General features: G+C 38.4%; 1 protein-coding gene and 2 pseudogenes across 2 annotated transcripts; 1 reads left to right on the top strand and 2 right to left on the bottom strand.

Annotated features, from left to right (window-relative positions):
* Positions 1-24,812: 24,812 nt before the first annotated feature.
* Positions 24,813-117,248, bottom strand: LOC102916305 (vomeronasal type-2 receptor 116-like). The gene is made up of 9 exons (XM_076560379.1): positions 117,166-117,248; positions 109,408-109,531; positions 83,844-83,939; positions 83,220-83,398; positions 67,632-67,923; positions 65,546-66,358; positions 63,134-63,361; positions 53,909-54,032; positions 24,813-25,720 (listed from the first exon to the last, which is right to left on the bottom strand). The coding sequence occupies exons 3-9, from the start codon at positions 83,886-83,888 to the stop codon at positions 24,813-24,815; spliced, it is 2,589 nt and encodes an 862-aa protein (XP_076416494.1). The 5' UTR covers positions 83,889-83,939; positions 109,408-109,531; positions 117,166-117,248.
* LOC143270611 (mitogen-activated protein kinase 6 pseudogene) lies at positions 38,578-42,113 on the top strand (annotated as a pseudogene).
* Positions 99,875-138,081, bottom strand: LOC143270531 (vomeronasal type-2 receptor 116-like; annotated as a pseudogene). The gene is made up of 6 exons (XR_013047724.1): positions 137,856-138,081; positions 121,880-122,168; positions 119,798-120,607; positions 117,166-117,393; positions 109,408-109,531; positions 99,875-100,923 (listed from the first exon to the last, which is right to left on the bottom strand). The product of XR_013047724.1 is annotated as a vomeronasal type-2 receptor 116-like (transcript).
* Positions 138,082-144,179: the final 6,098 nt, after the last annotated feature.

Below are 144,179 nucleotides of genomic sequence, written 5' to 3'. Positions count from 1 at the left end.
TTTATGGTTCTGTGTAGGCTTAGGAAACATTTATTACACTAGGCTTTGGAGACACAGAGGTAACTAGGGTGAGTAGCATGGGAAGGAGATGGTGGGGGTGGGCTGTCTGCATGTGTTGGGAAAGTTCTAGTTAAATGGGTGAAAGATCACATCTGAGGTAATAGGAGGCAAAAAGGCAGAACACAAAGAGAAAGGTATTTATGACTCTGCATGCTGCTACTCAGTGTAGAACAACAGATCAGCTCTTCCCCACTGCATGACAGACACATAGCTGTCCCAGATTTCCACTTAGCAAGGTGAATTGATTGACCTGGGCTTGCTCTGCAGTGATGTATGTCTACATAGAGGATACAGGTCTAAAAGCATTTGTAACAAATACACCTAAATGTACAAACCGTTACAAGGTATTCTGCATCTGAGCTGGTTTATGTAAGAGATCCATGCCCAAAGGGTGGTCCAAAAGTAAAATTCTTCTTTGAGTTTATTGTCTTCTTTAATTATGTTAGATACATATTGTCTTAGTTAGGCTTTCTATTGCTGTGAAGGGACACAATGACCACAGCAACAATTATAAAACGAAACATTGAATCAGGTGGCTTACTGTATCTGAGGTTTAGTCCATTATGATCATGGCAGGGCATGGAGGCATGCAGGCAGACATGGTGCTGGAGAAGGAGCTCCACCTTGATCCCACAGGCAACAAAAAGTGCTCTGAGACACTAGGCATGGCATGAGCATAAGAAATCTCAACAACCCCCTCCCCCACAGTGACATACATCCTCCAAGGCCACACTCTCTCCAACAAAGCCACACATCCGAATAGTGCCACTTCCTGTGAGCTTATGGGAGCTTCTTATATTCAAATTAACAAACCTGCAAGATATCCTTAGAAGGCATAATGAAACAGTATTTTGGTGGTGCTAATAGAAGATGTGTTGTAGAGGAGAGCACTTTTTTTTTAAATGGAGAATGTTATCATTTGGTTCTACCAATCTTTTGGTTCAACCTATCTTAGGTTCCTTGATAGAGACTCCAGAGCAAAACAGAAATTAACAAAGGAAAAGCATGAACACTCACCTAGTACAAACTTTCACAGCGCAACTCTTTCTAAGGATCAAGCACCCCCAACAAATGCTTAGACCTGAGATTTTTTTTAAAGATTATGTTCATTCAGAATTAATTGTCATTATATAGACTATAGTTTTCTTAAGAAGTAATGCTCAAATGTGCATATTTTCATGTAATACTAAGTGAATATGCTAATTTACAATTAAAAGTCAGGTATTTTAAATGTACATTAATAGCAAAATTTTGGACTTCACTTAATCAGTATCAAATTATTTAACCATAAAATCATATAGTATTGATGCCCAGCCACTGAGTGAGCAAGGGAGATGGAAGAAGGTGAACGCAGCATCATCAGCTGCCATTCATCCCCACCTCACTCTCATATTCTGGGGAATATCTAACCATGAATCCTGGACCCCTGTGTACCCAACCAGGCACCAGGCTCATTTAGAGAGGTCCCTCTTAGACCCAACTTAATGAGCTTCCAGCTATCAGGAGGAAAGATGGAAAGAGGTAACTCTCACTCAAACTGATGATGTGTATGAGGGTATAAGAGCAGCTGTTACTCCCTATATGCCTGCATGTCTTAGATAAAGGGCACATTGCCTGGTGTATGCGAGCCCTAGCCAGCCTTCCAAGCATGAAATCCAAGAACAAAGTCAAGGACATGAACGTCTCACTAGTGCCTAAAGTCTCAATAGAATGAGCAAGCAAACAGGAGTAGTCTATTCCCAAGAGTCCCCATGCCTTCACCAAAGGGTAGTCACCACAAGCTTCACAGACTCCTGCCAAAAACTGTCCCAAGTGACATCCAGCAGCCCCAGAACACTCCTTATTTTAGAAGTGGGGTAACATCCCAGGTCCAAGTCAGAGTGACCCATGGAGCCCATGGAGATGGTAAAAGGTCATCAGTCCTGCTGTGGGGATGATATCAAGAGAAATTACTGACACTGCATGTAGCAAGAGACCAGGACAAGTATACCCAAGAAACAAGTATTCCAAACACTCATCTGGTCTCAAATCAGGCTTCCCTCCCCAAATTGTACAATGTATACGGACAGAAGAGCACATGGCCCCAGAACTGATGGGCCCTTACTCTAGATTTTATTATGGTCCTGATCCTTAGTGTGGGCTACAGCCTTCATGTCCACCAGAATTCCTTCCTTACCACAGAATGATGCCTTTATGTATCCCACATATTTCCCAAAACCCCTACCCTTCACACCTTGGGCGTCTTCCCTGATATTCACCTCCTGGTGAGTCCAGTCATTTCAACCATGTGGCATGGCATTGAGCCCTGGGCATGCACCATGGCTCAGGGCCAGCACTGGGCCTTTTAGAGCATGAGTAGACCTGAGACTTTACTCCTGAGTTGATGGAAAGTGGAATGTTATAAAACGTGTGTCACAATTAAAGCAATAGGAGTCAAGCAGATGAATGGCAAATAGTGAGGGCTTTTGGATCACATCCTCTCTGTGTGCCTTCATCAGTTTTCATTATGAGGCTGCACCTTTCCTCCATGGAGGGACATGTGGTGCTTCTGACTGCTTCAGGAAATTGTCAGGAAGTCCTTCCTAGGTTTCATGAGTGGTTTCAGGGGGAATATCTGAGTCCTTCCTCACATTCATTCATCCACTCAAATAACTTCCCATGTCAAGCCCCATGTTTTGAGATGGCATATTCTGAGTGCCATCAAGTATGAAATAAAGCCAAAGGTCTGGGTATAATTAATGACTGTGTTCATATCATGTTCTGTGCATGTCATTTTGCATCAACTTTTCAGTAATTCTTGTTTAAAAAGTATTTAGTGATTGAAATATATAAGGTAATTCATCTAACTGGAATGTTTTTCACTAAGTCTTTGAGACTTTGGTATTCTAAAATACGCAGTAACCATGAAGGATATTTAACTTATGAAGTGCCTTGGAAATTTTGACCCTTGTAAGAATGTTGCATTTGGTTAAGTATGTGGTGATTGCTGTAACTGGTTAAATGCTAAAACCTGAACTGTCCACAGGGGCCTGCAAAGCACTCCTGATGACCAATAGCCTTTAGACCTGAGAAGTGTACTAGAAACACAGGACAGACTCACAAAGGCACAATGCCAAGAAGAACATGCCATTTCATTGACTCATTCTGGAACCTTCCTTGGTGCTTTTCATATTCACTGGTGGTTTCCAGTGAACTCATTTACCTCTACATCCTCCTTTCCCCTGTTCCTCCCATTATCTCCATCCTCCCATCTCCCACTGGATTTATAGTTCCTGCAGTTCTTCTAAAAGACAGTCAGAAAGCAGTTTGGAGGTGATGAAGGAATCAACGAAAAGGAACGGCTGAGATCTATGTGCCAGTCTGTCCTGTTGACAGAGGCACCCCTTTTTGATTCTGTGGAACCCTGGTCCTGAAGGAACCATGAGGGATGTAGACAGTCATTGGGTGGATGCTACATGTGACTCTCAGGGATGTTCAACAACAGTGCAGGGGCAGCAGTGAGGTGAAGGATGGGGAAGATGGCAGCTGAGACCCTAACATGGAGGATGGATACTGGAACCTGTAGCGCTAACATATCATCACACAGGACACAGATTTCCAGCCTGGACCCTTCCAGTTGCACTACACCACACCAAGACTCTAATTCAAGCACACCATTTCACTTCTCCAAATAAAACCAGAAAGAATAAGGAAAGTACCTCTCTTAGTGACTTCAACAGACAGGACTTACTCAGCACTGAGGAGGACGGGACTCCACTGACCAATAGTGCTGCATCTTTCTCCTGCTGCACCCCAGATCTGTAGGAGAGAATAGGATGTTATTTCTAAGACAGCATCCTACTTGTGTGCCTTGACACATGCTAGGAACCATCAGAGCAGTCCCTCTCCCCTTATTGCTGGCTATTCCTAGCTCCCTCCCACTCTGCACTTCAGGGGAGGTTTCTTCCTGCTCTAGACTGTCCATGACCCCTGTAACAGGGAAACACACACATCTCTTTCATGTTACTTTGTTGACAGGAAGTTCCTCAGTACAGACTCTAGTCCTTATTCTATACCAACTCTCATGTCCCCTATTCTGTCTCAAAATTGTTCTCCAATTAGTCCCATTTATCTCCTTCACCCACCTCCATTCTCCAGAGGACTTACACAGGTCTTGCTGTTCTTTCCAAAAGGGAGTCATAGAGTAAGTTGGAGGGTTAATTGACCAAGATGATGAGCAGCCGTGATTGGTATGAAGTCCTTCCTGGTGGTAGAGGCTGCTGTTTTCCATGCAGTGTGAGTGGTCCTACAAGCACAACCAAAGCTGGGAATGTAGAGGGTCATGGAGTCCATGTGCCTTATGACCCCCCAATTGTCCCACAATAGTTCTGAAGCTGGATTAAGCTGAAAGAGATGCAAAGTGGCAGCTCAGACCCAATAGCTGGAGGATGAATGCAGGCAGGAGCCTGTTGCTCTGGGTTGGAGGGAGCTGGCACTCTGGAGATGAGTTCTGGCTCACTTCTGTGGCAGTCACTCCTCACCCTGTCTGGAATTCTATTGGGCCATTTCAATTTCCACACTTCAAAGCAGAAAGAAACATGAAAGCACCTCTCTTAGTGACTTTGGCAGATAAAAGTTCTGTGCCATATTTCTCTTCCTGATTCCTCCATTCTGAACCTTTAACCCCTTTAGACAAACTCTCCTCATTCCTTCCCACCCTGTGGTCCCCATGCTAGGCTATCTGCTTTTGCCTCAACCTTCCAGGACTTTTTATGAACAGGAAGCTGCGAATTTGTCATCTAATGTACTACATATCAAATTCTGTGCCCTCTGAGTGGGTACAACTTTTCATTTAAAAAGGATATTGAAATAGCATATTGAAAAGACAATGTAGGAGTTCGTCTGTGTGGCCCAACCTACTGCTCTCCATGTAGGTCTCCCCTGTTCTCTCTTCCTTGAAGGCCCTGATGCATGGGTTCAGGGCTCACCTTGGGGTGGGCAGGCAGCAGCAGCAGCAGCAGCAGCAGCAGCAGCAGCAGCAGCAGCACAGTGCTCTCAGTGCATGGGAAATTTGCTTCCTCACCAGTTTCCAGACCCTGAATTGCCTGTATCCAGATGTTGCGGGTGCCACCTGGGGCTGGTCACTGGGAATGTCTGGCTCCTGGGATGAATCTTCTTCAGAGAAGTCCAGGTTTAGACATTCTGTGAGTGTTACATCCAAGACTGATTCAGGAGAGGAGAGATTGCCAGACAGGTGGTCAACAGAATTCCTGTTGACTGCACTGTCCTCTGTAGCAGTGTTGATGACATCAGCCATAAGAGCTTCTCTTTCTGGGACTGTGTTGTCTGAACAGGGCATCTCCTCCAGGAAGTTGGATCTGTGGTGCATGGGAGGTTTGAGCTGGAACAGGGACAGAAATCCCTGGGAAATTTAGCCTGCCTTGAAGACTGTCAAAGGAAATTTCTCCACTAGGTTGACACATACCAACACCACGTCTCTCATTTGAAATGGAATGCCAGTTTTTCAGAAACAGAGCTCTTTGCCCAGATGCCTTATCCTCTGTGGGTCCTCCAATCTGATATCACCTGGTTTCCATGTGGGAAGTATGGACTGTTTTCATCCTTTCTCCATGTTGCCTTTCTGGCTTCCTCTTGATATGTGTCCTGACGCCCCCTTTGTTACCCTGAACCTTTATACTCATCTTGTACCATGTAAATACTGTCTAAATTTCCATCCACACCAAGACTTCTCAGCTTTTTTATTTTTATTTTTATTTTTTAAGAATATAAATGTGAGTCCAACCCATTGCCTTTAGGCTGCTGAGTTCCAATTATTTTTTTTTTTTACATTTTGATATCACACACAATGAAGTATTTAATTTTCAATCAAACAGGTATTATATTCCAAGAGAAAAGATGTGTTTTGGGGTGGGCAGGAAGGTGCAGGAGATCTGGGAGGAGTGGGGGAAGGAAAAACCTGATAACAATATAGTGTATAAAAAATCTATTTTCAATAAAAAACAAAATTAAAAAACTAAATCAATGATATCTTGGTAGTTTTGGGGCTCATAATATTCTGTTTTTGCAAAATTTAGCTTGTACATCATTTGCTTTCTAATGATTTCCAAGAGAAACATGTTTTCTCTTGCCCTCTCATTAAAAACACACAGACATGTAGAATAAATAAGTCAATAAAAATAACCCAGAATAGGAAACAAACAAATAGAAAAAGTCATCAATCTCCACTGAGTTCATTTTGTGTTGCCGTCTAATGCCGCGCATAGGGCCTGCCCTTCAGTGTCCTTTGTGTATCCTGTGCGACCTCATGGGAGAAACAAATTTTTCCTTTCATTTCCTAAGCAGGTTTAAGTTTCTGCAGTGATTAACTGAATATTTTGGTTTCCAATGATATATTTTTAAAATCTTTTTATCTTTCCTTTTCATTTATGGAAAAATATCTTTTTTTTTCTTACATGATATATCCTAATTACAGTTTCCCTACTCTGTTCTTCTCCATGTTCCTCCCCATCACTTTTCCTGCTCAGATATAACTCCATTCTATTTCTCACTAGAAAACAATCAAGCTTCTAAGGAATATTTATAAAATATAATATAATATAGCAGTATATAAAAGAAAAAGTAGCACATCAGAATAGTAGAAAACTACCACACAAGAGGAAAATTGACCAAGAGAGCACACAAAAAACAGATATAGACACAGATACTCACTTGTTCACACTCTTAGGAATCTCATAAAACCACTAAATGAGAAGCCATAATACATACTCAAAGTACATAATAAAATACAAAAGAGAAAAAATGAGAGACAGGCCCGGCGGCAACAGGCAGAGGTAGGTAGGCCTGGAGCGGCAGCCGGCAGAGACATACAGGCCCGGCGGTGGCAGTGACAGAGACATACAGGCCCTGCAGTGGCCCCCAGAGGTAAACAGGCATGGCAGTGGTTACAATCAGAGGCAGGTAGGCCTGCGACAGCCGGCAGAGACATACAGGCCCAGTAGCGGACCACAGAGACAGACAGGCCCTGCAGTGGTCGGCATAGACATAAAGGCCTGGTGGCAGCCTGCAGAGACAGACAAGCCCAGCAGCAGCACGCAGAGGTAGACAGGCCTGGCAGAGGTAGGCAGGCCCGGTGTGGAGACAGACAGGCCCAGCAGGTGGCAGCCGAAACACAGTCGCAATAAAGACCAGAAACAGAGCTATTACCCGCGGAAGAGCTAGTGAAAACAAGCCCTTAATCAAGAACTTGGAACAGGGACACCTCTAACCCCAACACCAGGGGAAGAAGCTATCTCAGTGGGACGGAACCAGAACGAATATATAATATATATATATTATATAAAAAGACACAGGCTAACAGAATGGACAAGAAAACAGGACCCATCCATCTGCTGCATACAGGAAACACACCTTAACTTCAAAGACAGACACTACCTCCGAGTAAAGGGCTAGGAAAAGGATTTCCAAGCAAATGGACCTAAGAAATAAGCGGTGTAGTTTTCCTATTATCTAATAAAATAGACCAAACTAAAATCAATCAAAAGAGATTAGGATGGACATTACATATTTATCACAGGAAAAATCCACCAAGATTGATTCTAAATATTTATGCTCCAAATACAAAAGCACCCACATTCATAAAAGAAACACTACTAAAGTTTAAAATACACATCAAACCCCACACATTAGTAGTGGGAGATTTTAACACAGCACTCTCACCAAAAGACAGATCTACCAGACTGAAACTTAACAAAAAAATAAAAGATCTAACAGATGTTATGACTCAAATGGACTTAATAGATATCTACAGAACATTCTATCCTAACACAAAAGAATATACCTTCTTCTCAGCACCCCATGGAACCTTCTCAAAAAATGACCACATGCTTGGCCACAAAACAAATCTCAACAGATACAAAAAAAAATTGGAATAACCTCCTGTATCTTATCAGACCACCATGCCTTAAAGCTAGACCTCAACAACAACAAAAATTATAGAAAACCCACAAACTCATGGAAACTGAATAATGCCCACCTGAAACATCAATGGGTCAAGGAAGAAATAAAGAAAGAAATTAAAGAGTTCCTAGAATTCAATGAAAATGAAAGTACAACATACCCAAACTTATGGGACACTATGAAAGCAGTGCTAAGAGGAAAATTTATAGCTCTAAATGCACACATAAAGAAGATGGAGCAATCTCATACCAATGAATTAACAGCACAACTGAAAGCTCTAGAACAAAAAGAAACAAACTCACCCAGGAAAAATAGAAGCCAGGAAATAATCAAATTGAGGGCTGAAATCAACGAAATAGAAAATAAGAGAACAATACAAAAAAATCAATGAAACAAAGAGTTAGTTCTTTGAAAAAAATCAACAGGATAGACAAACCCCTAGCCAAATTAACCAAAAGGCAAAGAGAGAACACCCAAATTAACAAAATCAGAAATGAAAATAGAGACATAACAACAGACAACAAGGAAATCCAGAGAATCATCAGATCATACTTCAAAAACCTGTACTCCACAAAAATGGAAAACCAGGAAGAAATGGATAATTTTCTGGATAAATACCACATACCAAAATTAAATCAAGACCAGATAAACCATTTAAATAGACCAATAACCCCTAAAGAAATAGAAACAGTCATCAAAATTCTGCCAACCAAAAAAAGCCCAGATGGTTTCAGTGAAGAATTCTACCAGACTTTCAAAGAACTAATACCAATATTCTTCAAAGTGTTCCACACAATAGAAACAGAAGGAACACTACCAAACTCTTTCTATGAGGCTATAATTACCCTGATACCCAAACCACACAAAGATGCAACAAAGAAAGAGAACTACAGACCAATCTCCCTCATGAACAGTGATGCAAAAATACTCAACAAAATATTGACAAACCGAATCCAAGAATACATCAAAACAATTATCCATCACGACCAAGTAGGATTCATCCCAGGGATTCAAGGATGGTTCAACATACGAAAATCAGTCAATGTAATACACCATATAAACAAACTGAAAGAAAAAAACCACATGATCATCTCCTTAGATGCTGAAAAAGCCTTTGACAAAACCCAACACCCCTTCATGATAAAGGTCTTAGAAAGATCAGGAATACAAGGAACATTTCTAAACATAATAAAAGCAATTTATAGCAAGCCAACAGCAAACATCAAATTAAATGGAGAGAAACTCAAAGTGATACCACTAAATTCAGGAACAAGACAAGGCTGTCCACTCTCCCGATATTTATTCAATATAGTACTAGAAGTTCTAGCTAGAGCAATAAGACAACAAAAGGAGATCAAAGGGATACAAATTGGCAAGGAAGAAGTCAAACTTTCACTATTTGCTGATGATATGATGGTATACGTAAGTGACCCCAAAAACTCTACCAGGGAACTCCTACAGCTGATTCACTCCTTCAGTAAAGTGGCAGGATACAAGATCAACTCAAAAAAATCAGTAGCCCTCCCATACACAAATGATAAAAGGGCTGAGAAAGAAGTCAGAGAAACATCACCCTTTACAATAGCCACAAATAATATAAAATACTTTGGGATAATACTAACTAAACAAGTGAAGGACCTTTTTGATAAGAACTTTAAATCTCTAAAGAAAGAAATTGAAGAAGATATCAGAAAATGGAAGGATCTCCCATGCTCATGGATAGGTAGGATTAACATAGTAAAAATGGCAATCTTACCAAAAGCAATCTACAGATTCAATGCAATCCCCATCAAAATCCCAACAAACAAAATCCCAACACAATTCTTCACAGACTTGGAAAGAAAAATACTCAACTTCATATGGAAAAACAAAAGACCCAAGATAGCTAAAAGAATCCTATACGATAAAGCAACTTTTGGAGGCATCACCATACCTGACCTCAAACTCTACTATAGAGCTATAGTAACAAAAACAGCTTGGTACTGGTATAAAAACCAACATACCGACCAATGGAATCAAATTGAAGACCCTGGCATTAATCCATGCACATATGAACACCTGGTCTTTGACAAAGGAGCCAAAACTATACAATGGAAAAGAGAAAGTATCTTCAACAAATGGTGCTGGCATAACTGGATGTCAATATGTAAAAGATTACAAATAGATCCATATCTGTCATCATGCACAAAACTCAATTCCAAGTGGATCAAAGACTTGAACATGAATACAGATACACTAAACTTAATAGAAAAGAAAATAGGAAGCACTCTTGAACGTAATGGCACTGGAGACCATTTCCTAAATAAAACACCAACAGCACAGACCCTGAGCACAACAATTAATAAATGGGACCTCTTGAAATTGAGAAGCTTTTGCAGAGCAAAAGACACAGTCAATAAGACAAAAACACAGCCAACAGAATGGGAAAAGATCTTCACCAACCCCACATCTGACAGAGGATTGATCTCCACAGTATATAAAGAACTCAAGAAACTAGACATCAAAATACCTAACAGTCCAATTAAAAAATGGGCTAAAGAGCTAAACAGAGAATTCACAAAACAAGAATCACAAATGGCTGAAAGACATTTAAAGAAATGCTCAACATCCTTAATCATCAGAGAAATGCAAATCAAAATGACTCCGAGATACCACCTTACACCTGTCAGAATGGCTATGATCAAAAACACTAATGACAGTCAATGTTGGAGAGGATTCAGAGCAAAGGGAACACTCCTCCACTGTTGGTGGGAATGTAAGCTTGTACAACCACTGTGGAAATCAGTATGTTGGTTTCTCAGAAAATTAGGAATTGAACTAACTCAAGACCCAGCCATCCCACTCTTGGGCATATACCCAAGGAATGCTGATTCATACGATAAAGATACATGCTCAGCTATGTTCATAGCAGCACTATTTGTAATAGCCAGAACCTGGAAACAACCTAGATGCCCGTCAATGGAAGAATGGATGAAAAAAATGTGGTACATATACACAATGGAGTACTACTCAGCAGAGAAAAACAATGAAAGCATGAAATTTGCAGGCAAATGGATGGAACTAGAAAAAATCATCCTGAGTGAGGTAACCCAAATCCAGAAAGACAGTCATGGTATGTACTCACTCATAAGTGGATTCTAGATATAAAATAAAGAACAATCAGACCACAACCCATAGAACTATGGAGGCTATATATATATAGTATGGAGGTCCCTAGGACATTTGTGGCTTATAATAAATTTCGATTTTACTCAATTACTGAAAAAAAATAGCCAAACAAATGGAAACACATGAACTATGAACCAAAGGCTGAGGGGCCCCCAGCTGGATCAGGCCCTCTGAATAGGTGAGATAGTTGATTGGCTTGATCTGTTTGGAAGGCATCTATGCAGTGCAACCGAGTCCTGTGCTCATTGTATGAGTTGGCTGATTGAAACCTGGGGCTTATGCAGGGACACTTGGCTCAGTCTGGGAGGAGGGGGCTGGACTTGCCTGGACTGAGTCTACCAGGTTGATCTCAGTCCTCGGGGGAGGCTTTTCCCTGGAGGAGGTGGGAATGAGTGGGTGGACTGCGGGAAAGGGGATGGAGTTGGAAGGGGGAAAACAGGGGAACCCGTGGCTGATATGTAGAACTGAATGGTATTGTAAAATAAAATAAAAGGAAAAAAAAGAAAAAAATGAAAAGCCTGACAGGACATTATGACACAAGGATGTTCCAAAGACACAATTGAGTTTCTTTTCTGTTGGCAATCTAGTGTTATTTTTGTATCCTATACTTAGAAGGAGCTTTTGTTCCCTTAGTGAGACTCTCTTGGAGAAAATTAGACTTTCATTTGCAATTGCTTAGCAATTGGAAACAGCTACTGGGTTAGGAATGGAGGAATGTGAACATATCCACTTTCACCCCATCTGGTACAAACCAGTGCAGGCCCTGTGCATGTTGCCACAGTCTCTGTGAGATCAATTGTGTACCTATCTTGTTGATGTAGAGGGCCTTGTTCTTCTAGTGTCCTCTAGTCCTTCTCCCTCCAACACTCTTTCTGCCTCATCAACCACAGTGATCCCTACATCCTGAGGGGAGGGGTTAGAGGAAGACATAACATTCAGGGCTGAGAGTTCCAAGGTCTATCATTCTCAGCATAATGTCCAACTGTGGGTCTCTGTATTTTCTCTCATCTGCCACAAGAGGAAGCTTCTCTGACAGTGGTTGAGGAAGGCACTGATCTATTCTAGAATGTTATTAGGAGTCATCTTATTGCTATGGCCTTTTAGTAGAACAGTGGCATTTGGTTTTACCCTCTGACCTTGTTCCATTTACCTACAGGTATTTGACACACACACAAAAGTGTCAGGTATGTTTTCCATAGAGTGGACCTAAAGTCAAATCAGATGTTGACTGGTTACTCCCTCAAAATCTATGCCACAGTTGCACTAGTTGCACAGTTGCAGGCAAGACACCTGTGTGTGTAAATGTGTGTTTGTGTGTGTGTGCCTACCTTTACATGTGTTCTACACACTTTACCTAGTTTTGTTATTGTTTGTTTTATTTTGTTCTGGTTGGGTGTTTTTCCTGTTTGTTTCCTAAAGAGAGAGAAAAAGAGGTCATGAAGTTGGTTGGATGGCTTTAAGAAGGATCTGGGAGGGGATGAGTGGGGACAAACCATGATAACAACATACTGTATGAGAAAACATATTTATAAAAGTCACCCTGATGAACCCATTCATAAAGACAGACTCTGGCTTGTTTTCAGTTTACCTGTAGTGATTGTCATAAGGTATTCTCTACCTTATTCTCGAATGTTTATAGCTTGTGAACTACAAAAACTAATTACAGACAAACGACAAGATACAAGGCACACAACACATAATGTCTTACATATTTATGTAAATGTACACTACACCAGAAATAAGAAGAGTCAGAAATGTTGTTCCCAAAGAATTACATATCTCTTAAGCGATATTGATAAAATATGGAGAAATGAGTACTCATAAATATGCAGGAGTTACACAATAAAGAATATAGAGTAATTTATCAAAATTGAAAAATTGTGAATGAGTGAGTAGAAAAGCCATTTTGATATCTATAGTCAAAGATAGACATGAGCACAGATTCTACAGAACTGGTTAGAGCAGGACATTTCACAATCTTTACAGATTTAACAGAAGCTTCATGTAATCGGATAAATATCTTATTAACTGACATCTGACTTTGGGTTATAATTAAGAAATGAATTGGTCTATTCTATTCTAGTATGCAGCTAATTATGCAGTTTTTTAGCAGAGCAATTCCTTCATGTCAAAATCATATTCATTTTGAAAAATATGCCTTCCTGCATAGCAAAAGCATACATGAAATGTAAGCACAATGAATCCAGGAAACATATCAATGGCATCAAAAACACATGGATATATATGAAAACATTTGGTGCTATAAAGGCAAAATTATTCAGTGTGGAAGAAGTGAAGATTACATACACATCCCATTAATATTCTCTTTAATATTAATTGAGAAAGACATTAATTTTATGAAAATAGGCTTTCTAATTTGAGAAATATGTAAAAAATAGAAGATGAGAGAATAAAGATCAATTTCATCAATAAACAAAAACAATAAATATAAAATCTCAAACTGTTATACGATCTCTGACAATTGGGTTTTTGCTAAACAGGCTTGAAGACTTCTATGTAATTAAGAAAAACATGGAGTAATCTGTAAGACTGACCTTTCTTCTAGAAGGTGCTTTGTTCCTGACATGAGGAAGCACAGTCCTATGTGGTCTGAACAAAATAATATAGCACTTGGCGAGAAAAATGCAACTTAGGAGGCCTGCACTGGAAGCCAAGATGGAAAAGACTTCCATGGCCACCATGACCTTCCCCTTTTTGCTGTGGTAGACAGGGAGGAAGGTGACCCACACAATGAAGAACACCAACATGCTGAAAGTCATGAACTTGGCTTCATTGAATGTGTCAGGCAGGTTCCTGGACAGGTAAGCCATAGTATAGCTCCCAAGTGCCATGGAGCATAGGTAAGCCAGGACAGAATGGAAGTCAGTAGTGGAGCCCTTGTTGCATATAATAATTATGTGGCCATGTTCAGAGCAAGCATCTGAATCAATAAAGGGAGGAGAGGTACTCAGCCAAATGCCACAGAGCACAAGCTGTATAAGGGTGCAGACAGGAATGATGAAGTTAGGAGCTCTTGATTTCATTATCCACCTTATCAGTCACCCCGGAACAGTTATCTTGAAAGCCAGAACCACAGTAATAGTTTTAGCCAAGACTGTGGAGAGAGCCACCATGAACAGAACTACAAATCTACAAATGTGCTCTGCTGCAGGATACAGGTGGCTGTGTTAGGACGGCCAATGAAGAGCAATGGACAGAGAAAACAGAAGGTCAGAGTGATGATCAGGATGTAAGTGAGAACCTGATTGTTGGCCTTGACAATGGGAGTGGGGTGGTACTTCACAAAGACACCAGAACGCCTCCTGTTAGTGCAGAGAAGCCCAGGGCCAAGTAGGTGAGTGCCTTTCCCAAAGGGTCTTCACGTTACTGCTTTCTGTTTTTTATTTATTTTGGTTTTTCGAGACAGGGTTTCTCTGTGTAGCTTTGTGCCTTTCCTGGAACTCGCTTTGGAGACCAGGCTGGCCTCGAACTCACAGAGATCCGCCTGCCTCTGCCTCCCGAGTGCTGGTATTAAAGGCATGCGCCACCACCGCCTGGCACGTTACTGCTTTCTGGAGGCAGTGCTTCTGCTCTGTGTTTGCATAATGACTTTCTGGACACCTCACACAATGATCCATATCTACTAGGAAAAAAGTTGTTGTGGGTCTCTGCTCAGGTTCTCCTTTTACTTCAAGCCATTTCTCTGCACCAGCTCTGTGGCATTTGCCCACATTTCCTTCGACTTTTCAGACTCAAGTAAATCATTGCTCAATAGTGAAAATTCCCAAACGCTCTCAATTAACCATTCCAGATTGGTATTGCCCATCTACTTTGTTGGAATAAAGTGAACAATCTATCCTTTTCATTGTTATACTTTAATATTTTTTCATTTAAGTGATAATCTGTATTTACTTATATTGACAAAAATTATTGAAATAAATTACACAAACCTAACATGATCATAGAATTTCCTCCTTCTGAATTACCTTGTCTGACTTTTTCATGTGAGTTCAGTATAAGGAGTACATGCTTTGAATTTCTTTCTTGTAATGTCATTCTCAGTCATCAGGAACAATTCTACCTATTTCCATAGGATTTATTGAATTCTCCCATGTGTTCATTCTCTGACTATACTTGTGAGAATGAGAATTATTAGATTCTTGAAAGTTGGGAAAAACTCCCTTTGTGAAACTGTTTAGTCATTTCTGGGGAGAAAAGATCTACTTAATAGAAAGATATAAAACTCTTGCTTTAGTCTTAGTTGGTCATGGAATAATTTTGTAGTACCTGTCCACTTATAATTTGTGACTGTCATCATGAATTCAAAAGATATAACTATCAATATATTTATTTATTACTTATTTTCATTCTTTAAAAATATCCGGTATTTTTGCAAAGCAGACTTTTCAATTTGCTTTTTCTGAAAAATCTTATTAAGGTCTATTGAATTCATTATTTTACTAGTGCCTATTATATCATTTCCTCCATTATCAGCATTTTATTTGTTATTTCTTTGAGATGTTCCTAACTGCTAATCTCTACAGAGGCACTCCATCTCTATAACCCATGTGTTTACTTCTTTTTGTTTCTCACAGAGCATGAATGCTTCATATGCACAACACTGTATCTTCATTGGTAAAAGCACAGGGTATACAAGAAATGACAAATATTTAAACATTTTTTTAAAAGATAGATACACCTCTTCCATAGGATTGGAAGTATAGGATTCACTGTTTTGAAATATTTAGCATTTATGTTTTAGCTTCTTTGAAACTAAAAATATTCTTTTTGTTGTTCTTGTTTATTTTAAAGGTTTATCTATTTATTTAAAATTGTTTTCATTTTAAATACTGCCTACTTTTCCCCCTCCCTCCCCTTCTCCCATTTCCCCCCACCTCTCCCCATCCCACTCCCATCCACTACTCATAGTGGGTAATTCCTCACTTGGATATTCAACACAGGCTGTCTGACCAAGTTGGGGCAGGCTCAAGTCCCTGCCCACTGCTTCAAGGCTGAGTAATGCATGGCACCATAGTGAACTGGCTTTTAAAAAAGTCAGTTCTTGCACTCAGGATGAGTCCTGGTCCCATTGCCAGGAAACTCACAAACACATCAAGTTGCACAACTGTCATCCTCATTCAGAGGGCCTAGTGAGGTCCCATAAAGGCTCCCCAGCTGCCAATCCAGAGTCTATGGACTCCCACTAGCTTGGATCCACTGTCTCTGTAGTTTTTCCCATCATGATCTTGATTCTCCTTGCTCCTATAATTCCTGCTCCCTCTCATCAACTGAACTCCAGGAGCTTGGCAAAGTGCTTGGCTGTGGGTCTCTGTATCAGCCTCCATCTGGCACTAACCCCATAATGGCTCACTCTGTCAAGATATCTCTTTTATTACTCTCCCTGACTTTCCCTCCCCAAAGTTGGCCATCTTGAACCCTCATGTTCCTTCTCCCCCATCTCCCCTGCTCTACACCCACTTCCTAGTTTACCCAAGCGATCTTAACCCTTCCCCCTTACTGGGGTGATCTATGTGTGTTCCTTTTAGGGTCCTCCTCTTTACCAGGCTTTTCTGCATCCGTGGATTATAGCCTGTTTATCCTTTTCTTTGCCTCTAATATTCACTTATGAGTGAATACATACCATGTTTGTCTCTCTGGGTCTGAGTCACCTGACTCAAGATCATTTTTTCTAGTTCCATCATTTGCCTACAAATTTCATGATGGCATTTGTTTGGTTTTGTTTTACCACTGCATAATACTCCAGTGTATAAATGTACCACATTTTCTTTATCCATTCTTCACTTGAGGGGCATCAAAGTTATTTCCAGGTTCTGGCTATTATGAATAGTGCTGCTACAAACATAGTTGAGCAAATGTCCTTGTGGTGTGGCTGAGCATCTTTTGAGTATATGTCCAAGAGAGCTATTGCTTGATCTTGAGGAGGTGGATTCCCAGTTTTTTGAAATAACGCCATACTCATTTCCAAAGTGACTATACAGTAGTGTACTCCCATCAGCAGTAGAGGAGTGTTCCCATTGCTGCACATCCTCTCCAGCATAAGCTGTCATCAGTGTTTTTTATCTTAGCCATTCTGACAGGCATGAGATGATATCTCAGAGTATTTTGATTTGCATTTCCCTGATGGCTAAGGATGCTGAACATTTTCTTGAATAACTTTTGGCCATTTGAGATTCTTCTGTTAAGAATTCTCTGATTAAATCTTTACCCCATTTTAATTGGATTATTTGGTATTTTGATATATAGTTTCTTGAGTTCTTTATATATTTTGGAGATCAGCCTTCTGTCAGATGTGGGGTTGCTAAAAATCTTTTCCCTTTCTGTAAGCTGTTATTTTGTCTTATTTACTGTGTCCTTTATCTTACAAAACCTTCTCAGTTTCAGGAGATCCCACTTATTAATTATTGCTCTCAGTGTCTATGCTATGGGTGTTATATTTAGGAAGTGGTCTCCTGTGCCAATGTGTTCAAGACTACTTCCTACTTTCTCTTCTATCAGGTTCAGTGTAGCTGAATTTATGTTGAAGTCTTTGACCCATTTGGACTTGAGTTTCATGCATGGCGATAGCTATGGATATATTTGAATTCCTCTACACATGTTGACGTCTAGTTATGCCAGTGCCATTTGGTAAAGATGCTTTATTTTTTCCATTGCACAGTTTTGGCTTCTTTGTCAAAAATCAGGTGTTCATAATTGTGTGGATTAATGTCAGGATCTTCAATTTGATTCCATTGGTCCACATGTCCATTTTTATGCCAATACCAAGCTGTTTTTATAACTATAGCTCTACAGTAGAGCTTGAAGTCAGGGATTGTGATGTCTCCAGAAGTTCCTTTATTGTACAGTATTGTTTTGGCTATCCTAGGTTTTTTTGTTTTTCCATATGAAGTTGAGTATTGTTCTTTCAAGGTCTGTGAATGATTGCTTTGGGATTTTGATGGGGATTGCACTGCAATTGTAGATTGCTTTTCATAAGATTGCCATTTTTACTATGTTGATCTTACCTATTCAAGAGCATAGGAGATCTTTCTATTTTCTGACATCTTCTTCAATTTCTTTCTTCAAAGACTTAAAGTTCTTGTCATACAGGTCTTTCACTTGTTTGGTTAAAGTTACCCCAAGATATTTTATGTTATTTGTGGCTATTGTAAAGGGTGATGTTTCTCTAATTTCCTTCTCGGCCTATTTATTATTTATATATATGAGGGTACTGATTTTTTTGAGTTAATCTAGTATCCTGCCACATTACTGAAGATGTTTATCAGATGTAGGAGCTCCCTGGAAGAGTTTTTGAGGTCACTTATGTATACTCTCATATCATCTGCAAATAGCAAAATTTTGACTTCTTCCTTTCCAATTTGTAGCCCCTTTATCTCTTTCTGTGGTGGTATTGCTATAGTTAGAACTTTAAGTACTATTTTGAATAGATATAGAGTGAACAGCCTTGTCTTGTTCCTGATTTTAGTGAAATTGCTTTGAGTTTATGTCCATTTAGTTTGATGTTGGCTTGCTGTATGTTGTTTTTATTATGTTTAGGCATGTTCCTTTTATATCTGATCTCTCCAAGACTTTTATCATGAAGAATGGTTGGATTTTCTTAAGGCTTTTGTAGCATCTAATGAGATCATGTGTTTTTTTTCTTTCAGTTTGTTTATATGGTAGATTACATTGACAGATTTTTGTATGTTGAACTGTCTCTGTATCTCTGGGATAAAGCCTATTTGATCATGGTGGATAAGGGTTTTGTTTTTTGTTTTTTGGTTTTTTTTTGGTGTATTCTTGGATTCAGTTTGCCAGTATTTTGTTGAGTATTTTTTACATGAATGTTCATGAGAGAGATTGGACTGTAATTCCCTTTCCTCATTGCATCTTTGTGTGGTTTGGGTATCAGGGTAACTGTAATCTCATAAAGAGTTTAACAATGTTCCTTCTGTTTCTGTTGTTCAGAACAATTTCAGGAGTATTCATATTAGCTCTTCTTTGAAATTCTGGTAGAACTCTGTACTGAAACCTTCTGGCTCTGGGCTTTGTTTGGTTGGGTGTAGCTGAAGTTTTCTTTTATCCGGGCCTGACGGCATTGGGACAAATCTCTCCCACTAGCATTCCCCAAATAAACACACAGAGGCTTATATTAATTAAACTGCTCAGCCATTAGCTCAGGCAAACTATTGACTAGCTTTTACATTTAAAATAACCAGTAATTCTTATTTATGTTTAGCCACATGGCTTGGTACTTTTTCCCAGTTCTGTCTTCACATCTTGATTCCTCTGTCTGGCTAGTGACTCCTGACTCAGCCTTTCTGTTCCCTGAATTCTCCTCTCTGCTTATCCCGCCTATACTATACTTCCTGCCTGGCTACTGGCCAATCAGTGTTTTATCAACCAAATCAGAGCAACACATTTACAGCATACAGAAAGACATCTCCAGCAGTTGGGAGACTTTTAATATGCTGTGGGCCTCAGGAATATGAAGCAGGGACTCAGCTGTCTATAGCAAAAGCTAATACCTGGAAGAAGCAGGGCTCTTCCAGTGGAAAAAGCCAAGACTCCAGGAGTCTTGGTAATATTAGCCTATATATATATAGGCTAAGAGAGAAAGAGAGAGAGAGAGAGAGAGAGAGAGAGAGAGAGAGAGAGAGAGAGAGAGAGCCAGTTCTTGCAATGATATTCTTCTGCACTATGTTTTCCCAATGATTGCTTTCCTAAGAACTTCTAAACAGTGTGAATTGATCATTCCTTGGCATATACAACTAAGGTATTTGGATACAGTCAGGCAGGCAAGGCTTCTTGCTTCCATGCTTTCTGCTTATTCTTTATAGCATTAAAATTCAGATGTTTGCATTCTGCAATTATTTCCTTTATCAAGCACATATATCCAGGGTCATCTCTGGACAAAAGAATCCAAGGACAGGTGGCAGACAGAATAAGCTCTCCACACATACCAGGTAAATATCCATATGGAGACACCACCTAGGCCAGGCAGATGTTAGAACATAGATTTGCTTCTTGTGCAAACTAAGCTCAGACCCCCTTTCTCTCACAGCCCAAGTGGCCCCCTCAAACAACTTACTTAGAACAAAGGGGCTTTTACATACCAGGTTCATCAAGCTATGAGGCATATTTCCTAGCTCTGAGCAGACTTACCCCACCTGACCAGAAAGCAGGAGGGCCAGAGTATTGCTGATGGTAGGTGTATGGATGGGTTGCAGGGAGTGGAGAGGAAGGAACAAGGATGAAGAGAGGAATGAGGAGAATGGAATAGAAAGAACTATGAGAGGACAGGAGGAGAAGGGACAGAGAGGAGCTAAGGATGAGAACAGAATTGAAGCTGTGTAGATAGAATTTTGTCTCAGAAGAATAAAGTGAATGAACCTAACAGTTTCATGGAAGTAGTTTCATTTGATATCCTTGAGATTGGTAACCCCTGCCCGCATAGCGTCTTCCTCAGGACTCTGGAAGAAATCTCAGGGCAGGCACTTGAGGGGAATATGATATTAACAACTGCTTCTATTTACTTAGGAGTTAGAGGTATTTAAATTGTTTATCTGGTGTTGATTTAATTTCGGTATGTGGTACCTATCCAGAACTGTCCATTTTTTTAATTTCCCAATTTTATGGAATACAGGTTTTTGAAGTATGACTTGATGATTATCTGGATTTCCTCATTGTCTGTTGTTATGTCTTCCTTTTCATTTCTGATTTTATTAATTTGTATTCTCTCTCTCTCTCTCTCTCTCTCTCTCTCTCTCTCTCTCTCTCTCTCTGCCTTTTGATTAATTTGGATAAGGGTTTATCTATCTTGTTGATTTTTTTCAAAGAACCAACTCTTTGTTTTATTTATTATTTGTATTTTTCTCTTTGTTTCTATTTCATTGATTTTAGCCCTCAATTTGATTATTTCCTAGTATCTATGCCTTCGGGGTGAGTTTTGCTGCTTTTTGTTTTAGAGCTTTCAGGTGAGCTGTTAAGTCATGAGTGTTAGATTTCTCCATCTTCTTTATGTGGGCATTTAGTGCTATGAATTTTCCTCTTAGCCCTGCTTTCATAGTGTTCCATAAGTTTGGGTATGAAGTACTTTCATTTTCATTGAATTCCAGGAAATCTTAATTTCTTTCTTTATTTCTTCCTTGACTCATTGGTGATTCATTTGGGCACTGTCCAGTTTCCATGAGGCGTTCTGTAAATTTTGTTGTTGTTGAAATCAAACTTTAAGCCATGGTGGTCCAAAAGGATACAGGAGGCTATTTCAATTTTTTTTTTATCCATTGAGATTTGCTTTGTAATCGAGCATGTGGTCAATTTTAGAGAAGGTTCCATGGGGTGCTGAAAAGAAGGCATATTCTTTTGTGTTTCAGTGAAATGTTCTGTATATATCTATTAAGTCCATTTGAGCCATAACTTCTGTTAGGTCCCTTATTTCTCTGTTAAGTTTCAATCTGGCAGATTCACCCAGTGGTAAATTGGGGTGTTGAAATCTCCCACTATTAATGTGTAGGGCTTGATGTGCGATTTAAACATTAGTAATTTTTCTTTTACACATGTGGGTACTCTTACATTTGGGGCATAAATGTTCAGAATTAAGACTTTATCTTGGTGGATTTTCCCTGTGATAAGTATATAATGTCCTTTCTGATCTCTTTCAATTGATTTTAGTTTGATATCTATTTTATTAAATATTAAGATAGCTACACCAGCTTGCTTCTTAAGTCCATTTGATTGGAAAGCCTTTCCCAGTCTTTTACTCTGAGGTATTGTCTGTCTTTAAAGTTGAGATATGTTTCTTGTATGCAACAGAAAGATTGATCCTGTTTTTGTATCCATTTTGTCAGCCTATGTCTTTTTATAGGTGAATTGAGACCATTGATATTAATTAATATTAATAACTGTGATTGTTAATTCCTGTTATTTTTGTTGGTAATTGTTGTGTGTTTCTCTTCTTTGGTGATTGTTGGTGTGGAATTATCTATTGCCTGTATTTTCATGGTTGTATCTAACTTCTTTAGTTTGGATTTTTCATTCTAGTGCTTTCTGTAGGGCTGGATATGTGGATAGGTATTGTTTAAATCTGTTTTATCATGGAATATTTTGTTTGCTCCATTTATAGTGATTGAGAGTTTTGCTGGATATAATAGTTTGGGTTGGCATCCATGGTCTATTATTTTCTGCATTAGTTCTGTCTAGGAACTTCTGGCTTTCAGAGTCTCTATTGAGAAGTCAGGGGTTATTCTTATGGGTCTGCCTTTATATGTTATTTGGCCTTTTTCCATTGCAGCTCTTAATATTATATCTTTATTCTATATGTTTAGTGGTTTGATTATTATGTTGCAAAGGGTCTTTTTTTTATTTTACAACACCATTCAGTTCCACATAATAGCCACAGATTCCCCTGTTCTCCCCCTCTCACTCCCCTCCCCCTCAGCCCAGCCCATTCCCCATTCCCACCTCCTCCAGATCAAGGTCTCCCCCGAGGACTGGGATCGACCTGATAGACTCAGTCCAGGCAGGTCCAGTCCCCCCCTCCCAGACCGAGCCAAGCGTCCCTGCATAAGTCCCCGGATTCAAACAGCCAACTCATGCAACAAGCCCAGGACCCGGCACCACTGCACAGCTGCCTCCCAAACAGATCAAGCCAAATGACTGTCTCACCCATTCAGAGGGCCTGATCCAGTTGGGGGCCCCTCAGCCTTTGGTTCATAGTTTGTGTGCTTCCATCCATTTGGTTATTTGTCCCTGTGCTTTATCCAACCTTGGCTTCAACAATTGAGAATACCAAATCAAATTCACAGAAAATATATTCAACAAAATTATAGAAGAAAACTTTCCCAACTTAAAGAAGGAAATGCCTATGAAGATACAAGAAGCTAATAGAACACCAAACAGACTAGACTCCCCAAAATTTCCCCTCAACACATAATAATTAATCAACTAAATGTACAGAATAAAGAAAGAATATTAAGAGCAGCCAAGGAAAAAGGCCAAGTGACCTATAAAGGTAAACCCATCAGGATAACACCCGATTTCTCAATGGAGACTTTGAAAGCCAGAAGGACCTGGACAGATGTAATGCAGACACTAAGAGACCATGGATGTCATCCCCGACTAATATACCCAGCAAAACTTTCAATCATCATAGATGGAAGGAACAAGACATTCGAAGGGTCTTTTTTTTTTTGATCCAGTCTATTTGGTGCTCTATTAGCTTCTTGTACCTTCATAGGCATTTCCTTCTTTAAGTTGGGAAAGTTTTCTTCTATGACATTGTTGAATATATTTTCTATGCCTTTCAGTTGGTATTCTTTTCTTTATTCTATCCCTATTATTCTTAGGTCTGGACTTTTCATGGTGTCCAAGATTTCCTGGATGTTTTATGTTATGACTTTTTTTTAAATTTAGTGTTTTTTTTTGACTGATGAATCTGTTTCCTCTATTGTATCTTCAATGCCAGAGATTCTCTCTTCCATCTCTTGCATCTGTTAGTTATACTTGCATCTGTAGTTCCTGTTTGTTTTCTCAGATATTCCATTTCCAGCCTTCCATCAGTTTGTGTCTTCTTTATTGCCTCTAGTTCAGTTTTCAAATCTTGGACTTTTTCATTCACCCATTTAATTGCTTTTTCTTGGCTTTCTTTAAGGGATTTACTGATTTCTTTCAATTATTTGTCTTTCCTTTGAGTTATTTAAGGGAAGTTTTCATTTCTTCTTTAAAGGCTTCTATTATCTTCTTCATGTCATTTTTAAGGTCTATTTCTTCTGCTTCTTCTGCTTGGGGATGTTCAGATCTTACTGATGTAGCACCACTAGGTTCTGATGGTGACATATTAGTCTGTATGTTGTTGACTGTATTTTTGTAGTGGTGTCTACCCATCCCTTCCTCCATTCCATGCAAGTGCTGTCTGGTTTTGAGGGAGACACTTTGGTTTGATTGATACTTTTGGTCTAATGGGAGCTCTTGGTCTAATCCAGGCTCTTGGTTGAATCTGTGCTGATGGATTTTGTGTCTCAAGGAGCAGAACTTTGTCCAATGGGCACCAGTGGGCTCTGCCTCAGGGAGCAGCTATTCCCAATGGGTGCAGAGTGGGACCTGTTTTCGGTTCCCAGTTGGTACAGGGTGGGCTTATGTCCTGGTTTTCACTGGTGTCACAGGGGGATGTTTTCTTGGGAAGGAGGTGGGGGAAGGGGCAGCTGGCTAGTCCCTGGGGATCCAATGACTTGGAGGAGAGGCACAGGGTGTTCCCCCCAGGGCCTAGGATCTAGGGACCTGGTCTGCTCAGTCCAGAGATGTGGCCTTACATGTTCCCAATTGGTTCAAGGTGGACTTGTGGCTCTGGTTTTCACTGGTGTTGCAGGGGGCTGTTCTCTTGTCTGTAATTGAATTTTGCATATGTCTATTGCCCATAAATTTATAAATAACAAGAATAGCTAAATAAAGTGAATTTTCAGCAGTTGCTTCTATTTGGAAATACATTGTATTTGAGACACAGTGAGGGGCTCTTCGAATTTGTTTAAATATATATTTCAGAAAATCTTACTGAAAAGTTAAGTAAGTTCAATTTTTACTATATTAAACTATAGGATGTTATGAAAAAGACTCAATTTATTAACCAATCAATTTTATCTAGATTGTATTTTGTTCTTCAAATATTTCAAAGAGTTTTCATCAGGTTTAACAAGAATAATGTAGCACTTTGGGAAAAAGATGCATCCTAGCAGCCCTGCACTAGAAGTCAAGATGGAGAAGACCTCCACAGCCACCATGGCCTTGTCCTTGGTGCTGTGGTAGACAGGGAGGAAGGTGACCCAGACACTGCAGAACACCAACATGCTGAATGTCAGGAACTTGGCTTCATTGAATGTGTCAGGCAGGTTCCTGGCCAGGAAAGCCAGAGTGAAACTCCCTAGGGCCAAGATCCCCAAGTATCCCAGCACACAGTAGAAAGCAGTAAGTGAGCCCTTGTTGCACAAAATGATGATGTGACTCTGTTCAGAGTGTGCATCTGCCTCAATATAGGGAGGCGAGGTTCCCAGCCAGACTCCAAGAAGAATAAGCTGGATCAGGACACAGATGGGGATGACAGAGTTATGGATGCCTGAGACAAGCAGCCTTCTCATTGTTCTTCCTGGCTTCAGGGCTCTAAAGGCCAGAATTACAGTTATAGTTTTGGCCAAAACAGTGGACAGAGCCAGAGTGAACACAAGTGAAAATGCAATTTGCTGCAATATGCAGGAGGCTGTGCTTGGGTGGCCAATGAAGAGAAAGGAACATAGAAAACAGAGGAGGAGGGAGATGAGCAGGATGAAGCTGAGCGTCCGGTTATTGGCCTTAACAATGGGTGAGTCTTGGTGTTTGAGAAAGATCCCCAAAACTACAGCTGTGCTGATCGAGAAGCACAGAGCTGTGCAGGCCAAAGCCTTGCCCAAAGAATCCTCAAAGGACAGGAATGTCACTGACTTCAGAAAGCATTTGTTTCTCTCAGGGTTTGGATACTCTTGAAGTGGGCAAGGGATACACTCCTGCTGATCTATGGGAGGAAATGAATCAACATTTAAGCTTCTATAATTATTTACATTTTGTACTTCAGCCATGAAGAGCACTGAGGTTTTGTGTATCCTTGTTCATTCTGCCTTATTATCATGTCATGAAGGACACTAACACTTTAGACATCCCCTTCCTAATGTCTGCCATGAATACCTCATGGTACACCATGTGCTGACAAGTTTATTCTTGTTTTTCTAGGGCAATGAAAATAAAAGTGTAATTTACATGTTCAACTGAAGTAAAACTGTCAAGTAATCCTTTAAAGAATTCTAAACTTAAGTCACACCAGCTTGATCAGTCTTCAGCTGCTCATGTGTGTAGTCAGAGAGATTTTTGTGACCCCACCTGCTGGCAGTAGGGACAAATCTCTCTCAATCACATCCCTCAAGTAAACACACAGAGGCTTATATTAATTATAACTAAATGGCCATTAACTCAGGCCTACCACTGACTATCTCTTACACTTAAACTCAGCCCATTTTTGTTAATCAATATGTTGCCATGTGTTCTGTGGCTTCACATGTGTGCTGTTACATGCTGCTCTCTGGACTGCGGGCTGGCCTCTGCTGACTTAGCCTTCCTCTTCCCAGAATTCTTCTTGTCAGTTTATCCTGCCTATACATCCTGCCTGGCTACTGGCCAATCAGAATTTTATTTATCAACCAATCAGAGCAACACATTCACTGCATACAGAAAGAGATTCCCCATCACAGATGCATGCCAAACCAGTCAGAAGAACAGTGATCCCCTGCTACACCAAAGGCCAAGCTAACAGCCAGAAGGACAACTTCCAACTTGAACAGGGATTCCCAACTAGACTAGAAAACTAAAGAGGAAACAGAAACCAAGAACGAAAACACCCAACCAATGAAGAGTAACTCAGAATTCAGGGAGTAGAACTAATCATTCCAAACCCAGATGCATAAATGCCAGTTTAAAAATACAATAAACAACAGCTAGAGCAATATGACCCCACAAGAGCCCATCCATCCTTTGACATCAAGACCTTAGTATTTCAACATTGCCTAAGCAAAAGAAAATGACCTTGAAACAACTTTATTGAATATGATAGAATTCCTTAAGGAGAAATGAAATACTCCTTTAAATAAATTGATGCAAAGATAATCAAAGAATAAGATGAAATGAACAAATCTCTTAAATAATATGTCAGGATAGCCAAGAATAGTGCAAGCAGGTAGCAAAAAGTATTTATGGTATGAAAATTGAAATAGAAGCAATAACAAAAATACAAACTGATGGATTTCAAGAAAAGGACAATCTGGGTGAGCAAACATGAACTACAAATACAAGCAGCACCAACATAATAAAAGAGATGCACGGTGTTGAATGCAATAGAAGTAGTTTCATTGGGCAAATAAAATAGTCAATCTAAAAACCTCTTAACACAAAACATCAAGGAAATCTGGGACACCATGAAATGACCAAATTTAGCAATAACCATAAAAGAAAAAGGAGAAGAATCTCAGCATAAAAACCTAGAAAATACATTTAACAAAATCATTGATGAAATTTTCCATTACTTAAAGAATGACATGCGTATAAAATAACAAGAAGCTTACCAAAACAACAACAACAAATAGAGTAGATCAGAAAAGAAAGTCCCCATGTCACATAATACTCAAAACACTAAATGTACAGAACAAAGAAAGACTACTAAAAGCACAAGGGAAAAATGCTAAGTAAAATATAAAGGCTAGCCTATAACAATCACACACGACTTCTCAACAGAGATTCCAAACCACAGACTTTAAAAGACAACAGATGACAGCCCAGTCTAATACACCCAGTGAAACTTTCAATCACCATAGATAGAAAAAACAAAAGTCAAATTTAAACAATACCTACCCACAAATCCAGTCTTATAGAAGGTACTGAATGGAAAACTCTAACCCAAGTTAAATAACACCCACACATACACTAGCAATAGATAATCTTTCATCAACAAAATCAAAAGAAGGAAAACACACACACACACACACACACACACACACACACACACACACACACACACACACGCACACACACACTACTATCACCAGCACCAAAAACATAATAACAACAATTACAACCACTGGCCATTAATATCTCTCAACATCAAGGGACTACATTCCCCCAATAAAAACACACGGACTGTGTTTTGTATCCATCCACCAGAATGGATACAAAATAGGATTCATACTTATGTTGTATACAAGAAACATACCTCAACATTAAAGGTAGATAGTACCTCAGAGTGAATGATTTATTACAGATTTTCCAATCAAATGGACCTAAGAAGCAAGCTGATGTACCTCTCTTAATATGTAACAGCATAGGCTCAAACCAAAGTTAATCAAAAGAGATGAAGAAGGAAGTTCATAATTGGAAAAATCCACCAGGATGACATGTCGATTTTGAATATCTATGCCTCAAATGCACATTTGTGGCATTTGTGAAAGACGCATTTCTAAAGCGTACATCACACATCGAGCCCCACACGTTAATAGTGGGAAACTTCAACACCACACTCTTGCCATTGGACAGGCCATCCGGATAGAAACTAAACAAAGAAATAATGGAATTAACAAACATTATGACTCAAATGGACCTATCAGGTATCTAAAAACATTTCACCCAAGCACAAAAGAATATGTCTTCTTCTCAGCACCTCTTAGAACCTTCTCCAAAATTGACCATATACTTGGTCATAAAGCAAATCTCTGTAGCTATAAAAATATTGAAATAACTCTCTGTATCCTATCAGACCACCATGGGTTATATGAGATAAAGCCTACAGACTTAAGAAAACTCAACAATTCTCTAAAGAATGACCACTGGGTCAAGGAAGAAATAAAGAAAGAAATGAAAGCCTTCCTAGAATTCAATGAAAATGAACACACAACATAGGCAAACTGATGGTACACAAGGAAAGCAGGGCTAAGAGAAAAATTCATAGCACCAAGTGCCTTTATAAAGAAATTAGAGAATTTTCATACCAGAAACTTAACAACACACTTGAACGCTGTAGAACAAAGAGAAGAAGGCCTACCCAAGAGGAGTAGGTGGCAAGAAATAATAAAAGTGAATGCTGAAGTCAATAAATAGAAACAAAGAGAATACAGAGAAATCAATGAAACAAAGAGTTAGTTCTTTGAGAAAATCAGCATTATAGTCAAACCCTTGTTAAAACTAACTAAAAAGCAATGAGAAAATATTGAAATTTACAAAATCAGAAACCCAAAGCAGTACATAACAGACACTGAGGAAATCCAAAGAATCATTAGGTCATAAATCAGTACTTCACAAATCAGTACTCCACTAATTTGGAAAATCTATAGGAAATGGATAGTTTTCTAGATAGGTACCACATACCAAATTTATATCAAAACAGATAAGGCATATAAAAATGCCTATAACTCCCAGGGAAATAGAAATCATCATTAAAAGTATCCCAACAAACAAAAGCCCAGGGGCAGACAGTTTTAGTGCCAAATTGTATCAGACCTTCAAGAAGAGCTTATACCAATACTCCTCAAATTATTCCACAAAATAGAAACAGAAGGGACATTGTCAAATCATTTGATGAGGGCACAGTCACCCTGATACCTGCAACACACCAAGACTCAAAAAGAAAGAGTTTTACAGACCAACTTCTCTCTTTAACTTTGATGCAAAAATACCCAATAAATTACTTGCAAACCAAATCCAAGAACGTATCACAAAGATCATCCATCAGGATCAAGTAGGCTTCTTCTCAGAGATGCAGGGCTGATTCAACATAGAAAAATCTGTCAATTCATCCACCACATAAACAAACTGAAAAAAAAAACACATGGTCATCTGAATAGATGCTGAAAAAGCCTTTCACAAAATCCAACACCACTTTCTGATAAAAAAGTATATATGAGATCAGGAATACAAGGGACACACCTAAAGATAATCAAGGCAGCCAACATCAAATTAAACTGAAATTCAAAAGATTCCACAAAAATCAGGGACAAGACAAGGTTGTCCACTCTCCCCATATTTACTCAACATAGTACTTGAAGTTCTAGCTAGAGCACTAAGACAACTAAAGGAGACCAAGAGGACACAAATTGGAAAAGAAGAAGTGAAGCTTTCACTATTTGCCGATGATATGATAGTATACATAAGCGACCCCCCCAAAAAAAAAATTCTACCATGGAACTCCTACACCTGATAAACACATTCAGCAGAGTGGCTGGATTCAAAATTAACTAAAAAACTGGTACCCCTTCTTCATACAAAATGATATAGGGGTTGAGGAAGAAATAAAGGAAACAATCCCCTTTACCATAGTGTGATGATAATCGAGTAATCTCTGAGAGTGTAAGCCAGTCAAATTAAATGTTTCTAATTATTAAACTTGGTTTGGTCAAAGTGTCTCTTCATAGTAATTGAAACTCTAAATAAGACACCACAAATTTTATATTCCCTCCCTCTTTCTCTTATTTCCTCCCTCTGTCTTTAGGACAGAAAATGTCCTAAAGACACACACACACACACACACACACACACACACACACACACACACACACTCCATAAAAGCAGAAATGAAATTAAGAAAAGAAAAAAAGGAAAAATTTCCACTAAAGCAAAATGAGAAGAAAAAAAGTGTACAAAAATACAATTGAGTTCATTTTTTTATTGGCTTTCTAATGATTTGCATGGGGATGCCCTCAAATGTGGTTAATACATCCAATAGGACCCCTTTGGGGGAAATTGATTTTATTCTTTAACAACTGAATTATATCCCAATGTCTAAATGTACCAAATGTGCATTATCTATTATTCATTGCTTGATATTTAAGCTCTTTCCAGGCTCTGACTATTCAAAGTAGAGCAGCAATGAACATGGTTGAGCATTTGTCTCTGTAGTAGGGTGCAGGTCCTTTTGATAGAACCAAAGTGTGGTTTATCTGGATTTAGAGGTAGAATTATTCCCTGCTTCCTGAGGAACCGGCACTGTTTTCATAGGGTCTGTACAAGTCTGCACAACCACCAGCGATGGATAAGTAAATGTCCTCCCTTCCTCAGACCTTTGCCAGGGAATACTGTCATTTGTTTCATTGACTTTGCAATCCTGTAGTTTTGATTCATATTTCCTAGTGACTAAAGATGTTGAACATTTATTAGTGTTTCCCAGCCAATTCAGTTTTTATCGTTTGAGAAAACTCTGCTTCCTTCTGTACCCCATTTTAACTGTCTTGTATTTTGATGTTCAGTTCTCTTTTGAGTTCTTTACACATTTTATATATTAGCCATCTCTCAGAAATATAATTGGTAGAAATATTTTCCAACTTAGTAGAATGTAACTTTGCTGAAGTTCTGGTGTCCTTGTTATACAAAACCACTTCAGCACCATGAGATCCTATATATTAATTGATGTTCTTAGTGATTGTGCTACTGATATTCTCTCCAGAAGGACATTCCTGTGAAAATTGGTTTAAGGACACTCCCCACTTTCTCCTCTATGAGGTTCGATGTATCTGGCCTTATGTTGAAGTTATTGATCCATCTGTAGTTTTGTTTGTGCAGAATAATTAGTATTTGTCTATTTGCATTCTTTTACATGCAGTCATCCAGTTAGATGAGCCTCATTTGTTGAAGATGCTATCTTTTTTTCAGTGTGTATTTTTGGATTCTTCTTAAAATATCAGGTGTCCACATGTGTGTGGATTTATGTCTGGGTCTTCAGTTCAATTCCCTTGGCCTATGTGTTTGCTTTTATGCCAATAACATCCTGTTTTTATTACTATAACTCTATAGTAAAACTTAGAACTGGGATAATAATACCTCCAGCACATATTAATTATTCATGAATGTTTCAGCAACATCCAAATTCTTCATCCAAACTCTGCATCCAGCTGGATGTACCCCCACACTTCAGGACCCACATGCTGTACAAAAGCCCAGGCCATTCTTTGTATTTTATTTCATTACATATAAGCCATTTTCAACCTCTAGACATAACAAGCTTATATATAATCTCTTTTGCCACAATTTGCATTGTGTATATGAATATTAAGAGTAATAAAGCATCCACATGCCCAAATATTATCAAAAATACCAATATTGTCACAGATACAGACAGTATATTCTCTCCAAATATACCAGTCTGGTAGAAATGTTTGCCAATGAGTATTACCTAATGAAATTCAGGACACGGACTATAAAAGAACATTCCTTATATTCATAGAGTAATTTAAGCAGTTGAAAGAAGATACAAACAGTTTAATAAAACTAAAGAGAAATAACTCAAGGAGAATCAATGCCATAATGATGCCTGAGAAAACACAAACATAAACCTGAAGTAAATGAAGTCAATGCAAGACTTGTACATGGAATTCAGAAAGAAATAGAAAGCATGATGAAGACTCAAGCTGAAATGAGGACAGGACTGAAAAAACACATAGGCCAGCCAGAAACTCCAGGACAGCCTTCCATGTCAGAGGAAACAAGCAGAAAGAAAAAGTTAGGATCCAAGATAGAATAGAGGATAAAAAATAATCAAGAAATATGAAAAATTGAAACAGGAAAGGAAGTGTGGGATGCTTTGAGAAAAATGAATCTTTACATTATTGGCATAGATGATGGAGAAGAATTCCAGGTCAATGACATAGACCAGTTTTTCAATAAGGTCAGTTTCATAGAAGAAGAGTTACTGAAACCATGGAAAGATATATCCAAATATATAGAGGAAGCACAGAGTACACCAATAGACAAGACCAGAAAAGAAAATCCCTACAGTATATTATTACTAAAAAACTAGCAAAGAAAAATATTTTAGAATAAATTTTAATTATCACTTAAAAAACATAATAAGAAGGTATGCTGAAAGCTGCAAGAGGAAAACAAAAGACAAGGCAAATATAAATGAAAATCCAAGAGAATAGAAGCTGATTACTAAATGGAATCCATGAGAGCCAGAAAAGCATAGAGCAAAGCATGTCAAGTCCTGAAAGACTATATTGGCCAGCCTAGAGAAATGTACCCAGCAAAAATAACTGCCAAACTGAAGGAAAAATACAAACTTTTCAAGATATAAACGGCCTACAACATCATATCCACCAAACCAGAACTAAGGAAAAATACACGAAGTTATATTTTAGACTGAAGAGAGCAATGAATACAGCAGAGATGGTGGAAAGAAATAAGAAGACATAATTATTACAACATGAAACACCACTGCGACCACAGAAAACAACAAATTTCAACAGCAGAGTGACCACAAGTAACATAAGTTTCTACAATATCTTAAATATCAATGGCCTCAATTCTTCATTTAAAAATGTGGAGTAGCTGAATGGATCATAAAACAAAGTCTATTTGCCTCTTCTCTTCAAGAAACATATTTTGATTTTAAAGATAAATACCACCTTAAAATAAAACGACAGAGAAAACACTCCAGTTACATACATTCAGGAAGCAAGCATGCATGCGACCTTGACATCCAGCAAAGTAGATTTTAATTTAAAATTAATTAGAAAAAGTAAAACAGGAAACTACATTCTAATCAAGGGAACAGCAATCAAAAAAGACATTACAACTCTACACGTGTACGCATCCCATTTGGGGGCAGCTAATTTTATAAAAATTGTACTGCTGTGTTTAGTGACACAGTAACAACAATCTACTAATAGAGTGTGAATTCAAAAGCCCAATTTCTCCAACAAACAGGGCGTCTGGGAAAAATAAAGAGAAATATATCACAATTAAGTCACATCTAAAAATCTCCTAGACTCAACTGATATCTACATAGTATCCCCCACAAACTGCAAAGAAAATTTATTTTACTCTTTAACACATGGGAGCGCTTCAAAAATAGACCAAATCATGGAACACAAAACAGGTATTTACAAATTAAAAAAGATTGAAATACCTGTCCTATCTTATCCCAATACAACAAAACTTAAGCTTGACAGCAAATATATCTTTAGTAAATACACAGACTGCTTGGAGATGAAACAACTCAGTACTTACTGACGAATGAGTCAAAGAAGAAATCAAGACAGAAATAAAAAAATTCCTGGAACTAAATGAAAATGAAAACACAAACCAACAAAACTCCTGGGATGCATTGAAAGGTGTTTTACAAGGGAAATTTACAGCTCTAAGTGCCTACGTTAAAAGTGTCAGATGGAACACAAGTAGATGGCTTAATGATGCAACTCAAAAATTGGAAAAACAAAAAATGCAAACACAAGCAAAAATAATGGCAAGAAATAATAAAATCTGTAGCATGAATATTAAAGAGTCTTATTAATAAAAACAAACCTGAGGCCAGTTATTGGGGTGAATGCTGGAAGATCGGAGATGCAGAACAAGCCACAGCTTCCTCACCTTGACAGTTCCTCAGCTGATCCTGTTTCCTCAGACAGGAAGCTTCTGTGCCCTCATCCCAATGGCTCTCAGCTGAACTGCTGCTAGAAGCCTAAAAGCTTAACCAGCCAAATGCTTCTAGTTTCTGGCCCTCATGCTTTATGTACCTTTCTGCTTTCTACTATCACTCCCTGGGATAAAAGACTTGCTTTCTGGGATTAAAGGTGTGAGTCACCATGCTTGGATGTATTCCTGAATACATGAATTTCTGCCTCTGGAATGCTAGGATTAAAGGCATGTGCTACCACTGCCTATCCTCTGTGTTTAATATTGTGGATATTCTGTCTCTGACCCCAGATAAGTTTATTAGGGTGCACAATATTTCGGGGAACACAACACCACCACAAAAATCAGAGGAGAAATAAATGAAATAGAAACAAAGAAAACAATACAAAGAAGCAACCAACATAAGAACCGACTTTTTGAGGAGATAAATAAAGACAGACACTTGGTTCAAGTAGCCCAAAGAAAGAATGGAGGAGTCAGATTAAGAAATCAGAAATGACCAAAAAAAAGAAGAAGGAAGAAAAAGAAATCAGAAATGACAGGGAAATATTACAACAAACAACAAGAAGCATAGATTATTGTAAGGGACTATTATAAAAAAAAGAAAGAAAACCTGTATTCCAGTATTCTTGAAAACCTATATGAAATAGATAAGTTTCTAGATTTGGCCAAACCATTAAAAAATCAAAACACCAAGTCAACAAGCTAAACAAACACATAATGCAGAGCAGATTGAAACAATAAATTCCTTCCAGCTTTAAAAATGTCCAAGTCCAGATGATCTCACAGCAGAATTCCACCAGACATTCAAAGAAGATATACAGTCAGACCTTCTTAATATATTTAAAAAATAGAAGAGAAGGATCATTTCCAAGCTCCCTTAGAAAGCCATTTTCATTCTAATACCAAAACCAGGGAATGGTCCAACAAAAACAAGAAAACCACATGCCATTATCCCTAAGAAACATAGATTCAATAAAATAGTTGCAAATAGAATACAGACTCACATCAAAACTATTGTATACCATGACTAAGATGGCCTTATCACTGAAATGTAGGAATAGTTCAACATATTTAACTCAATAAATGTAAAATCCACATAAATGGATTATAGACAGAAGTCACATGAACATATCAATTGATGAAAAAAGGTGACAAAATTCAACTCCCTTTATCATAAATGTTCTAGACAACATACAGAAAGAGGGAACATACCTCAACACAATTAAAGCAATATATAAGAAACCCATAGGCAATATCATTCTCAATGGAGAAAAACTTAAAACAATTCCACTGAAGTAAGAAATCAGACAACTAAGTCCACCACTCCCACTTCTTTTCAATATTGTGCTGAGAGTATTAGCTGGAGCAATAAGGCAAGATAAGTAAGTTAAAGGAATACAAATAGAGAAAGAAGTCAAACTATCCCTATTTGCAGATGATATGGTATTATACACTAGAGATCCCCACAATATATACCAAAAAAATTCTTGAAATGATTAACAAATACAACTATGTGACAGGATACAGAATCGTCTTGCACAAATCAATGTCCTTTTTTTATACACTAACAACAAACATAGGAAGGAGAGCATGGACAGACTCCCATTCACAATTCTCCTAAAGAAAATAAATTACTTAGGAAGAAATCTAAGCAAGGAAGCAAAGGACTTTGACAGGAGAACTTTAAAACCTTGAAAAAAAACAGGAAAGACAATAGAAAATTAAAAGACATCCCATCCTGTGATCACTGATTTGTAGAATTAAGTTTATGAAAATGAACATTCTACTGAAAGCTATTTATAAATTCAATGCAAACCCAATCAAAATCTTGATCTCATTTGTTGCAGATAGAAAAAACTATACCAAAATTTAGCACACCAAGGAGACCAAAATAATACTGAATAAGAAATAACTATGACAGGATTACCATTCTGAATTTTATGATATATTACAGAGGCATAGTAAAATACACACACACACACACACACACACACACACACACACACACACACACACACACTCACACACACCAAAACTTGCCAGAAGCCATTCCCCGATGGTGGATGGGTCCTGCGGAGGATGTAAGGAGTCCGCAGGAGAATGAAGTGAGCCAGGCCATGGTGGTCGGGAGAATCTTGCAGCCTGACTGACTAGCAGCCAGATTGTTTCTTTATTTATTCAGAATTTAGTTAGCAGGGATACATTCATGATGTTCCAAAACATAGATCATATCATTTTTGTTTTTGGACATATGTTTCACTTCCTTTTGCTCATCTTTTAGTCATCATTAATAAACTATGACAGAACAGAGTTATCATTTCCAGTCATTTCCCCTCAAGTTTTGACATCATTAATAGAGTTTTCATTCTTACTCATAAACCCCATAACCCAATTTTTGAGTATCTAGAGGAATATGACAGCATGTGCTCAGGCTGGTTGTTTTGGTTGCTTCAAGGACATTAGACCAAAACAAAATCTTCAACCACCTTGGGCATTTTGTCATGTCCCAAGAAGTGTATTAATAACCCTTAGTGGTCAGAGTACCCAGGAAAAATCCTCAGGCTAAAGCTGCTGCAGTTATTATTCAAATTCTGGCATAATACAATCAATGTTCACATTTATATCCTTATAGAATTCGTCTGTATGTCTAATCCTGGCATTCTGTTATTCCTTGGTCATGTGACATTATAGTGGCTCTACATGAGCTAACTTCTAAGAAAGGGAGGTCCTAACACCTCATACTTTTTATCATCTTTCCACTCCACACTTCGCTCATCAATATGTCTCTATGTAGGGCAGACTTGTGTGGTGGTATTGTGTTCTCCAAAATATTGTGCACCCTAATAAACTTATCTGGAGTCAGAGAACAGAAAAGCCACTAGGTACTTAGGATAGGCAGTGGTAGCACACACCTTTAATCCTAGCATTCCAGAGGCAGAAATCTATCTGTTTAAGGCCACATTGGAAACAGCCAGGTATGGTGACACATGCCTTTAATCCCAAGAAGCGAGCCTTTAATCCCAGGGAGTGATGGCAAAAACAGAATGATATATAAGGCTTGAAGACCAGAAACTAGAAGCATTTGGCTGGTTAAGCTTTCAGGCTTCTAGCAGCAGTTCAGCAGAGACCCATTCTGGATGAGGACTGAGAAGCTTCCAGTCTGAGGAAAAAGAATCAGCTGAGGAACTGTCGAGGTGAGGAAGCTGTGGCTTGTTCTGTTTCTCTGATATTCCAGTATTCACCCCAATAACTGGCCTCAGGTTTGATTTTATCAATAAAAACTTTTAAGACTTCTGCTACAGAGTTGTATGCCACACAAATGTCTGAGTGTACAGTGGGAAGAGACTTATAATCTGAACTGTGGCCAACTCCTCTAGCCCACCAGATCTTGTTGACCTTTTTGAATTTACTTTGGTTTGAATATCTTGTTCCCCAGTGTAAGTACAGGGACAGATGTTTCAAGAATATCTCATAGCCTCATGCAGAGACCTCTGGCTTCTTCTTTATGTGTCACAACCTCCAAAGCATAAGGAAGACCTTCAAGTAGATAAGGATATCTCCCTCAAAGTGGGGAATAGTATGTTCAGGACTTTCCTGGGTAGGCTTAGAAGCAGCATTCCTTGGAGTAGGAATAATTGATTCATATGGAATTTTCCATCAGTCCAACATACCCAAATTGTACAAATATTAAAAGTACCCCAAGTATGTAACAGGTGGAGATGAAAACCAAAGGTGGCATGGCAGCCATCATGTGGCTCAGCTCTGCTGGATCTTTGTCAAGCAGCTGTGCTGGCTTTATAACTTCTGCCATTACACTGAGATATGGCTGTGCCAAAAACAACCACAAAATAATATGGCACTGGCAGAAAAATATATCTATAGATCAACACATAAATCCAAACCCAAATTTGAGCATATGTTAGATTAGTCATTTAATATTCAATAAAGACACTAAAAACAGGATAGAGAATTGAAAACATCATGAAGACATGTTCTTTGAAAAACTGGAGTTCCACAAGTAGAAAAATGCAATTATGCCCATATCTAGCACCCGTTGCAATTGTAACTCCAAAGGATCAAAGACCTGAACCTGAAAACACGAACACTGAAATTGTTAGAAGAAAACATAATCAAAAGTCTCCATGATCCAGGTTCAGGAAAAGACTTTCTGAATAGGACTCCATTTGACTAAGAATTAATGCTAACAACTGAAAAGTAGGAGTTCATGAAATAAAATGCCTCTTTACAGTCAAAGAAATAGTCAACTGAGTGGGGATAAAGCCTGCAGAATGGGAGAGGATCTTTGCCGGGTATATATCTGACAGTGGATTGATATCCAGAATATACAAAGAAGTGAAAAAAAAAAAAAAAAACAAAGTCTTAAAAAACAAATGACCTATTCTATAAGAAATGATCCTGGCGGCGGGTCGGGGTTACATGGCGGCGACTGCGGCAAAGCGAGAGCCTCGGAGACGCCGCCGCTGCCGCCAGCACAGCCGGAGACCTGAGCCGACCTTGGGGGCTGTCCGCGGGCCCTGCACACTCTCGATGAGTCGGAGGAGTCCCGTTGTATCAGAGTAAGATGGACGGTAGCTTTGATTGTGATTGTGGTGAGCTGGAGCCACCTGATCACTAACAAAAGATACCTGTCAGCCAACATCACCAGGGCTTCCTGTTGAAATACAGCAACAAGGAAGAGAGGAAGCAAAGGGAATAGTGCTTTCAGCGCCTTAGGATGCTGCTCAGGACCAGTCCAACACTGAATGTATCTGCACTGTGAGAGGATGTCCACGGAGGCCTGCCGGGTGCATATTTATTCACAGTTTTGTCCCATGTTAAGTCGGTTAGCATAGTCTATCTGAGTGCATAGTATGTCATTTCATTCCGTTTGAGTTTCTTGAGTGTTTTCTTTAAATGTCTGCAGAGTTGCTGCCCTTCCTTGAACTATGAGCACTGCAATCTTTTTGATTCTCAGTATGAATAGAGATTTTTGAGCTTTAAGTTTGAGGGGAACTCAGCGGGCCTGGTTGGCGTCTGCAATGAACATCAAGAAACCATCGTGCTGTGGAAACGGAATTGTTTTTCTCCCTTTTTGAGAGATCTTTCCTTTTGATGCCAGTTGTCTTCCTTGTTTACACAAGTTCAACAATTTGAAAGGAAAAGGCAATTGAAAGGGTTTCAGAATGGCAGAGAAATTTGAAAGTCTCATGAACATTCATGGTTTTGATCTGGGCTCTAGGTACATGGACTTAAAACCATTGGGCTGTGGAGGCAATGGCTTGGTTTTTTCTGCTGTAGACAATGACTGTGACAAAAGAGTAGCCATCAAGAAAATTGTCCTCACCGATCCCCAGAGCGTCAAACATGCTCTCCGTGAAATCAAAATTATTAGAAGACTTGACCATGATAACATTGTGAAAGTGTTTGAAATTCTTGGTCCCAGTGGAAGCCAGTTAACAGATGATGTGGGCTCTCTCACGGAGCTGAACAGCGTCTACATAGTTCAGGAGTACATGGAGACAGACTTGGCGAACGTGCTGGAGCAGGGCCCTCTACTGGAAGAGCATGCCAGGCTTTTCATGTATCAGCTGCTACGTGGGCTCAAGTATATCCATTCTGCAAACGTACTGCACAGAGATCTCAAGCCAGCTAATCTTTTCATTAACACTGAAGACTTGGTGCTGAAGATAGGTGACTTTGGTTTGGCACGGATCATGGATCCTCATTATTCCCATAAGGGTCATCTTTCTGAAGGATTGGTTACCAAATGGTACAGATCTCCACGACTTTTACTTTCTCCTAATAATTATACTAAAGCCATTGACATGTGGGCTGCAGGCTGTATCTTTGCTGAAATGTTGACTGGTAAAACCCTCTTTGCAGGTGCACACGAACTTGAACAGATGCAGCTCATCTTAGAATCTATTCCTGTTGTGCATGAGGAAGATCGTCAGGAGCTTCTCAGTGTGATTCCAGTTTACATTAGAAACGACATGACTGAGCCACACAAACCGCTAACTCAGCTGCTTCCGGGAATTAGTCGAGAAGCACTGGATTTCCTGGAACAGATTCTGACATTCAGCCCCATGGACCGGCTAACAGCAGAGGAAGCGCTTTCCCATCCTTACATGAGCATCTACTCTTTTCCAACGGATGAGCCAATTTCAAGCCATCCTTTTCACATAGAAGATGAAGTTGATGATATTTTACTTATGGATGAAACACACAGTCACATTTATAACTGGGAAAGGTATCATGATTGTCAGTTCTCGGAGCATGACTGGCCTATTCATAACAACTTTGATATCGATGAGGTTCAGCTTGACCCAAGAGCTCTGTCTGATGTCACCGAGGAAGAAGAAGTTCAAGTTGATCCTCGAAAATACTTGGATGGAGACCGAGAGAAGTACCTGGAGGATCCCGCCTTTGACACTAGCTACTCTGCTGAGCCTTGCTGGCAGTACCCAGATCACCACGAGAACAAGTACTGTGATCTGGAGTGTAGCCACACCTGTAACTACAAAACAAGGTCACCATCATATTTAGATAACTTGGTATGGAGGGAGAGTGAAGTTAACCATTACTATGAGCCCAAACTTATTATAGATCTTTCCAACTGGAAAGAGCAAAGTAAAGAAAAATCCGATAAAAAAGGCAAGTCAAAGTGTGAGAGGAACGGATTGGTCAAAGCACAGATAGCGCTGGAGGAAGCATCCCAGCAACTGGCGGAGAAGGAAAGGGAGAAGGGCCAGGGCTTTGACTTTGATTCCTTCATAGCAGGAACTATTCAGCTTAGTTCCCAGCAGGAGCCTGCTGACGTTGTTGACAAGTTAAACGACTTGAATAGCTCAGTGTCCCAGCTAGAATTGAAAAGCTTGATCTCCAAGTCAGTCAGCCAAGAGAAGCAGGAAAAGGGGATGGCGAACCTGGCCCAGCTGGAGGCCTTGTACCAGTCCTCTTGGGACAGCCAGTTGGTGAGCAGCGGCGGGGAGGAGTGTTTCCTCATCAGTCAGTTCTGCTGTGAGGTCAGGAAGGACGAGCATGTGGAGAAGGAGAGCACGTACACCACCTATCTGGACAAGTTCTTCAGCAGGAAGGAAGATTCTGAAATGCTAGAACCTGAGCCAGTTGAGGAAGGGAAGCGTGGGGAGAGAGGACGTGAGGCAGGGCTTCTGACTGGCAGTGGGGAGATCCTCCTGAGCAAGCAGCTAGAGTCCATAGGCACTCCGCAGTTCCACAGTCCAGTGGGGTCCCCACTCAAGTCCATCCAGGCCACGTTAACACCTTCCGCTATGAAATCTTCCCCTCAAATCCCTCACAAGACATACAGCAGCATTCTGAAACATCTGAACTAAACACTCAGCAGACATTTCTCTTTGTTCTTCATGAGATGTGTTGTCTTTTTTTATCACTAATGTTCTAAGTCAGTTTTTTACTTGAATCAGAAGGTGTCATTAATTTGCAAGGAGTTTTCTTAGTTCTCAGTTTGTAAAATGCAGACTTTTTCTACATGTGAGTTAGTTTTCATTTGAACTGGCATGTCATTTGCACACATACACACAAAGAATAGAGCAAAACAATGCAGTGCAGGAGGAGACGAGATGCGCTAGGGTGAACAGACATTCTCATAGACCAGTGACCTGCTTTACGGGAAACAAAACCTTGCCTTGAAACTTACACAGTGAGACTGTACATAATTGCATGAAAAGATCTATTTTTTTCCTAAAACATTTTTCATTCATTAGTATTTTCAAGTTTTTCATACTGTACACATTTCTTAAGACACATGATACCAGCAGCAACTGAAAACGAATGCCGAATTTGGTACACATGTGTTATCTACCTCAAGGTAACAAAAGTATGTGGCGAAACATAAACCACCCATAGTGCTCCACGGCATCTGCACTTCTATCCAGCCAGCGTTTATCGTAGTAAACTATTGAGACCCGTTCACCGTTTATAAATGTCCTGGTATTCATTCTTAATAGTGAGTGTTAAATACATCACATCTTATTTATTTTTAGCGAATCAGTATATTTTCTGTATTTAATTATAAAAGTTAACTTAGTTTTAAGTTTATTTGCAACTGCCCTTTTTTCCATTTGGCACTATGGTTTGTTGCCTGCCAAGCTGATGACGTCAGCTTGCCCTGAGGCTGTCCATGTACGTTAAGTAAAGTACTCACTGTGTATAGGAATCTGTATTTTGGAGGTGCTTGATCTATCTACAAAGAAAAATTAGGAATTTATTATAAAATGCTCCTAGAAGTCTTAATTGTGTTTATTTTATTATTATTATTATTATTATTATTATTATTATTATTATTTTACAACACCATTCAGTTCAACATAATAGCCACAGAATCCCCTGTTCTCCCCCTCTCGCCCACCCCTCCCCCCAGCCCACCCCCCATTCCCACCTCCTCCAGATCAAGGTCTCCCCCGAGGACCGGGGTTGACCTGGTAGACTCAGTCCAGGCAGGTCCATTCCCCCCTCCCAGACCGAGCCAAGTGTCCCTGCATAAGTCCCAGGATTCAAACAGCCAACTCATGCAACGAGCCCAGGACCTGGCACCAATGCACAGCTGCCTCCCAAACAGATCAAGCCAACTGACTATCTCACCCATTCAGGTGGCCTGATCCAGTTGGGGGCCCCTCAGCCTTTGGTTCATAGATCCTGTGCTTCCATTCATTTGGTTATTTATCCCGGTGCTTTATCCAACCTTGGCTTCAACAATTCTCGCTCATATAAATCCTCTTCATACTCACTAATTAGACTCCCAGTGCTCCACCAGGGGCCCAGCCGTGGATGTCTGCCTTCAGATTCCTCAGTCCTTGGATGGGGTTTATGGCATCACTATTTGGGTGTCTGGCCATCCCATCACCAGAGTAGGTCAGTTCCTGCCGTCTCGCGACCATTGCCAGCAGTCTTTTGAGGGGGTATCTTTGTGGATCTCCGTGGGCCTCCCTAGCTCTCTGCTTCCTCCCCTTCTCACCTTCTCATGTGGTCTTCATTTACCATGGTCTCCTATTCCTTGTTCTCCCTCTCTTTTCTTGATCCAGCTAGGATCTCCCACTCTTTCCCTCGACTGTCGCCCTTCATTGTTCCCACTCATGACCAGGCTATTCATGTAGATCTTGTCCATTTCTCCGTGTCTTTTTTGGGGTCCCATTTTCCAGGTAGCCTCACTGGTGATGTGAGTAGCAGTCTAGTCATCCTTGTTCCACATCTAGCATCTTCCTATGAGTGAGTACATACCATATTTGTCTTTCTGAGTCTGGGTTACCTCACTCAGGATGATTTTTTCTAGATCCATCCATTTGCCTGCAAACCGTGTGATGTCGTTGTTTTTCTCTGCTGAGTAGTATTCCATTGTGTATATGTGCCACAATTTATTTATCCATTCTTCAGTTGAAGGGCATCTAGGTTGTTTCCAGGTTTTGGCTATTACAAACAATGCTGATATGAACATAGCTGAGCAAGTGCTCTTGTGGTATGATTGAGCATTTCTTGGGTATATGCCCAGGAGTGGTATAGCTGGATCTTGGGGGAGATTGATTCCCAATTTTCTAAGAAAGCGCCATATTGATTTCCAAAGTGGTTGTACAAGCTTGCATTCCCACCAGCAGTGGAGGAGAGTTCCCCTAGTTCCACATCCTCTCCAGCATAAAGTGTCTTCAGTGTTTTTGATCTTAGCCACTCTGACAGGCGTAAGGTGGTATCTCAGAGTTGTCTTGATTTGCATTTCCCTGATGATTAGGGAAGTTGAGCAATTCCTTAAATGTCTTTCAGCCATTTGGGATTCCTCTGTTGAGAATTCTCTGTTTAGTTCTAAAGCCCATTTCTCAATTGGACTGTTGGTCCTTTTGATGTCTAATTTCTTGAGTTCCTTATATATTCTGGATATCAGTCCTCTGTCAGATGTGGGGTTGGTGAAGATCTTTTCCCATTCTGTAGGCTGTCGCTTTGCCTTGTTGACCGTATCCTTTGCTCTACAAAAGCTTCTCAGTTTCAAGAGGTCCCATTGATTGATTGTTTGTCTCAGTGTCTGCGCTACTGGTGTTATATTTAGGAAGTGATCTCCTATGCCAAGGCGTTCAAGACTATTTCCTACTTTTTCTTCTAGCAGGTTCAGAGTAGCTGGATTTATGTTGAGGTCTTTGATCCACTTGGACTTAAGTTTTATGCACGGTGACAGATATGGATCTATTTGCAGCCTTCTACACGCTGATATCCAGTTATGCCAGCACCATTTGTTGAAGATGCTTTCTTTTTTCCATTGTACACTTTTGGCTTCTTTGTCAAAAATTATATGTCCATAGGTGTGTGGGTTAATGTCAGGGTCTTCAATTCGATTCCATTGGTCCAAATGTCGGTTTTTATGCCAATACCAGGCTGTTTTTATTACTGTAGCTCTATAGTAGAGCTTGAAGTCGGGGATTGTGATGCCTCCAGAAGTTGTTTTATTGTACAGGTTTCTTTTAGCTATCCTGGGTTTTTTGTTTTTCCATATGAAGTTGAGTATTGTTCTTTCCAGATCTGTGAAGAATTGTGTTGGTATTTTGATGGGGATTGCATTGAATCTGTAAATTGCTTTTGGTAAGATTGCCATTTTTACTATGTTAACCCTGCCTATCCATGAGCATGGAAGATCTTTCCATTTTCTGAGATCTTCTTCAATTTCTTTTTTCAGGGACTTAAAGTTCTTGTCATATAGGTCCTTCACTTGCTTGGTTAGTGTTACCCCAAGGTATTTTATGTCATTTTTGGCTATTGTGAAGGGTGATGTATCTCTAATTGCCTTCTCAGCTTCTTTGTCCATTGTATATAGGAGGGCTACTGATTTTTTTGAGTTGATTTTGTATCCTGCTATGTTGCTGAAGGTGTTTATAAGCTTTATCAATTCCTGGGTGGAATCTTTGGGGTCACTCAAGTATACTATCATGTCGTCTGCAAATAGGGAAAGCTTGACTTCTTCCTTTCCAATTTGAATCCCCTTAATCTCCTTATGTTGTCTTATTGCTCTGGCTAGAACTTCAAGTACTATGTTGAATAAGTATGGGGAGAGTGGACAGCCTTGTCTCGTTCCTGATTTTAGTGGAATTGCTTTGAGTTTCTCTCCATTTAATTTGATGTTGGCTGTTGGTTTGCTATATATTGCCTTTATTATGTTTAGGTATGTTCCCTGTATTCCTGATCGCTCCAAGACTTTTATCATGAAGGGGTGTTGGATTTTGTCAAATGCCTTTTCTGCATCTAGTGAGATGATCATGTGGTTTTTTTCTTTGAGTTTGTTTATATGGTGTATTACATTAATGGACTTTCGTATGTTGAACCACCCTTGCATCCCTGGGATGAAGCCTACTTGATCATGGTGGATAATTGTTCTGATGTGTTCTTGGAGTCTGTTTGCCAGTATTTTATTGAGTATTTTTGCATCAATGTTCATGAGGGAGATCGGTCTGTAGTTCTCTTTCTTTGTTGCATCCTTGTTTGGTTTAGGAATCAGGGTAATTGTAGCCTCATAGAAGGAGTTTGGTAATGTTCCTTCTGTTTCTATTATGTGGAACAATTTAGAGAGTATTGGTATTAACTCTTCTTTGAAGATCTGGTAGAATTCTGCGCTGAAACCATCTGGTCCTGGGCTTTTTTTGGTTGGGAGACCTTTAATGACTGTTTCTATTTCCTTAGGGGTTATTGGACTATTTAAATAGTTTATCTGGTCTTGATTAAACTTAGGTATGTGGTATCTATCCAGAAAAATGTCCATTTCTTTTAGGTTTTCCAGTTTTGTGGAGTAGAGGTTTTTGAAATATGACCTTATAATTCTCTGGATTTCCTCAATGTCTGTTGTTATGTCCCCCTTTTCATTTCTGATTTTGTTGATTTGGATTCTCTCTCTCTGTCTTTTGGTTAGTTTGGATAAGGGCTTGTCTATCTTGTTGATTTTCTCAAAGAACCAACTCTTTGTTTCATTAATTTTTTGTATTATTCTCTTAGTTTCTAATTTATTAATTTCACCTCTCACTTTGATAATTTCCTGGCGTCTATTCTTCCTGGGAGACTTTGCTTCTTCTTGTTCTAGAGCTTTCAGATGTGCTGTTAAGTCACTAGTGTGCGATTTCTCCAACTTCTTTATGTGGGCATTTAGTGCTATGAATTTCCCTCTTAGCACTGCTTTCATAGTGTCCCATAAGTTTGGGTATGTGGTGTCTTCATTTTCATTGATCTCTAGGAAGTCTTTAATTTCTTTCTTTATTTCTTCCTTAACCCATTGGTGATTCAGTTGAGGATTATTCAGTTTCCATGAGGTTGTAGGCTTTCTGTAGTTTTTGTTGTTGTTGAAATCTAGCTTTAAACCATGGTGATCTGATAGAACACAGGAGGTTATTCTGATTGTTTTGTATCTGTTGAGATTTGCTTTGTGGCCAAGTATGTGGTCGATTTTAGAGAAAGTTCCATGGGGTGCTGAGAAGAAAGTATATTCTTTCTTGTTAGGATGGAATGTTCTGTAGATATCTATTAGGTCCAATTGGGTCATGACATCGGTTAAGTCCTTTATTTCTCTGTTAAGTTTCGATTTGGGAGATCTGTCCAGTGGTGAAAGTGGGGTGTTGAGATCTCCCACTATTAATGTGTGGGGTTTTATATGTGGTTTAAGCTTTAGTAATGTTTCTTTTACATATGTGGGTGCTCTTATGTTTGGGGCATATATGTTCAAAATTGAAACTTCATCTTGGTCGATCTTTCCTGTGACGAGGATGTAATGTCCTTCTTGATCTCTTTTGATTGATTTTAGTTTGAAGTCTATTTTGTTGGATATCAGGATGGCTACCCCTGCTTGTTTCTTAAGACCATTTGATTGAAAAGTCTTTTCCCAGCCTTTTATTCTTAGGTAGTGTCTATCTTTGAATTGGAGATGTGTTTCTTGTATGCAGCAGAAGGATGGGTCCTGCTTTCGTATCCATTCTGTAAGTCTATGTCTTTTTATAGGTGAATTAAATCCGTTGATATTAAGGGATATTAATGACCAGTGATTCTTCATCTCTGTTATTTTTGGTGGTAGTGTGTGTGTACTTCTCTTCTTTGGGGTTTACTGTTGTGGCTTTATCTATTGCCTGTGTTTTCAAGTGTGTATCTGACTTCCCTCGGTTGGAATTTTCCTTCTAGTGCTTTCTGTAGGGCTGGGTTTGTGGATAGGTATTGTTTAAATCTGGTTTTGTCTTCGAATGTCTTGTTCCTTCCGTCTATGATGATTGAAAGTTTTGCTGGGTATATTAGTCTGGGCTGACATCCATGGTCTCTTAGTGTCTGGATTACATCTGACCAGGTCCTTCTGGCTTTCAAAGTCTCCATTGAGAAATCGGGTGTTATTCTGATGGGTTTACCTTTATAGGTCACTTGGCCTTTTTCCTTGGCTGCTCTTAATATTCTTTCTTTATTCTGTACATTTAGTTGTTTAATTATTATGTGTCGAGGGGACTTTTTTTGGGGGTCTAGTCTGTTTGGTGTTCTATAGGCTTCTTGTATCTTCATAGGCATTTCCTTCTTTAAGTTGGGAAAGTTTTCTTCTATAATTTTGTTGAATATATTTTCTGTGCCTTTGAGTTGGTATTCTTCACCTTCTTCTATCCCTATAATTCGTAAGTTTGGTCTTTTTATGGTGTCCCAGATTTCTTGGACATTTTGGTTCATGACTTTGTTGGCTTTAGTGTTTCCTTCGACTGATGGAACTATTTCTTCTACTGTATCTTCAATGCCAGAAATCCTCTCTTCCATCTCTTGCATTCTGTTGGTTATACTTGCATCCGAAGTTCCTGATCTTTTACTCAGGTTTTCTATTTCCAGCATTCCCTCTGATTGTGTCTTTTTCATTTTTTCAATTTCCCTTTTCAGATCTTGGACTGTTTCCTTTGTTTGTTTCATTGCTTTTTCATGATTTTCTTTCAGTGCTTTATTGTTTTCTTCCAGGATTTTAATGTTTTCTTCCAGGACTTTATTGTTTTCTTGGAGGGCTTTATTGTTTTCTTCTAATTTGTTTGCCCTTTCCTCTAGTTGTTTACAGCGTTCTTCCAATTTTCTTGTCTTTTCCTCTACACACGCCTCTACCTTCTTCATGAAGTTACTCATAAGGCTACTTTCTTCTGCTTCTTCCAATTTTTGGTGTTCAGGTCTAGATGTTGGAGGCGAGCTAGGTTCTGGTGATGCTGTATTGCTCTTCATTTTGCTGTATGTACTTCTGCTTTGACGTCTGCCCATCTCCTTGTGATTCCTTCTTGGTCTTATCAGTGGACTTGTTTCACAAAGATCTGACAGACTCAGGAAGACTCTCTCTCTTGTCCAAAAGGGAGTTCTCTTGTCCAACTCTTTGGTCCAGAAGGGAAGTCAGGGGCAAGCTCTGGTCCAGAATGGCAGTCGGGGACAGGCTGGGAGCTGGGGGCCGGTCTCTAAGTCTCAGGAAGTGGGTGGGGTCTTGGGCAGATGGGCGTGGGGGCAGGGCGCGGAGACTGCAGGGGCTGCCGGGGGCTTGGAAATGGGGATCCCTCCCGGTGGGGCTAGAAGGGGAGCTGCCCGGTGGCCAGAACCCGGCGCCAAGCTGGGCAGGTCCTCCCGGGGTGGCTGGTGGCCAGGGATGGGGTCCGGGCTGGACCCAGGCACTCACCTCTGGTCCAGAAGGGAAGTTGTCGGGGGCAGGCTGGGAGCTGGGGGCCGGTCTCTAAGTCTCAGGAAGTGGGTGGGGTCTTGGGCAGATGGGCGTGGGGGCAGGGCGCGGAGACTGCAGGGGCTGCCGGGGGCTTGGAAATGGGGATCCCTCCCGGTGGGGCTAGAAGGGGAGCTGCCCGGTGGCCAGAACCCGGCGCCAAGCTGGGGAGGTCCTCCCGGGGTGGCTGGTGGCCAGGGATGCGGTCCGGGTTGGACCCGGGTACTCACCTCTGGTCCAGAAGGGAAGTCTTCGGGGGCAGGCTGGGAGCTGGGGGCCGGTCTCTAAGTCTCAGGAAGTGGGTGGGGTCTTGGGCAGATGGGCGTGGGGGCAGGGCGCAGAGACTGCAGGGGCTGCCGGGGGCTTGGAAATGGGGATCCCTCCCGGTGGGGCTAGAAGGGGAGCTGCCCGGTGGCCAGAACCTGGTGCCAAGTTGGGCAGGCCTCTCAGGAGTGGTTGGTGGCCAGGGATGCGGTCCGGGTTGGACCCAGGCACTCACCTCTGGTCCAGAAGGGAAGTCTTCGGGGGCAGGCTGGGAGCTGGGGGCCGGTCTCTAAGTCTCAGGAAGTGGGTGGGGTCTTGGGCAGATGGGCGTGGGGGCAGGGCGCGGAGACTGCAGGGGCTGCCGGGGGCTTGGAAATGGGGATCCCTCCCGGTGGGGCTAGAAGGGGAGCTGCCCGGTGGCCAGAACCCGGCGCCAAGCTGGGCAGGTCCTCCCGGGGTGGCTGGTGGCCAGGGATGGGGTCCGGGCTGGACCCAGGCACTCACCTCTGGTCCAGAAGGGAAGTTGTCGGGGGCAGGCTGGGAGCTGGGGGCCGGTCTCTAAGTCTCAGGAAGTGGGTGGGGTCTTGGGCAGATGGGCGTGGGGGCAGGGCGCGGAGACTGCAGGGGCTGCCGGGGGCTTGGAAATGGGGATCCCTCCTGGTGGGGCTAGAAGGGGAGCTGCCCGGTGGCCAGAACCTGGTGCCAAGTTGGGCAGGCCTCTCAGGAGTGGTTGGTGGCCAGGGATGCGGTCCGGGTTGGACCCAGGCACTCACCTCTGGTCCAGAAGGGAAGTCTTCGGGGGCAGGCTGGGAGCTGGGGGCTGGTCTCTAAGTCTCAGGAAGTGGGTGGGGTCTTGGGCAGATGGGCGTGGGGGCAGGGCGCGGAGACTGCAGGGGCTGCCGGGGGCTTGGAAATGGGGATCCCTCCTGGTGGGGCTAGAAGGGGAGCTGCCCGGTGGCCAGAACCCGGCGCCAAGCTGGGGAGGTCCTCCCGGGGTGGCTGGTGGCCAGGGATGCGGTCCGGGTTGGACCCGGGTACTCACCTCTGGTCCAGAAGGGAAGTCTTCGGGAATTGTGTTTATTTTTTAAAAACTTGTAATGTTAGACTTGTGTGCATGGAAGTAATTAAGGTACATCATTATTGTAGTTTAAACATTGTACATGATAAGCCTCCCTCCTCCGCGCCCCCCCCCCCCCTGTTTTTACTGTATGTTTTTATTGGATGATCTATTTCCCATCCCTAGGCAAGCATGAATAAAATTAGGTTAAATGTAAAAAAAAAAAAAAAAGAAATGATCCTGGCATCTGAAAAGAGATTTTCAGTTGGAAATAAAATAGCTAATTAATAATTCAAAAAAGTCTGCCATCCTTAGCAATTAGGGAAACATAAATCAAAACAACTTTAGATTTCATGTTACCACAGGAAGAATATAAAGATCCACAGAACAACCAACAAATGCTTGAGTGACACAGAGGAAAAGGAAATCCTCATTCATTTATGGTGGGATTGTAGCTGGGGCAGCCACTGTGCAAACATGGGGAAAGTAATTCTGCCATATGACCCAGCAGAACCACTCCTTGTCTTATGTCCCTAGGACTCCACATCCTGCTCCACGGGTATCTGCTCTGCATGTGCAATGCGGCTTTGTTTATAGCAGTTAGGAAATAGAAAAACATCTAAATAATCTAGAACTGACCAGTGGATAATAAAACTGTGATACACATAATCCATGGAAACTATTTGAGTTTAAAGAAAAATGAAATCATAAACATTGTGGATATGTGGGTGGAACTAGAAAAGATTATATTGAGTCAAAAAATCCTGACCCACCAAGACAAATGTCACATGTTCTTTCTCATCTGAGGTTCCTATCTCCAAATCTTCAGATGTGAGTACATGTCCTGGGGAAACTGCAGAAGACAGGAAACTGAGCAGGCCCATTGCACGAGCTGGGGAATAACAGAATGGAATAGCAGAGAAGAGATGACCAGAAGGCTGACATGCAAAAGAGGGAGACTCTAATCGTGGAGGTAAGAGACAGATAAATACAGGTGAGGGAGGGAAGAGACTGAAATAACAATAAGGATGTCCAGAATAAGTGATGTGATCAAAAAGGAAAAAGGGGATGAGGGAACTTTAGGGAAGAGGAAGGGAAGTAAATACGGAACAAGGAGAGAGGTGGTAAAATATCAGTAAGGATGTCTGAAAACCACAGAGTCTTATTATATGACTATAACTGGAAAAACCCTACAATACCATTAATTCTCTTTATACTGATACATATAGCTTTAATAAACCTTTATCCTCTGGGCTGATGCTCCTCTCTCCAAGAACAAGACTATAAACACAAACCCAACACCAGACAGGAGAAACTTCCTTTGGAGTTGTTGTCAAGGGTTAGTGAAGGGGTTCCCAAAGCATACCGCCTATCACTGCTGCCCTTGTTCAATCGGCAGAATTGAAAAGTGAGTCCCTACTGCTGACGACACCATGTACTTCAGAAACAGAGCACAGAGACCCTTGAGGTGGAACTTACATGAATGTCCTTTCTCTGAGGACTGGCTTTCACAGTACCAGAAGACATCATGCAAGCTTCCAAATGATGAAAACAACCAACAGTCCTAGCCTGCTATGTCCACTAAGAACCATATCAATGACAAGCATAGCACAAAACCCTAAGGATGTGGTAGTGGCATGCATACCTTGACAGTATTCAACAGCTCTTTAAATAGGACCCACTCAACAATAAAGAAACCATTCCTATGCCTGAAACCTAAGTACTCAGTGATAGTGAAGTCATGATTATTACTAATTTACTAAACCAGCATGATCTGTAACAACAATCTGTAAATGTTTGCCCTGATTCCCACAGATAATTATAGTCTTTACTCCCCAGCAAGAAAACTTCTCTTTACAACAGATGATGCCAATATGGACCGACCAATCAAATGCAGAGTTGTGGAGGGCACCTCCAGTGGATAAATCTCCAATACTATTCCCAAACCTAAGGCTCACAGAGCATTTCAGATTAGAGTGTGGAAAGATCATAAGGAACAAAAATTAAGGGGTTTGTCTGTGAGATTGTGTCTCTTAGTAACATCATAAGCTAAACCCAGAAGTCCTATCAACATGACCACCTAGATATGTGGAACCGACCAGAGACAACAGCATCAGACATGCCAAAGTATTCAGGAAAATGACCACAATGTCCCAACCCTACCCAAAGAACAGGATGCAACTACAAAATGTTGAGAGGGGGAGAAATGGTCTTCCCCAGGGAAGAGCACAGTTTGTCATTCAATATAAAATGGTCAGCCCTAAGTACATATATGCAAGTAATGTCATACAGAACAATCCAGTTATATTATAATTTATATGTATACATATTTAATTGTAATCCAATCAATGAAAAAAGGCTGTAATGTAAAAGAGAGTAATAAGGTGTATATGACACATTTCACATCAAGGAAAATGAAAAAAAAATAACATAATTTCATTGTAATTTCAAAATCAAAAAAAAAAGGAAACAAAAGCAAATGCTTGGTGTAGCAAATGCTCTAAGAATCAGGGTAGGTGTTGGTATAATATATAACTCTGTAGAGAAAAGGGCTTACCATGCAAACCTGATAACCTGAGTTTGAACTCTAAACCTGTCAAAGTCAAGGAAGATGCCCCAGCTCCACAAAGATATCCTGTGTTCTCCATATGTCAGCTATGGCACATACATGCATGCACACATCAAAATAATCAGAAAAGTTACTTTTAATAATCTTTTCTTTACCTGAAGACATCCACTAAGGAATTAGATATTTCCAGTTACCCTGCCCTTATGATGATGACAATCACAGAGAACTCTGCCAATAATTTCACCTATGGTAACATTACCTTTTAGAAAACTAAATTCTATTTAATTAATCTCCCCATCTTTCATTTTGTTGTGATAACGTATTCCATTTGTTATACAGTTCCTTAAGTGTCAGTTTTATTGAAGCCAGTAGTTAAGTAGTAGATTGTCATCATTATTAGAATTTCATATTCTACTTTCACCAATTTTTTTCTTTATGTTAGCCTTCCTTATTTAAATTGTAATATAATTACCTCATTACCTCTCTTCTCATTTTTCCCTCTAATCTCTCTCCTGGACTTAACATAGTCTTATTTTCTGTTAAATTTATTCCTCTTTTTCATTAAGTGTTGATTTGTATGTGTGCAAGAATGCATGTATTCCTAAATACCATTGGTTATGTCTGTAAAGTATTAGCTGTATATATGATCTCAGGGCTGACCATCATCCTAGATAAAGGTCAACAGCTGTACCTTCCTGTACAAAGACTTGTTTTTCATACTATTTTTAATATTCCAAATGACAATTCTAAATGTTGTAAACTTAATTCTTTATATGGTACATTTAGGAAACGGCCGCACATGCCCCTTTCCAGGACTTATTTCAGGAAAGAATCATTGGATTAATTTATTCAAGGAATACACATGCATCCTGGACACTTGCATACCTCATATTGCCTGGCAGTACATAGTATGGATCACTGCAAGAGCTGAGATGAAGCTACTATGTAATGAAAGGCAGTATGGGGAAGTGGGGATGCAGATGACACAATAAAATGAGGGCTGCCACTCAAATGTTCACACATTGTATGGCATCAGCAGTGATTACTAATGAATATGGGGATGAGTGAAAAAGATATGGAGAACCATGCTGCATCACATCACATGGTCGTGCCTTAGTTTTCTCCTTGTACATTCACAAGCAGATTGAGGAAAATATTAATTCTCTACCTGTCTGGTTGGAAATGTAACTCTCTGGACAAAGCATACAAGAAAAACAGCAGATTGGTCTTTCATCTTCTAAAATTTTCCAGAAACCAGGACCACAGCTCTGTGTACATACAGATTGAGGAGTCTGAGGGCAACATAGAAAAAAATCATCATATTTTGTGCATCAGTCACAGCATTAAAATATTTTTACACTAAACTACCTAAACTGCAAGCAGAATCTGAAAATTGTACATACTTATGAGGCATTGTTATTTCTCCATAGAGTAGTGTAGAATGTAGAGTTGAAGTTATCACACTTCCCGATTCTGAAAGTTCAAAATTTCATTATGGTGTCCCAACTGTGACTAACTTCTGCTGGCTTTTGTGAAATGTGTAGGACATCTATATACTCTCTCCTGTGAGGCAGAAAGCCAGAAATCCTTCCTTGTATGAATTATGGAACAGCTGAGGTGTCAGACATAAACCCAGACATGTTTCTCTATCCATTTCTACCTTTACCTTCCCAGCTTGTAGTCACAACCATTCAGTCTAATTCACATTTCCCATGAAAGAAGGTATGGCCATTGGTGGATGGCCACAGCTTCTCCTGACACCATCATATGTTGATAGTCCATAGATGCTGAATTATGATCCATTACTGTGACCTTTATCCTTGACTCCCCATATTCAGAATAGTGCTATGTTTTTTCTTCCAAACATTAGTGACATCATCACTTAGAATTTTCATCGAATGCCTTCTTGGTTAATCACTCAATAACTATACTTCTGAGTGTCTACCAGTGCAGATTAGACTAAGAGGTGAGTCTACTCTCATAGCTGATCACCCCAGCCTCCAGGCTTTGGGCCCAAGGGCACATCCCTGTGCCCTTACACCACCCATTGCAGTCCCAGTTTGAGGCAAGCAGGCAGGTCTCTTGCAGGCAGGTCAGACTACCACCATTCCCCACTGGACCCTGTAAGTAAAAGCCCCACCCCACCTCCTAAACACACTCACCCTTTGAAACCACAGCTGCTCCCTGAGACACAGAGTCCATCAGCACCAACTAGACCAAGAGCTCTGATTAGACCAAGAGTTCCCATTGGACCAAGAGTATGAATTGAACTGAGAGGCTCCCTCAGACACAGACACTACTTTCACCAAGTAGAAAAATAGATGAGTAAACACCAGTGCAAAAATACAGTCAACAATATAAAGACCAATCTGTCAACACCAGAACGTAGTAGTTCAGTAAGTCCTGATCATTCCAATGCAAAGGAAGCAGATTAACTGACCTCTAAATGATTTTAAGAAGACGATAGAGGTCTTTAAAGAGGGAATGAAAAATTCCCTTAAAGAAATTGAGGAAAGATAAACAAAAAATTGGAAGAAATCAATAAATACTTTAAAGAAAACACAAAAAAAAGCAATTAAACAGGTGAAGGAAACAGTTCAAGATTTGAAAACTGAAATAGAGGCAATAAAGAAGATACAAATTGAGTGAAGGCTGGAAATAGAAAATCTGAGTAAATCAACAGGAAACAACGATGCAAGCATAAACAACAGAATGAAAAAGATGGAAGAGAGAATCTCTGGCACTGAATATACGATAGAGGAAATAGATTCCTCAGTCAAAGAAAACATTAAAGCCAACAAAGTCATAACAAAAAATGTCCAGGAAATCTGGGACACCATGAAAAAACCAAACCTAAGAATAATAGGGATAGAAGAAGGAGAAGAATACCAACTCGAAGGCACAGAAAATATATTGAACATAATCATGAAAGCAAATTTTCCCTTCATAAAGAAGGAAATACCTATGAAGATACAAGAAGCCTATAGAACACCAAATAGACTAGACCTTCCAAAAAGTCCCCTCAACACATCATAATTAAACCACTAAACATACAGAATGAAGAAAGAATATTTAGAGCAGCAAAGCAAAAAGGCCAAGTGACTTATAAAGGCAGACACATCAGAATAACACTCGACTTCTCAATGGAGACTTTGAAAGCCAGAAGGTACTGGGCAGATGCAATGCAGACACAAAGAGACCATAGATGCCAGCCTAGACTAGTATACCCAGAAAACTTTCAATCACCATTGATGGAGTGAACAAGGCATTTCAATACAAAACCAGATTTAAACATTACCTATCCACAAATCCAGCTCCACAGAAAGCACTAGTAGGAAAATTCCAACCTAAAGAAGTCAGTTTCTATTGTGTGGAACAATTTGAAGAGTATTGGAATTAGTTCTTCTTTGAAAATCTGGTAGAATTCTGCACTGAAGCCAACCCCACAACTGACAGAAGACTGATCTCCACAGTATATAAAGAACTCAAAAAACTAGATATCAAAATACTGAACAATCCAATTAAAAGTGGGCTAAAGAGCTAAACAGAGAATTCACAAAAGAAGAATCTCAAATTGCTGAAAGATATTTAAAGAAATGCTCAACATCCTTAATCATCAGAGAACTGCAAATCAAAATGACTCTGAGATACCACCTTACACCTGTCAAAATGGCTATGATCAAAAACACTAATGACAGTCAATGTTGGAGAGGATGTAGAGCAAAGAGAACACTCTTCTACTGTTGGTGGGAATGCAAACTTGTACAACCACTGTGGAAATCAATATGGCAGTTTCTCAGAAAATTGGGACTCTAACTACCTCAAGACCCAGCCATATCACTGTTGGGTATATGCCCAAGGAATGATCAATCATACCACAAACATACATGCTCAACTATGTTCATAGCAGCACTATTTGTAATAGCCAGAATCTTGAAACAACCTAGATGCCTGTCAACTGAAGAATGGATTAAGAAAACGTAATGCATATACACAATGGAGTACTACTCAGCAGAGAAAAACAATGACAGCATGAAATTTGCAGGCAAATGGATGGAACAAGAAATAATCATCTTGAGTGAGGTATCCCAAACCCAGAAGGACAAACATGGTATGTACTCATTCATAAGTGGATTCTAGATATAAAGCAAAGAACAATCAGACTGCAACCCACAGAACCATGGAGGCTATGTAGCAGGGGGGACCCTAGAATGACTGTGGCTTATAATAAGTTATGGTTTTACTCAATTACTGAGAAAGTCTCAATGAAACATTTCACTATTAAGATAAGAATTTATACTGTATAAAGCTGATAACAGAAAAATAAATAAATTTAAAAAAAGAAAAAAAATAATTTTAAAAAAGGAGGTCAGATACACCCACAAAAACACAGGCAATAGATAACCCTGCAGCAGTAAATACCAAAGAAGAGAAGCACACACACACTTCCACCAAAAGATAACAAGAATTAACAATCACTGGTCATTAATATCCATCAATATCAATGGAAGTAATTTACCTATAAAGACCCACAGGCTAACAGAATGGATACAAAATCAGGAACCATCCTTCTGCTGCATGTAAGAAACACACCTCAACTTCAAAAACAGACACTACCTCAGAATAAATGGCTGGGAAAAGACTTTCCAATCAAATGGATTTAAGGAGCAAGCTGGTGTAGCTATCCTAGTATCTAATAAAATAGACATCAAACTAAAATCAATCAAAAGAGATCAGGAAGGACATTACATATTCATCACAGGAAAAATCCCCCAAGATGAAATCTCAATTCTGAACATTTATGGACCCAAATACAAGAGCATCCACATATGTAAAAGAAACATTACTAAAGTTTAAATCACACATCAAACCTCACACACTAGTATTAGGAGATGGCAAAACCCCACTTTCACCAATGGACAGGTCTGCCAGACAGAAACATAACAGAAAAATAAGGGAACTAAGAGATATTATAACTCAAATGGACTTAATAGATCTCTATCGAACATTCCACTCTAACAACAAAGAATATACCTCCTTCTCAGCACCCCATGGAACTTTCTCTAAAACTGGCAACATGCTTGGTCACAAAGCAAATCTCAACAGATACAAAACAATTGGAATAACCTCCTGTATTTTATCAGACTATCAGAATCTAACTTTAATCAATGAAAATGAATGTACAACATACCCAAATTTGTGGGACACTATGAAAGCAGTGCTAAGAGGGAAATTCATTGCACTAAATGAACACATAAAGAAAATGGAGAAAGGTTATACTAGTGACTTAACAGCACACCTGAAAGCTCTAGAGCAAAAAGAAGCAAACTCACCAAGGAGGAATAGATGCCAGGAAATAATCAAATTGAGGGCTGAAATCAATAAAATAGAAACAAAGAAACAATACAAGAAATCAATGAAAACAAAGAGTTGGTTCTTTGAGAAAATCAACAAGATAGATAAGCTCTTATCCAGACTAACAAAAAGGGAGAGACAGAGCATCCAAATTTACAAAATCAAAAAGGAAAAGGAAATATAGCAACAGATAATGAGGAAATCCAGAGAATCATGATGACATACTTCAAAAACCTGTACTCAACAAAATTGGAAAATCTAAAAGAAATGGATAATTTTCTGGATAGGTATCACATACCAAAGTTAAATCAAGATCAAACAATTTAAATATATCTATAAACCCTAAGGATATAGAAACAGTCATTAAAAGTCTCCCAATCTGGCCAGGTATGGTGGAACATTCCTTTAATATTCCTTGCACTTGGAAGGCAGAGGCAGGCAGATATCTGTGAGTTATAGGCCAGCCTGCACTAGAGAGCAAGTTCCAGGACAGGCTCCAAAACTACACAGAGAAATCCTGTCTAAAACAGAATCACAACAACAACAACAAAAACCTACAGGACCCAATGGTTTCAGCAGATAATTCTATCAGATTTTCAAAGAAGAGCTAATACCAATACTCTTCAAATTGTTCCACCAAATAGAAACAGAAGGAACATTACCAAACTCCTTTTATGAGGTTATAGTTAGCCTGGTACCCAAACCACACAAAGATGCAACAAAGAAAGAGAATTACAGACCAATCTACCTCATGAACATTGATGAAAAAAAATTCAGTAAAATGTTGGCAAACTGAATCCAAGAACACATCAAAAAAGTTATCCACCATGACCAAGTAGGCTTTATCCCATGGATGCAAGGATGGTTCAACATATAAAAATCTGTCAATGTAATTCATCATATAAACAAACTGAAAGAAAAAAAACATGATCATCCCATTAGATTCTAAAAAAATTCTTCTACAAAATCCAACACCTATTCATGATAAAGGTCCTGGAGAGATCAGAAATACAAGGAACATACCTAAACATAATAAAGGCAATTTACAGCATGTTCACAGCCAACATCAAATTAAATGGAGAGAAACACAAAGCAATTCCACTGAAATCAGGAATAAGACAAAGCTGTCCACTCTCTTCATATCTATTCAAGATAGTACTCAAAGTTCTAGCTATAGTAACGAGACAACAAAAGGAGATCAAGGGAATATAAATTTGAAAGAAGAAGTCAAACTTTTGCTACTTGCAGATCATATGATAGTATACATAAGTGACCCCAAAGATTCTACCAGAGAACTCCTACATCTGATAAACTCCTTCAGTAATGTGGCAAGATACAAGATTAACTCAAAAAATCAGGAGCCCTCCTATATACAAATGATAAGTGGGCTGAGAAAAAATCAGATAACATCACCCTTTACAATAGCCACAGATAATATAAAATACCTTGAGGTAACTCTAACTGAGCAAGTGAAAGACCTTTATGATAAGAACTTTAAATTTCTGAAAAAAGAAATTGAAGAAGACATCAGAAAATGGAAAGATCTCCAATGCTCATGGATAGATAGGATTAACATAGTAAAAATGACAATCTTACCAAAAGCAATCTACACATTCAATGGAATACCCATCAAAATCTCAACACAATTCTTCACAGACTTGAAAGAACAATATTCAACTTCATATGGAAAAAAAAAAAAACAACCCGGGATAGCAAAAAGAATCCTGTACAATAAAGCAAACCCTGGAGGCATCATCATCCCTGACCTCAAACTTTACCATAGAGCTATAGTAAAAAGAAAAAAATGAAAAAATATCAGCTTGGTACTGGCATAAAAACTGACATGTAGACCAATGGAATCAAATTGAAGACCCTGACATTAACACACACACCTATGAACACCTGATTTTTGACAAAGAAGTCAAAACTGTACAATGGAAAAAAGAAAGCATCTTCAACAAATGGTGCTGGCATAACGGGATGTTAACATGTAGAAAACTGCAAATAGATCCATATCTGTCACCATGCATAAAACTCAATTCCAAATGGATCAATGCCCTCAACACAAATCCAGTTACACTGAACTTGATAGAAGAAAAAGTAGGAAGTAGTTGTAGTTGAAAGTTTTCCTGTGCCCTGGCTAGCCGGCTATAGGGACAAATCTCTCCCACTTGTGTCCCCCAAGTAAATACACAGAGGCTTATATTAATTATAACTGCTTATAAAAGCTCAGGCTTATTACTGACTAGCTCTTACACTTAAATTAACCCATAATTCTTATTTATGTTTAATCATGTGGCTTGTACCTTTTCTCAGTTCTGCCTGGTCATCTTGCTTCCTCTGTGTCTGGCTAGCAACTCCTGACTCAGCCTTTCCTCTTCCCAGAATTCTCCTCATCTACTCACTCTGCCTATACTTTCTGCCTGGCTACTGGCCAATCAGCATTTTATTAAACCAGTGTACAAGGGCATTATCCCACAAGTAGTCTTGAAGGCATTGACATGGGAGACCACTTCCTAAATATAATACCAGTAGCACAGACACTGAGAGCAACAATTAATAAACAGGACCGCCTGAAACTGAAATGCTTTTGTAGGGCAAATGACAAGGTCATTAAGACAAAACAACAGCCTACAGAATGTGAAAAGATCTTCACCAGACCCACATCTGACAGAGGTCTGATATCAAAAATATATAAAGAATAAAAGAAACTAGACATCAAAATACCAAACAATCCAATTAAAAAATGGACTACAGAGCTAAACAAAGAATTCTCAACAGAAGTATCTCAAGTGGCTAAAAGACATTTAAGAAATTGCTCACCATCCTTAGTCATCAGGGAAATGCAAATAAAAACAACTCTGAGATACCATCTTACACCTGTCAGAGTGGCTATGATCAAAAACACTGATAATAGCTTATGTTGGAGAGGATATGGAGCAAAGAGAACACTCCTCCACTGTTGGTGGGAATGCAAATTTGTACAACTACTGTGGAAATCAGTATGGCGGTTTCTTCAGCTGAGGGGCAACCTAGATGCCCCTCAGCTGAAGAATGGATAAATGAGGTGGCTCATATACACAATAGAGTACTACTCGGCAGTAAAAATCAATGACAACATCAAATTTGCAGGCAAATGGATATAACTAGAAAATAACACCTGAGTGATGTAACCCAGACTTAGAAGGCCAAACCTGGTATGTACTTGCTCATAAGTGGACACTAGATGTAAAGCAAAGGATAACCAGACTACAACCCACACCTCCAAAGAAGCTAGCTAATAAGGAAGACCCAAAGAGGAATGAATGGATCGCCCTGTGAAGGAGAAATAGATGAGATCTCCATGAACAAACTGGGGGTGGGGGGGCTTCATCCGGTAACTGATGGACACAGGTGCAGAGATTCACAGCCAAGCACAAGGCCAAGCTCTAGGAGTCCATCTGATGAGAGAAAAGAGGAATTCTATGAGCAAGAAGCATCAAGATCACAATGGGGAAACCTACAGAGACAACTAAACCAAACTAGTGGGAAATCATGAACTGTGGACTAATAGCTGTGAAGTTCCCCTGGACCACACTATGCCTTCTGCATAGGAGAGATAGTTGAATAAATTGAACTGTTTAAGGGGACCCCTGGCAGTGGGATCAGGATCCATCCCTGGTGCATGATCAGGCCTTTTGGAGCCCAGTGCTTATGGTCGGACAGCTTACACAACCTTGGTGCAGGGGGGGGGGGGGCTTTGGACCTGCCTCTACTGAATGTGCCAGGCTCTTCTGACTCCCCATTCAAGGGCTTGCCTTGGAGGAGGCAGGAATGGGGGGGTGGGTTGGGAGGAAAGGCTGTGGGGTGAGAGGAGGTAAGAGAGTGGGATCTGTGGTTGATAATAAATTGAATAGAATATTTCTCAATAAAAAAGAGGAAAAAAGAAAAATATATTTATATTAAAAAAACTATATTCCTAACACAATTTTAATATTAATAGTTTTGAAAACTGTATATGCAAGGATATATTTCTGTCCTTCCCTTAGACATGCTTCTTGCCATGATTGGAAGTCAGTGCCTGTCTCATAAATATCTACATATTAATAGGCACATGGGGCTGGAGAACCAGCTCAGTGGTTCAGAGTGCAGGCTGCTCTCACAGAGAAACCTGAGTTCAGCTCCCAGGATACAAACCAGGCAGCTCACAAACATCAGTTATAATGAGAAATTGTATAAACATTGGTAATTTATTTCCTCTTTGTAAAACCTGTGGGCATGTTTGAGTATGAGTTATCTTAAACTGAGGGAAAATTAATCATCAGCATGCATATATATATAAGGAAAATATGTATATATTTATACACATGATTGTGTGCATGTATGTGAATACTCACATAAGCACACAAATATATACAGTCATGATCGCTGATTTATTCATTCACTGCAGCATGAATGAACACACCCAAATTGAATTTCAATTTAAACTAATTCTATCTACCAGCATTATCCATCAATATGTGTGTGCTTATGTGTATATGTATATGTACCTGAACATGTATATGCATATCAATACATATATCAAAGTCAAAATCAAAAGATTGATTTATTTCTAAATTGAAGATATCAAACAGAACTAAGGAGATGGCTCAGTACTTAACGTACTTGCAATATAAGCATGAGGTCCTGAATTTGATCATGCAAAAGGGAAATACAGAAAAGTGAGGTGTAGAACTGTGTTCCTGTATTCCCGATACTGCATTCATGGAGACAGAGTATCACTGTCCAGTTGAGTACAGCTAAATCAGAAAGCAAGGGGTTCAGAAAGAGACTATGTTTAAAATAAAATGGAGAAAAACTGAGGAAGGTAACCAGTGCTGACTGTGGCCTCAACAAGCACAGGCAGTGACATGCATGAGAATTCACACACAAGCTCAAAACAAGAACTAAGAAATTAGAATATAAAAATAATTTAAAATTTCAAAGAGACATCACAATCAGTTCTCATAAATCTTTGCATATATTTGTCTACATATTAAATATTGAAATTCAGCCAGACCTGATTGAAGTTGCTTGGCCATTTGATCATAACTTCATTGATAAACAAGCCTTGATCTTGTGGACTCCTGGAGACAAACTCTCCTACTTTAACTAGAAATGAATAATGATTTGTATGTCCCATAAAATTTTGTATATCATACTTTTCAACAAGATTCTTGTTCTCATCAAAGCATATTTGGTCTCCAGCAGCATTTGTAAATTGAATTTTTCTCAGAAAAGGATGAAGCTGGAGGGAGACATCAATTGGGTATGAGTAGTGCATACAAATCTCTCACTTGTGGTCTCTAAGAGCAATCCTGTTTCTCTCTCCCTGCTCTGGCTATCTTTTTGAAGAGGCTTCATGTGAGCAATTGTCTCCCCCACTTGTTCCACTGAGATGAACTTTTCTCCCTATGAAATTAATGTAGAAGTAGCTGAACACAAAGAAAAATGTTGCCAAAGAGGTGGAACATAGTGCAGGGTGGACCATGTTTTAGTGGGAACAAGGCCCTGTGTCTCTCCCCAGCAAGAGAAAAATGTCTCTAATTAGAAAATATAGATGATTTCTGAGTGAATCTGGAGCAAAATGGAAGCAACACTATGTCTATTGCTTTATAAGTGTCAAGATATTTACCTTCTTTATGGCACACCATGAACCTATGTGTGTATGGTTAGGTAGGTAGATAGGTAAACATGTAGATATAGTGTCTGGACTTGATAATATTAGCAGGGGTTTATTCAAAATTCAAAATTCTTGAAAATATATATTAATATGCAGAAATTTTGTATGCCATTTGTACTTCAGGAAAATGGAAATAGACACACTGCCTGCCTCCAATCCTTAATTCAGTTTGGGTCACAACTTTTGTCTTTCAACTTTGATAAGAACAATATTGAAGTCAAAATTAAAATCTAAATGTTCTGTGATTAAGCTAGATTTTTTAAAAGATTTCTTATATTTTTATATTAATTTATTTTGTATATGAATTTCCTTCCTGGACATATGTATGTGTACTACACATGTTCCTGGTGCCCGTTAAGACCAGAAGAGGGTGCTGGATTGAGTGGAAGTGGACTTGGAGACATTTGTAAGCTGCTATGTAGATACTAGGAACTGAACCTGCATCTTGTCAAGAGCAGCAGTTACATCTGACTTCACAGCACTCTCTGGTCCTTAGATTTGTATTATTTTTAATTCTGTGTATTGCCTACGTGTATGTATGTATATTCACAAACTGTATTCCTGATATCTGCAGAGAGCAGAAGAGAGTGTCACATTCCTAAGACCTGGAGTTACAGACAACTGTGAGCTGCCATGCTAACAACCAAACAGAGGTCCTCTGACTGAGCATCAAGTGCCCTTAACTGCTAATCCATCACTCCAGCTTGATTTCATTACATATTTAAATTAATACAATGGGTTAATTTTTCACATTCTGAGATTCACTATTGTGTTAACTATTTAACAACTCATTTCATAAAGAACTGTTTTTTTAGATATTCAGTTTTCTGTACAAGAGACACACTAACTTACCTAATATCACATCTCTGGAAGCCATGTTCACAAACAGTGTCAATGTCTATGTCAAATATTACTGTTATCCATAATACTAAAAGCTACATAGTATACTAAACATTCAGAGTTCATTTTCTATTTATCTACCTTAGACTGAATGAAAATGAAATAAAAATGAAAAGTTTGTTCACCAAACTTCTTGATGATCACCTATTTGAAGGGGAACATCAAGGCTCATAGGTATAATTGAGTCCTAAGTTTATATCAGGATGGTTTAAGACCAAACATACCCATTTGTAACTATAAAAAGGTGATATGAAAAAAAAAGTGATATGGCCTAGGCTCATGTGTATTATAATATTTAATGATGGAGGCATAGTCTTCGATTTCTCCTTAACTTTATCTTATTTAAGAGTAAATAGTCTGTAAAAAGCAATTTCTTTCTCAGTTACTTTTGAGGTTATGGCAGCCTATTTTTATTTTCCATAAAAGTTTCTCCCCCATGGTCTTGGGTGGTTAAATATATATTATATTTTATGTGAAATAGCTGCTGTTAGATATGGTGACTATGTCTCTATCTGATGGCATCAGACATATTCCATGAAATTGTGTAAATTTTTATTATTGAACTTGCTAATTTTGACAATAATTGATTTTGGATATTTTAACAGAATTTCATTTCATAAAAGGAAAACATTTCTTAAAATATGCACAAATTTCATGTCTTGAAATCAAAGCTACAGTAGCCCAAATCGTGCACCGTAATTACAGACACATACACACCCAATGTGAAAGAACTCTTTCCATTTTGCCTTTTATTTTTATTATAAGATGAAAATGTGTTGTATGTTTGACTTCAGTGACTCAACTACTAATAAGTTCCCAGTGCTACCCTTGCTTTTGAGATAGGCTTACCTGCCAGGGTAGAAGACTGTCCTGGTTTGTGTCTTCATGAGATCCCATTCCTGTTGTCCTCAAAAGCATTTTATGGAGGGTGTGGGCCACTGCATACACTGCATTCCATATGGAAACGCTAGGCTCAGAAGTGGTCATCACATTTATTTCTTGCTTTCTCTTTAGGGATGTATTCAGTGGGCAGGGTTTATGATGTACACATAGCAGAGGAGGAGGTGAGCAATAAAAATTGTCAATCCAGAATTTATTAAAGTAAAGCTCACCTGGGTACTGGGAGGGTGTAAGTGCCTCTAGAAAGGGCTTGAAGCCAGGGATATCTCTCTTCTTTGAAAATGAGAAGCTTCCTTCAAAAAAGTCCTTCAAATAATTGTTTTCATAGAATACAGACTCTAAGTAAACTAAGTGGGACTTTGCCATGATCCACACCTTCCTTATGGATTTCATGATTTCATTTTGCATGCAGAAAAATACTAAGGCATCTATATCACCATAGAATACATGCACATTTGCTTGTGTATGTTTGATCAAATTCACCAACCCAACATCAGATATGATCTGAAACTTCCAATTAGACTGGAGTTTTTCTGTAAAAGCCACACAGATGTCTTCTGATACCATCTCTGCTTTCAGGTCAGAGAGGAACTCCTTTCCTTTCAGATCATCAGACACGATGAGCCCTATCCACTTCCAGCCAAAGTGCAGCAGTAGAGAGGTCACCCCTTTGGTTAGAGCTGTGTCTTTAGGAGACATCTGGTAAAGGGATGGGAATGTATCTCTGTCACTTAGCATAGAATCAAAAGTTCCATATGTGACCTGTAGAAGCAAACAGAAAAAAAGGGGATTCTGAGTTTCTAGGTATTTGGAGTCCTCACCTTTAAAGAGAAAGTGAGTTCATTATTCGCATAAGGGGATCAGGAAACTGAATGTTGGTAAGGAGACTGTCTTCTGTGATATTAGCTTCTCTCTCTCATTGTGTGATGGAATATGGTCTTTGTCAAGTATTATGGGCTCCAAAGTTATTAAGAACTCTGAAGCAAGTGAGTGAACAATATTCTGTTCATGTTAGGTTTTAAAGGCACCATGGACTTCTCTTGTTCCAATAACAATGGAACAGAGTATGGGGTGTAGAGATAGACTGTAGAAGCATTACCAAGTGCTTTACTCTGACCACAGGACATCACCTTCCCTAGAACCTCTGCCTTCAGGAATGTAAATAACACATTTTTCACAGATTACTCTCCTGTGTTAGAAAAGAGCAAATCATGAATATCTGGGGGAATTTCACCAAGCACTGTTGCATCATACTTCCTAAATGATAGGTTTGACAAAGTAATTACCAAGAAACTAATTTAAAATGCAAAACTCTGAGATAGATGGAAATTCCTGTGTATATAATTTTTTCTTACTTTAGGATTCATTAAATGTATGAACTGTTTCACTGAGTGATAGTAATCAGTTTTACATTGTCTGATTTTCTAATTTTGATTATCTATGAGTAAGCATTCACCAAATATTTTCTTTATTTTCAGTGATGCCTACTGATGGTTGCTTTGCTTCAGTAGTGCCTGGCAAGGGCCAATTGTCAGGATGTATCTAAGTGGATGTTCTCTGTGAGTGCCATTCAGAGATCTACTTTCCAGAATGAGAAAATAAACTCCTTGGAACATTTTTATTTGTGATGGCCCAAGGATTGTCCCTGATTTGTTTACATGTCCTGAACTTACTATTCCCCTATCTGTCAGTCATTAAACACAGGGTTAACTTATAGTTATATTTTTATACCCCAGCTTGGGCAGTTATTTATCTGGGTTGTATGTTTGACTTATGAACAGCACTCAGCTATGAGCTGCCAAGTACATCTTGCCAATAACTGGAGATAGAATCATGAATATTACTAAGTGATCTTCTTAGAAACCCACAGTATTTACTGCTCATGTTTTTCACCACACTCCACTGTTGATCATAGCAGGATCCACGTAATTCTTTCACTTACATTTGAAATCACCAGCAGGAAACATAGATAACTCCATTTTCTTTTAGTCAGATGTTTTATTTGATTATGGACACCAAAACTTTGCCAACTTACTTGTGGAACTTTGTAGAGGTCTAAAAGTGTTCCAATTGCAGCAGAAAATTCAGGCCTGGTTCCCGCAATGATTCCAAGAGCTTTGTGTTGAGTTTTGCATTTGTAGTTAGGGATAAACTCACTCCTTCCAGACAGCCACATCAGAGGGCCCTCCAAGATTCTCCGGTGGGAGTTAAAGGCATTGTAGAGGTGGAAACCCAAGGTCACATTGGGAAGCAGGTGGACATCCTTATTGATCTCCTCAATGGCAAAGTAGAAGGCCAGCAAATATTGATGGTTTTTCCATCTCTCTCTAAACAGGAGGGGCAGAATATTGTGCACAGTCAGGCCACTATTCTCAGTAATCCCTTAGCAAATTCAGGAAATTAGAGGTCATTAAGTTCTGAATTCTTTCCTGACACATAAATCTTGTGTGAATGAGCCCCTGACAGCTCAGAAACATCATGGAATGACTCATGAAGTCTCAGTACTTTGTTTCTTGAAGAGCATAGTGTGGATTTAGTGTTACTTGTCTGTGTCCTGTGGCTGATCAGTACATGTTGCTTATGATGTTTCTATTCATGGAAGCACTGGGCAAGGAAAGACACTAATGTTCTCTCTAGGATTGTGAATAAGAGTTTCATATCCTTTTATTTTGTAATGACTTGATTTCATACTCATTCTTGAAAAGTGTAATAATTTTGTTTGCATGCACGCCTAGTGTTAAAGTGTTTCTAATGGAAATAGACAGAGAGCTAGGCACTAGGCATTCTGCCTCCTGTTGTAGAAAACCTTGCAACAATCCCAGAACCTACATGGTGGCTCAGAACCATCTGTAGATCCAGCCAGGAGCTCCACTTCTAGCATATTTGGGCCCCAGGCACACATGTGGCATACACACATTTATAATAAGTAAAGCACTCAAACACATGCCATAAAAATAAATAATAAACACTTTTGGAAGTGCATCTGGGGCTTGAGAAGTGACTGAGAGGTTAAGACTACTTGCTGTTCTTGGGGAGCGCTCTAACAGGTCAAAGAAGCAACTCTTTGGGTTAAAATAGTGTATACCAGTTTTAAGAAGTTATGTGTTCTCCTCTGCCCTCTTCAGTCAGAAGGCACACATATGGTACACAGATAGATATGTAGGAAAAACACACATAGACATAAAATAAAAAGATTAAAAATCGAAAAAATAAGAAAGAAAGAAAAAGAGTTTCTCTAAGCTTGCAGATTAAAAGAGTGATAGCGTCTCCTGTGTAAGCAGGTGAAAGAATCAAAGTTCATGAAAATAGAATATGAAAAATAGGAAAAGCTCCCAAATCCATGAAGACAGTGAAGAGTGCTCAGAATGAGAGGAAAGGAAACTTTGGAAGCAGGAAGTTGGGCTGAACTGTCTCACACATGTCATTTGGTGGTTGGGGAGTGGTCCCTAGGAGGTGCTTACAAAACTTTGCTTGACAAGAGCCTGCCTAGTCCCACTGCAGACAAATCAGAGAATTCATGAGGCCCAAGTCCCCTGGGTTCTGTTGAAGCAGAATCTACCTAGAGGACTGAGGCAGCAGGAAGAAATGCAGTTTGTTTACACTGTGTTAATTTGAGATCTACGGCTAGATCCTTTGTTAAGAATCTGTTGTTCAAAACCTGGTAATTGGAAGTAAATGGAGAGAGGGAAAAATTATTCTTCCCTAGGGATTATCCAATACCAAATATTCAGCAGTAAAAGTGTATGCATGGCTAAAAATGTATACATGTGTATCAATGTATGCATGTATATAAATGAATACATGTGCATAAGTGTATCAATGTGTACAAATGTATGCATGTGTACACATGCATGCATGTGTATAAATAAATACATGTATATAAATGTATGCATGTATATAAATGCATATATTGTAAAAATTGAATAGATGTGTATAAATGTATTCATGTATAAAAATACATATGTGTATATAAATGTATGCATGAGTATAAATGCATGCAGGTTTATAAATGCATACATATGTATAAATATATGCATGGATAGCATGCTATAGTCTATGCATGCTTATAAAAGAATACATGTGTATAAATGCATGTATGTGTATAAATGAATACTTGTGTATGAATTATGAATTTCTATAAATGCATACATGTGTACATCACAATAAATGTGTACAAATGTATACATGTGTATCAATATACATGTATAGAAGTATAAGCATGTGTATAAATGCATACAGGTATATAAATGCATATATGTGAATATAATTGCATACTTGTGTATAAATACATACATGTGTACAAATTCATAGATGTGTTTAAATGCATACATGTGTATAATTGTATGCATGTTTATAAATACATACATGAAAATCCCTGGAAAGAGCCATGTCTGCAAACTGACTGAATAGAACTTCTGTGATATAGATAGGTTGAAGTGTTGTAGGTCTAGAGACTCATTAACTTATTCCAGGCTAACTGTAGCACCCTGAACAGCCATTTCTTGGACATGTCTGCAGGTGAGCTAACCTCCTATAACTAGTTAATTAAAAGTGTTTGAAATCTACTAACTTATGAGACAACTGACTTCCAACAACCTAAAAGCTAAAAATGACATTGCATAGCATCTTGGGCCTGTGGGATAAGTTTTCACATATTGCCTGTGACTTCCTCTCTGTTGTTTCTACTAATCTTTTGATTTACAAATTTCTTATGTTTGACTACAAAAACTTCATTAGACTGCCCCCACCTTGGAACATGGAATCTGGGGTCAGCCAAATCTGTGTTCACCAGCCATAGTCACTCAATTTGGTTCTAGAATGAATTGTCTCTTCTGTTTGATCTGAGGGCTGAGGTTTTTTCCTATGACACAAAAGCAATACTCAACACAAAACAATTGGTTCAGCTGGTTATACTTGTGTAATCATTTGTTTATATATGTATGCACCCTTCTTCATAAAAATCGTAAAACAAAATTAATTTGAGAGGGAGTAGGGCTGGGAGGACAGGATCGAGTTGGAGGTAGAAAATGAAAGAGGAAATGATAGAATTGCATCTTAAATATTGAGGTGTTGGGGGGAAGAAAGATCAAAATATACTGTCTGAGATACTTTTATGAGCACTGTATTTAGTCTGCCTCATGTCCCGAGTGATAGAAAGTAGAGAACGTGTATGTTAGAGAGCAGGACTGCAGGAAAAATATCGACCAAAGGAACCAAGCAGCAGGCAAGCTATTCCAGGAAGGACATAAGAAACAGAGCCCAGCCCTGGGCAACCACAAAACAGGCTTCTCACCAAAGAGTTATCCTGGGGTTTGAATGAAACCTCTGAGCCCATGAGCTCAGTAAAAAATACAGAATTGCAAACCTGTTGGTCATTGTAGTGAAGGACAAGATTGTGACATCATGTCAGTCTGAGAGTCACACAGCAGCCCTCTCACCTGGTGATTAATACTGAACAGGTTTTCAAGGGTCAACACCTGTAATGTTCTCATGATATGGTGGCTTCCTGGTCTCAAGTCACCAAGGAGACATCCTCCAGCTAAACAGTAATCAGAGCAGTATGGTTGGGGTTGGCCACAAAGAGTGAGAAAATCTTGCTAGTTCTCAGAATTCACAGCTCAAAGTGGCTACATGGCTCTGATGTTCAAATGGGGAAAACGACTCCTATGAGGAAAGGCTCGTGGACTTCAGATTCTCATCCAATAAAGACTCAGGAAAAACATAAGCCAAAGAAAAGACAAGAGTCCACACTGTCAGCTGACCTCCCTCCAAATGTTCATCTTCTTTTTTTAATTTTTATACTTCATTCAATTTTTCTCCACTCCATTTAGCAGAGTACGGATGCTTAAATTACTTGAGAATACCTTATATGCACAGCATATGTGTTCAGCAAATCTGTACTACCCCCATTACTACATATTCCTCCCTTATCCTTCCTGACACTTTCTCCACCCAAATTCAAGTGCATTCTCTGTAATTCCCCATAGAGTCCACTCTGCATTACCAGCATATACATTATAGTAAGGCCTTCTGCTGCAGTATGGGAATCCTCACAGTGTTTACACCGTAAAGAAAACTGAATTTCCCATTCCTGGAAGCTACCAAATGCCAAAGGCTCCTCAGGCAGAAAGGTATTCATGATCCTCTATCCCATTAATGTTTTTGGCATCTTTTCCTGCAGGTCCTGTGCAGTAGATTTGTGTGTGCCACGACCATGTGATGCAAGGAATAATTTCACCCCAAATCATGCACTACTTTTGACTCTTAGAAAAGTCTACCGGTCTTCTGACATGGTCTCTGAGCTTTGGGGAAAAAGTATATGATAAACATGCCCCATGTAGAGCTGAGCACAGTCTCTTATTATCTGCTTGGTGATCACTTGTAGGTCTGTGTAATACCCCCCAGCTATTGGAACATGAAGCTTCTCTGAAAAGGTATGAAGGAAGTATGCATTGAACTGTCCATATAAAGGTAAGAACTAAGGAGGCAGGTACAATATTTGTCTATTTAGCATAACGATTATAGTAGTTCTCATTTTGGATCAATAGTATGACTAGTCAGAGTTTCTTAGGTCAGTTAAGTGAGTGAGGCATGAGATCTATATAATGGAACTGGCCTTAAATATGATAAGAATATAATGGGTTATCCTTGTAATATTCATGCCACTGTAAAGATATTCCACCAGCGTGCATATCTTTCCCTGCCAGTCATAGTTGTAGGTTTCAGAAATCACTGGTGGGTTAGAGAGTTGATTATGCATTCTTTTTATTAATATGCATAAAACTTTTCAGCTCTGTGGATGCTAGCAGGTAGGAATAAATTTTCCATGTCAGCTCCAGCTTGATTTCTCCAAATCCTATAACTCAAGTATGCAAACACCATCAAATTTTGGAGGGTAACCACGAACAAGGGAAATAGCTTGTAATGTTTGGGTGTGTACTGACAGCATTTGCAAACAACTTGAAACATACCTAGCGCTGGGATTTTTGTTTGAAGGCCCACGGTATCTGGGAGAAGCACTATTCTGAAGCTATAGAAGAATGACATTTAAATTCCTTAGATATGTATGCATTTTAGGATGCTTCCATATTAGTACATTCTCATGTAGTTTTCTCCAAAGTCTTACTGTTAATCCTTCACACACTCCCTCTGCTGATCTGCACTCCCAGAACTCACTGCCTAACCCTTCCTGCTCCAGTATTTCCATTCCCCTGTTCATACCACATGTGCTCCATTCCTCTGCTAGTGAAATCCCTTTTCTATTGCACCTTACTAGTTCCCTGATGTACACGGGTACACCAGTAAGTAGAGATACCTGAAGATTCAAAATTAGCATCTGCATATGAGAGAAAGCATCTGGCTTTGTCTTATTGTGTCTGGGTCACCCTATTCAGAGTGATAATTCCAGCTGCATCCATTACATGTAAATTTTATACTTCTATTTGTGTTTTCAGCTGGATAAAATCAGTTGGTGTACATGTACTACAGTTTCATTATCCATACATCAGTAGAGGGACATCTATGCTGCTTTCACTTCTTGGCTACTGTGAATATAGCAACAATGAACCTGGATGTTCAAGAATTACTTTAGTAGGATTGTAGGCCTTTAGGTATATACCCAGGATTGATAAACATAGAGGATATTGTAGATCTTTCCCCACACTTTTAGAAAGCCTCCACACTAATTTACATAGGGCCTACAATAGTCTGTGGTCCCCTTAACCCACATAAGGGCCAGCATTTGTTGTAATTTGCGTTCTAGGGTAAGACAAAATATCAAAGAAGAGTTAATGTTTATTTCACTTGTTGCTAAGGAGATTGAACACCTTTAAAATCTTACTCAGCTATTTGTATTTCATGTTTTCTGTACTCTCATTTCAGTGCCATGTGTTTTAAATTGGGTTGTTTGTTTTATCTAGAGTTAAATCAATGCCTGTCGATAAGACATTGGGATCTCTGTTTCCTGTTATCCCAACTTCTCTGGTTTTAGATGAAGTGAGAATGTTTGAGACACAGTCTTGAGGCCACTCCATGTTGATGTGTGAATGAGTTGTCTAGAGTGTCAGTAGCCTGTGTGTCAGTCACATAGAAAGGGATGCTGCTCCTTTGTTATTTCAGACATTTCCTTCTTACAAATCTCTAGTCACTTGGAGACATCATGGTTGAAATTGTTGTCACTGGGACACTTACCCTTCTCTCTCTCATCCTGGCTCTCCCTCCCAGTGTGTTCCCTCCTTATGCCTGGAGCTTGCTCTGCATACTCCTCATGTGCCTTCTCCAATCCCTTTTCCTTCTCAGACTTAGAGATTCCATTAATCCTAGTTGTCTTATCACAAATGACTTGGCCTCAGGACAGCTCAGTGATCATAGATGGCACACTGGACTTCCAAATGCCCACAGACTGTAACAATTTCTGTCATCACAATCATATGATCACAAACTAAATTATTTGTCTGTGTGTGTCTCTCTGTGTTTCTCTCTCTGTCTCTATCTCCTCTCAAAAATCTCTTGTCTCTGGGTCTTAGCTCCCTGTTCTTGTGTTATCTCAGAGCCTTCTTTCTTCTCTGCTTGCTCCAGTCCCTTCTCTCACCACTGGATACACTTTTACAAACATTCACATATATTTTGGGTATGGATAATATTATAATATTAAAATTGTTTCATGCTTTTGTGTTCTATAAATAAAGTGTCTGTGGGGTTGGGTATTAGTTCTCTCCCTCCAGACCTGAGCATTCTGTTTAAGAGTTTTGTTCAAATGTGTCCTGTGTCAGGTGAGCCACCTCAACCTGTGAAAAGAGAAGTAGAGAAAGCAGAATGGCACAGGAAATGATGCTGTGTGTTTAAAAACAGCTAAAATGTAAATTATTCCTGATACAGTTCAGGGATGCTAATCTGCTTCCCTCTCTTACATCCCTAAAACTTTTACTAAAGTATAAAGTTTATCTTTATGTTTGTAAGAAAAGTCTGTAAACTTTCTCTATCTCAGGGTTTGTAAATTCATTGAATTGTGGTTGAAAAATCTGTAAAATCTGTAACAAAAAGTTAGGGTAAAATTTATTTAAAAAAAAGGATTGAAAACATAAAATCTACATCATGCTTCTGTGTAACTTTAACTTAACTCTTGTTCTGGAAGATCCATCTGACACAGCACACTGTATGTGTGACTTTAATTCAATTACTGTTTGTGGAAAACAGAACTTACAGCAAACGTTTGATGAATCTGCCAGCTCTCACTGGACCAAGAGGTGAGGGACACTTCTCCCATCCAGACAGTCCTGCCTCTAGGACCCAGGCCCTGGGACACAGGCAGTCCCCAAGAACCCTGACCCAACTCTGTCCCAGTTGCTAGCCAGCAAGAAAAAGTCCAGTGGACCCTGCAATCTACAAAACCAATGCCCTACCCAATACACATCTGCATGTGACCCCAGTAACTTCCAGAGATAAGGAATCTACCAGCTCTCATTAGAACAAGAGGTGAGTAACTCTTCTCCCACCCAAAGAGTCCTGCCTCAAGGATAGAGGCCTTAGGACACAGCCTGTCTATGAGATTCTGCCCAAGTTGCCAGCCAGTAGAAAAAATCCTGTGGGCAAGCTCCTCCACCAAAACCCCCCATCAGACCCTGCACTCTACAGGACCCATGCCTTACCACAATAACCATCTACCTGCGACACCAGTAACTTCCTAATACATGAAAAATGCCAGCTCTCATTGGACAAAGTTGCTGGCCAGGAATTAAGATTCCTGTGTCAGGCTCCCCCACCAAAACTCCCCATAGGACCCAGCAATCTACAAGACCCATGCCCTACCCCAATAGCATCACCCTGGGATACCAGTAGCTTCCTGAGACATACAATCTGCTAGCTCATATTGGACCAAAAGATGCTTCCTAAGACACAGAATCTGCCAGCTCTGACGGGACCAAGAGCCCTAATAAGACCAAGAGAGGCTCCCTGAGTCTCAGAATCAGCTAGCTTGGACTGGACCAAGAACAGTTCCCTGACATACAGAATCTGCCAGCTTCAATTAGACCAAGAGCTAAGATTGGACCAAGAAAGGCACCCCCTGCGACACAGATACAGAAAGCACAGAGTGAACCAAAAGCACCTCACTTGGACACAACCACCTCTTGCAACTATTGGAGGAAGAATTGGGTAGATGTCAGTGCAAAAATATATACAACAGCATAAAGAGCAATCTGGCATCACCAAAACCTAGCCCGCCTGCAACAGCAAGATCTGAATATCACAATGTAGAAGAAGGTAACCTTAAAAATAACTACATAAAGATGCTAGAAGCCTTTAAAGAGGAAATTAAATTTTCCCTTAAAGAAACTGAGGGAAAGACAAATGAAGAAATCAATAAATCCCTTAAAAAAAGTCAAGAAAACCATGAAAAAGCAAATAAACATGTGAATGAAACAGTTCAAGACCTGAAATTTTAAATAGAAACAGTGAAGAAGACACAAACAGAAAATTCTGGAAATAAAAAATCAGATTAAACAAACAGGAAACACAGATGCAAGCATAACCAACAGAATAGAAGAGATGGAAGAGAGAATCTCTGGTATAGAAGATACAGCAGAGGAAAGAGATTCATTGGTAAAAGAAAACAGTAAAGCCAAAAGAGTTATAACACAAAATAGCCAGGAAATCTTGGATACCATGAAAAGTCTAAACTTATGAATAATAGGGATAGAAGAAGGAGAAGAATACCAACTCAAAGGCACAGAAAATATATTCAACAAAATCATGAAAGATCTTTCCCAACCTAAAGAAGGAAATACCTATGAAGATACAAGAGGCTTATAGAACACCAAATAGACTAGAACCCCCAAAAAGTCTTCTAACCACATAATAATTAAACCACTAAACATACAGAATAAAGAAAGAATATTAAGAGCAGTAAAATTTCTCCTTTCTCAGTCAAGTGACTTAAAAAGGCAGACCAATCAGAATAACATCCAACTCCTCAATGGAGACTTTGAAATCCAGAAGGTCCTGGACAGATGTAATGTAGACAATAAGAGACTATGAATGCTAGCCTAGGTTAATATACCCAGAAAAACTTTCAATCACCATAGACAAACTGAACAAGATATTACAAGACAAAGCCAGATTGAAATAATACCTATCCACAAACCCAGCCCTACAGAAAGCACTAGAAGGAAAATTAAAACCTAAGGAAGTCAGATGTACCCTCGAAACCACAAGCAACAGATAACCCAAAAGAAGGAAAATACACACACACTACAACCAAAAAAATCACTGGTTATTAACATCCCTTAATATCAATGGACTCCATTCTCCTATAAAAGGAAATAGGCTAACAGAATGGATACAAAATCAGGAACTATCCTTCTGCTGCACACACCTCAATTTCAAAGATAGCCACTACCTCAGAGTAAAAGACTGAGAAAAGGCTTTCCAATCAAATGGACTTAAAAAGCAAGATGGTGTAACTATCCTAACATGTAACAAAATAGACTTCAAACTAAAATCAATCAGGAAGGACACTACATATTCATCACAGGAAAGATCCACCAAGATGAAGTCTCAATTCTGAACACTTATGCCCCAAATACATAGGCACTCACATATGTAAAAGAAACATTACTAAAGCTTAAATCACACATCAAACCCCATTCATTAATAGTTGGAGACTTCAACACCCCACTCTCACCACTGGACAGATCTGTCAGATCAAAACTTAACAGAGAAATAAGGGACCTAACAGATGTTATGACTCAAATGGCCTTAAGTGATATCTACAGAACATTCTACCATAACAACCAACAATATATATTCTTTTCAGCACCCCACGGAACTTTCTCTAAAATCAACCGGATACTCAGTCACAGAGCAAATCTCAACAAATACAAAAAAATGGAATAACCTCATGTATTCAATTGGACCACCATGGCTTAAAGTTAGATTTTAACAACAAAAATTACATAAAGCCTACAATCTCATGGAAACTGAATAATGCCCAACTGAATCACCACTGGGTCAAGAAAGAAATAAGAAAGAAATGAAAGACTTCCTAGAATTCAATGAAAATGAATGTGCTACATACCCAAACTTATGTGACACTTTGAAAGCAGTGCTAAGAGGAAAATTCATAGCACTAAATGCCCACATAAAGAAGTTGGGGAAATTTCACACTATTGACATAACAGCACACTTTAACAACTCCAGAACAAAAAGAAGCAAAGAAGCAAAGTCACCCAAGAGGAATAGATGCCAGGAAATAATCAAATTGAGAGTTGAAATCAATAAAATGGAAACAAAGAAAACAAATCAAAGAATCAATGAAGGAAAGAGTTGGTTCTTTGAGAATATCAACAAGATAGACAAACCTTTATCCAAGCTAACCAAAAGGCAGAGAGAGAGAGCATCTAAATTAATAAAACCAGAAATGAAAAGAGAGACATAACAACAGACAACGAGGAAATACAGAGAATCACCAGGTCATACTTCAAACACCTGTACTCCACAAAATTAGAAAATTTAAAAGATAGGGACAATTTTCTATTTAGGTACCACATACCAAAGTCAAACCAAGATGAGAAAAACAATTTAAATAGACCAATAACCCCTCAGGAAATAGAAACAATCAGTAAAAGTCTCCCAACCAAAAAAATAAATAAATAAATAAATAAATAAATAAATAAAAGCACAGGACCAGATGGCTTCAATGCAGAGTTCTACTAGATTTTCAAAGAACATTTAATACCAAAACTCTTCAAATTGTTCCACACAATAGAAACATATGGAATATTATAAAACTCCTTTTGTGAGGCTATAGTTACTCAGATTCCCAAGCCACACAAAGATGCAACAAAGAAAGAGAGTTACAGATCAATCTCCCTCATGAACATTGATGCAAAAATATTCAATAAAATATTGGCAAACCAAATCCAAGAACACATCAAAAAATTATCCACCATGATCAAGTAGGCTTCATTTCAGAGATGCAAAGATTGTTCAACACATGAAAATCTGTCAATGTAATACACCATATAAAAAAAACTGAAAGAAAAAAACTCACATGATCATCTCATTAGATGCTGAAAAGGCCTTTGACAAAATCCAACACCCCTTCATGGTAAAGGTCTTGGAGAGATCAGTAATACAAGGAACATACATAAACATAATAAAGGCAATTTACAGCAAGCCAACAGCCAACATCAAATTAAATGGAGAGAAACTCAAAGCGATTTCACTAAAATGAGAACAAGACAAGGCTGTCTACTCTCTCAATATCTATTCAATATAGCACTTGAAGTTCTAGCCAGAGTAATAAGACAAAAAGGGAGATCAAAGGAATACAAATTGGAAAGGAAGAAGTCAGACTTTCTCTATTTGTAGACGATATGATAGTATACATAAGTGACCCCCAAAATTCTACCAGGGAACTTATGCAGCTGATAAAAACTTTCATTAATGTGTCAGGATACAAGATTAACTCAATAAAAATTTAGCTCTCCTGCATGCAAATGATAAATGGGCTGAAAAAGAAATCAGAGAACATCACCCTTTACCATAGTCACAAATAATATAAAATACCTTGGGGCAACTCTAACTAAGCAAGTGAAAGATCTGTATCACAAATACTTCAAGTCTTTGAAGAAAGAAACTGAAGGCAATATCAGAAAATGGAAAGATCTCCCACTCTCATTGATGGGTAGGATTAACATAGTTAAAATGACAATCTTACCAAAAGCAGTCTACTGATTGAATGCAGTCTCCATCAAAATCCCAACACAATTTTTCCCATACCTGGAAAGAACAATACTCAACTTCATATGGAAAAACAAAAACCCAAGATAGATAAAACAAACCTCTATAATAAAGCAACCTCTGGAGGCATCACCATCCCTCACCACAAGTTCCACTACAGCTATAGTCATAAAAACAGCTTTGTATTGGCATAAAAAAAAAAACGATCTGTGGACCAACAGAATCAAACTGAAGACCTGACATTAATCCAAATGCCTATGAACATCTGATTCCTGACAAAGAAGCTAAACTGTACAATGTGGACTGTATTTATGGTTTTAGGTTTTATTTTGATGCTAAAGGATCTTCAATTAAATATTCAACTCAAAATTTTAAGGTTCAGATAGATAGGGATAAAACTGTAAAATTCTAATCTTATACAAACTATGAACTTGGTATAAATTGTAGAAGATCATTAAGACACGCATGTTAATGGTCAGTTGTAGTTAGATAGGACCATAGGGTCGAGGAAATTGGCTCAGACCAGGAGCAAAGGCATGCACATAATGTACTGCCAACCTGGAGCCAACCTGGAGTCTGCCTGAGGGCCCAGCAACAGGAGCTATCAGAGTTCCTGGTCAGTGTCAGGGATCCTGAGCTGTCAGAGTTCCTGATCATGCAGAGTCTGCCTAGGACCTAGCAACAGTCCCTGTCTAAGTTCCTGATCATGCCAAGCCAATGAGGGATGACCACACACACTAGGCACTGGGAGGAGAGTATATAAGGGCTTCCCTCTTATTGAATAAGAGAGTTCGTTATTTGCCTTCAATGGACTCTTGGTGTCTGTGCCGATGATGCTGTGCCTTCTCACCCCCTCCCCCAAGGGAGCCATTAGAATCTAAGTAACAGTCAGTTACTTTATAAATGATCAAACTTTTTACTGTGATCCGAATTGTGGTTTTGGCAATGCTAAGTATAAATGTAATTCATTTACAGAGGGGCAAGCCATAGCCTTCTGTACATGCTATCAAGGACAAGCACGAAGCAAGTAACTGAAAATAAGTAAAGTTTGTTTAAAATCAGGTATAGTTAATAAATTAGATGATGTCCATCACACTGCTCAGACAGATCTGACCTTTCCTCAGTTGTGCTAATGTGGACAACTGGGCTCATACCTGGCACACAATTTACCCACCACCAGGTCCCCATGAAAATGTGGACACTGTTGAGTTAGATGCCCTATTCTGCCCATCCAAGGTAAGTCAGTTTTCCCTAGTTCCTCCTTCACAGAAACATCTCTCAGACCTCATGAGTCTGGTGTTTGAAGGTAGATGCTCCACTGTGTGGCAACCAAAGTCTTAATAGTGTCTTGTGTGACACCCAAAAAGTGACAGCCCTGCTCCCAACAGAGTCATAGAGAACACCATGGAGAATTCCAGATGGATGCTTAGGTATCAGGTAAGTCTCTGTCATTTTAACTGATACAGTGGTAGTTTTGATATACTTCCTACTCAAATTGGTCTCTCTGATTTCTGATGGTGGTGCTAACAAGTTGTTGTTTTATAAGTTTAGCAGAAGCAAGCAGACCTACCCAGCTCCTCTCAACAAGGCTACAGCTGCATGGTCAGTCCACATAATATGTGAAAATTATGTCTTATTTATTTTTAAAAAATAGGTCATCTGCTGAAGAAGGCAGACTCACAGACAGGGTCATCTGGCTGACAGGCTTCATACTGAAAAAGATATCCTCACAAACTAGGTTAAATGAAAACCAAACTGAAGCTATCATGCTCTTACTCAGCAAAAAGAAAAAAAACTTTTTACTATTCATTCATTAAAAGAACTTGCTTTTCAATCATTCTTCCTATTAATCAGCCATATATGTCTTCTGGTAAATGATGGGAGAGGAAAAAAAAGGATTAAAGTTTATGTAAGTTTGAGGGTCTTAGGAAGGGATATATTACATACACACAAGTTGGAAAGGTCTGAGGAAGTGACTTAAGGTATGTGAACATAAGACTTAAAGATTTCTAAGTTTCAGAGTTTTATGTTAGTAGTATGTGGAGTTCTAATAAGCTATTAATCTAGCCTTGGTAAAGTAGTGGCTAATATTATTATAGTCACAGGCCAAAATTTTTAATTTTCTTTAATAGTTTACTAAACATAGGCGTAAAGTGCTGCTGGCTGACTGTACTGAAAATATCCATGTCATGTGTGTGTATATGAGAGAGAGAGAGTATAAAACTTGGCCAGAAGAAAAAGTATTCATGTTTGTAACTGAGAACCATCCTTTGGGTCTCCAAGTTTTTACTAAGTCTATAAAGTACAAATCTACACCAGCTGTACACAAACACTGGTTTTGTTCTTTTATACAATGAGGATTTAAGCACCGATTACAGTGTTCATGACAATATATCTAAAACTTTTATCTCTGAGAGTAAACTTAAAAAAATTAATGTAAGCTTCAGGAAGTCGTGACGTAAATCCACCTATGACAGCTCAAACAGACTCCCGTAAAAAGCTCCTGTCAGTTAACGATTCAAGATTTCCTCTCTACTGCCTATCCCTGAACATAGACTCTCTCCTTCTCCTGGCCTTGGGACTCAATCCGCCTCCTGCTGTAGCATGATACTGATCTACATACAGTCTTTCCATCCTGTAAAAGCATTCCTAAGAGAACTTTAAGTGATAAATAAATTAGGCATGTATGTTGGCATTTTTCTTTTCACATACTCCATAATACCACAACTACCAGGAATACAGGCCTGGAAGATTGTTTCCTGCTCACAGAGCAGTGCATGAATTGGACCTTCAAGAAGATACTTCTCATTAGAGGACCATCTTCATCTAGAATTGATTTTCAAATGAACGGTACCAACAATAGCAACAATAGAAAAAAGTAGGAAATATGAAAAAGCAAGGCCAAATAACGCCTCGACAATATCATAACAAACCAACAAATGAACTCAAAGATACTGAGAGAGACCAAATGCCAGATGAGTAGTTCAAAAGGCAAAAGGATGATGTCCTAAAAGAACATAGAAACAAGCAAGCAAAATCAACTGGGCATTGAGAGGAGATGCAACACTGTACATGAAAACAAAGGCTGAGGGACAAGGACAACAGCAATTTATATATATATATATATATATATATATATATATATATATATATATATATATATATGATATATATATATCAAAGACTCAGTACCAAGAAAGTCAAATCCTAAATGGAAACTGAGATTCTTCGAGGGGAGAGAACAGATAGAAATGTTTGAAATGAAAAACACAAAAGCTCCAATAAAAACACAGGGGAAAGTGACCCCAGGAGAACTGACTAAGCAGAAGACAGACTATCAGGCATGAAGGATGTGATTTCAGAACACTGCATTAAAATATCAATAAGGAATTAATAAGTAATAAATATGACCACAGTGTCCAAACTCTGAGATATTTTAAAGAGACCAATGCAAGAACCTTAGGGAGAGGAGATGCTAAACCATGTACTAAGGACATGGGGATTTAGCACTAACTATCCAGGTCTGTAGAAAGAAAGATACATTCTGACAGGAGGCATTTAGATTCTCAAAAATATGAGAACAGGGTGGAGCCTCTCCTTATCATTTTAGATTCAATGTGTGAAAACAATGTAAGACTGTCTGTGGACTCACAGAATGGGCAGACACAAAAGTTGTTTTCCCTCTTTGATCTCTACCTGACTAAAAAATAAACAAGAGGAAAGCAAAGGTCTGTAAGATTCATAATGAAGGAGAAAAGTTTGCAAATGAGTTTCACATTTCTGTGTATACAGTTCATTATACTCAAAGGAATTAAATGTGCACAGAGGAGCACACACTGTCGTGTAGCCAGAATACCCTTAGCACAGTCACACAATTACTTACGGAAAATTATCCAATATATCCGGTTTGATCTCAAAAAATATATGGCTTTTGTAGAATCCTTCTATTGTGATGTAAATGGGGACAAATGCACCTAGGATTATGTCAGCCTTCATGTAGGTGCTGGGCTTCCAGTAATCAAAGCATCTCTGATGATCCATTTCACCTAATGTAAACAAAGACTGCAGGAGTAGGAAGAGACAAAGCAAAGGAAGGGACATGTCAGGGTCTGCACTACACAGAGACAATGCCCTGCAACTAGACTGAGCTGTGGAGGAGATATTTGACTTAGGTCATGGAACAGGCTCAGACCTCAACAATGTCAGAGAATACTCTGTATGCTACAGCTGGCTCCTGATGTTGCATCAGGCTCTCAGGCTGCACATAGTCTATGGTTCTCATGCCAGACAAAAGCACAGACAGAAGCAAAGTCCAGACAACTGAGGGTAAAACAGAGTGCTGAACTTCTCCTCTAACTGTAACTAGAGTGGCCCTGAATGGGCTGGCTTTTCTTGATTCTATTCCCCTCTCACACATGTGCTCTGGGGATCACCTAGTCCTGGGGCTCTGCACCTGCATCCTCTATGCTGGTGGAAAATATGTTTGTTTCTTTCCTTCTTCACCCACCTCTATGATTTCATAATGGTCCACAGTGGCTTTGAAGAGCACCATAGCCAGAGACAGAATTGTAGGTTGTCAATCCAGATTGTTTGATTTAGATTGCTGTTTTAGAAGACACAGATAAAACATATAAACACTGAGAAAAAGCAATAGCTGGCCTCCACAAAGCATGCACTTGTAATATTCCATACAATGATTTCACAAGAGGGTGAAGTGGTGATGACAGTTTCTATTGTCTGTCATTCAGAAGCACAATGAACTTGTATCTATCTTGACTTCCTGGTCTCCTTTCTCCTCCTTGTAGAAATAATTATGAAGATGGAGAAAGGAGTAAGGACATTCCAGACAAGTACAGATAATTTCCCACCTCAACCATTCAAAATATTAAGATTCACAAGCAGTAATCTGTGTTCTGCTATTAGTAGACTCTGGTACATCCTTTCCCCTCTACATTTTTAAAAATTCACAGTGAAATAGAATCATACTTGATTTATACACTTCTTCCTCTCTCTTGTAAAGCTATTCATCAGAAATACCATTGATATACTGTTATATATTATGGATAATTATTATATAGTATAAGACAAATCAAATTTTGTATATGTATATAAGTTAGATAGGTAGCAACAATTTATAAAAAAAGAGGCCATGGATTTTCAAAGGAGCAATGAGGACTACACTGGGGAATTTGAGTACATAAATGGAAGGAGAAATCATGCAATAAATTAAAAAATGGATGTCTCTTATGTATAACCTTACAAAATTTTGATTATTGGAATCCTTAAAAAATATACAAAGTACTTTTCAATTCAACACTGTATATTTAGTAGTAGTAGTAGCAGTAGTAGTAGTTCTGCACACAGCTTGAAGTTTTTCTTTAAGTTACCCCTCTTTTGTCACTGAAATGTGTTCTTTGACAAGCAATTCCTCAACACCCTGATATTCAGCCTCTCACAGTCACCATCCAAAATAAGGTCAGGGGATTGACTTTAGGATTCAGTTTTGAATGAGGTCAGATAGCATTTGATTTTTTTGTGTCTAGCTCATGTCCCTGAACATAATCTCTGTATTCATCTGTATGTTCAAAATAATAGGATTGCCTTTCTTGAAATGTTGAATAGTACTTATATGTATGTAGGAATATACATACATATATATATATATATATATATATATATATATATATGCATGATGCATGTAACAACAGTAACTGATGATAAAATTCCTGGTAATCAAAGAGCCCATGAATGGCTGTATGAGAAAATTTGGAGGGAGGAAATGGATGTGAGAGTAGGCATGATTGTATTACAATCTCAAAACCAAAGAAAAATATTTTCTCTGCATAAAAAAATCAAATAATACAATATCTTGCATTCATGTGTTGAAGGACAATCAAGTCATTTCTAATTGTGTGCACTCTAAATTATGCTTCAGTAAACATGAATGGAGATGTGTCCTTGACCAGCACATGTCATGTGTTGTTTTCATATGTATGATGGTGGAATCACTCACTTAGTGCATACAGTGAATATTTTTAACTGACTGAGGAATTTTGTGTTGTTTTCCTTCATAACTGTGTAATATTAAATTCTCTCTGTCTTGGTTAGGGTTTCTATTACACTTATGAAGGAAAACATTTAGTTTTTGTGGCTCTCTTACAGTTCAGAGGTTTACTTCTTTATCATCAGGGTGAGAAGCAAGGCAACAGGCAGGCAGACACGGTGCTAGATCAGGAGCTGAGAGTCACTACATCTTGACTTAGAAACAACATGATGCGGTCTGATTCACTGATTGGGCACGTATGAGAACTCAAAGCCTGTCTCCACAGTGACACACTTCCTCCAATATGGCCACACCCATAACAACAAAACCATACCTTCTAATAGTGCCCCTCTGTGGGGAGCCATCCCTCACCCCCACATTTCCCCCAGAGTACTCTTGAGTAGGAGCAGACAGGAAATATTAGTTAGAAGGATAGAGGGAAGAGAAACAGAGAGAAATGAAGGATAGCCTCATAGGGCCTGGATCCCAGTCCATCAGGAGATGATTATTTCTGCACTAGGGTATTTAAAGGAATGCCAAGGGGGGGGAACAAAATGCCTCCCACCACCACACCCAAGTGCACACCATCTCAGATACTTGCACTCAAGTCTATGGTCTAATTATCCTCTCTATGCAGACCTACTGGGTAAAGTCAAAATAGGAAACCTAAAAATGGGCTCCAACAGGTCCCCCCTTTCTTAATATATAAAAAACCCATTGAGAGCTCACAGGAATCTCCATAGCTGTCATACCTCCAAGTATGGGAGTAGAAGATGATAAAGATGGCATTTCTTTTTTGAAATGGGTCTAAGATGACTACAGCAGTTTAGGCTGCATCAAGCCCTTTAAATAAATAAATTAAAAAAAAACTCCTGATGCAACTGTATCAGACTTAAAAACTCCCATAGTGTCATCATTGACATTAACAGGTTAACATAATTCTAACATAAATATTGCTGTACATAGATACAATTCTCTCAATCTTACACCTTAAACAAACTCTTAATAGAACCATTTGATTTTCTTGATAACAAAACATAGGAGAAATTTCTGATGTATTCACATCAAACTTAAATACTTCCTTAACTTCAACAAACCATGGTGCAGTATATCAATAGGTTAACATAATAATTCTAACATGAACATTACTATACACCATTATAATTCCTACAAACATACATTCAAAGGCAATATTCTCACTAAACTCATCAATACTTTCTTATAAACCTACATACAAAAACAATTTCTTAATAGAGCTATACAAAACATAACATTAATTCACTCAGGTAACACTAAAATGTTTTGAAATTTAATAGACTAAGGAATATTAACACTCCCCTTTTTCTTTATAGTTTTTTAGAAAAAAGAAAAAAACTCAAACTTCTCCATTTTTAACCAATTTCATTTTTACCAAAACAGTTCCATTTTAACAAAAAACAATTCATGAATCACCCCAGTTAGTAAAGCATATGTGCATACACAAAACTGAATCTTGAGCCTAGGTAAAATTAATAATAAATAATAACAATATTAATAATAATAATAATAATTTTTCTCCATTTTAGCAGTTCCATTTGTAACACAAATAATTCCATAAAACTGTTTCTAAGTCACCACCATGGATACAGTCTATATGCATAAGTAAATTCAAACTGTCCCATTGTAATGAAATCATTACTGTCCAACTCATTTCTTAAGTCCAAAAATTCAAATAATAAATTATGGTACCAGCCTTCCAAATATGAAGAAACCCATAACCAAAATCTTTTTGTAGTTTTATTTCATTTTTTTGTAAGTTCAAAAATTTCAAATAAATTCTGGTACTATAATTCCACTTCCAAATATGAAGAAACATTTTACAGTCAAAAACATTTTGCAGTTAACAATTTTAGTTCAAACAAGCATCTCTGCTGCTTTCATTCTCAGGCCAGAGACACTTTTGTTACAGGAGCATTTTATGGCAGTTTTTCCTTCAGGGTGAAAACTATTAGTTCCGTGAGAGCTGGTTGTGGAAAGTCCTCTCTAAAGAGACTTTCTTTTAGCTATCAAATAGAAACTGCAATGTTTCCACTGCTAGTTTTTTCCATACTGTGTTGATGTTCTGCAGGTCTCAGCTGTGGATGCCTGGCCATGGCTGTTGTGCTGGCTCTGGCATCTGCCATTCTTAGCAGCTTCTGACGTTTCTGAAACCACTCAGATTGACAGCCAACAGTCTGTTATGGATGCTGTTTTCTGTGTCCCAGGTTCCTTCACCACACACACATTAATTATAGACTCACATTCAGCATTAGCACTTTTTCACAAACTCACATTCAACATATACTTATTTATATTCTTACAAGCTTATATTCTTAAGGAAAATCTACAGGACTATCTTAGCATATGTACTTCTTATATTCATACAAGTTTATGTTCTTAAAGAAATTCTATAGGACTACCATTCAAATTTATATTCTCACTACATGTCTTAAAGGAATTTTATAGAATTATTTTACAAACTTATATTCATAAGAACTAGTAAGAAAACTTTCTATAGGGCTACCATGAGCAAATACCTAACTTGGAAAAAACCTAAAATATTTCTTAACATTTACATTATTTTCCAACAAGACAGAGAGTAGTTTTTCAAACTCACAAAAAGAATGAGAAGAAAAACCTTCTAAGGGGCATATCATACATCTAAGTGACTTAGCTCTTTGAACAACATAGTGTCATTGTTAAGGCTGTAATCCTTGGTGTAAAGTTATTTTTCCTACTCATCTTTCTCACCAGGCTCTCTTAGCTGTTCCTGAACTGAAAGAGAATGCACTCAGGAGCAAACAGTTTCTAACTAGAGGCTGTCCCTTTACACAAATTCAAAACAGCTCCCTGTGCCATAATTCAGACAAATGTTTCTGTTACAACAGAACTTTTGGGTTGCTTTACAGAAAGCTTGGCTTTGGGATGAGGGTAAAATTACCATATTGAACTGCTGTAAAGCTCTTAGCAAAAATTTCTTGTGCAGCTATTAGGCAATATAAGGCATTTTCTCAAAGGAGCCTGTATGTCAGATCTGCTACTAGTCAAAGGCAGAGCAGCTCCAAGCTCAGAGTCCTTTTAGATTTTCATAGGAGCTGACATTCAACAAACTCTTAAGACAATTTTCCTCCTTCTTAATTTTTTAAAAGCTGCATTTTAAGTTTACTATGAGCTTCTTTTAATGGTGTACATGTTTCTATGGAATCTTAATTACAACTCAAACTCATAAGCTTTTTTTCCTTTAAAATTATCTCTTGTGAGGCAAGATGTTTATTTGTTTTCAACTTTTTGGAAAGTAAACCTAAGCTTTCTAGCAATGCTTGGGAAAGAAACTTCATTTTGAGTTGAAAAGGTGTTTCTGGGCAAAATTGCCATCATTATTGGAAAAACTACCTTTCCCAGAATGCATTTCTCTTATATCAGCCTATAGCTAGAGTTTTCCTGCCTTGCTCACAGTCAGGACAAATCTTTGTCTCCCGCCAGTCCCACAGCTGCTCAGACCCAACCAAGTCAACATAGAGACTTATATTGCTTCAAACTTCATGGCCGTGGCAAGCTTCTTACTAACTGTTCTTATAGCTTAAATTAATCCTTTTCTACAAATCTATACCTTGCCCCATGGCTCATGGCTTACAGGAATTTTCACATGCTGCTTGTCCTGGCGGGTGCCTGGCAGTGACTCCTTCTGCCTTCCTGTTCTTTTATTTCTCCTCTCTGTTAGTCCCACCTATACTTCCTGCCTAGCCACAGCCAATCAGGTTTTATTTATTGATCAATCAGAGCAACACATTTGCCATACAGACCATCCCCCAACACAGCCAAGTGCAGACCATCTGAGACACCTGCACTCAGGCCCATGGTCCTAATCATCCTCTATGCAGACCTGCTGGGTAAAGCCACGAGGAACCCGAGAACAGGCTCCCACAGGACATACAGAACATCTCACAGCATCAGCCTACTGTTGTGAGTTACCTTTCAGACTCCATTACCCACAAATCTTTTTGGCTCTGGGAGTCAACTTCTGGTCCCCTTTTACCAGGCTTGTTTTCATGATTCTAGCCTGGGAGGTGTGCATCAAATTTTGTTTTGTTTTGTTTTCCAATTTTTCAACATGGGAGATGGAGAGATATCTGTTCTTCCTGAGCTGCCCTAGCTAGGTGTTTTTCTTTCATCTGATATTGGCCCCAGATCAGATTCACACATGCCCCGTTAGTGTGCAAAAGAGGGGAGCATCCCTAATACCAAAATTCTCTCTGAGCTTGTTCATTTGCCTCAGCCAGTCAGTGAAAAGGAACTAAAGCAATTAAAGCAGAGCTTTCCTGCAGCTCCTTCAGAGAGACTTTCCCTGAAAGATCTTTATCTAGTCCTGCTGGTTCCTTCCTCCCAGAAACAGAGCTACAGATGCCTCAGGCTGCACTTCTGTTCCTCTGTTATCTGCCTCTGGAGGTAGGAGCTTTACTCTGCTTCTGTTTTCAGGGACTGTGTAATTTGTGTTCATAAATCAAGCTTATGCTTTTCATCAAGGGAGGTTTTTGTAATCTCTAAGCTCACATTAGGACAGGTGTACTTCCCTAATCAGACCTTTCCCCTGGATTAGTTCCCCAGTGGTTTGTGTTCATCTGTCTGTCCATTCTCAGACAGTGGCTTATTCACAGAGGCAACAACCCCTGAGGGCTTCACTCCCTCACCAAACTGGGAGTCAGTGGGGGAAACCAATAGTGCTTGAAACAAAGCTTTTCTCAGAAAGGTCCTTTCTCTGATAGAAAAGAGTTTTACTCCTGGATAGTTCTTCATTCTGTCCTGGTTCAGCTCTTCCCCCAAGATGGAGTTTCTGATGCTGCCTCTACTGCTGCTGCAGACAGGGCTCAGCTTTATTGCTTTCTCCAAGCCAAGAACTTCATCAAGCTGCCCTGCACTTTCTCGAGCATCTTTGGTTAGGTTCTAATTGTGGAGGGATTTTTGATCACCCTTTACTGGCTAGAAGAGTCAGAACTTAGCAGAGAGGATATGCCCTGTTCTAAGAAGTTTGTTGTTTTTTTCTTAGAGTGAACCACAGGAGAGTTCCTGCACTAATATCTCCAGGTGATTCTTATTTTTTGTCCTTACAGAAAGAGAAACTGAGAACGTTCTGAAAGCTTTTCAATTTTTTAGACAGATATTAAGTTTTTTAAATAATGCTTTTAGCTTGAGAGAAACACAACCAAGATTTTTCCTAGAAAGTTTTTAGTTTGAGAGAGGCCAATTTTTCCCAAGACTTCTAAACTTTGGTTTATTTCAACCACGTTTTTTACCTCTGGGAGAATTACTTTCTCCTGCCACTAGAGAACAACAGCTACCAATAGGAATCTCTTTTCTGCCTAATAAGCTTAAAGAAGAGCTTTTTTCTGCCTGTTAAGCTCAAAGAAAAACATTTTTCTTCCCAGTTTGTGTTCATAGCCCTAAAATTAGAAAATTAAAGATTGGTTTCTCAGTCTTGTAGCTTAATATATTATAAGGTTTTCTTATGCTATTTTTCTAAATTTTTTCTACACTGCCTTACTCTGTTTCTTCCTGCACTGTATTGCTACACTCTACCTTCCTTATATTTCATACATAGAAATTAAGAGAGAGAGAGAGAGAGAGAGAGAGAGAGAGAGAGAGAGAGAGAGAGAGGATTCTATGCTGCAGCCTTATACTCGAACATATTTCCAGGCCACTTTTTCTTTTTCTCTTGAGGATAACACCCCCTGCCCTATTTAACTTTTTTCACTACAAAACAAAGTCAGACCCTCTTTACCTGGTAGGGCCTAACTCTTGCTTTCACCAAGCACTTTGGATATTTCTGTTTGTCTTAATCCCTGTTCAATGGTTACATCTGTGGTGGTCCATCCATCACCCCCACATTTCCCCCAGAGTACTCTTGAGTAGGAGCAACAGGAAATATTAGTTAGAAGGATAGAGAGGAGAGAAACAGAGAAAAATGCAGGATAGCCTCATAGGGCCTTGATCCTAATCCATAGGGCCTTGAATGTCTCTAACCTACGGTATTTAAGGGAATGCTAAGGGGTGGAGCACAAGACCTCTCCCTAGCACAGCCAAGTGCAGACCATCTCAAACACCTGCAGTCAGGCTCGTGGGCCAATCATCCCCTCTATACAGACCTACATGGTAAAATCCCTAGGAAACCTGAAAATGGGCTCCAACACCCTTCCCTTTGGGAGCCATTTTCTTTTAAACCATCACATTCTACTCACTGGCCTCAAAAATTGTAACAAATTAATGCAAAATACTTTCAGTCCAACGTCAAAAGTCCCCATAGTCAGTAACACTACCAAACTCATTAAAAAGTCTGAACTTCAAAGTCTCTTCTGAGATTTATTTAATATCTTAACTCTAATCACCTGTAAAAATCAAAATACAAAGTCAGATAATATACTTCCATCATGAAATGATGGCACAGGATATACATTACCATTCCAAAATGTAGAGAAGGGAGCACAATGAGGAAATATTGGACCAAAGCAAGATCAAAAACTGGCTGAGCAAACTCCAAACTCTGCATTTCTAGGTCTGATGTCAGAAAGCTCTTCAGATCAGCAACCATGTTCAACTTTGTTGACTGCAACACACTTCTTTCTCTTGGGCCATTTGCACTCCCTGTTATCAGCTCCCCTAGGCAGGTATTGCAAGGCTCTGGCATCCCCAACATCATAGAGCCTCCAACGCAATCCAGGCTCAAACTTCAAAGCTTCACACAATGGCCTCTCTAGGCCTCCAGTCAGGGACAACACTGACACATGTCTGGACTCAGTGTCCTATCTTAGTCCAGTTTTATACCTAAACCATTTTTGTCATAACTTGTGTTACCATCCTAAGAATATCTTTTCAGACCTTAAAACATCCTTTTGGAAAAACAGTTTAAGCTTTTATGTTTCTCAACCTTATAAACTTTATGCCTCTTGTGTAAGTTTCTTTTCTGAATTTAGTAACAAAGAAAATTGTAAAACTACAACTATCTATATTATAGACTCAAAAAGGATAGAATATTAATTGACTAAACAGGAAGTGTAGAGAAATCAACTTCCAAAACTTAGAGAAATGACAGAAACAGCTGGCTGCCTAGTCAGTCACCCAAGTTTCCTCTGTAAAGTTGTGTAATTCATCTTTGGCCTACAGGGCTAGCACATGTCACAGACTTTTCTGTAAAGCAGGAATTTTGGAGGATTCTCCTTCCTTGTCTTGACAAAGTTTGGCTTACACTTTCCTTTGTATACAGCTTATCCAGTTTGGACAGTGCACTGTCAGCAGTTGAGTCAAGGGCAGTTTCTTATTCAAATGGCTAGCTTTGCCATAAAGAAAGCAAACTACATATGGAGGTTCTTCAATATCCATGATCCTTTTCTGCAGTAAATTGATGCTGACAGGAGCAGACATGTCTCACTGTCAAAAAAAATTCTTATGTTATTAAAACATTTCAAATGCCATCCATATTCGGTAGGTCATTGAAGTGTTTGAAGATCACCTATCTACCTAAAATATATTTCTGTATCAACTTGAAACATACATACCATCATTTTATAAATTTGATTTTTATAGAGTATTATTAACCCATATTACTTTATTAGGTTAAATATATTTCAATGATGAAAACTTTACATTACTATTACAAATGAGCTGCATATGTATAGTACAAGAATAGAAACATATACATTATGATAAAAATAATGTTAATTCATATCAATAAACAAAAATATCTTTAACAATATAGTAGAAACATGAAGTATAGATACAGTATAACAAAAACAACCTTAAATTTGTATTAATATACAAAAATTCATAACAATATGAAATATTTGAGACTAGACATTTTCAAAAGTAGACTCAAAAATCCATCCTTTTATCCCATGATTTCTATACTATATTCCCTCTTTAACTGCAGAAAGAGATTCCTGAATCTAATCTCCTTTGTTTAGCTTTTTGCCTGGCCATGTACATCAGCAATATGTAACTAACTCCCCAAATGGTGACAAACATCCATAACCCATTGAATGGCCAAAAAACACCCACCCTACCTCTTGGGAATGTTGGCATCATATTCTCTGTACTGCATCCTGTTGTCTTGGGGTGATGGCCTCTTTGGAGGACCCTGAGAAAATTAGGATAATGCTCAAGTCCTAGTTAGAATAGTCTGTGAGTCTGGACAATCACAGCCAGCAGCCTCGAAGCTGTTCTGGTTGCAGTACTCTGAGGAAACCGCAAGAGAGGTATTACAAAAGAATGGATCACCTGGACCACCCATTTTTATTTCAAGATCCCCTTGTTCTCAAAACACACAAACTTTCAAAGGTAACATATATATCTACATTAACAAAAGTATAGAATGTGCAGTGTGCACAAAGCAGGCAAAAATGATTTTTTGTTTTATATTTAAGCAGGTAAAATATCATCAGTGTGTTGGGTTTTTTAGGTTTATTTCCTGATGTCTCTAACTAGGATTCTCAAAGAATGTCCCCTGATGAAATGTAATCTCTATTAATTTTCAATGAATCCACAGACTTTTGTTTTCTGTGGAAACAAAAGCATAACCTCTTCCCCAATGCAACATATTTTTTACTTCCATTTTGAAGTTGACACATTTATAAAATATATAAATTGGTTCAGTTTTGCAGTTTCCATAATCCAATGTCTCTCAGCAGCTATTGTTCATGCCTCAGCAATCAAAAAATTTAAAGCCAACAAAACACTACATAGGATCCAGAATCTCTGTATATTTTCTCTCTATACATGGCTTATGGTTTTATATTATTTTATTTTCTTTTAAAAACTTATTTTATTATTTATGAACTATTTTTCCTTTGACTGTCTGTACCCATTTTCTTTTCTTTTGAACCCTTCACTGTTTTTTTTAAACACACTGTAACCTGTTTAGAGATGTTTTCCTTTCTGGATGTGTCTTTATTGAGCATCTTAAACTGCTATGTTTACATTTCTTTGGTGAAAACAACAAAGATTTAGAGTATAGTTAGGGATTATGCTGATTTAGTAAAATGAGACTTGTAGGAGACCTTCCAACATCCATAGGTTCATTAGCCATGGGTAGTATTTAGGTTTACATTACCAGTTTTGGTTTACTTCTTGTTGATCAGATCTTAAGTCTAAGTAGACAATCATTGGCTATCAGCATGATCTACATGCCTCTATAGCAGCTTTCAGGTTATTTTGTCATGCTGATATTTTCTGTGGTTCACACTTGTATAAGATGCATGGTATCTTTGCTCCTTTGGAATCTTATATATCACTGAATATAAAAATATAGATTCTTGCTTTCTATAAAATGAATAGCAGAAAGAGCAATATATTGTTCTATTTGCTGTATTTTTTTATTTTTGCTCTGTATTATCTTTGTTTTTATTGAAAATGAAGTCCTCTCTCATACAATATATTCAGACCACAGCTTCCCCTCTCGCCACTGCTCCCAGCTCATCCCAACCTATCCTCTCCCTCAGATCTACTCCCTTCATTTCTTCTTCAGAAAAGACTGTGCCTATAAGAGTCAAAAATTCCAACAGGACAAAACAAGATACACTAAAACATGGCAAAAGCCTTCATAAAAAGGCACATATGTGTTCAGATTAGGAGTTAGAAACCTCAGAAGAGAGAGAATGGTCAAGGTTTATATAATGGGTCTAGGTTAGTTCATTCAATATTTTCTTCTAGTTTTATGCAATTTTCTGCAAATTTCATTTATTAAACAACTGAATACTTTTTCTTTTTTTTAAGTTATAATATAGTTACATCATTTTCTGCCTTACATTTCTTCATCTAAACTTTCACAAAAAGCTTTCCTGACTATTTCAAATCTATGGTCTCTTCTTCATTGTTATTACAGGCATATATGTATGTGTACATACTCTCTATATAACTTGTTCAGTCTTTAGGTTATTTGTATGTATGTTTTCAGTGCTGACCATTTGGTATTGGATAACTGATATGTGTGCTTTTTTCCAAGGGAAGACTATTTTTCCCACTTTCAGCCTTTATTCATTCAATGTAGATTTTTTTGTGTGTGAGGTTTGTGCCTTAAAGTTTCTTCCTGAACTACTTTGTAATGTCTATTAGCATTTTCCTTGTTCAGTTTATGTTTATGCATCACATTGGTAAGACATAAGAGATTAGCTCCTGATACTGGGATACACAATCTCAGCAAAAAAAACTCTGATCCTCTGCCTTTTACAGTCTTTTAGCCCCCTGTTCTGCATCTTCTCTAAGCCTTAGATGTGGGAATTGTTTTGTAGATGTGTCAGACATGACTAGGCTCCAGAATTCTCCCATTTGATTAGTTATGGTTTTCTCCCACAAATTGTTGCAAAGAAATTTTTCTTTGGTGAGTGAGAAACTATATTTATATGTGGGTATAATGATATTTTTGTTTAACATTAGCCTATTTTTTAAAGTGATGGTTGTAGGTTTTCCATTTAAACTGCATTTGTATATTTATACCCAAAGTAACATGTATTATAGGTATTTTTAGATAGATAGTTCATAGTATGGCTGCTTTGTATTCTTTCAGATATATTTGAGTTAATCTTGTATTCTGCCACATTACTGAAAATGTTTATCAGCTGTAGGAATTCACTGGTGGAATTTTTGGGGTCGCTTATGTACACTATCATATCATCTGCAAATAGTGAAAATTTGATTTCTTCCTTTCCAATCTCTATCCGTTTGATCTCCTTTTGTTGTCTTATTGCTCTAGCTAGAACTTCAAGTACTATATTGAATAAATATGGGGAGAGTGAACAGTTTTGTCTTGTTCCTGATTTTAGTGCAATCACTTTGAGTTTCTCTCCATTTAATTTGATCTTGGAGGTCAGCTTGTTGTAAAATGCCTTTATTATGTTTAGGTATGTTCCTTTTATTCCTGATCTCTCCAAGAACTTTATCATGAAGGGGTGTTACATTTTGTCAAAGGCTTTTTTGGAATCTGAGATGATCATATGGTTTTTTTCTTTCAGTTTGTTTATGTGGTGTATTACATGGACAAATTTTTGTATGTTGAATCATCCTTGCATCCCTGGGGTGAAGCCTACTTGGTCATGGTGAATAATTGTTTTGATGTGTTCTTGGATTTGGTTTGCCAATATTATATTCAGTATTTTTGCATCAATATCATGAGAGAGATTGGTCTGTAATTCTTTTTCTTTGTTGCATTTTTGTGTGGTTTGCATTTCAGGACAACTGTAGCCTCATAAAAAGTGTTTGGTAATGTTCCTTCTGTTTCTATTGTATAGAACAATTTGAAGAATATTGGAATTAGCCCTTCTTTGAAATTCTGGTAGAATTCTGTGATGAAACTATCTGGTCCTCGACTGTGGTTGGTTGGAGACTTTTAATGACTCTTTCTATTTCCTTAGGGGTTATTGGCCCATTTAAATTGTTTATCTGGTCTTGACTTAACTTTGGTATATGGTACCTATTTCCATTTCTTTCAGATTTTCCAATTTTTGTGGAGTACAGGTGTTTGAAGTATGACCTGGTGATTCTCTGGATTTCCTCATTGTCTGTTGTTATGTTTCCCTTTTCATTTCTGATTTTGTTGATTTAGATGCTCTCTTTCTGCCTTATGGTTAATTTGGATAAGGGCTTATCTATCTTCTTGATTTTTTCAAAGAACCAACTCTTTGTTTTATTTATTGTTTGTATCTTTTTCTTTGTTTCTATGTCATTGATATTAGCCCTCAATTTGATTATTTTCTGGAATCAATGCCTTCTGGGTGAAGTTTGCTTCTTTTTGTTCTAGAGCTTTCAGATGTGCTGTTAAGTCATGAGTGTTAGATTTCTCCATCTTCTTTATGTGGGCATTTAGAGCTATGAATTTTCCTCTTAGCCCTGCTTTCATAGTGTTCCATAAGTTTGGGTATGAAGTACTTTCATTTTCATTGAATTCTAGGAAATCTTAATTTCTTTCTTTATTTCTTCTTTGACTCATTGGTGATTCACTTGGGCACTGTCCAGTTTCCATGAGCTTTCTGTAAATTTTGTTGTTGTTGAAATCTAACTTTAAGCCGTGGTGGCCCAATAGGATACAGGAGTCTATTCCAATTTTTTCCATCCATTCAGATTTGCTTTGTGATAAATCATGTGGTTGATTACAGAGAAGGTTCCATGGGGTGTTGAGAAGAAGGTATATTCTTTTGTGTTTCAGTGAAATGTTCTGTATATATCTATTAAGTCCATTTGAATCATAACTTCTGTTAGGTCCCTTATTTCTCTGTTAAGTTTCAATCTGGCAGATTCACCCAGTGGTAAGTTGGGGTGTTGAAATCTCCCACTATTAATGTGTGGGGCTTGATGTGCGATTTAACCTTTAGTAATGTTTCTTTTACATATGTGGGTGTTCTTGTATTTGGGGCATAAATGTTCAGAATTAAGACTTCATCTTGGTTGATTTTCCCTTTGATAAGTATGTAATGTCCTCCTGATCTCTTTTGATTGATTTTAGTTTGAAGTCTATTTTCCTGGATATTACGATAGCTACACCAGCTTGCTTCTTAAGTCCATTTTATTGGAAAGTCTTTTCCCAGGCTTTTACTCTATGGTAGTGTCTGTCTTTAAAGTTGAGGTATGTTTCTTGTATGCAGCAGAAGAATGGATCCTATTTTTGTATCCGAATGTCAGCCTGTGTCTTTTTATTGGTGAATTGAGACCACTGATATTAATGTATATTAATAACAGTAATTGTTATTTCCTGTTATGTTTTGTTGGTAATTGTTGTGTGTTTCTCTTTTTTGGTATTTTTTGGTGTGTGATTATCTAATGGCTGTATTTTCATGGTTGCATCTAACTTCCTTAGCTTGGATTTTTCCTTCTAGTGCTTTCTGTAGGGCTGGATATGTGGATAGGTATTGTTTAAATCTGGTTTTATCATGGAATATTTTGTTTGTTCCACCTATAGTGATTGAGAGTTTTGCTGGATATAATTGTCTGGGTTGGTATTCATGGTCTCTTAGTGTCTGACTAAGGTCTGGCCAGGACATTCTGGCTTTCAGAGTCTCCATTGAGAAGTCAGGTGTTATTCTGATGGGCCTGACTTTATATGTTACTTGACCCTTTTCCTTTGCAGCTCTTAATATTTTTTCTTTAATATATATATTTAGTGGTTTGATTATTATGCAGCAAGGGATTATTTTTTAAGATCCAGTCTATTTGGTGTTCTGTAAGCTTCTTGTACCTTCATAGGCATTTCATTTTTAAGTTGGGAAAGTTTTCTTCTATGACGTTGTTGAATATATTTTCTCTGCCTTTGAGTTAGTGTTCTTCTCCTTCTATCCCTGTTATTCTTAGGTTTGATCTTTTCATGGTGTCCAAGATTTCCTGGAAGTGTTATGTTAAGACGTTTTTGACTTTAGTGTTTTCTTTGACTGATGAATCTATTTCCTCTATTGTATCTTCAATGCCAGAGATTCTCTCTTCCATCTCTTGCATTCTGTTAGCGATGGTTGCATCTATAGTTCCTGTTTGTTTACTCAGATATTCCATTTCCAGCCTTCCCTCAGTTTGTGTCTTCTTTATTATCTCTATTTCAGTTTTCAAATCTTGGACATTTTCATTCACCTGTTTAATTGCTTTTCTTGGCTTTCTTTAAGGGATTTACTGATTTCTTCCAATTATTTGTTTGTCTTTTCTTCAAATTCTTTAAGGGTAGTATTCATTTCATCTTTAAAGGACTCTATTATCTTCTTAAAGTCATTTTAAAGGCCTATTACTTCTGCTTCTTCTGGTTTGGGATGTTCAGGTCTTGCTGATGTAGCACCACTAGGTTCTGATGGTGTCATATTGGTTTTTATGCTGTTGACTGTATTTTTGCACTGGTGTCTACCCATCCCTTCCTGCATTCCATGCAAGTGCTGTCTGTTTCTGAGAGAGACTCTTTTGGTTCAATTGATACTTTTGGTCTAATGGGAGGTCTTGATCTAATCCAGGCTCTTTGGTCCAATATGTGCTGATGGATTCTGTGTCTCAGGGAGCAGAACTTAGATCAATGGGCACCAGTGGGCTCTGTCTCAAGGAGCAGCTATTCACAATGGGTGCAGGGTGGAACCTGTTTTCTTTTCCCAATTGGTGCAGGGTGGGCTTATGTCTCTGTTTTTCACTGGTGTCATGGAAGAATGTTTTCTTGGCAAGGACGTGGGGTAAGGGGCAGCTGGCTAGTCCCTGGGGCTCCAATTGCTTGGGGAAAGTGCACAGGGTGTTCCCCCCAGGGCCTGGGATGTTGGGACCTGGTCTGCCCAGTCCAGAGATAGGGCTTTACCTGTTCCCAATTGGTGTAGGGTGGGCTTATGGCTCTGGTTTTCACTGGTGTAGCAGGGCGCTGTTCTCTTGACTGTAATTGAATTTTGAATATTGTCTATTGCCCACAAATTTAGAAGTAACAAGAATAGCTAAATAAAGTAACTTTTCAGCAGTAGTTTCTATGTGAAAATAGGTTGTCTGTATGTGAGACACAGTGAGGGGCTCTTCTATTTTGTTTAAATATATATTTCAGAAAATCTTACTGAAAAGTTAAGTAAGTTCAATTATTACTATACTAAATTAAAAGATTTTATGATAAAGACTCAATTCATCAAAACAATCAATTTTTTTCTAGATTGTGTTTTGTTCTTAAAATATTTCAAAGAGTTCTCATCAGGTTTAACAAGAATAATGTAGCACTTTGGGAAAAAGATGCATCCTAGCAGCCCTGCACTGGAGGCCAAGATGGAGAAGACCTCCACAGCCACCATGGCCTTGTCCTTCGTGCTGTGGTAGACAGGGAGAAAGGTGACCCAGACACTGCAGAACACCAGCATGCTGAATGTCAGGAACTTGGCTTCATTGAATGTGTCAGGCAGGTTCCTGGCCAAGAAAGTCAGAGTGAAGCTCCCTAGGGCCAGGATCCCCAAGTATCCCAGCACACAGTAGAAAGCAGTAAGTGAGCCCTTGTTACATAAAATGATGATGTGACTCTGTTCAGAGTGTGCATCTGCCTCAATATAGGGAGGGGAGGTTCCCAGCCAGACTCCAAGAAGAATAAGCTGGATCAGGACACAGATGGGGATGACAGAGTTATGGATGCCTGAGACAAGCAGCCTTCTCATTGTCCTTCCTGGCTTCAGGGCTCTAAAGGCCAGAATTACAGTTATAGTTTTGGTCAAAACAGTAGAAAGAGCCAGAGTGAGCACAAGTGCAAATGCAATTTGCTGCAATATGCAGGAGGCTGTGCTTGGGTGGCCAATGAAGAGAAAGGAACATAGAAAGCAGAGGAGGAGTGAGATGAGCAGGATGAAGCTGAGCGTCCGGTTATTGGCCTTAACAATCGGTGAGTCTTGGTGTTTGAGAAAGATCCCCAAAACTACAGCTGTGCTGACAGAGAAGCACAGAGCTGAGCAGGCCAGAGCCTTGCCCAGAGAATCCTCAAAGGACAAGAATGTCACTGACTTGGGAAGGCAGTTGTTTCTTTCAGGATTTGAATACTCTTGAAGTGCACAAGGGATACACTCCTGCTGATCTATGGGAGGAAATGAATCAACATTTAAGGTTCTACAATTATTTACTTTTTGTACTTCAGCCATGAAGAACACTGAGGTTGTGTGTAGCCTTGTTCACTCTGCCTTACTATCATGTCAAGAAGGACACTAACTCTTTAGACATCCCCTTCCTAATGTCTGCCATGAGTACCTCATGATACGCCTTGGGCTGCAAGTTTATTCTTGTTTTTCTAGGGCAATGAAAATAAAATTGTAATCTACTTGTTCAATTGAAGTAAAACTGTCAAGTAAGCCTTTAAAGAATTCTAAATTTAAGCCACACCAGCTTTATCAGACTTCAACTGCTCAGGTGTGTAGTCAGAAAATTTTTTGTGTGTGCCCCAGCCTGCTGGTGGTAGGGACAAACCTCTCACACTTGTGTCCCCCAAGTAAACACACAGAAGCTTATATTAATTATAACTGTATGGCCATTAACTCAGGCCTACCACTGACTAGCTCTTACACTTAGACTCAGCCCATTCTTGTTAATCTATGTTCCAAACCCAGATGCCTAATTGCCAGTGAAAAAATACAATAAACAACAGCTAAAGAAATATGACCCCACAAAAGCCATCCATTCTGTGATATCAAGACCTGAATATCTCTTTTGCCATTATAACTTTTGCCATTATAACTGTATGGCCATTAACTCAGGCCTACCACTGACTAGCTCTTACACTTAGACTCAGCCCATTCTTGTTTATCTACATTCCAAACACAGATGCCTAAATGCCAGTGAAAAAATACAATAAACAACAGCTAAAGCAATGTGACCCCACAAAAGCCATCCATCCTGTGATATCAAGACCTGAATATCTCTTTTGCCAAAGCAAAGAAAATGACCTTGAAACAACTTTATTGAATATTATAGAAGTTCTTAAGGAAGAAATGAAAAACTCCTTTAAATAAATTGATGAAAAGGTAAATGAAAAATAAGATGAAATTAACAAATCCCTTAAAGAATGTCAAGAAATCCAAGAATAAAACAAGCAAGTAGAAAAAATATCCATGGCATGAAAATTGAAATAGAAGCAATAGCAAAACCAGAAACTTAATAATTTCAAGAAAAAGAACAATCTGAGTGAGCAAATGTGAACTACAGATACAAGCAGCACCAATAGAATACAAGAGATACAAGATGTTGAATGCAAAAGAAGTAGTTTCATTGGGCAAAGAAAATACTCAATCTAAAAAACTCATAACACAAAACATCAAGGAAATCTGGGACACTGTAAAATGACCAAATCCAGTAATAATCAGAAAAGAAAAAAGAGAAGAATCTCAGCATAAAAACCTAGAAAATATATTTAAAAAATCATAGAAGAAACTTTCCATTACTTAAAGACATGCCTATAAAGGTACAAGAATCTTAGAAAAAGCATACAAAAACAAATAGATTATATCAGAAAAGAAAGTCCTCATGTCACATAATAATCAAAACACTACATGTACAGAACAAAGAAAGACTACTAAAAGCTGCAAGGGAAAAAAGGCCAAGTAAAATATAAAGGCTGGCCTATAACAATCACACATGACTTCTCAACAGAGATACCAAACCCCAGAAGGGCATAAACAGATGTCTTTTAGATGTTAAGAGACAACAGATGACAACCCAGACTAATACACCCAGTGAAACTATGAATCACCATAGATTTAAAAACCAGAAGTCAAATTTAAACAATACCTACCAACAAATCCAGTCCTATAGATGGTACTCAAAGGAAAATTCTAACCCAAGTAAGTTAAATAACACCCACAAATACACTAGCAATAGTTAATCTTTCATCAACAAAATCAAAAGAAGGAAAACACACACACACACACTACTATCACCAGCACCAGCAACATAATAACAACAGTTACAATCACTGGTTATTAATATCTCTCAACATCAATGGACTACATTCCCCAATAAAAACACACTGGCTGCATTTTGTATCCATCCATCAGAATGGATATAAAATAGGATCCATCCTTCTGTTGTATACAAGAAACATACCTCGACATTAAAGGTAGATATTCCATCCGAGTAAATGATTGAAAATATATTTTCCAATCAAATAGACCTAAGAAGCAAGATGATGGAACTATCTTAATATGTAACAGCATAGGTTAGTCAAAAGAGATGGAGAAGGAAGTTCATGATTGGAAAAATCCACCAGGATGACATCTCGATTTTGAATATCTATGCCTCAAATGCACATTTATGGCATTTGTGAAAGAAACATTTCTAAAGCTTACATCACACATCGAACCCCATACATTAATAGTGGGAAACCTCAACACCACACACTCACCATTGTATAGGCCATCCAGATAGAAACTAAACAAAGAAATAATTGAATTAACAGACATTATGACTCAAATGGACCTATCAGGCATCTACAAAACATTTCACCCAAACACAAAAGAATATATCTTCTTCTCAGCACCTCATAGAACCTTCTTCAAAATTGACCATATACTTGGGCACATGGCAAATCTCCGTAATGATAAAAATATTGAAATAATCCTCTGAATCCTATCAGACCACCATGGATTAAGCAAGATAAAGCCTACAAACTTGGGGAAACTGAACAGTTCACTAAAGATGACTACTGGGTCAAGGAAGAAATAAAGAAAGAAATTAAAGCCTTCCTAGAATTCAATGAAAATGAACACACAACATAGGTAAACTGATGGGACACCATGAAAGCAGTACTAAGAGATTCATAGCACCAAGTGCCTGCATAAAGAAACTAGAGAATTTTCAAACCAGAAACTTAACGACACACTTGAAAGCTATAGAACAAAGAGAAGAAGGCCTAATCAAGAGGAGTAAATGGCAAGATACATCCAAATATATAGAAGTACAGAGTACACCAATAGACAAGACCAGAAAGGAAAATCCCTACAGCATATTATTACTAAAACACTAACAAAGAAAAATATTTTACAATAATTTTTAATTATAACAAAAAACATAATAATAAGTGTGTTAAAAGCTACAAGAGAAAACAAAACACAAGGTAAATATAAATGAAAATCCAAGAGAATCAAAGTTGATTTCTAAATGGAATCCATGGGAGTCAGAAAAGCCTAGAGCAAAGCATGTCAAGTCCTGAAAGGCTATGTTGGCCAGCCTAGAGAAATGTACCCATCGAATTATCTGCCTTACTGAGGGAAAAATAAAAACTTTTCAAGACATAAATAGCCTACAAAATCATATCCATCAAACCAGAACTAAAGAAAATATAGGAAATAATATTTGAGACTGAAGAAAGCAATGACCATAGCAGAGAGATGATGGAAAGAAATAAAAAGACATAATTATTACAACATAAAACACCACTGAGAACACAGAAAACAACAAATTTCAACAGCACGGTGACCACAAATAACACAAGTTTCTACAATATTTTAAATATCAATGGCCTCAATTCTTCATTTAAAAATGTGGACTAGCTGAATGGATCATAACACAAAATTCATCTGCCTGTTCTCTACAAGAAACATATCTTGATTTTAAAGATAAATGTAAAATCCACATAAATGGATTATAGACAGAAGTCACATGAACATATCAATTGATGAAAAAAGGTGACAAAATTCAACTCCCTTTATCATAAATGTTCTAGACAACATACAGAAAGAGGGAACATGTGTCAACACAATAAAGTAATATATAAGAAACTCACAGGCAATATCATTCTCAATGGAGAAAAGCTTAAAGCAATTCCACTGAAGTAAGAAATCAGACAACTAAGTCCACCACTCCCACTCCTTTTCAATATTGTACTCAGAGTATTAGTTGGAGCAATAAGGCAAGAAAAGTAAAAGAATACAAATAGAGAAAGAGGTCAGATGATATGGTATTATACACTAGAGATCTCCTGAAAATACACCACAAAAATTCTTGAAATGATTAATAAATACAGCCATTTCACAGGATACAGAATCATCTTGCACAAATCAATGTCTTTTATTATGCAATAACAACAAGCATAGAAAGGAGATCATGAACAGACTCCCATTCACAATTTTCCTAAAGAAAATAAATTACTTAGGAATAAATCTAAGCAAGGAAGCATAGAGCATTGACAGGAGAATTTTAAACCTCTGAAGAAACCAGGAAAAGATAGTAGAAAAAGAAAAAAAACATACCATCTTGTGTTCACAGATTGATAGAATTAACTTTATGAAAATGAACATTGTACCAAAAAAGCTATTTATAAATTCGATGCAAACCCAATCAAAATCTTAATCTAATTTGTTGCAGATAGAAAAAAAAAACTCTACCAAAATTCAATACACCAAGGAGGCCAAAATAATACTAAATAAAAAATAACAATGAAAGAAGGATTACCATTCTGAATTTTAGGATATATTACAGAGGCACAGTAAAAAAAAAAATGGCATTGGCAGAAAAATATACCTGTAGACCAATGCATAAATCCAAAACCCAAACTTGAGCACCTGTTAGATTAGTCATTTAATATTCAATAAAGACACTAAAAACAAGATAGAGAATTGAAAGCATCATGAAGACATGTTCTTAGAAAAACTGGAGTTCCACAAGTAGAAAAATGAAATTACACCCATATCTAGCACCTTTGCAAATTCTAACTCCAAAGGATCAAAGACCTGAACCTGAAAACAGGAACACTGAAATTGTTAGAAGAAAACATAATCAAAAGTTTCCATGATCCAGGTTCAGGAAAAGACTTTCTGAACAGGACTCTGTTTGACTAAGAATTAATGCTAACAACTGAAAAGTAGGACTTCATGAAATAAAATGCCTCTTTACAGCCAAAGAAACAGTCAACTAAGTGGGGATAAAGCCTGCAGAATGGGAGAGGATTATTGCCGGGTATATATCTGACATTGGATTGATATCCAGAATATACAAAGAAGTGAAAAAAAAACACAAAGTTTTAAAAAACAAATGACCTATTTTATAAGAAATGATTCTTGGGTCTGAAAAGAGAGTTTCAGTTGGAAATAAAATGGCTAAGAAATAATTCAAAAAGTTTGTTATCCTTAGCAATTATGGAAACACAAATGAAAACAACTTTAGATTTCATGTTACCCCAGGAAGAATATAAAGATCCACAGAACAACTGACAAGTGCTTGAGTGACACAGAGGAAAAGGAAATCCTCATTCATTTATGGTGAGATTGTAACTGGGGCAGCCACTTTGGAAATCAGCATGGGAAAAGTAATTCTGCCATATGACCCAGCAGTACCACTCCTTGTCTTACGTCCCTAGGACTCCACATCCTGCTCCACAGGTATCTGCTCTGCATGTGCAATGTGGCTTTGTTTACAGCAGTTAGGAAACAGAAAAACATCTAAATAATCTAGAACTGACTGGTGGATAATAAAACTGTGATACACATAATCCATGGAAAACCATTTGAGTATAAAGAAAAATGAAATCATAAACATTGTGGATATGTGGGTGGAACTAGAAAAGAGTATATTGAGTCAAACAGCCCTGACCCACCAAGATGTGTTCTTTCTCATCTGAGATCTATGTCCAAATCTTCAGATGTGAGTACATGTCTTGGAGAAACTGCAGAAGACAGGAAACTGAGCAGGACCACTGCAGGAGCTGGGGAATAACAGAATGGAGTAGCAGAGAAGGAATGATAAGAAGGTGGAAATGCAAAAAGAGGGAGACTCTAATCATGAAGGTAAGAGGGAGATAAATACAGGTAAAGGAGGGAAGAGAGTGAAATAACAGTAAGGATGCCTGGAATAAGTGATGTGATCGAAAAGGAAAAAGGGGATGAGGGAACTTTAGGGAAGAGGAAGGGAAGTAAATACAGAACAAGGAGGGAGGTGCTAAAATATCAGTAAGGATGTCTGAAAAGCCACAAAGACTCATAATATTACTGTACCTAGAAAAACTCTACAATGCCATCAATTCTCTTTATACTGGTACAAATAGTTCTAGTAAACCTTTCTCCTCTGGGCTGAAGCTCCTCCATCCAAGAACAAGACTATGAACACAACACTAGGCGTGAGAAGCTTCCTTTGGAGTTGTCGCCCAGGGTTGGTGAAGGGTTCCCAAAGCATACCACCTGTCGCTGTTGCCTTTGTTCACCATGCAGATTTGAAAAGAGAGTCCCTACTGCTGACAACACCATGTACTTCAGAAACAGAGCCCAGAGACCCTTGAGGTAGAACTTACATGAATGGCCTTTCCCTGAGGACTGGTTTCACAGTACCAGAAGACATCATGAAAGCTTCCAAATGATGGAGACAACCAACAGTCCTAGCCTGCTATGTCCACTAAGAGCCATATCAATGACCAGCATAGCACAAAACCCTAAGGGTGTGGTAGTGGCATGCATACCTTGACAGTATTCAACAGCTCTTTAAATAGGACTCAAGACCCACTCAACAATAAAGAAACCATTCCTATGCCTGAAACCTAAGTACTCAGTGATAGTGAAGTCATGATTATTACTAATTTACTAAACCAGCATAATCTGTAACAACAATCTGTAATGTTTGTGCTGATACCCACAGATAATTGTAGTCTTCACCACACACACCCCTGGCAAGAAAACTTCTCTGCACAACAGATGAGACCATTATGGACCAATCAAATGCAAATTTGTGGAGGGCATCTCCAGTGGATAAGTCTCCAATATCATTCCCAAACCTAAGGCTCACAGAACATTTTCAGATTAGCTTGTGGAAAGATGGTAAGAATTGCAAGTTCAGGGATTTTCTGTGGGATTGTATCTCCTAGTAACATCATAAGCTAAACCCATAAGCCCTACCAACATGACCACCTAGATATGTAGAACTGATCAGGGACAACAGCATCAGACATGCCAAAGTATTCAGGAAAATGACCACAATGCCCCAACCCTACCCAAAGAACAAGATGCAACTACAAAATATTGAGAGAGGAAGAAATGGTCTTCCCCAGGGAAGAGCACAGTTTGTCACTCAAAACAAAATGGTCAGCCCTAAGAACATATATGCAAGTAATTTCATACAGAATAATCCAGTTATATTAGTAATTCATATGTATACATATATGATTGTAAACCAATTAATAAAAAAGAGGCTATTAATGTGAAAGAGAGTAATATGGTGTATATGACACGTTTAACATCAAGGAAAAGGAAAGAGAAATAACACAATTTCATTATAATTTCAAAATCAAAAGAAAAGGAAACAAAAAACAAACACTTGATGTATCAATTGCTCTAAGAGTCAGGGTAGGTATTAGTATATATATATATAACTCTGTAGAGAAAAGGGCTTACCATGCAAAACTGATAACCTGAATCTGAATTCTAAACACATTCTAAAGTCAAGAAAGATGCCCCAGCTCCACAAAGGTTTCCTCTGTCCTCCACATGTGAGCTATGGCACATACATGCATGCACACATGCACACCCACATCAAAATAATCAGAAAGAGTTATTTTAATGACCTTTTGTTTATCTGAAGACATCCACTAAGGAATTAGATATTTCCAGTTATCCTGCCCTTATGATGATGACAATCACAGAGCACTCTGCCAATAATTTAACCTATGGTAACATTAGTTTTAGAAAACTAAATTCTATTTAATTAGTCTCCCCGACTTTCATTTGTTGTGATAACACATTCCATTTGTTACATAATTCCTTAAGTGTTGGTTTTATTGAAGCCAGTAGTAAGATAGTAGATTGTAATCACTATCAGAATTTCATATTTTACTTTCACCAATTTTTATTTTTGTTATCTTTCATTATTTAAATTGTAATATAATTACCTCATTACCTCTCTTCTCATTTTTCCTCTAATCTCTCTCCTGGACTCAACATAGCCTTGTTTTCTATTACATTTATTCCTCTTTTTCATTAATTGTTGATTTGTGTGTGTACATGCATGCATGTATTCCTAAATACCACCTGTTATGTCAGGATAATATTAGCTGTATATATGATATCAGGGCTAACCACCATTCCAGACAAAGATCTACATGCAGCTTGACCTTCCTTTACAAAGACTTGTTTTTCCATACTCTGTTTGATATTCTAAATGAAAACTGTAAGTGTTGAAAAATTAATTCTATGTATGGTACATTTAAGAAACAGCCCCACATGTACTTGTACAGGACTTATTTTCAGGAAAGAATCATTGGATTCATTTATTCAAGGAATACACATGCATCCTGGACACTTGCACACCTCATATTATCTGGCAGTACATCGCATGCATCACTGCAAGAGCTGAGATAAAACTACCATGTAATGAAAGGCAGTTTTGGGAATTGGGGATACAGATGACACAATAACATGAGGGCTGCCACTAAAATGTTCACACATTGTGTGGCATCAGCAGTGATTATTAATGAATATGGGGATGAGTGGAAAAGATATGGAGAACCGTGCTGCATCACAACACCACGGTCATGTCTTAGTTTTCTCCTTGTACATTCACAAGCAGATTGAGGAAAGTATTAATTCTCTACCTGTCTGGTTGGAAATGTAATTCTCTGGACAAAGCATACAAGAAAAACAGCAGATCGGTCTTTCATCTTCTAGAATTTTCCAGAAACCTGGACCACAGCTCTGTGTACATACAGATTGAGGAGTCTGAGGGCAACACAGAAAAAAAAAATCATTGTAATTTTGTGCATCAGTCACAGCCTTAAAATATTTTTAAGCTAAACTACTTAAACTACAAGCAGACACTGAAAATTGTATATATTTATGAGTCACTGTGAAGTCTCCATACAGTAGTGTAGGATGTAGAGTTGAAATTGTCACACTTTCTGATGCTAAAAGTTCAAATTTTCTTTATGGTGTCCCAACTGTGACTAACTTCTGCGAGCTTTGTGAAATGTGTAGGACATCTATATATTCTCTCCTGTGAGACAGCATGCCAAAAATTTTTCCTTGTATGAAATGTGAAACAGCTGAGTTGTCAGACATAAACCCAGTCAGACTTCTCTATCCATTTCTACCTTTACCTTCCCAGCTTGTAGTCACAACCATTCAATCTGATTTAGATTTCACATGAAAGAATGTATAGCCATTGGTGGATGGCCACAGCTTCTCCTGACACCATCATATGTTGATATCCATAGACGCTGAATTATGATCCATTACTGTGACTTTTATCCTTAACTCCCCATATTCAAAATAGTGCTGTTTTTTCTTCCAAACATTAGTGATATCATCACTTAGAATTTTCCTCAATTGCCTTCTTAGTTAATCACTAAACAGCTATACTTCTGAGAGTCTACCAGTGCAGATTAGACTAAGACGTGAGTCTTTGTTCTCATAGCCGATCACCCCAATCTCTAGGCTTTGGGCACAGGGACACATTCCTGCACCCCCACACCACCACCCATTGCAGTCCCAGTTTGAGGCCAGAAGGCAGGTCTCTTGCAGGCAGGTCAGACTACCACCATCCCCCACTAGACCCGATAAGTAAAAGCCCCACCCCTAAAACCTCTCACCTTTTGAAACCACAGCTGCTCCCTGAGACACAGAGTCCATCAGTACCAATTGGACCAAGAGCTCTGAATAGAACAAGAGTTCCCATTGGACCAACAGTATCAATCAAACCAAGAGACTCTCCCACAGACACAGACACCAACTAAACCAAGTAGAGGAAGAGATGAGTAGACACCAGTGCAAAAATATAGTCAACAATATAAAGACCAATATGGCAACACTAGAACCTAGTGGTTCTCCATCAGCAAGACTTGAACATCCCAATGCAGAAAAAGCAGAATAAATTGACCTGAAAAAATGATTTTAAGAAGATGACAGAGGTCTTTAAAGAGAAAATGAAAATTCCCTTAAAGAAATTGAGGAAAGACAAACCAAAAATGGAAGAAATTAATAAATCCCTTAAAGAAAACCTATAAAAAGCAATTAAACAGGTGAAGGAAACAGTTCAAGATTTGAAAACTGAAATAAAGACAATAAGACACAAACTGAGAGAATGCTGGAAATAGAAAGTCTGAGTAAATGAACAGGAAACAAAGATGCAAGCATAAACAACAGAATACAAGAGATGGAAGAGAGAATCTCTGGCATTGAAGATAATGTAAAGGAAATATATTCTTCACTCAAAGAAAACATTAAAGCCAAAAACGTCATAACACAAAAATGTCCAGGGAATCTAAAACACCATGAAAAGACCAAACCTACGAATAATTGTGATAGAAGAAGGAGAAAAATACCAACTCGAAGGCACAGAAAATATTTTCAACAAAATCATGAAAGAAAACTTTCCCAACATAAAGAAGGTAATACCTATGAAGATACAAGAAGCCTATAGAACACCAAACAGACTAGATCCCCCCAAAAGCCCCCTCAATACATAATAGTTAAACCACTAAACATATAGAATAAAGAAAGAATATTAAGAACAGCAAAGGCCAAAGGCAAAGTGACTTACAAAGGCAGATCCATCAGAATAACACCTTATTTCTCTCTCTTTTTTTTTTGGTTTTTCAAGACAGGGTTTCTCTGTGCAGCTTTGCGCCTCTCCTGGAACTCACTTGGTAGCCCAGGCTGGCCTCAAATTCACAGAGATCCACCTGGTTCTGCCTCCCAAGTGCTGGGATTAAAGGCATGTGCCACCACCGCCCAGCTAACACCTGATTTCTCAATGGAGCCTTTGAAAGCCAGAATATCCTGGACATATGTAATGCAGACACAGAGAGACCATAGATGCCAGCCTAGACTAATATACCAGCAAAACTTTCAGTCACCATAGATGGAGTGAACAAGGCATTTCAAGACAAAACCAGATTTAATCAATACATATCCACAAATCCTGTTCTACAGAAAGCACTAGAAGGAAAATGTCAATCTAAGGCAGTCAGATATTCCCACAAAAACACATGAAATATTTAACCCTGCAGCAGTAAATCCAAAAAAAAGAGAAATACAAACACACCACCATCAAAAAATAACAGGAATTAACAATCCCTGGTCATTAATATCCCTTAATATCAATGGATTTAATTCACCTATAAAAAGACACCGGATAACACAATGGATATGAAGTCAGGTTCCATCCTTCTGCTGCATATAAGAAACACACCTCAACTTCAAAGAAGACACTAGCTCAAAATAATAAATAAAATAAAAGGCTGGGAAAAGACTTTTCAGTCAAATGAGCTTAAGAAGCAAGCTGGTGTAGCTATACTAGTATCTAATAAAATAGACTTCAAACTAAAGTCAATTAAAAGAGATCAGGAAAGACATTACATATTTATCACTGGAAAAATCCAAGATATAGTCTCAATTCTGAATATTAATGCCCCCAAATACAAGAGCACACACATTTGTAAAAAAAAAAATTATAAAGCTTAAATCACACATCAAATCCCACAGTAATGGGAGTAGTAATGGGAGACTGCAACACCCCACTCTCACCAATGGGCAGGTCTGCCTGACAAAAGCTTAACAGAGAAATAAGGGAATTAACAGATATTATGACTCAAATGGACTTAATAGATCTCTATACAACATTCCACCCTAACACTAAAGAATATACCTTCTTCTCAGCACACCATGGAACCTTCTCTAAAATCAACCACATGCTTGGTTACAAAGCAAATCTTAACAGACACACACAAAAAATAGAATAACCTCAGGTATTTTCTCAGACTGCCATGGCTTAAAGCTAGATTTCAACAACAACAAAAGTTAGAGAAAACCTACAATCTCATGGAAACTGAATAATGTCCCACTGAATCAACACTGTGTCAAGGAAAAAATAAGAAAGAAATTAAAGACTTCCTAGAATCCAATGAAAATCTATGTACTACATACCCAAACTTATGAGACACCATTAATGCAGTGAAAAGAGGAAAATTCATAGCATTAATGCTCACATAAAGAAGACAGAGAAATCTCATATTAGTGACTTAACACCATACCTGAAAGCTCTAGAGCAAAAAGAAGCAAACCTACCAAGGAGGAATAGATGCCAGGAAATAATTATTTGAGAGCTGAAATCAATAAAATAGAAACAAAGAAAACAATACAAAAAATCAATGAAACACAGAGTTGGTTCTTTGAGAAAATCAACAAGATAGACAGTCTTATACAGACTAACCAAAAGGCAGAGAGAGAGAGAGAGAGCATCCAAATTAAGAAAATCAAAAGTGAAAAGGGAGACATAAAAAAAGATAATGAGGAAACCCAGAGAATCACGAGGACATACTTCAAAAACTTATACTCCACAAAATTGAAAAATCTAAAGGAAATGGACAATTTTCTGGATAGGCACCACATATCAAAGTTAAATCAAGACCAGACAAACAATTTAAATACCTCTATTACCCCTAAGGATATACAAACAGTCATTGAAAGTTTTCCAACCTGGCCGGGTGTGGTGGCATATGCCTTTAATCCCAACATTTGGGAGGCAGAGGCAGGCAGATCTCTGTGATTTCAAGGCCAGCCTGGACTACACAGTGAGTTCCAGAACAGGCTCCAAAGCTACACAGAGAAATCCTATCTTCAAAATAAAGTCTCCCAACCAGCCAACCAAACAAACAAACAAAAAAACATAAGTGAACCCAAAATATCTACCAGGGAACTCCTACAGCTGATAATCCTTCAGTAATTTGGCAAGATACAAGATTAACTCAAAAAAAAAATCAGGAGCTGTTTTATATACAAATGATAATAGGCTGAGAAAGAAATCAGAGAAAGATTACCCTTTACAATAGTCACAAATAATATAAAATGCCTTGGGGTAAATCTAACTAAGCAAATAAAAGACCTGTATCACAAAAACTTTAGATCTCTGAAAAAAGAAATTGAAGAAGATATCAGAAATTGGACAGATCTCCCATGCTCATGGATAGATAGGATTAACATAGTAAAAAATGACAATCTTCCCAAAAGCAATCTGCAAATTCAATGCAATCCTCATCAAAATCTCAACACAATTTTTCACAGACCTTGAAAGAAAAAATACTCAATTTAATATGGAAAAAACAAAAAACCTAGGAGAGCTAAAAGAATCCTGTACAATAAAGCAACCTTTGGAGGCATCATGATCCTGGACTTCAAACTCTACTATAGACCTATAGTAATAAAAACAGCTTGGTACTGGCATAAAAATTGACATGTAGATTAATGGTATCGAATTGAAGACCCTTACATTAATCCACACACCTATGAAAAATCAGATTTTTGACAAAGAAGCCAAAACTGTACAATGGAAAAAAGAAAGCACCTTAAACAAATGGTGCTGGCATAACTGGATGTCAACACATAGAAGATTACAAATAGATCCATATCTGTCACCATGTATAAAATTCAATTCCAAGTGCATCAAAGACCTCAAAATAAATTCAGTTATACTGAACTTGATACAAGAAAAAGTAGGAAATTGTTATAGTTGGAAATTTTCCAGTGTCCTGACTGGCTGGTGTTAGGGACAAATCTCTCCCACTCATGTCCCCCAAGTAGACACACAGAGGCTTATATTAATTATAACTGCTTAGCCTATGCTCAGGCTTATTACTGACTATCTCTTACAATTAAATTAACCTATAATTCTTATCTATGTTTAACCATGTGGCTTGGTACCTTTTCTCAGTTCTTCCTTGTTATCTTGCTTCCTTTGTGTCTGGCTGGCAACTCTTGACTCAGCCCTTCCTCTTTCCAGAATTCTCCTCATCTGTTTACTCTGCCTAGACTTTCTGCCTGGTAACTGGCCAATCAGCATTTTATTAAACCAGTGTACAGGGGCATTTTCCCACAGCAAGTAGTCTTGAATGCACTGGCACAGGAGACCACTTCCTAAATACAACACCAGAAGCACAGACAGAGCAACAATTAATAAATGGGACCTCTTGAAGATGAAAAGGTTTTATAGGGCAAAGGACAAGGTATCTCAAATGAATGAAAGGAATTTAAGAAATTGTTCAACCTCTTTGTCATCAGGGAAATGCAAATCAAAACCATCTTACACCTGTCAGAATGGCTAAGATCAAAAACACTGATAATAGTGTATGTTGGAGAGGATATGGAGCAAGGGGAACATGCCTCCACTGCTGGTGGGAAAACTACTTATATAACCACTGTGGAAATCAGTATGACAGTTTTTCAGAAAATTGGGAATCAATCTTCCTCAAGACCCAGCTATCCCACTCTTGGGCATGTAACAAAGAAATGCTCAATCATACCACAAGGACACATGCTCAACTAGGTTCAAAGCAGCATTATTCATATAGCCAGAATGTGGAAATAACCTAGATTCCCCTCAACTGAATAATGGATAAATAAAATGTAGCACATATACACAATGGAGTACTACACAGCAGTAAAAATCAATTACGTCATGAGGTTTGCAGGCAAATGGATGAACTAGAAAATATTACCCTGAGTGAGGTAACCCAGACTCAGAAGGACAAACATGATATGTACTCACTCGTGATATGTACTCTAGTGGATACTAGATTTAAAGCAAACGATACCCAGACTACAAACTAAAGCTCCAGAGAATCTAGCTAATAAGGAAGAACCTAACAGGGATGCATGGATCACACTGTGAAAGAGAAATAGATGAGATCTCCATGAACAAACTGGGGAGACTTCATCCAGTAACTAATTGATGCAGATGCAGAGATCCATAGCCAAGCACCAGGCCAAGCTCTAGGAGTCCAGTTAATGAGAGAGAAGAGGGATTCTATGAGCAAGAAGCATCAAGATCACCATAGGAAAACATACAGAGACAACCAAACCAAACTAGTGGGAACTCACGAACTGTGGACTAATAGCTGTGGAGCCCCCTGAACCACACTAGGCCTTCTTTATAGGAGAGATAGTTGAATAAATTGAACTGTTTAAGGGGACCCTTGGCAGTGGGATCAGGATCCATCACTGGTGCATGATCAGGCTTTTTGGAGCCCAGTGCCTATGGTGGGACACCTTACACAACCTTGGTGCAGGGGGAGGGCTTTAGACCTATCTGTACTGAATGTGCCAGGCTCTTCTGACACCCCATTCGAGGGCTTGACTTGGAGGAGGGAGGAATGGGGGGGTGGGTTGGGAGGAAAGACTGTGGGGTGAGAGGAGGGAAGAGAGGGAGATATGTGGGTAGTGTGTAAAATGAATAGAAAATTTCTGAATAATGAAAAAGAAGAAAGAAAAATATATTTATATTAAAAACTATATAACACAAATTTAATATTAATATTTCTGGAAATTATGTATGCAAAGATATATTTCTGTCCTTCCCTTAGACATGCTTCTTGCCATGATTGGAAGTCAGTGACTGTCTCATAAATATCTACATACTAATAGGTACATGGGGCTGGAGAACCGGCTCAGCAGTTCAGAGTGCAGGCTGCTCTCACAGAGAAACCTAAGTTTAGCACCAAGTATACAAACCAGGCAGCTCACAAACATCAGTTATAATGAGAAATTGCATAAACATTGGTAATTTATTTCCTCTTTATAAAATCTGTGGGCATGTTTCAGTATGAGTTGTCTTAAATTGAGGGAAAATTAAGCATCAGCATGCATATATGAGGAAATATATATATATATAATTGTATGCATGTATGTGAATATTCACAGAAACACACGCTCATATATACAGTCATGAATGCTGATTTATTCATTCACTGCAGAATGAATGAACACACCCAAATTGAATTTCAAATTAAACTAATTCTATCTACCAGCATTATCCATCAATATGTGTGTGCTTGTGTGTATATGTATATGTACCTGAACATGTATATGCATATCTATACATATATCAAAGTCAAAATCAAAAGACTGATTTATTTCTAAATTGAAGATATCAAACAGAACTAAGGAGATGGCTCAGTACTTAACGTACTTGCAATATAAGCATAAGGTCCTGAATTTGATCATGCAAAAGGGAAATATAGAAAAGTGAGGTGTAGAACTGTGTTCCTGTATTCACAATATGACATTCATGGAGACAGAGTGTCATTGTCCAGTTGAGTACAGCTAAATCAGAAAGCAACGGGTTCAGAGAGAGACTATGTTTAAAATAAAATGGAGAAAAACTGAGGAAGGTAACCAGTGCTGACTGTGGCCTCAATGAGCACAGGCAGTGACATGCATGAGAATTCACACACAAGCTCACAAGAGAAGCTAAGAAATTAGAATATAAAAATAATTTAAAATTTCAAAGAGACATCACAATCAGTTCTCATAAATCTTTGCAGATATTTGTCTACATATTAAATATTGAAATTCAGCCAGACCTGATTGAAGTTGCTTGGTCATTTGATCATAACTTCATTGATGAACAAGCCTTGATCTTGTGGACTCCTGGAGACAAACTCTCCTACTTTAACAAGAAATGAATAATGATTTGTATGTCCCATAAAATTTTGTATATCATACTTTTCCACATGATTCTTGTTCTCATCAAAGCATATTTGGTCTCCAGCAGCATTTGTAAATTGAATTTTTCTCAGAAAAGGATGAAGCTGGAGAGAGATATCAATTGGTTATGAGTAGTGCATACGAATCTTTCACTTGTGGTCCCTAAGAGCAATCCTCTTTCTCTCTCCTGACTCTGGCTTTCTTTATGAAGAGGCTTCATGTGAGCAATTGTCTCCCCGACTTGTTCCAGTGAGATGAACTTTTCTCCCTATGAAATTAATGTAGAAGTAGTTGAACACAAAGAAAAATGTTGTCTAAAGTGTGGAACATAGTGCAGTGTGGACCATGTTTTAGTGGTAACAAGGCCCTGTGTCTCTCCCCAGCAAGAGAAAAATGTCTCTAATTAGAAAATATAGATGATTTCTGAGTGAATCTGGAGCAAAATGGAAGCAACACTAGTCTACAGGTTTATATGTGTTAAGATATTTAACTTCTTTGTGGCACACCATGAACCTATGTGTGTATGTTTAGGTAGGTAGATATGTATACATGTAGATATAGTGTCTGGACTTGATAATATTAGCAGGGGTTTATGCCAAATTCCAAACTCTTGAAAATATATATTAATATGCAGAAATTTTGTATGCCATTTGTACTTCAGGAAATTAGAAAGAAACCCACTGCTTGCCTCTAATCCTTTATTTAGTTTGGGTCACAAATTTTGTCTTTCAGCTTTGATAAGAACAATATTGGAGTCAAAATTAAAACCCAAATGTTCTGTGATTAAGCTAGATTTTTCAGAAGATTTCTTTATATTTTTAATATTAATTTATTTTGTTTTATGTATGAATTTCCTTCCGGGACATATGTATGTGCACTACACATGTTCCTGGTGCCTGTGAAGACCAGAAGAGGGTGCTGGGTCAAGTGGAAGTGGAGTTGCAGACATTTGTAAGCTGCTATGCAGATACTAGGAACTGAACCTGCATCTTGTCTAGAGCAGCAGTTACATCTGACTTCAGAGCAGTCTCTGGTCCCTAGATTTGTATTATTTTTAATTCTGTGTATTGCCTATGTGTATGTAGGTATATTCCCAAACTGTATTCCTGATATCTGCAGAGAGCAGAAGAGAGGGTCACATTCCTAAGAACTGGAGTTACAGACAACTGTGAGCTGCCTGTTGGTGCTAACAACCAAACTCTGGTCCTCTGCAAAAGCATCAAGTGCCCCTAACTGCTGAGCCATCCCTCCAGCTTGATTTTATTATGTATTTAATAAATACAATGGGTTAATAGTTCATGTTCTGAGATTCATTATTGTGTTAACTAATTGACAACTCATTTCATAAAGAACCATTTTTTAGATATTCAGTTATCTGTACAAGAGACACACTAACTTACCTGATATCACATCTCTGGATGCCATGTTCACATACAGTGTCAATGTCTATGTCAAATATTATTGTTATCCATAATACTAAAAACTGCATAGTACACTAAACATTCAGAGTTCATTTTCTATTTACCTTCTTTAGACTGAATGAAAATGAAATAAAAATGAAAAGTCTGTTCAACAAACTTCTTGATGATCACCTATTTGAAGGGGAATATCAAGGCTCATATGTACAATTGAGTCATAAGTTTATATCAGGATGATTTAAGCCCAAACATACCCACTTGTCACTATAAGAATGAGACATGGCCTAGGCTCAGGAGCACCATCTGTATTCTAACATTTAATAATGGAAGCACAGTCTTTGGTTTCTCCTTAATTTTATCTTATTTAAGAGTAAATAATCTGTAAAAAAACATTTCTTTCTCAGTTACTTTTGAGGTTATGGCAGCCTATTTTTATTTTCCATAAAAGTTTCTCCCCATGGTCTTGAGTGGTTAAATATATATTATATTTTATATGAAATAGCTGCTTTTAGATATGGTGACTATGTCTCTATCTGATGGCATCAGACATATTCCATGAAATTGTGTAAATTTTTATTATTGAACTTGCTAATTTTGACAATAATTGATTTTGGATATTTTAACCGAATTTCATCTCCTACAAGGAAAACATTTGTTGAAATATGTACAAATTTAGTGTCTTGAAATCATAGCTACAGTAGTCCAAATCATGCACCATAATTACAGACACACGCACACCCACTGTAAAAGAGCCCTTTCCATTTTGCTTTTTATTTTTATTTTTGTATGTATGTATGTATGTATGTATGTATGTATGTATGTATGTATGTATTGTTTTGTTTTGTTTTTTTGAGACAGGGTTCTCTGTGTGGCTTTGGAGCCTGTCCTTGAACTCGCTTTGTAGACCAGGTTGGCCTCGAACTCACAGAGATCCCCCTACCTCTGCCTCCCAAGTTGCTGAGATTAAAGGCAGGTGCCACCATCGCCCAGCTATTTTTACTATAAGATGAAAATGTATTGCACGTTTGACTTCAGTGACTCACCTACGAATAAGTTCCCAGTGCTTCCCTTGCTTTTGAGATAGGCTTACCTGCCAGGGTAGAAGCCTGTCATGGTTTGTGTCTTCATGAGATCCCATTTCTGTTGTCCTCAAAAGCATGTTATGGAGGGCATGGGCCACCGAATACACTGCATTCCAAATGGAAAAACTGGGCTCAGACGTGACCATCATATTTTTTTCTTGCTTTGTCTTTAGGGATATATTCAGTGGGCAGGGTTTATGATTTCCACATAGCAGAGGCGGAGGTGAGCAATAAAAATTGTCAATCCAGAATTTATTAAAGTAAAGCTCACCTGGGTAATGGGAGGGTGTAAGTGCTTCTAGAAAGTGGTTGAAGCCAGGGATATCTCTCTTCTTTGAAAATGAGAAGCTTCCTTCAAAAATGTTCATCAAATCATTTTGCTCATTGAATACAGACTCTAAGTAAACTAAGTGGGACTTTGCCAAGATCCACACCATCCATCTGGCTTTCATTTTAGTTTTCATGAAGAAAAATACTAAGTCATCTATATCACCATAGAATACATACACATTTGCTTGTGTATGTTGGATCAAATTTACCAACCCAACATCATATGTTAACTGAAATTTCCAATTAGCCTGGAGTTTTTCAGTAAAAGCTACACAGATATCTTCTGATACCATCTCTGCTTTCAGGTCAGAGAGGAACTCCTTTCCTTTCAGATCATCAGACACGATGAGCCCTACCCACTTCCAGCCAAAGTGCACCAGTAAAGAGGTCACCCCTTGGGTTAGAGCTGTGTCTTTAGGAGACATCTGGTAAAGGGATGGGAATGTATCTCTATCACTTAGCATAGAATCAAAAGTTCCATATGTGACCTGCAGAAGCAAACAGAAAAAAATGTGATTCTGAGTTTCTAGGTATTTGGAGTCTTCACCTTAGAGAAGAAGTGAGTTCATTATTCGAGTAAGGGGATCAGGAAACTGAATGTTGGTAAGGAGACTGTCTTCTGTGATATTAGCTTCTCTCTCATTGTGTGATAGGATATGGTCTTTGTCAGGTACTATGGGCTCTAAAATTACTAATAGTTCTGAAGCAAGTGAGTGAACAATATTCCCTTCATGTTAGATTTTAAAGGCACCAAGATTTCTCTTCTTCCAATAACAATGGAACAGACTATGGGGTGTAGAGATAGACTGCAGAAGCATTACCAAGTGCTTTACTCTGACCACAGGACATCACCTTCCCTAGAACCTCTGCCTTCAGGAATGTAAATAACACATTTTTTCACAGATTTCTCTCCTGTTTTAGAAAAGAGCAAATCATGAATATCTGGGGGTACTTCACCAAGCATTGATGCATCATATTTCTCAAATGATAGATTTGGCAATGTCATTACCAAGAAACTAATTTAAAATGCAAATCTCTGAGATAAATGGAAATTACTGTGTATATAATTTTTTCTTAATTTAGGATACAATAAATGTATGAATTGTTTCACTGCGTGATAATAATCAGTCTTACACAGGCTTATTTTATAATTTTGATTATCCATGAGTTAGCACTCACCAAATATTTTCTCTATTGCAATGATGCCTACTGATGGTTGCTTTGCTTCAGTAGTGCCTGGCAAGAACCAATTGTCGGGATGCATCTAAGTGGATGTTCTTGGTGAGTGGTACTCTGAGATCTACTTTCCAGAATGAGAAAATAAACTCCTTGGAACATCTTCATTTGTGATGGCCCTAGGATTGTCCCAGATTTGTTTACATGTCCTGAACTTACTATTCCCCTATCTGTCAGTCATTGAACACAGGGTTAGCTTATAGTTATATGTTTATACCCCAGCTTGGGCAGTTATTTATCTGGGTTGTATGTTTGACTTATGAACAGCACTCAGCTATGAGCTGCCAAGTACATCTTGCCAATGACGGGAGATAGAATCATGAATATTACTAAGTGATCTTCTTAGAAATCCACAGTATTTACTGCTCATGTTTTTCACCACACTCCACTGTTGATCATAGCAGGATCCACATAATTCTTTCACTTACATTCGAAATCACCAGCAGGAAACACAGACAACTTCTCTATTTTCTTTTGGTCAAATTTTTTATGTGATAATGGACACCAAAACTTTGCCAACTTACTTGTGGAACTTTGTAGAGCTCTAAAAGTGTTCCAATTGCAGCAGAAAATTCAGGCCTGGTTCCTGCAATGATTCCAAGAGCTTTGTGTTGAGTTTTGCATTTGTAGTTAGGGATAAACTCACTTCTTCCAGACAGCCACATCAGAGGGCCCTCCAAGGTTCTCCGGTGGGAGTTAAAGGCATTGTAGAGGTGGAAACCCAAGGTCACATTGGGAAGCAGGTGGACATCCTTATTGATCTCCTCAATGGCAAAGTAGAAGGCCAACAAACATTGATAGTTTTTTCCATCTCTCTCTAAACAGGAGGGGCAGGATGTTGTGCACAGTCAGGCCACTATTCTCAGTAATTCCTTAGCAAATTCAGGAAATTACAGGTCATTAAGTTCTGAATTCTTTCCTGACACATAAAGCTTGTGTGAATGAGCCCCTGACAGCTCAGAAACATCATGGAATGACTCATGAAGTCTCAGTACTTGGTTTCTTAAAGAGCATGGTGTGGATTTAGTGTTACTTGTCTGTGTCCTGTGGCTGATCAGTACATGGTGCTTATGATGTTTCTATTCATGGAAGCATTGGGCAAGGGAAGACACTAATGTTCTCTCTAGGACTGTGAATAAGAGTTTCATATCCTTTTATTTTGTAATGATTTGATTTCATACTCATCCTTGAAAAGTGTAATTATTTTTTTTTTGCATGCATGCCTAGTGTTAAAGTGTTTCTTATGGAGATAGACAGAGAGCTAGTCACTAGGCATTCTGCCTCCTGTTGTAGAAAACCTTGCAACAATCCCAGAACCTACATAGTGGCTCAGAACCATATGTAGATCCAGCCAGGAGCTCCTCTTCTAGCATATTTGGGCCCCAGGTACACATGTGGCATACATACATATATAATCAGGAAAGCATTCAAACACCTGCCATAAAAATAAATAAACCTTTTTGGAAGTGCATCTGGGGCTTGAGAAGTGACTGAGAGGTTAAGACTACTTGCTGTTCTTGGGGAGAGCTCTAACAGGTCAAAGAAGCTACTCTTTGGGTTACAATAGTGTATACCAGTTTTAAGAAGTTATGTGTTCTCCTCTGCCCTCTTCAGTCAGAAGGCACACATATGGTACACAGATAGACATGTAGGGAAAACACTCATAGACATAAAATAAAAAAAAAATTAAAAATCAAAAAACTAAGAAAGAAAGAAAAGAGAGTTTCTCTAAGCTTGCAGATTAAATGAGTGATAGCGTCTCCTGTGTAAGCCAGTGAAAGAATCAAAGTTCATGAAAATAGAATATGAAAAAGAGGAAAAGCTCCCAAATCCATGAAGGCAGTGAAGAGTGCTCAGAATGAGAGGAAAGGAAACTTTAGAAGCAGGAAGTTGGGCTGAGCTGTTGCACACAGGTCATTTGGTGGTTGGGGAGTGGTCTCTAGGAGGTGCTTTTAAAACTTTGCTTGACAAGAGCCTGCCTAGTCCTACTGCAGACAAGTCAGAGAATTCATGAGGCCCAAGTCCCCTGGGTTCTGTTGAAGCAGAATCTACCTAGAGGCCTGAGGGCAGCAGGAAAAAATGCAGTTTGTTTATACTGTGTTAATTTGAGATCTACGGCTAGATCCTTTGTTAAGAATCTGTTGTTCCAGTATCTTGTTAAACAGGAGGTCTCCAGCCACAGCATGGATGGACAGCCGCAGAAACAGGAGACGGCAGAACGTCATCCCAGGACCTCCACCATCAATCCCGGACTTCACAAGATACCCCTCACCGCCCCCCCCCAAGAGCCAACCAACGCCCACTATTCAGCTGGAAGCAGTCTTTGAGAGAAACGTCGCCCCCGTACCCAGTCAACCACAATTTTTTCTTTTTTTAAAAAAAAAAAAAGAGTCGGGAATGAAGGGTTCACAACACGCCCCCCATGGTCGCATTTACCAGGTGGACACTTCCGCCTAGCCAAATCCAGTCAGGCCGGACACCTCCGCCTAGCAACTTCCGGCCAAGGCATCTCGTGTGACCAGAATCCATGACGTTACATGGCTATGTAAGCGCGCAATGTGACCATGTGATCTACGCACACGCGTGGAGTAGTGACATGACCTGGCCACGCCCCCAGCCAGTTTTTAAAGCTGAGCGCCATATTCCCGGTTCTTTCTCTTCTCTCCTCTCCTCCACGCACTCTGTCCCTTTAACTCTAATAAACTCTTATAAGCGGGAAAAAAAAAAAAAAAGAAACTGTTGTTCAAAACCTGGTAATTGGAAGCTATGGAGAGAGGGAGAAATTATTCTTCCCCAGGGATTATCCAAAACCAAATATTCAGCAGTAAAAGTGTATGTATGGCTAAAAATGTATACATGTGTATCAATGTATGCATGTATATAAGTGAATACATGTGCATAAGTGCATCTATGTGTACAAATGTATGCATGTGTACACATGCATGCATGTGTATAAATGAATACATGTATATAAATGTATGCATGTATATAAATGCATATATTATAAAAATGAATAGATGTGTATAAATGTATTCATGTATAAAAATGCATATGTGTATATAAATGTATGCATGAGTATAAATGCATGCAGGTTTATAAATGCATACATATGTATAAATACATGCATGTATAGCATGCTATATTCTATGCATGCTTATAAAAATACATGTGTATAAATGAATACTTGTGTATGAATTATGAATTTCTATAAATGCATACATGGGTACAACACAATAAATGTGTACAAATGTATACATGTGTATAAATATACATGTATAGAAGCATAAGCATGTGTATAAATGCATACAGGTATATAAATGCATACATGTGAATATAATTGCATACTTGTGTATAAATACATACATGTGTACAAATTCATAGATGTGTTTAAATACATACATGTGTATAATTGTATGCATGTTTATAAATACATACGTGAGAATCCCTGGAAAGAGCCGTGTCTGCAAACTGACTGAATAGAACTTCTGTGTTGAAGTGTTGTAGGTCTTGAGACTTATTAACTTATTCCAGGCTAACTGTAGCACCCTGAACAGTCATTTCTTGCACATGTCTGCAGGTGAGCTAACCTCCTATAACTAGTTAATTAAAGATGTTTGAAATCTACTAATTTATGAGACAACTGACTTCCAACATCCTAAAAGCTAAAAATGACATTGCATAGCATCTTGGGTCTGTGGGATAAGTTTTCACATATTGCCTGTGACTTCCGCTCTGTTGTTTTCACTAATCTTTTGATTTACAAATTTCTTATGTTTGACTACAAAAACCTCATGAAACTGCCCCCACCTTGGAACATGGAATCTGGGATCAGCCTAATCTGTGGTCACCAGCCATAGTCACTCAAATTTGTTTCTACAATGAATTGTCTCTTCTGTTTGATCTGAGGGCTGAGGTTTTTCCTATGACACAAAAGCAATACTCAACACGAAACAATTGGTTCAGCTGGTTAAATTTGTGTACTCATTTGTTTATATATGTATGCACCCTTCTTCATAAAAATCATAAAACAAAATTAATTTGAGAGGGAGTAGGGCTGGGAGTACAGGATAGAGTTGGAGGTAGAAAATGAAAGAGGAAATGATAGAATTGCATCTTAAATATTGAGGTGTTGGGGAGCAGAGGGATCAAAATATATTGTCTGAGATATATTTATAAGTACTCTATTTAGTCTGCCTCATGTCCTGAGTGATAGAAAGTATAGAATGTGTATTTTAGAGAGAAGGAGTGTAAGAAAATTATGGACCAAAAGGATTAGGCAGCAGGCAAGCTATTCCAGGAAGGACATGAGAAAGAGAGCCCAGTCCAGGGCAACCACAAACCAAGCTTCTCCCCACAGAGTTATCCTGGGGTTTGAATGAAACCGCTGAGACCACGAGGTCAGTAAAAAATACAGAATTGCAAACCTGTTGGTCATTGTAGTGAAGGACAAGACTGTGACATCATGTTGTCACTCTGAGAGTCACACAGCAGACCTCTCACTTGGTGATTAATACTGAACAGGTTTTCAAGTGTCAGCACCTATAATGTTCTCATGATATGGTGGCTTCCCGGTCTCAAGTCACCAAGGAGACATCCTCCAGCTAAACAGTAATCAGAGCAGTATGGTTGGGGTTGGCCCCAAAGAATGAGAAAATCTTGCTAGTTCTCAGAATTCACAGCTCAAAGTGGCTACATGGCTCTGATGTTCAAATGGGGAAAATGGCTCCTATGAGCACAGGCTGGTAGACTTCAGATTCTCATCCAATAAAGACTCAGGAACAACATAAGCCAAAGAAAAGACAAGATTCCACACTGTCAGATGACCTCCCTCCATATGTTCATCTTCTTTTTTTAATTTTTATACTTGATTCAGTTTTTCTCCACTCCATTTAACAGAGTACGGATGCTTAAATTACTTGAGAATACCTTCTATGCACAGCATATGTGTTCATCAAATCTGTGCCACCCCCATTACCACTTTTTCTTCCCTTATCCTTCCTGACACTTTCTCCACCCAAATTCAAGTACATTCTCTGTAATTCTCCATAGAGTCCACTCTGCATTACCAGCATATACATTATAGTAAGGCCTTCTGCTGCAGTATGGGAATCCTCTCAGTGTTTACACCCTAAAGAAAACTGAATTTCCCATTCCTGGAAGCTACCAAATGCCAAAGGCTCCTCAGGCAGAAAGGTATTCATGATCCTCTATCCCATTAATATGTTTGGCATCTTTAGTGCAGGTCCTGTGCAGTAGGTTTATATGTGCCATGACCATGTGATGTAAGGAATAATTTCACCCCAAACCATACACTACTTTTGACTCTTAGAAAAGTCTACCAGTCTTCTGACATGGTCTGAGCTTTGGGGAAAAAGTGCATGATAAACATACCCCATGTTGAGCTGAGAACAGTCTCTTATTATCTGGTTGGTGATCACTTATAGTTCTGTGTAATAACTCCCAGCTATTGGAACATGAAGCTTCTCTGAAAAGGTATGAAGGAAGATGCATTGAACTGTCCATATAAAGGTATGAACTGAGGAGGCAGGTACAATATTTGTCTATTAGCATAATAATTATAGTAGTTCTCATTTTGAATCAATGGCATGACTAGCCAGAGTTTCTTAGGTCAGGTAAGGGAGAGAGGCATGAGATTTGTCAAATGGAACTGCACCTAAATATGATAAGAATATTATGGGTTACCCTTGTAATATTCATGCCACTATAAAGATATGCCACCAGTGTGCATATCTTTCCCTGCCAGTCATAGTTGTAGTTTTCAGATGTCACTGGTGTGTTAGACAGTTAATTATGTTTTCTTGTTATTAATATGCATAAAACTTTTCAGCTCTGTGGATGCTAGCAGGTAGGAATAAAGTTTCCATGTCAGCGCCAGCTTGATTTCTCCAAGTCCTATAACTCAAGTATGCAAACACCATCAAATTCTGGAGGGTAACCATGAACAACAGAAATAGCTTGTAATGTTTGCGTGTGTATTGACAGCATTGACAAACAACTTGAAACATACCTAGTCCTGGGATTTTTGTTTGATGGCCCACTGTATCTGGGAGAAACACTATTCTGTAGCTATAGAATAATGACATTTAAATTATTTTTGTATGTATTTTAGGACAATTCTATATTAGCACATTCCCATGTAGTCTTCTCCAAGGTCTTACTGTTCATCCTTCGCACACTCCCTCTACTGATGTGAACTCCCAGAACTCACTGCCTAACCCTTCCTGCTCCAGTATTTCCATTCCCCTGTTCATACCACATGTGCTCCATTCCTCTGCTAGTGAAATCCCTTTTTATTGCACCTTACTAATTCCCTGATTTACATGGGTACACCAGTAGGTAGAGATACCTGAAGATTCGAAATTAGCATCTGCATATGAGAGAAAGCATTTGGCTTTGTGTTATTGTGTCTGGGTTACCCTATTCAGAGTGGTAATTCCAGCTGCATCCATTACATGTAAATTTTATAATTCTATTTGTGTTTTCAGCTGGATAAAATCAGTTGGTGTACATGTACTACAGTTTCAATATCCATACATCAGTAGAGGGACATCTATGCTGCTTTCACTTCGTGGCTACTGTGAATATAGCAACAATGAACCTGGATGTTCAAGAATTTCTTTAGTAGGATATGTAGGCCTTTATGTATATAAGCAGGATTGCTAAACATAGAGGATATTGTAGATCTTTTTCCACACTTTTAGAAAGCCTCCACACTAATTTACATAGGGCCTACAGCAGTCTGTGGTCCCCTTAACCCACATAAGGGCCAGCATTTGTTGTAATTTGCGTTCTTAGGTAAGACAAAATATCAAAGAAGCGTTAATGTTTATTTCACTGGTTGCTAAGGAGATTGAACACCTTTAAAATCTTTCACAGCCATTTGTATTCCATGTTTTCTGCACTCTCATTTGAGTGCCATGTGTTTTAAATTGGGTTGTTTGTTTTATCTAGAGTTAAATCAATGCTTGTTGATAAGACATTGGGATCTCTGTTTCCTGTTATCCCAACTTCTCTGGTTTTAGATGAAGTGAGAATGTTTGAGACACAGTCTTGAGGCCACTCCATGCTGATGTGTGAATGTGTTGTCTAGAGTGTGTGTAGCCTGTGTGTCAGTCACATAGAAAGGGATGCTGCTCCTTTGTTATTTCAGACATTTCCTTCTGACAAAACTCTAGGTCACTTGGAGACATCATGGTAGCAATTCTTGTCACCGGGACACTTACCCTTCTCTCTCCCATCCTTGCTCTCCCTCCCAGTGTGTTCCCTCCTTACGCCTGGAGCTTGCTCTGCATACTCCTCATGTGCCTTCTCCAATCTCTTTTCCTTCTCAGACTTGGAGATTACATTAATCCTAGTTGTCTTATTGCAAATGACTTGGCCTTGTTCTCAGGACAGCTCAGTGACCATAGATGGCACACTGGACTTCCAAATGCCCACAGACTGTAACAATTTCTGTTATCATAAGCATATGATCCCAAACTAAATCCCCCCCCTCTCTCTCTCCTCTCTTCTCTCAAATATCTCTTGTCTCTGCATCTTAGCTCCCTGCTCTTGTGTTATCTTAGAGCCTTCATTCTTCTATGCTTGCTCCAGTCCCTTCTCTCATCACTGGATACACTTTTACAAACATTCACATATGTTTGGGGTATGGATAATATTATAATATTAAAATTGTTTCATGCTTTTGTGTTCTATAAATAAAGTGTCTGTGGGGTTGGGTATTAGTTCTCTCCCTCCAGACCTCAGCATTCTGTTTAAGGCTTTCGTTCAAATCTCTCCTGTGTTAGGTGAGCCACCTCAACCTGTGACAAGAGAAGTAGAGAAAGCAGAATAACACAGGAAACTATGCTGTGTGTTTAAAAACAGCTAAAAAGTAAATTATTCCCGATAAAGGTCCGGGATGCTAATCTGCTTCCCTCTCTTACATCTCTAAAGCTTTTACTAAAGTATGAAGGTTATCTTTATGTTTGTAAGTAAAGTCTGTAAACTTTCTCTATCTCGGGGTTTGTAAATTCATTGAATGTGGTTGAAAAATCTGTAAAATCTATAATAAAAAGTTAGGGTAAATTTTATTTTAAAAAAAGACTGAGAGATATAAAATCTACATCATGCTTCTGCGTAACTTTAATTTAACTCTTGTTTTGGATGATCCATCTGACACAGCACACTGTTTATGTGACTTTAATTCAATTACTGTTTGTGAAAAACAGATCTTACAGCAAATGTTTGATGAATCTGCCAGCTCTCACTGGACCAAGAGGTGTGGGACTATTCTCCCACCCAGACAGTCCTGCCTCTAGGACCCAGGCCCTGGGACACAGGCAGTCCCCAAGAACCCTGACCCAACTCTGTCCCAGTTGCTGGCCAGCAAGAAAAAGTCCTGTGGTAGACTCCCCTGCCAAAATCCCCCACTGGACCCTGCAATCTACAAGACCAATGCCCTACCCAGTACCCATCTGAGTGTGACCCCAGTAACTTCCAGAGATAAGGAATCTACCAGCTCTCATTAGACCAAGAGGTGAGTAACTCTTCTCCCACCTAAATAGTCCTGCCTCAAGGATCCAGGCCCTAGGACACAGCCTGTCTATGAGAACCCCCACCCAACACTGCCCAAGATGCCAGCCAGTAGAAAAAACTCCTGTGGGCAAGCTCCTCCACCAAAAACCCCCATCAGACCCCGCATTCTACAGGACCCATGCCTTACCACAATAACCATCTACCTACGACACCAGTAACTTCCTGACACATGGAAATATGACAGCTCTCATTGCAGAAAGAGTTGCTGGCCAGGAGGTAAGATTCCGTTGTCAGGCACCACCACCAAAACTCCCCACAGGACCCAGCAATCTACAAGACCCATGCCCTACCCCAATAGCATCACCCTGCGACACAAGTAGCTTCCTGAGACATACAATCCGCTAGCTCATATTGGACCAAAAGATGCTTCCTGAGACACAGAATCTGCCAGCTCTGACTGGACCAAGAGTTCTAATAAGACCATGAGAGGCTCCCTGAGTCTCAGAATCAGCTAGCTTGGACTGGACCAAGAGCAGTTCCCTGACATACAGAATCTGCCAGCTTCAGTTAGAGCAAGAGCTAAGATTGGACCCAGAAGGGCCCCCTGAGACACAGACACAGCAAGCACAGAGTGGACCAAGATCAGATAGATCAGACACAAGCACCTCTTGCAACTATTGGAGGAAGAAATGAGTAGATGTTAGTGCTAAAATACATACAACAACATAAAGAGAAATCTGGCGTCACCAAAACCTAGCCCGCCTGTAACAGAAGGTCTAAATATCACAATGTAGAAGAAGCAGAAGAATGTAACCTTAAAAATAACTACATAAAGATTCTAGAGGCCTTTAAAGAGGAAATGAAATTTTCCCTTAAAGAAACTGAGGGAAAGACACACGAAGAAATCAATGAATTCCTTAAAGAAATCCAAGAAAAACATGTAAAAAAAATAAACATGTGAAGGAAACAGTTCAAGACCTGAAAATTTAAATAGAAACAATGAAGAAGACACAAACAGAGGAAATTCTGGAAATAGCAAATCTCATTAAACAAACAGGAAACACAGATGCAAGAATAAGGAACAGAATACAAGAGATGGAAGAGAGAATCTCTGGTATAGAAGATAAAGCAGAGGAAAGAGATTCATTGGTAAAAGAAAACAGTAAAGCCAAAAGAGTCATAACACAAAATGTCCAGGAAATCTTGGATACCATGAAAAGGACAAACCTAAGAATAATAGGGGTAGAAGAAGGAGAAGAATACCAACTCAAAGGCACAGAAAATATATTCAACAAAATCATGAAAGATTTTTCCCAACATAAAGAAGGAAATACCTATGAAGATACAAGAAGTTTATAGAACACCAAATAGACTAGAACCCACAAAAAGTCTTCTAACCACATAATGATTAAACCACTAAACATACAGAATAAAGAAAGAATATTAAGAGCAGCAAAGTTTCTCCTTTCTCAGTCAAGTGACTTAAAAAGGCAGACCAATCAGAATAACACCCAACTCCTCAATGGAGACTTTGAAATCCAGAAGGTCCTGGACAGATGTAATGCAGACAATAAGAGACTATGAATGCCAGCCTAGGTTAATATACCCAGCAAAACTTTCAGTCACCATAGACAAACTGAACAAGATATTACAAGACAAAAACCAGATTTACATAATACCTATCCACAAACCCAGCCCTACAGAAAGCACTAGAAGGAAAACTCCAACCTAAGGAAGTCAGATGTACCCTCGAAACCACAAGCAATAGATAACCCCAAAAGAAGGGAAATACACACACACTACAACCAAAAACTCACTGGTTATTAACATTCCTTAATATCAATGGACTCAATTCTCCTATAAAAGGACATAGGCTAACAGAATGGATATAAAATCAGGAACTATCCTTCTGCCGCACACACCTCAATTTCAAAGATAGCCACTACCTCAGAATAAAAGACTGAGAAAAGGCTTTCCAATCAAATGGACTTAAGAAGCAAGCTGGTCTAGCTATCCTAACATCAAACAAAATGGACTTCAAACTAAAATCAATCAGGAAGAACACTACATATTCATCACAGGAAAGATCCACCAAGATGAAGTCTCAATTCTGAACACATATGCCCCAAATACAAAGGCACTCACATATGTAAAAGAAACATTATTACTAAAGCTTAAATCACACATCAAACCCCATACATTACTAGTGGGAGACTTCAACACCCCACTCTCACCACTGGACAGATCTGTCATATCAAAACTTAACAGAGAAATAAAGGACCTAACAGATGTTATGACTCAAATGGACTTAATTTGATATCTACAGAACATTCTACCCAAACAACAAACAATATATGTTCTTTTAGGCACCCCATGGAACTTTCTCTAAAATTAACCAGATACTCAGTAACAGAGCAAATCTCAAGACATACAAAAAAATGGAAGAACCTCATGTATTCAATTAGACCACCATGGCTTAAAGTTAGATTTTAACAACAAAAATTACAGAAAACCTACAATCTCATGGAAGCTGATAATGACCAACTGAATCACCACTGGGTCAAGAAAGAAATAAAGATATTAAAGACTTCCTAGAATTCAATGAAAATGAATGTACTACATACCCATTCTTGTGGGACACTATAAAATCAGTGCTAAGAGGAAAATTCATAGCACTAAATGCCCACATAAAGAAGCTGGGGAAATTTGACATTAGTGACATAACAGCACACTTTAACAGTTCTAGAACAAAAAGAAGCAAAGAAGCAAACTCACCCAGGAGGAATAAATGCCAGGAAATAATCAAATTGAGATTTGAAATCAATAAAATTGAAACAAAGAAAAGAAATCAAAGAATCAATGAAGGAAAGTGTTGGTTCTTTGAGAAAATCAACAAGATAGACAAAACCTTATCCAAGCTAACCAAAAGGCAGAGAGAGAGCATTTAAATTAATAAAATCAGAAATGAAAAGAGAGACATAACAACAGACAACAAGGAAATACAGAGAATCCTCAGGTCATCCTTCAAACACCTGTACTCTACAAAATTAAAAGAAATGGGCAATTTTCTATTTAGGTACCACATACCAAAGTCAAACCAAGACAAGAAAAACAATTTAAATAGACCAATAACCCCTCAGGAAATAGAAACAGTCATTAAAAGTCTCCCAATGAAAAAAAAGCACAGGACCAGATGGCTTCAATGCAGAATTCTACTAGATTTTCAAAGAACATTTAATACCAATACTCTTCAAATTGTTCCACACAATAGAAACATACAGAATATTATAAAACTCCTTTTATGAGGCTATATTTACTCTGATTCCCAAGCCACACAAAAATGCAACAAAGAAAGAGAGTTATACTTCAATCTCCTTCATGGACATTGATGCAAAAATACTCAATAAAATATTTGCAAACCAAATCCAAGAACACATCAAAAATTATCCACCATGATCAAATAGGCTTCATCTCAGAGATGCAAAGATGGTTCAAACATGGAAATCTGTCAATGTAATACACCATATAAAAAAAAACTGAAAGAAAAAACCCACATGATCATCTCATTAGATGCTGAAAAGGCCTTTGACAAAATCCAACACCCCTTCATGGTAAAGGTCTGGGAGAGATCAGTAATAAAAGGAACATACATAAACATAATAAAGGCAATTTACAGTAAGCCAACAGCCAACATCAAATTAAATGGAGAGAAACTCAAAGCGATTTCTCTAAAATGAGAACAAGACAAGGCTGTCTACTCTCTCAATATCTATTCAATATAGCACTTGAAGTTCTAGCCAGAGCAATAAGATAAAAAAAGGAGATCAAAAGAATAAAAATTGGAAAGGAAGAAGTCAAACTTTAACTATTTGTAGACGATATGATAGTATACATAAGTGACCCCAAAAATCCTACCAGGGAACTTCTGCAGCTGATAAACACTTTCATTAATGTGACAGGATACAAGATTAACTCAATGAAAATTTAGTTCTCCTACATACAAATGATAAATGGGCTGAAAAAGAAATCAGAGAAACATCACCCTTTACCATAGCCACAACTAATATAAAATACCTTGGGGTAACTCTAACTAAGCAAGTGAAAGACCTGTATCACAAATACTTCAAGTCTTTGAAGAAAGAAACTGAAGGCGATATCAGAAAATGGAAAGATCTTCCACTCTCATTCATAGGTAGGATTAACATAGTTAAAATGACAATCTTACCAAAAGCAGTCTACTGATTGAATGCAGTCTCCATCAAAATCCCAACACAATTTTTCCCATACCTGGAAAGAACAATGCTCAACTTAATATGGAAAAACAAAAACCCAAGATAGATAAAACAAACCACTACAATAAAGCAACTTCTGGAGGCTTCACCATCTGTAATCTCAAGCTCTACTACAGCTATAGTCATAAAACCAGCTTTGTATTGGCATAAAAAAAAACGATGTGTGGACCAACAGAATCGAATTGAAGACCTGACATTAATCCACATGCCTATGAACATCTGATTTCTGACAAAGAAGCTAAACTGTACAATGTGAACTGTATTTATGGTTTAAGGTTTTACTTTGATGCTAAAGGATCTTCAATTAAATCTTCAACTCAAAATTTAAAGGCTCAGATTGACAGGGATAAAACTGTAAAATTCTAATCTTATACAAACTATGAACTTGGTATAAATTGTAGAAGATCATTAAGACACGCAAGTTAATGGTCAGTTGTAGTTAGATAGGCCCATAGGGTCGAGGAAATTGGCTCAGACCAGTAGCCAAGGCATGCACATAATGTACTTCCAATCTGGAGCCCACATGGAGTCTGCCTGAAGGCCTAGCAACAGGAGCTATCAGAGTTCCTGGTCAGTGTCAGGGATCCTGAGCTGTCAGAGTTCCTGATCATGCAGAGTCTGCCTAGGACCTAGCAACAGTCCCTGTCTAAGTTCCTGATCATGCCCAGCCAATGAGGGATGACCACACAGACTAGGCACTGGGAGGAGGGTATATAAGGGCTTCTCTATTATTGAATAAGAGAGCTCATTATTTGCCTTCAATGGACTCTTGGTGTCTGTGCCGATGATGCTGTGGATGATGCTGTGCCTTCTCACCCCCTCCCCCAAGGGAGCCATTAGAATCTATGCAACAGTCAGTTACTTTATAAATGATCAAACTTTTTATTGTGCTCTGAACTGTGGTTTTGGTAGTGCTGAGTATAAATATAATTCATTTACAGAGGGGCAAGCCATAGCCTTCTGTACATGCTATCAAGGACAAGCACAAAGCAAGTAACTGAAACTAAGTAAAGTTTGTTTAAAATCAGGTATAGTTAATAAATTGGATGATGTCCCTCTCACTGCTCAGAGAGATCTGCTGAATATGGAATGTAGACTATTTAACAAAAAAAGCTTCCCCTGATACACAAAAATACAAGCTTTTAGAATCAGCTTCTGAGACTATTCACAAATATGGTAGAAGAACATACTCCACCTTGACCTTTCCTCAGTTGTGCTAATGTGGACAACTGGGCTCATACCTGGCACACAATTTACCCACCACCAGGTCCCCATGAAAATGTGGACACTTTTGAGTTAGATGCCCTATTCTGCCCATCCAAGGTAGGTCAGTTTTCCCTAGTTCCTCCTTCACAGAAACATCTCTCAGACCTCATGGGTCTGGTGTTTGAAGGCAGATGCTCCCCTGTGTGGCAACCAAAGTCTTAATAGTGTCTTGTGTGACACCCAAAAAGTGACAGCCCTGTTCCCAACAGAGTCATAGCGACCACCATGGAAAATTCCAAATGGATGCTTAGGTATCAGGTAAGTCTCTGTCGTTTTAACTGATACAGGGGTAGTTTTGATATACTTCCTACTCAAATTGGTCTCTCTGATTTCTGATGGTGGTGCTAACAAGTTGTTGTTTTATAAGTTTAGCGGAAGCAAGCAGACCTACCCAGCTCCCCCCCAACAAGGCTACAGCTGCATGGTCAGTCCACATAATATGTGAAAATTATGTCTTGTTTATTTTTAAGTAATAGGTCATCTGCTGAAGAAGGCAGACTCACAGACAGGGTCATTTTGCTGACAGGCTTCATACTGAAAAAGATATCCTCACAAACTAGGTTTAAAAGGAAACCAAACTGAAGCTATCATGCTGATACTCAGCAAAAAGAAAAAAACATTTTACTATTCATTTAAAGGAACTTGCTTTTCAATCATTCTTCCTATTAATCAGCCATATATGTCTTCTGGTAATTGATTGGATAGAAAAAAAATGGATTAAAGTTTATATAACTTTGAGGTCTTAGGAAGGATATATTATGTACACACAAGTTGGAAAGGTCTGAGGAAGTGACTTAAGATATGTGAAAATAAGATTTAAGATTTCTAAGTTTCAGAGTTTTATGTTAGTAATATGTGGAGTTCTAATAAGCTATTAATCTAGCCTCGGTAAAGCACTGGCTACTATTAGTACAGTCACAGGCCAAAATTTTTAATTTTCTTTCATAGTTTACTAAACATAGACTTAAAAGTGCTGCTGGCTGACTGTGCTGAAAATATCCATGTCATATATATATATATATATATATATATATATATATATATATATATATATATAGAGAGAGAGAGAGAGAGAGAGAGAGAGAGAGAGAGAGAGACAGACAGACAGACAGACAGACAGACAGACAGAGACAGAGAGAGAGAGAGAGAGAGTGTGTGTTTGTGTATAAAACTTGGCCAGAAGAAAAAGTATTCATGTTTGTAACTGAGAACCATCCTTTGGGTCCCCAAGTTTTTACTAAGTCTATAAAGTACAAGTCTACCCCAGCTGTACACAAACACTGGTTTTGTTCTTTTATACAATGAGGATTTAAGCACCAATTACAGACAGAGTTCATGACAATATATCTAAAACTTTTATCTCCGAGAGTAAACTTAAAAAAATTAATGTAAGCTTCAGGAAGTCGTGACTTAAATCCACCTATGACAGATCAAACAGACTCCTGAAAAAAAGCTCCTGTCAGTTAACAGTTCAAGCTTTCCTCCCTACTGCCTATCCCTGAAGATAGACTCTCTCCTTCTCTTGGCCTTGGGACTCAATCTGCCTCCTGCTGTAGCATGATACTGAACTACATACAGTCTTTCCATCCTGTAAAAGCATTCCTAAGAGAACTTTAAGTGCTAAATAAATTAGGCATGTATGTTGGCATTTTTCTTTTCACATACTCCATAATACCACAACTACCAGTGGTAGTCTTATATATATAAGACTCAGTACGAAGAAAGTCAAATCCAAAATGGAAACTGAGATTCTTCCAGGGGGGAGAACAGATAGAAATGTTGGAAATGAAAAACACAAAACCTCCAATAAAAACACAGGGGAAAGTGACCCCAGGAGAACTGACTAAGCAGAAGACAGACTATCAGGCATCAAGGATGTGATTTCAGAACACTGCATTAAAATATCAAGAAGGAATTAATAAGTAATAAACATGACCACAGTGTCCAAACTCTGAGATATTTTAAAGAGACCAATGCAAGAACCTGAGGGAGAGGAGATGCTAAACCATGTACTAAGGACATGGGGTTTTAGCAGAAAATATCTAGGTCTGTAGAAAGAAAGAGACATTCTGACAGGAGTCATTTATTTTCTCAAAAATATGAGAACAGGGTGGAGCCTCTCCTTGTCATGTTAGAGTCAATGTGTGAAAACAATATAAGACTGTCTGTGGACTCAGAATGGACTGACACAAAAGTTGTTTTCCCTCTTTGATCTCTACCTGACTAAAAAATAAACAAGAGAAAAGCAAAGGTCTGTAAGATGCATAATGAAGAAGGAAAGTTTGCAAATGAGTTTCACATTTCTGTGTATACAGTTCATTATACTCAAAGGAATTACATGTGCACAGAGGAGCACACACTGTCATGTAGCCAGAACCCTTAGCACAGTCATACAAATACTTACAGAAAAATATCAAATATATCCGGTTTGATCTCAAAAATCATATGGGTTTTGAAGAATCCTTCCATTGTGATGTAAATGGGGACAAATGCACCTAGGATCATGTCAGCCTTCATGTAGGTGCTGGGCTTCAAGTAATCAGAGCATCTCTGATGATTCATTTCCCCTAATGTAAACAAAGACTGCAGGAGTAGGAAGAGACAAAGCAAAGGAAGGGACATGTCAGGGTCTGCACCACACAGAGACAATGTCCTGCAACTAGGCTGAGCTGTGAAAGAGATTATTGTCAGGTCATGGAACAGGCTCAGACCTCGACAATATCAGAGGTCTGAGACTCTGTATGCTGCAGCTGTTCCTGATGTTGCATCAGGCTCTCAGGCTGCACATAGTCTATTGTTCTCATGCAAGACAAGGGCAGAGACAGAAGCAAAGTCCAGACAACTGAGGGTCAGTCAGAGTGCTGAGCTTCTCCTCTAACTGTAACTAAAGTGGCCCTGAATGTGCTGGCTTTTCTTGCTTCTATTCCCCTCTCATGCGTGTGCTCTGGGGAATCTTAGTCCTGGGGCTCTGCACCTGCATCCTCTATGCTGGTGGAAAACATGTTTGTTTCTTTCCCCCACCTCTATGATTTCATAATGGTCCACAGTGACTTTTCAAGAGCACCATAGCCTGAGACAGAATTGTGGGTCATCAATCCATATTGTTTGATTTAGATTGCTGTTTTGGAAGACACAGATAAAAATTATAAACACTGAGAAAAAGCCATAGCTGGCTGCCACAAAGCATGCACTTGTAATATTCCATACAATGATTTCACAAGAGAGTGAAGCGGTGATGTCAGTTTCTAGTGTCTGCCATTCAGAAGCACAGTGAACTTGTATCTATCTTGACTCGCTGGTCTGTTCTTTCCTCCTTGTAGAAATAATTATGAAGATGGAGAAAAAAGTAAGGATGTCCAGAAAAAGTAAAGAAGGTCATTTCCCACGTCAAATATTCAAAATATTAGGGTTCCAAAACAGTAATCTGTGTTCTGCTATTAGTGCACTCTGGTACCTCTTTTCCTCTATATTTTGTAAAAATTCACAATGAAATAGAATCATGCTTAATTTCTACACATCTTACTCTCATCAGAAATGTGGTTGATATAATTTCATGATTTTGTTATGTATTAAAGATAATTATTATATAGTATAAGACAAATCAAATTTTGTATATGCATATATGTTAGAAAGGTAGCAACAATTTATGAAAAACAGGCCATGTATTTTCAAAGGAGCAACGAGACTACACTGGAGAATTTGTAGTACATAAATGGAAGGAGAAATCAAGTAATTATATTCAATAAATAAATAAATGGATGTCTCTTATGTATAACCTTACAAAATTTTGATTATTGGAGTCCTTAAAATATATACAAAGTAATTTTCAATTCAACAATGTATATTATTATTATTATTATTATTATTATTATTATTATTATTAGCTGTTCTGCACACACCTTGAAGTATTTCTTTAAATTATCCCTCTTTTGTCACTGAAATGTGTTCTTTGGCAAGCAATTCCTCAACCCTGATATTCAGCCTCTCACAATCACCATTCAAAATTATGTCAGGGGATTGACTTTAGGATCCAGTTTTGAATGAGGTCAGACAGCATTTGATTTTTTGTGCCTAGCTCATGTCACTGAACATAATCTCTGCATTCATCTCTATGTTCAAAATAATAGGATTGCCTTTCTTGAAAGGTTGAATACTACTTATATGTATGTAGGAATATATATATATATATGGTGTATGTAATAATAGTTACTGATGATACAACTCCTGATAATCAAAGAGCCCATGGAGGGCTGTATGGGAAAATTTGAAGGGAGGAAATGGAGGTGAGAACAGGCATGATTATATTACAATCTCAAAACTAAAAGAAAAATGTTTTCTCTGCATTAAAAAAATTCAACTAATACAATATCTTGTATTCATGTGTTGAAGGACAATCAAGTCATTTCTAATTGTGTGCACTCTAAATTAAGCTTCAGTAAACATGAGTGGAGATGTGTCCTTGACCAGCACATGTCATGTGTTGTTTTTATATGTATGATGTTAGAATTATTCACTTAGTGTATACAGTGAATACTCTGTTTTTAACTGACTAAGGAATTTTTATGTTATTTTCCCTGCTAACTCTGTAATATTAACTTATTTCTGTCTTGGTTAGGGTTTCTATTACTCTCATAAAGGAAAACAATTAATTTTTGTGGCTCTTTTACAATTCAGAGGTTTACTTCATTATCATCATAGTGGGAAGAAAGGGTGCATACAGGTAGACATGGTGCCCGAGCAGGAGCTGAGAGTCCCTACATATTGACTTGGAAACAACATGAAGTGATCTGATTCACTAATCTTGAGCATACATGAGAACTCAAAGCCTGCCTCCACAGTGACACACTTCCTCCAATAAGGCCACATCCATACCAACAAAACCATTCCTCCTAATAGTGCCCCTCTGCGGGGAGCCATCCCTCACTGCCTCATTTCCCCCAGAGTACTCGAGTAGGAGCAGCAGGAAATAATAGTTAGAAGGATAGAGAGGAAAGAAACAGAGAGAAATGCAAGATAGTCTCAAGAGGGCCTCACTATCTCTGCCCTATGGTATAGCAAGGAATGCCAAGGGGTGGAGCAAAAGACTTCTCCTCTGCCCCCGTACAGGCAAGTGCAGACCATCTCAGACACCTGCACTCAGAACTGTGGTCCAATAGTTCTCTCTATGCAGACCTGCTACTTAAAGCCACTAGGAAACCTAAAAATGTGCTCCATTAGGTCACCCCTTCTTAATCTATAATAAACAACAAGCCCCAATTAAGAGCTCACAGTAATCTCCATACCTGTCAGGCCTCCCAGTATGGGAGTAGAGGATGATAAAGATGGCATTTCTTTTTCAAAACAGGACTAAGGTGACTAAAGCAGTCTTGGCTGCACAAGCCCTTTAAATCCAGAAACTCCTGATGCAACTGCATCAGTCTTAAAAACACCAATAGCTTCATCATTAACATTAAAAGTTAACATAATTCTCATATGAATATTGCTATACACACTTAACAATTCTCTAAATCTTACATCTTAAAGCAAACTCTTATTAGAACCATTTGAATTTCTTGCTAACAAAACATAGAATAAACTTCTGATGTATTCACATCAAACTTAAATACTTCCTTAACTTAACCAAGCAAGGGTGCATTAATATCAATAGGTTAACAAAATAATTCTTACATGAACATTACTATAAACCATTATAATTCCTACAAACATACATTCAAAGGCAATATTCTCACTATAGCCATTAATACTTTCTTACAAACACTGTACAAAAACAATTTAATACAACTAAACAAAACATAACATTAATTCACTCAAGTAACATAAAATATTGTTAAATTAAACAGACAGAGGAATATTAACACTCCCTCTTTTCTTTATAATTTTTAGAAAGAAGAAAAAAGCCCAAATTTCTATATTTAAATAGCTCCATTTTAAGCAGTTCCATTTTTACATAAACAGTTCCATTTTTAACACAAAACAATTCATGAATCACCACAGTTAGTAAAGCATATATGCATTCACAAAACTAAATCTTGAGACTAAGTAAAAAATAAATAAAATTTCCCATTTAAACAGTTTCATTTTTAACACAAATAATTCCATAAAACTGTTCCTAAGTCACCACCATGGAAACAGTCTATATGCATAAGTAAATTCAAACTGTCCCATTGTAAAAAAAAATCATTACTGTCCAACTCATTTCTTAAGTCCAAAAATTCAAATAATAAATTATGGTAAAAGCCTTTCAAATATGAAGAAACCCATAACCAAAACCTTTTTGTAGTTTTCCTTATTTTTTGTAAGTTCAAAAAGTTCAAACAAATTCTGCTACTAGAATTCCACTTCCAAATATGAAGAAACATTTTACAGTCAAAAACTTTTTGCAGTTAACAATTTTATTTCAAACAAGCATCTCTGCAACTTTTGTTCTCAGGCCAGAGACATTTTTAGTTACAGCAGCCATTTTATGGCAGTTTTTCCTTCAGGGTGAAAGCTGTTAGTTCCATAAGAGCTGGTTGTGGAAAGTCCTCTCAAAAGAGACTTTCTTTTAGCTATCAAATAGAAACTGCAACGTTTTTGCTGCTAGCTCAGGTTTTTCTGTGCTGTTTTGATGTTACATAGGTCTCAGCTGGGGATGCCTGGCCATGGCCATTGTGGTGGCTCTGGCATCTGCCATTCTTAGTTTTGAAGTTTCTGAAACAGCTCAGACTGCTAGCTTGCAGTTCACTATGGATGATTTTTTTGTGTTTCGGGTTCCTTCATCACATACATTAAGCATAGACTCACATTTAACATTTACACTTTTTCACAAACTCACATTCAACATATACTTATTTATATTCTTAAAAGCTTATACTCTTAAGGGAACTCTACAAGACTACCTTAGCAAATATACTTCTTATATTCATACAAGCTTATATTCTTAAAGAAATTCTATGGGACTACCATACAAGTTAATATTCTTACTACATGTCTTAAAGGAATTCTATGGATCTATTTTACAAACTTATATTCATAAGAACTATTAAGCAAACTCTCTATAGAGCTATGAATATATCTAACTTACCAAACACCTAAAAGATTTCTTAACATTTACATTATCTTCCAACAAGACAGAGAGTAATTTTACAAACCCCCCCAAAAAAAGAATGAGAAGAAAAACCTTTAAGGGGCATAACATATATCTAAGTGACTTTGTAGTGTTATTGTTAAGGCTATAATCCTTGGGGTAAAGTTATTTTTTCCTAGTCATCTTTCTTACCAGGCTCTCTCAGCTGTCCCTCAACCAGCAGAAAATGTGCTCAGTAGCAAACAGTTTCAAACTAGAGGCTATCCCTTTACACAAATTCATATAGCAGTTTCCCTGTGCCATAATTCAGACAAATGTTCCTGTTACAGCAGATCTTTTGGTTTGCTTTACCAAAAGATTGGCTTCTGGATGAGGGTGAAATTACCATATTAAACTGCTATAAAGCTCTTAGCAAAAATTTATTGTGCAACTATTAGGCAATATAAGGCATTTTCTCAATGGGGCCTGTATGTCAGATCTGCTACTGGTCAAAGGCAGAGCATCTCCAAGCTCACAGTCCTTTTAGCTTTTCATAGGAGCTGACATTCAACAAACTCTTAAGACAATTTTCCTCCTTAATTTTTTAAAAGCTGTATTTTAAGTTTACTATGAGCATTTTTTAATGCTATCAATGTTTCTCTGGAATCTTAAACACAACTCAATCTCATAAGCTTTTTTTCTTTTAAATTATCTCTTGTGAGGCAAGCTGTTTGTTTGCTCTCAACTTTTTGGAAAGTAAACCTAAGCTTTCTAGCAATGATTAGGAAAGAAACTTCATTTTGAGTTGGAAAAAAAAAAGAAGTATTTCTAGGCAGCATGGCCATTTTTAGTTGAAAAACTACCTTTCCCAGAATGCATTTCTCTTATATCAGCCTGCAGTTGTGAGCTATCTTTCAGACTCCATTTCCCATAAATCTTTTGGGGTCCAGGAATCAACTTCTGGTCCCCTTTTACTAGGCTTGTTTTCATGCTTCTTGTCTGGGAGGTTTGAGTCAAGTTTTTTGTTTTGTTTTGTTTTTTGTTTTCCACTTTTTCACCATGGAAGATGGAGAGATTTCTGTTCTCCCTGAGCTGCCCTAGCTAGGTATTTTTCTTTCATCTGATACTGGCCCCAGATCAGATTCACACATGCCCCATTAGTATGCACAGAGGGGAGCATCCCTAATACCAAAATTTTCTCTGGGCTCCTTAATTTGCCTCAGCCAGTGAAAAGGAACAAAAGCACTTAAAGCAGAGTTTTCCTACAGCTCCTTCAGAGAGACTTTTCCTGAAAGATCTTTATCTAGTCCTGCTGGTTCCTTCTTCCCAGCAGAGCTTCAGATGCCTCAGGCTGCAGCTCTGTTCCTCTGTTAGCTGCCTCTGGAGGTAGGAGCTTTACTCTGTTTCTGTTTTCAGGGTCTGTGTGGATTGTGTTCATAAATCAAGCTTCTGCTTTTTTATCAAGGGAGGTTTTTGTAATCCCTAAGCTCACATTAGGACAGGTGTACTTCCCTAATCAGACCTTTCTCCTGGATTAGTTCCCCAGTGGTTTGTGTTCATCTGTCTGTGCACTCTCAGACAGTGGCTTATTCACAGAGGCAACAACCCCTCAGGGCTTCACTCCCTCACCTTATCAGGAGTTAGGGGGGAAACCAACAGTGCTTGAAACAAAGCTGTTCTCAG

The sequence above is a fragment of the Peromyscus maniculatus genome, chromosome 23 (assembly GCF_049852395.1).
Source record: "Peromyscus maniculatus bairdii isolate BWxNUB_F1_BW_parent chromosome 23, HU_Pman_BW_mat_3.1, whole genome shotgun sequence".
Classification (NCBI taxonomy): domain Eukaryota; kingdom Metazoa; phylum Chordata; class Mammalia; order Rodentia; family Cricetidae; genus Peromyscus; species Peromyscus maniculatus.
This window is presented reverse-complemented; position numbering and strand designations above follow the sequence as displayed.

Coding starts and splice junctions, on each gene's coding strand:
- LOC102916305 (XM_076560379.1), bottom strand. CDS start 83,888: ATGGTGCTCTTCAAAGCCACTGTGGACCATTATGAAATCATAGAG. Junction 66,359..67,631: donor ACCTCTACAAAGTTCCACAA/GTAAGTTGGCAA, acceptor TTGCTTCTACAG/GTCACATATGGAACTTTTGA. Junction 63,362..65,545: donor ACAGTCTTCTACCCTGGCAG/GTAAGCCTATCT, acceptor GTCTCCCTCCAG/CTTCATCCTTTTCTGAGAAA.